The sequence below is a fragment of the Capricornis sumatraensis genome, chromosome 22 (genome assembly GCF_032405125.1).
Source record: "Capricornis sumatraensis isolate serow.1 chromosome 22, serow.2, whole genome shotgun sequence".
NCBI classification, from domain to species: Eukaryota; Metazoa; Chordata; class Mammalia; order Artiodactyla; family Bovidae; genus Capricornis; species Capricornis sumatraensis.
In genome coordinates this window covers 20,291,716-20,415,409 of record NC_091090.1, presented here as the reverse complement: position 1 = coordinate 20,415,409, position 123,694 = coordinate 20,291,716, and the positions used below count along the sequence as shown (strand labels likewise).

General features: G+C 54.4%; 3 protein-coding genes across 5 annotated transcripts; 2 read left to right on the top strand and 1 right to left on the bottom strand.

Annotated features, from left to right (window-relative positions):
* Positions 1-16,292: 16,292 nt before the first annotated feature.
* On the top strand, positions 16,293-27,421 carry PGC (progastricsin). The gene is made up of 9 exons (XM_068994345.1): positions 16,293-16,354; positions 19,450-19,600; positions 20,073-20,190; positions 21,175-21,293; positions 22,953-23,152; positions 24,668-24,790; positions 25,274-25,421; positions 26,467-26,565; positions 27,266-27,421. Exons 1-9 carry the CDS (start codon positions 16,293-16,295, stop codon positions 27,419-27,421), a joined length of 1,176 nt encoding a protein of 391 aa, XP_068850446.1.
* Positions 27,422-28,814: 1,393 nt separating this feature from the next.
* On the top strand, positions 28,815-75,801 carry TFEB (transcription factor EB). The gene is made up of 9 exons (XM_068994338.1): positions 28,815-28,971; positions 69,098-69,326; positions 69,422-69,676; positions 70,180-70,257; positions 72,116-72,236; positions 72,324-72,380; positions 73,072-73,147; positions 73,939-74,086; positions 75,072-75,801. Exons 2-9 carry the CDS (start codon positions 69,114-69,116, stop codon positions 75,558-75,560), a joined length of 1,437 nt encoding a protein of 478 aa, XP_068850439.1. The 5' UTR covers positions 28,815-28,971; positions 69,098-69,113; the 3' UTR covers positions 75,561-75,801.
* A 25,575-nt stretch (positions 75,802-101,376) lies between these two features.
* On the bottom strand, positions 101,377-116,371 carry MDFI (MyoD family inhibitor). Of its 3 annotated transcripts, none has more exons than XM_068960705.1 (5): positions 116,181-116,371; positions 115,959-116,045; positions 108,457-108,642; positions 105,288-105,512; positions 101,377-102,106 (listed from the first exon to the last, which is right to left on the bottom strand). In XM_068960705.1, exons 2-5 carry the CDS (start codon positions 116,032-116,034, stop codon positions 101,850-101,852), a joined length of 744 nt encoding a protein of 247 aa, XP_068816806.1. In that variant the 5' UTR covers positions 116,035-116,045; positions 116,181-116,371; the 3' UTR covers positions 101,377-101,849. The 3 variants fall into 3 exon arrangements, with proteins under 3 accessions (XP_068816806.1, XP_068816807.1, XP_068816809.1); XM_068960706.1 differs by having other exon boundaries at positions 116,185-116,371; XM_068960708.1 differs by having other exon boundaries at positions 116,250-116,356.
* Positions 116,372-123,694: the final 7,323 nt, after the last annotated feature.

Genomic DNA, 123,694 nt, shown 5'->3' with positions numbered 1-123,694 from the left:
GCGGGGGGAAGGGGGGAAGGAGGGCTCTGAGGTCTGGGGCCTGCTCCTTATCTAGGCCTGGGGGGAGGGATGCCTTCTACTGAATGGCAAAGGACTGTGAGGGGAGGACAGGCAGATTTCAGTGGGAGGCCTGGGAGCATGCCCCCTGACAGTGATCCATGCCTGGGACCAGAGGTTAAAGAGCTGGGTCCTCAGACACCACGACTCATTGCTGAGGGCTCCACCATGCGCTCCCAGGCCCACCTTGCTGTTCCTTCCCTTGTGATTCTGCGTCTGTTCTCTGCCAGATCTGTGACCAGGGATGACCTGGATACTGAGCTCCCATCCTACCCCTGGGACTTTGGGAGGTGAGATTGCAGCAATGCAGTGGGAGGGGGCACTGCTGTTCAGAGCAGGCCTGGAGGAGCTTGGCACACAGAGGGTGGCCCATGTAGGCTGAGAGCACCCGGAGGATGAGCCACTGGAGGCTGGCCCTGGCACAAAGCTGTGGTGACACCTTCTCCTACAAAGGGACAAAGGTGAGACCCTCAGAAATCCTCCTGGAGCCTCGGGATCATGGTCTCAGCTTCCTAGAATCTGGGCCGGCCATGGGGGGTGTGACTGGACTGGGCAGGAAGCAGGGCCAAGTTCAGCCAGACCCCTTCCAGACAAGCTCAAAATCTGGAAAGCAATAGGGGTGGCTTTGGGGAGTGTCCAGGCATCTGGATGCCTCTTCTCCATCCCTGCTGGGTGCATGAGGACCCCCTGATGTTGTGGGTTTCCCTGTACAGGGGGTGGAGCCAGCCCTCCAGACACCAGGATGTAGGGGAGAGCTGGGGAGGCTGACGATACATTCCAGGAGGGGTCCCTCCCAAGGTTGCCTGTCCCCAGCTGCCTGCCTGGAACCCCCGGCCCCTACTTTGCCCCCAGGTGTCCCACACAAGGAGTGCTGAGCAGAGGGAAAGCCCTAGCAGGCTCCATGCTGTAACTCACAGGCCCACCCCTCCAGAACCCAAACTCGATGGGCAGGGATCTGGGTTGGGGCCAGCTCTGGCTCCTCGGTCCTGGGACCATAACCACATCTCTCTGAGGCCCGATTAGGGGCCCTGGATGAGAGAGGTGATGGAGCTTTCTAAATGCATTATCAGTGTTTGGTTTGGGACTTTCAGAACAGGTTCACTTCCTGCTCCTTATCCAGGCCCTGATAATTAGAGTCTGGCCTTTGATATGCCTCAGTCTGGAACACAGGACTCCCAGCCCTGCTACCCAGCCCCAGCATTCACCACCCATGGAGACTGGTCTGTGGCCAAGGCCAGCTCCATCCAAATCACCCCTCCCTGTGGCCTGTCTGATCTGCCCAGCCCCCACAGGGTCTCAAGAGGACACGGCACAGGAGCATAGTAGGTTCCTGGCCCCCTGGATAGGTCTGGGGACTTAAAGGCGAGGTCAAAAACAGGAGGGAGTCACTGGAAGTTTCCAGCCCCCACTGCCAAGTGGGCCACTCTCTCTGGGGGAGGAATTGAAGACAATGGTGCAGACCCATGGGGTAAACTATGGACTGGCCTGAGGTTGACTGCCTCGTGCTAAAGCCAGACCCCTCGGCCTCATTTCCCCCTTGGGAGATGCAGTCACACAGAGGGGCTTTCCCTGGTCCGGATGCTGCACCAAGAGGGGGTCTTGGGCTTACCTTTCAACAAGGGGTCAGGGGGGACATGGCTACTGTGGAGGCGAGGTGCAGAGAAGGGTGGGAAGGAGGAGGGAGAAAAAGGAGAGTGGAGGGTCGTATGGAGTAAGAGGAGGAGGGGGGGAAAAGGAGAGGGGAACAGGGACAGGATGGAGGAGGCCTTCCTTGCTGCCCAGCTTAGAGAAAGGTGTGTCTGGGCACACACAGCTGCCTCTTGGGGAGCAGGAGCTCATGCACAGCCTGGGGCTAGACATGAGCATGTAGATGGGCAAGCATGTCCCTGCATGTGCCTGCGTGTTCGTGCATGTACATCCTGCACCATGTGAGCGTGGGGCCTTTTCAGCATTTTGTATCATGAGCCAGGACACACATAGACACACACACAGAACATTTGTCTGAACAAGGCACTCTGATTTATTCTGTTCCAGTTTGAAAAAAAGCCCTTTTTAGGATCTACCAGATTGAATTCACACAGCCCTGCCCTTGGGGAGCCAGCCCTGCCTCAGGGAGCCCCAGTCTGAGGGGAGACACAGCCCTGCCTCAGGGAGCCCCAGTCTGAGGGGACACAGCCCTGCCCTTGGGGAGCCCCAGTCTGAGGGGAGCCCCAGACCTGCCTCAGGGAGCCCAGTCTGAGGGAGACACAGCCCCGCCTCAGGGAGCCCCAGTCTGAGGAGACACCGTAGAGTCAGGTCAATTGGGCTGTCATGTATAAGAGTCCAAGTCAGGCCCTCAGGGATCTGTTGGAAGCCAGAGGCTATAGGTCCCTGGGGGCCTGAGGCCCAACATCCTCAATGACAGAGTTTCCCTCTTGGATGTACTACTGTGGAGATATCAGTGTGAGGACCCCTCCTCAGAATTTCATGATCTCTGACACAGACTCAGCCAACCTGCAGGTGTCCAATTTCCTGTGACAGTTCAGCCTGCTGTGAACATCACAGGGAGGTCACAGGAGGTCCCTGTGACCAGGCGGGGTCTAGGTCACTGAAGAGGGGGAGACAGAGAAGTGAGGGGACAGGGGAGGAGCAAGGGGCCCTGCTCTCCATTCCTTGCTCCAGACGCACACATACCTCCAGCCCTGAGAGTCCTCTGTGGACTAACTCCTCGCGGAGGCCACTGTTTCTTTGCCACACAGGACCCATGCTCTCACTGAGTCCTGGGAGTGCGAATTGAACTCCTTCTTGCTGAGGGAGGCCAGAGGACCACTCCCAGGAGCTTTCTCTCCTGTCACCAGGCAGATCCAGGGCTTGGCCATCACCAACCAGGGGTTTGGCCTGAACCAGATGGAGCTGGGCACCACCTTCGAAAGCACCCACTTTGATGGGATAATGGGCCTGGCCTCCTCTTCCATCTCTGCTGGGGGGCTAGCTGGCTTTTTCCACGGGCATGGGTGATTTTTGGAGCCTGACACCAGACCCCGTGGTCATCTTCTATCTCACCATAAGAGAGGACCCCGTGCCTGGGAGCTCCCTCTGCTCTGCAAATGGTCAACCCATGACTGGACAGGGCCTTCTGGAGGCCTGGCTAGAAATCTTGCCCCAAGCCAGGGGCTGGGGGCATGCAAGAGGAACAGGAGGGTGGTACTGGGGATCAGGCCCACTGGGCTGACTCAGAGAATAGGCTCCAGAAATAGGGGTCTAGTCACCCCACAGCTGCCTCCTCCACAGTCTGACTATGTCTCTGGTCCCTGGTTGACAGATGACATCATCATGGGAGAAGTCACCTTTGGGGGCAAGAACAGCCAGCTGTGCACAGGCGAGGTCTCCTGGAGCCCTGTGGATACCCAGGTTACCAGCAGATCACCTTCCAGGGGTGGGGAGATTCAAATCCCATCCCCTGCTAAGGGAGGAGGCCTGGGGGGCTTCCTTTGGGAAACATATAGGGCTTTTCCCAGCCCAGGGCAGACCTGCAGATTGCTCTGAAGGAGGGCCTGCATGGAGGCTGGAGGAAGACTGGCATGACCTCTGACCTCTAATGGCTCCTGCAGGTTATCCATAGGGGACCGAACCACTGACTGGTGCTCCCAGGGCTGCCTGGCTGTCATGGACACAGGCACCTCCCTCATCACTATCCCTGAACAGATTTGTGGTCAGCTTATCGGGGCCCCAGGGAACAACCGAGGAAAAGGAGGCACCCCAACCCACTGTCACTGGGCAGTCAAAGGATACTGACCTGAAGGGCTCCTCCTGAGGATTTGCAAGCCATTTCCCTGTCAGGTGTCTCGTGCCAGGTACACTGGGATCTCCCTGCCCTTCCCCCCGAGCCCCTCTTCCTCAAAGACTTCCCCAGCAACAGCCCCTTGCTCATATTTCAGTCCTACCAGCTTGGACTTCACCTTGGTGTCTTCACTGGGGCATTCAATCTGGGGTGGGGACTTACGTGCAGTGGAGCCGGGAGAGGAAGGTTGGGAGGTGGAGGGACCAGCGGGGAAGGATTCGGGTGCAGGATGGATTTCCAAGTTGTGAGACCAGCCACCTCCGTCCCCCGGAGCTCTGAGGGAACAGGTTCTGACTACCTGTCTCAGTTCCATTCAGTTGCTCTGTCATGTCTGGCTCTTTGTGACCCCATGGACTGCAGCACAACTAGGCTTCCCTGTCCGTCACCAACTCCCAGAGTTTACTCAGACTCATGTCCTTTGAGTCGGTCATGCCATCCAACCATCTCATCTTCTGTCGTCCCCTTCTCCTCCTGCCTTCAATTGTTCCCAGCATCAGCTACCTGTCTCCGCCTCCCTTTTTATTCCTCCAGCTTGTCACCAACTGCAGTAGTTGCCAGAGCCCACCCACCATTCTCTTCACAATCAGTGGCATCCACTTCCTCTGCTGAGTGCTCAGCACCTCCTCCGCGTGATTCTCCACATCTCTCTCCCCTTTCTCTTTCATACCGGGGCACTGGGGAGCCCAGGAGGCCGGGTGGGAGGGAAGCTCATAGAGCTCTGGGATGTCCAAATTGCGTAAGACTTTAAGGGTCATCTTATTGACTTCTTCCACAAGCATGATACCAGGAACTGCCGTTTATCCAGAGCTTCCTGAGATGCTGTATGCACAGTGGTTGAGGTTCGCTCCGTCTGCACTATGATCCTTGTTCTGCCACTTCTGGGCCTTGTAACCTTGGGCAAGTCACTGAACTTCTCTGAGCCTCTATTTCCTTATCTGTAAAATAGGGACAATACAGTGTTTACCTCATAAGGTCCTGGTGAGATTAACTAGACTGGCAGACGTAGAGCGATTAGAGGAAGGTCGGGCACATGCTGAGCACCCCGTAAGTGCTGGTGGTACTTCCTGGTTCAGATGCTGAGCCAAGGGTTCTGTGTATGTTTGCTCTTCAGATCCTCCTGATAATTCCAGAAGTGAGTACCACCATCACCCCCCACAGGGGGTTTCTCAGCCCCTTCTTAAACCTGAGATATGGCCTTTACCACGCGTAGACAGTCTCCATTCCATTTGCCCAAGAGGGATGATGGTCACGGGGTCCTCTCCAAATATTCAATTGCAGTGGGCTGGGCCCTCCTTCTCTCCCAGCCTTCCACCCTGCTCCTGACTAACAAATATGCATTGAGTACCCTCTGTGCTGCTACTGCAGGGGACACAAGGAAGGAGGGGACACTATCCTGTCCTCTGAACACTTGTGATTAACAGTTTATGTGACAAATGACAGCTAAGAGTGCAAGATTGTTTGTGTGTGCGCGCACACATGGGCTCAATGTCAAGGAGAGGAGTGTTTTTCAAATCGAAGCTCATGGACTTCCCTGGTGCTCCAATGGTTAAGAATCCACCTGCCAGTGCTGAGGATATGGACTCCATCTCCGGTCCAGGAAGATTCCACATGCGGCGGGGCAGCTGAGCTTGTGTGCCGCAACTACTGAGCCTGTGCACGCTATAGCCTGTACTCCACAACAAGAGAAGCCACCACAATGAGAAGCCCAAGCACTCAATTAGAGAGTAGCCCCAGCTTGTTACAACTAGAGAAAGCCCATGCACAGCAAAGACCCAACACAGCCAAAAATAAATAAACATATATATACATACATTAAAAAGAAATCACAGCTCACAAACAACACATTAGAAGTCAATTCAGTTGATTGGAACCAACACTTAAGAAACAATTAAATAGAAGAGAAGAACTAGAGTGCATCCCATGTATTTTGGACTAGAATTTTATTGGGGGGGAGGGTGAAGCTTTTGTTTTAATTAAACTTTGTATGTATGTGTACATAAGGTTATGGTGTAAAATATATTTCTAATTGTGAGTTGTGGTTAAAAAAAAAACCCAAAGGCCTCAGTTCAGTGACTGGGCCTTTGTCTCCTTCAGGGGACCCCTCTCCTTGCTATACTCCAGCCTTGCTGGCCCCATCACTTCCTCTTTCCTACCTCAGGCCCTTTGCACATGCTATTTTGCTGCCAGAAATTTTCTTTCCTCACTCCCTTCACCTACCTGACTTGTGTTCATCATGCAGAGCAGAGCAATGGGTCATATTATCCCTGCCCCTCAACTGATGGAGAAGCTGAAGCTCAGAGAGGTTAAGTGACTTGCCCAATGTCACGCAGCCAGGCAGAGATGGGCTGGGATTTGAATATAGGCTTCTCTGATTTCAGAGCTCAGTTCTTTCCTTAACCCATGAGACCTGCCTGTGGACAGCTTCAACTCCTTTTCCTCCAGGTCAGTGCAGTAATGGCCTCCTTGAGTTGTAGCCCACACTCTTGCTCTCAGAGAGCCGCCAGCCCCCAGGGCTCCCTGAAGATGTCTTCTTAAGGATCTGCTACTCCATCTCTCATGGCAACACAAGGTCGGTGTGGCTGCTGTTGTACAGACTGACTCTGCCTGTTTCCTGGTCAGAGGCATTCCATCTGGGTCTCATGGAAGCTGAGACGCATCCATTTCCATTCACTCCAGCCAAACTCTCCTTCTCAGGGCTGAGAGCTGGGAGACCCCAAATAAAGCAGCTGTAGGTCTAGCTTTGGGGAACAAGGTGGGTGGCAGGAGAGTTAAATAGGAGGTTGAGATCAGTTCCACTCTCAGGCCCACTCAATATAGGTCAGTGGGTCCCAAATCTGTCATTCAAATACCACTCTCATGATCTCTGCACTAGCTGTTTGTAGCTGCTGGTTAGAATCTGCTGATGTGGGAATGGGCGGGGAGGCCAGGTCAAGTTTCCCCGCCAGTTCTCTGGCTTGTATAAGGTGCTGTTTCTGGAGATGTGGGACAGTAGTTGGGGAGGAAGCAAGCCGGTGGTGTGGACAGACGCACAGACACGGAGTCTCCAATTTGGCAGGGGGGCTGACCCTGAGAAGCTCATAGTTGTCCTGCCTGTCAAATGGACAGGGCCACCTCCAGGCAGTGCCTTGGTGGTGGGGGACAAGCTCTGGGAGTTCCTGGCTGGATTTCACATGTAGGAGGCTGTCTGTCCCTCCCCATGGGGCCCATGGAGTAGGGGGAGAAGAGAAATTGAACACCTAGATTCCAGGGCTGGGGCCCCCAGGCCCTCGGCTCTGCCTGTCTGCGAGGTGGCTGGTCTTGTCACTCCTCGGTGACAAGGATTTCAGACTGCAATTATGCTGCTTCCTGGTATTCCTCAGTTAGAAGTGTGTCCCGAACTCCCATAGTCCACGAAATCATGGGTGAGATGAGTCTGATATCTATGTGTGCTAAAATATATAACAATAAACACAGCTACATATAAAAGACATGCTCATCCTCATTGCACCTAAAGTCATTTCTGCTGCTCTGCTCTTGTGGACAGTGTTAGCCCAGGTGAATGCACGCTTCTCCCACCAGTTCGGGACTCCCTGAGCAGAGGCTGCCTCCCTGCTTCATCTTTGGCTGGGGTGGAGTGGTGGTGGGTCTCTGATGACAAGTGTTCTCTCCTTTTTTTCTGGTTTCAAGTATATAATATAATGATTCACTATTTTTATATATTGCAAAATTATCATCACAATCATTCTAATTAACATCCATCTTCATACACAGTTACACGTTTTTTTCATGATGAACTTTTAAAATTTATTCTCTTACAGATTTTCAAATGTATAATACAATATTATTAACTATAGGCAACATGCTATACATTACAAACCCATCACTTATTAATATTTATAACTATAAATTTGCATCTTTTAATTCTCTTCACCCATTTTGCCCAACTCTCATGCTTTGCCTCTGGAAATAACAGATATGTGCTCTGTACCTATGAGCTTTTTCTTTTTTTGGTGTTCAGATTTAGTATTTGTCTTTCTCTGAATTATCTTATTAGCATAATGCTCTCAAGTTCCATCAATATTATTATATATATATATATTTATGTATGTGTGTGTATACGTTGTCGAATGTGGTTCCTGTTTAGTCGCTAAGTTGTGTCTGACTCTTTGGGATACTATGAACTGTAGCCTGCCAGGCTCCTGTCCACTGATTCCCCAGGCAAGAATACTAGAGTGGGTTGCCATTTCCTTCTCTAGGGTGTTCTGTCTCTATTCCTCCTTTTCCTCTTTTTTTTTTTTGGCCACACCACATGGCTTGCAAGGTCTTAGTTCCCCAACTAGGGATCAAACTTGTGCCCTCAGCAGTGAAAGCAGAGTCTTTACCACTGGACCACCAGGGAATTCTCTTCCTTCTTCCTTTTAAAATGTGACTTTATAAGATTGTAATTGATGTTTAATATACATACATACAGAAAGGTGCACATACTGTGAGTATCCAGCATTGACTTCTCAAAGACCCACGTGACCTGAACACACGTCAAGAAACAGAACATCATCAGCCCTCGCCGGATATTTCTTTTTCTCTTCAGCCCTGGTCCAATGTAAAGAAAAAGAGTCTGACTCAGTTGACGGTTATTGAGGGCTTGCTCTGTGCTGCCACTATGGTTTTATTGGATAATTCCAGCAACCCTGAGGGGCAGATGATTATCCCTGTTTTACAATCAGGGAAATTCAGGGTTGGAAGGGTAAATGAGTTGTCAGGGTCAAGTGGTCAACAAATGGTGAAGATTGGTCTCCCAAGTTAATCCGTATCACACATCAGTGTCATATTTTTTTTAACTTTTTATTTTATATTGGAGTATAGTCTATTAACAATCCTGTGATAAGCTCAGGGGTTCCACAGAGGGATTCAGCCATACATATACGTGTATCCATTCTCCCCCAAACTTCCCTCCCATCCAGGCTGCCACATAACATTGAGCAGAGTTCCCTATGCTGTATAGTAGGACCTTGTTGGTTATCCATTTTAAATATAGCAGAGCATCACATTCTTAAAAGTGTGCAAAGAGGTGAATGTAGAGTTCAAAGTAGGCTCCACGGATCATAAGAAATAATCTGCATGGACATCTGTCTGCCCAGAAACATCCCTTACTTATTCTGGGGACTATTGTTTACACTCTTTCAAAGGCTTCCTGAGGGAGCCACCAAGTTCTTTTAGGGCTCTGCCTGCTGACCACAATTGGTTGCTCCAAGAATAGATACCTGACCCAAGATAGGTTAATCAGAGAGCTTCCCTGGGAATTTTGGTTTCATTCTTTCTCTGGAAAAGAAAAACGCATGTGCTGGAGCTCAGTTATTTGGAGAAAGGCAGCCTGTAGTGAGAGAGGGAGGGAAAGAGAATGGGTAAAGCAGGAATGAAAAGCAAATATCCTGATAGCATTTGAATCCCAGATTTCAGTTGACCCCAAGGCTCTGCCCCATCCTTCCTCTTCCTGCGGCTGTGTTGCAATATATATGCCTCACCATCCATCCTGTTTCCACCTAAGCCAGACAAGCTAGCTGTTGTCTCTGAGCAAGGATACATTAATCAATGGACCAGAGAAAAAACAGCCAGTCTATTTACCCATTTATACACACAGAGATCAATTTCCAGTTGTTTGAGATACAGATGGATAAAATGGACTCCATTATTGAGTGGGGATAAGGTAACCTACCTTATGGTGTTGTTGTGAGGTTGCTTGATTAAACAAATATAAAGTATCGTGCCTGGCACAACTTCAGTGATGGGATATTTTTGTAGGGGAGGAAGAATCCATTTTAAAATCTTGAACCTAGCTCTTTCTTATGTCAGAGTTCTAATTAATAAACACAGAAGGGATGATGGACATAAAAAAGTACCACCATAATGACTGCTGGAGGTAAGGACCAATAACGGATGTTAAAATTGGTGGGCAGTGTGATATATGTATGTGAGTGTATATATAGCCACACAATGGAATATAGCTCAACTATAAAAAAGAATGAAATAATGTCATTTGAAGCAAGGCAAACGGACCTAGAGATGATCACACTAAGTGAAGTAAGTCAGATAGAGAAAGACAAATATATGGTATCACTTATATGTGGAATCTAAAAAAGTAATAAATTCACTTATTTACAAAATAGAAACAGACAGAGAAAACAAATTTATGGTTACCAAAGGGGAAAGGGAGTGGAGGGATAAATTTGGAGTTTGGGATTAAGAGAAACAAACTTCTATATACAGTATAGATAATCAACACAGAAATTACTGTAGAGCACATCAAACAATATTCAATATTTTATCATTTATAATGGAAAATAATCTGAAAAATATATATAACTGAATCACTTTGCTGTATACCTGAAATTAACACAACATTATAAATCAACTATACCCCAACAAAAATTTTAAAAATTAAATTAAAATTTTAAAAAATTGATGGGCAGAAGAATGATGAAAAACAGAAGGCTTGCATACCCTCAAAGTGTCTCCCCAGAAGATACTTATTAATTTTCAAGGGAAAGATAGTTACTGTTCACTAGAGACATCTAGTAGACCTCACCTTAACCAAGTTACTAAGGTTAAACCACCAGTAATGAGACCTTTCCATATCAGGTACCTCCTAATATCATCCACTGAGAAGGGTATGTCACCTCTGTGGTTTCTGCAGCCAAATGCATGCCTTCAGTTTCATGAGAAAACATCAGAATAGCCCAAACTGAGGGACATTCTTTGAAATAACTGCTCAGCACTTTTTAGAAGTAGCAAGGTCATGAAAGGCAAAAGCCAAGGAACTTTCACAGATTGGAGAAGGCTAAGCCATGAAAAACTACATGTGACGTGGGAACCTAGACGCAAATCAGAAAAAGGACATTAGTGGGAAAACTGGTGGAATTCAGCTAAGGTCTATAAATCAGTTAATAGTATTAGGTCAGGGCTAATTTCCTGGCTTTGATCATTGTAGTGTGGTTATGACGTCAGATGTCAACTTTAAGAGATTCTGGATGAAAGGTATACGGGTACTCTCTGTACTATATAACTTTTCTTTAATTCAAAAATTATATCAAAAGGAAAAGGAGGGAAAAAAATGAATCCTTGAACTTGGAAAAAGAAGCCCTCTTTTCCAGTTTGCCCCCAATAAGTTTTATTAAATCAATATAATGGTGTAAGTATAAAATGCACAAAACTTAAGGAAAAAAACTATAAAAACAAGGTAAACAGCCAAAGCTGTAACTAAAACTCATATAGACTGCTGCCAAAGATGTGAGGCTTATATAGTAGCTGTCCTTGGAGTTGAGGTGAGGTCTCTTAGCTCTTTAACTCTTATTTCAGGAGTAAGAACACACACAGAGACACAGATTCCCTGGTGCAGTCTCATACCCACTGCAAGAGACCTATCTTCCAGGATTCCTCGAAAGGTGCTGCTTTAGCCTCTGTGTGGGTGACTCTGGGAAGCCAGTTAGGAACGGGTTAGTTGCTCAGGCCAGAGGTGATGGAGGCTTGGATGAGGCAAAGTTGCTAAAGATGGAGAAACACAAACACACCAAGAATGCCTTTGGGAGGCAGAACCTATGGGATCCACTCAGGATGTGTACTGAGTGTCAGTGATGTGCCATGCCTGGTTCTAGGCCCTTTGTGTATTCACTCAATGGGCCATTCAACAAATGTTAGCTCTGCCTGCTCTCACACGTTCGATCCCTGGGTGGAAAAGACCCTCTGGAGGAGGAAATGGCAACCCACTCCAGTATCTTTGCCTGGAAAATCCCACGGACAGAGGAACCTAGAGGACTACAGTCCATGGGGTCGCAAAGAGTTGGACACGACTGAAGCGACTGAGCGTGAGCACGTGGGTGACCCTGATAATGAGAAGCTCACAACTCTCCTCCTTTGGTTGATATTCAGTTTGTGCCCAAGTGCTATTGATGGGAATGAGAAATTAGAATCAACCCAAATCATAGGGCTAAGTAGAGCCAGCTTCCAAAATGACAGGGCACTGTATAGCCACCAAGAGTGATAAGGGTGTGGCTTATCTCAGTTCACGGAAGTGTGCACATAACAATCTTCAGGAACAAGAAGAGAACAGAAATAGCATTTACACACTGATTACAGCTATGTTAAAATCTCACTGTGTACATTAAGAGCTAGAGATAATTTAGTAATTTAGAATGGTGCAAATAATTGCTGTTCCATGTTGCTTTGATTTTTTTTAAAAAGTGGTTTATGTATAGAATTTAAATTAAATTTAGCACACAAAATTTTTCCTTAAATCCTCCATTAAAGGACTTCAGGGTTGTTGTTTCAAAATTGGGAATGGCTGTATGAGCACTGGATTGGGAAGGATTCTGAGGTCATGTCTCAGCTCCATGAAAGGGTGTGGTCTGTTTGATTAGTGATGTCTGCCATGGGTGAAGGATTAGCAGTGGCAGTATGCAGGCTAGTACCTGCTCTCTCTTCTTGAGACACTCCCAGCAACCAGTTTCACTTGTGGTCACTCTGAAAGGTGAATGAGCTGCTTAAGGAGCCAGGTGAGAGAAATAACCTCTTCTTTTAGTTGAGGATTTGGGGCAAGTCACTGGAATGGATACAAGATGATACGCAATAGGGACTTCCTTGGTGGTTCAGTGGTTAATATTCTGCACTCTCAATGTAGGTGGCCTGGGTTCAATCCCTAGGCAAGAAAGTAGATCCCACACGCTGCAACTAAAAGTTCGCATGCTGTAACTAAAGATCCCACATAACGCAACTGGAAAAAAAAAAAATCCTGTACACTGCAGCTAAGATCCAGCACAGCCAAATAAATAAATAAATATTAAAAAAAGAAAAAAAAGGTGGTATGAAATAAATACCATAAGGGTAGGAAAAGCAAAGTCCTCCACAATAGAGGCCAATTTGAGGGTAGGTAGACACAGAAGGGAAGGCTTTATGGCCTTTGTACTGGGTCTTGAAGGAGGAGGAGATTTTGCAGGTGGAGATGCCTGCGAAGGGTATTGCATGGAGGCCACAGCATGGATAGAGCACGGAGGCTGGAAAATAACAGGCCTCCTGGGCAGCAAGCAAGAAGATCGCTATGACTGGAGCACAGAGCATGTTTAGGTTAGCAGTGGAAGGTGAAGACGGAAACGGAGGCAGGGGGCAGCCAGAATGTGTCCTGAAGACTAGGGTAATGGGTCTGGATTTTATTTAGTCAGTCACAGGGAGGCTTTGGTGAGTTTTGAGACAGGTGGTACTTAGAGAGGAGACCAGAGGATGAGAAGAAAATGCCTCTTTCCTGGGAGACCATCACTGAGAGGACCTCAGGCCCTGTAGTTTGATACGATCCCTTTGGAGTGTGGGGTGGAAATCAGAGCACTGGGAGAGCGAGGTGTGGGAGATAAAACAAAACCCCACTGAGAACCACCCCACGGGCTCCATCCGCTGTTTGGGATTTCCTGAGCTCTGGGCCAAGCACAGGGAGGTGGAAGCCACAGTCTCCACTTTCGAGGAGTTTCTGGTCTATGGAGGGAGGAAACATACCCCAGGAAACAACTGGAGACCAGTCTTAGACAGTGTGCCGTTGGGCACCAAAGGGAGGACACCAGCTGAGGGGCAGCATTTAAGGGTAGAAGATGAACTTGGGGGGGGAGCCAGTGGGTCAGGCTTCCCCGGGCTCCTGTCCTTGGATGGGGGCCGCCTGGATGACTTCCAAGGGGCCCTCCAACTCTGCACATCCCTGGCTCTAGGAGGAGCTGTCCTGAAGGATGGGCAGAACTTGGACATGTAGAAGGAAGAGAAATGGGCTTCCCAGGAATGGGGAGCTGGGTGGTGGGAGACAGCCAGAGCAGACAAGGACTCAGGACGTATGGGGACACTGAGGGGACTGACTGAGCTTTGTCAGGTCAGGTTGGGCAGGCTGAGGCAGCAGAGCCCCAGGGTCTGGCAACCAAATAGGTACCCCGGCTCCATGCAGTCAGGCCAGGGATACACATCCCTAGGCCAGGGATACTCAGAAGGGATGTGGGGTGATCGGGGTTTGGGGACAGTTAGCCTGCAGTCATCAGACCCCTTGAGATCTGCCAGATAAGGAAAGGGTCCCAGGAGGCCCATACTGGGGAGTGTGGTTGGCCTCACAAGACTTAGGGGACCCCATGGATTCTGCTATATTCACAGGATGTGGCAAGACTCTAAGGATTCTCCAATTTCCTTTTTTAAAAAAATATTTAATTCTGGGCTTCCCTGCTGGCTCAGTGCTAAAGAACCAGCCTCCAATGCAAGAGACACAGGTTCAATCCCTGATCCAGGAAGATCCCACATGCCTCGGAGTAACAGCCTGTGCACCACAACTATGGAGTCTGTGCTCTAGAGCTCAGAGGTCGCAGCTACTGAGCTCGTGTGCCAGGAGCCCACACTCTGCAACAAGAGAAGACACTGCAATGGGAAGCCTGTGCACCACAGCTAGAGAGTAGCCCCCGTTTGCTGAAACTAGGGAAAAGTCCAGGCAGCAGCGAAGACCAGCTCGGCCAAAGATAAAAATAAATAAATAAAATTCAAAAACACATATTTCTGATCATTGAGAGTAAGCTCCATGCCTCATTATTGTAGTCAGCCCGCATTTTTGCATCCTGGTTGCTATACATTCATTCAGAACTTCCCTGACCAGGGATTAAACCCATTTCCCTTCAGTGGAAGCTCAGAATTTTAACCGCTGGACTGCCAGGGAAGTCCCTCCTATGACTTTCCTTTGTCTGCTCTCCAAAACCGGATCCCGGGGAAGGCACTGGCTCCTTACCTTGCCTTCTACCCCAGAGTCCAGCGTGTCCCTGGAGACTGTGGGCAGGAATGGGAGCTGACCTGGCCTTGAGACACAGGCAGGCAGGGACCTCCTTCTCTCTGCCAGGCCTGGGCAGACCTCTAGAGCCCTTCCGCCCCTCCTCCATCCAGGGCCAGGGGAGACTCCAGGGCTCTGGCAGGGCAGTGGGTGGCAGTGGTCAGAGTGGAAAGTCCCCACGGGCTGGATTTTATCGGTGTTTGGCAGGCCTAGTTTTGGCCTCCTTCCTGGGGCTCAAGGGCCTGACAATGTGTTTGGAGCATTGAGCGAGGGGTATGAGGTGGCAGAGGGGGTACAGGGTGGGGACTTTTTCCATTCACCCTAAAATGGAGAGTTCTCTAGTGCCAGGTTGGTGGGCACCGGGCCAGCTCTAGGTCACCTCAGGTGGTGAGAAGCTTGTTGCCAGGAAGCCGGCAGGACCTGGAGATGAGGGACAGAAGACGACACGGGAGGTCAGGCTCAGAGCAGGAAGGAGGACAGACGAGGGCTGGGGAAGAGGGTAATGGGGGACACAGTGTTTTAGGAGAACTAAAGACACGGGCAGCATTGCAACGGGACAGAAGAAGAAAGACAACAAAGAACAGAAGCGGGGCCTGGGACGTCCCCGTATTCCCATGCCCCTGCCCAGGCCTCCTGCTGCTGCAGACCAGTGTCTGCACAACCAGAAGCCAGTGTGGCTTACACATGGGTGTCCTGAGCGCTTGCTGAACTATGATGAGAATTTCCCCAAATGCCCCGTTTGACCAGGAAGTCCTCTAAAGCTAGCCCCGGTAGCTCTGACTTCAGTCACTGGCGACCCAGCTCCATCACCTGCATCCATGCTAATAATGGATCATTACCACCATCAGCACCACACTAACCACCATCTTCATTACCTTTATCCTAGCTACTGACCCCATCATCCCCCAGACACCCTAACTGCATCCCTCAAGGGCTTGGGAGTACTTGAACCAGGACTCAAGTCAGAATCTTTGAATGTATCACCTCTAGACCAGTGATATGCAACTATTTTGCTTCCAGAAGGGATGCTGGGCTGTGCCTGCAGACATTGTTGGTTGTCACAACTGGGGGACTGCTACTAGTGAGCATCTAGTGAGTAGAGGCCAAGGATGCCGCTCAACATCCTACAATGCCCAGGGCAGCCCCACAACAAAGAGTTTTTTTGTTCTGAAGTTTTGGAATTACGGACTTCTCTGTAGACTTGCCTATAGACCTTAGAGCCCTCATTTCTGCCCTCCTCTGGCCCTCTCCTCAAAATGCCCAGCTCACACCTCTGGTTCCTGGGCAAAGAAGTCATCTTTGCCACTCCATCTTTCGGCAAGTTTGATCTCTTATCGCTCACACCTCCTGGCCTCCACTGCTTGTTCTGAAAAGTCAATAGGATGAAAAGTCCTTTGAGGCCACCCTCACAAAGGAAAACACACGGAAACGACTGATACAGGGAGCCCAGGGTACACCCAGGGTTGAGACCATGCTTGTCCAGGGCAGAGAGGCAGGGACTGGGCTGGGTCCCAGAGGTATAAAGCAGGAAGGACTGTTCAGGCTTTCACTCCACGGCAACAGCACAACTCAGAGTTGCCTCTCTGCTGCAGCCAGCTGGGAATCAGCATCATGAAGTGGATGGTACTGGCCTTGGTCTGCCTCCAGGCCTTGGAGGCAGCAGCATTGGTCAAGTGAGTCTGGGGGCCTGAATGCTGGGACAGGAGCCCTGGCAGCTTTTAAAAAAAATAAACATTTCTTTTATAAATAAGTTTATAAACAAACTTATTTTATAAGTTTATAAACTTAGTTTATTTTATGTTTATAAAGTTTATAATTTATTTATAAAAATAAATATATTAAAAAATAACTTATTTTATAAATAAGTTTATATTATTTTATAAAACAGATACAGATTCACAGACTTAGAGAACAACCTTATGGTTGCCAGGAGGGAAGGACTGGGGGAAGAGATAGTTAAAGAGTTTGGGATCTATGTGTACACTCTGCTACATTTAAAATGGATAACCAACAGGGACCTACCTTATAGCACAGGGAACTCTGCTCAATATTATGTGTCAACCTGGATGGGAGGGGAGTTTGGGAGAGAATGGATACATGTACATGCCTGGCTGAGTCCCTTTGCTGTCGACCTGAAACTCTCACAAGTTGTTAATCAGCTAAGTGCTATGTTGTGCTTAGCTGCTCAGCCATGTCCTACTCTTTGCGATCCCATGGACCACAGCCTGCCAGGCTCCTCTGTCCATGAGACTCTCCAGGCAAGAATACTGGAGTGGGTTGCCATGCCCTCCTCCAGGGGATCTTCCTAACCCAGGAATTGAACCCAGGTTTCCCATATTGCAAGGAGATCCAACCAGTCCATCCTAAAGGAGATCAGTCCTGGGTGTTCATTGGAAGGACTGATGTTGAAGCTGAAACTCCAATACTTTGGCTACCTGATGTGAAGAGCTGACTCATCTGAAAATACCCTGATGCTGGAAAAGATTGAGGGCAGGAGGAGAAGGGGACGACAGAGGATGAGATAGTTGGATGGCATAACCGACTCAATGGACATAAGTTTGGGTGGACTCCAGGAGTTGGTGATGGACAGGGAGGCCTGGCATGCTGTGGTTCATGGGGTTGCAAAGAGTCAGACGTGACTGAGTGACTGAACTGACTTCCCATACTGCAGGTGAATTCTTTACCGTCTGAGTCACTAGGGAAGCCCAAGAATACTGGATTCGGTAGCCTATCCCTTCTCCAAGGGAACTTCCCCACCCAGGAATTGAACCACGATCTCCTGCATTGCAGGCAGATTCTTTACCAGTTGAGCTACCCATGAAGCCCTAATCAGCTATACCCCAGTAGAAAATAACAAGTAAAAAAAAAACAAAACCCAAAACTACTATAGACTGGATGATTTATACATAACAGAAATTTTTTTCTCAAAGTTTTGGAGGCTGGGTAGTCCAGGATCAAGGTGCCAGTAGATTTGGTGTCTGGTCGAGAATCTTCTTCCTAGTTCATATGCATACCCCCCATCATTCTGCTGTCCTCACGTGTTGGAAGGGACACCGAAACTCTCTGGGTGATCTGCTTCTGCTCTGAGGCAGGGAAGGCTCTCTGAGTGTGCACTGGACAGATCTCAGGATGGGAAGAGATATGGCCTCTGCCTTCAGGAAGCTTCCAGTTGGAGGGAAAAGCATCATCCATTCCCTCACTGATGATAAAGGATAAAGACCAGAATGATAGATAAAGATAAATGATAAAGACCAGAAACAGACAGAGTAGGGGCAACTCCTGCCTAAAAAAAAAAAAAGACCTTGAAAGCAATTATTTCTAGATAGGGTGATGTTTGCTAGAAGTTTCCTTAAGGGCCCCCAATTTATTTGACAGATGCCAAATCATCTAAGCAGAAACACCAGTCATGTAATCTCTATATGCTGAGGTGTCAGGGGAAAGGGGATAAGGCGGCCAGGCTCACAGGACATCAAAAGGGCGCCCAGCCTGCCTCATTGCCTGCAATTGCACCAATAAAAGGGCATTTTTTTTTGGTGGAAAGTAGGCTTCTCTCAGAAACTTCTTTGAATATGCCAATTCTGGAGTGGTGTTGGTGTGAAGCAATCGTCAGCCTTCATATCTCAAGGTGAATGGGTTTAGCAGAGAATTTCTGGAGAATGCAGGGTCTTGGGAGAATGAGGACGAGATGGGGAAAGAAGCAGGAATCCAGAAGCCTGCAGCAAGGCCTGGGGGCACTGGCAGAGACCCCTGGGCAATGGAGGCAGGCAGGTCTGGGAAGACACGGGCAGAAACCCATAATTCAGGAGATCCAGTTCCAGAGGCTGATCTGGGCTCCGGACCACTCAAGCCAACCTCCCCATGGTCCCTGCCTCCTGTGAGGAGCGTGACTGACCCAGGCCAGACAAGGAGCAGAAGAACCAGGACCCTGTCTTCTGAGTCCGCAGTCTAGTGCTGCTGCCCTGGGCCCGTGCTCTGGCACATCCAGCCGGTGCCCGTTGCCTGAGGGCCACCATTCCGGGGGACTCCCTTTGGGGTTAACTTTGCCATCTCTGAAGCCTTTTTATTTTTTGAATTATGTATTGCTTTTTAATTTATTATTTTTCTGTGTTGTGCAGCACGTGGGATCTTAGTTTCCTAAACAGAGATTGAACCCGTGCCCTCTGCATTGGGAGTGCAGAGTCTTAACTACTGAACCACCAAGGAAGTCCTTCTGAAACTTTTTTTTTTTAAATGCACAAATTGGGAATTCTCCTGTGGTCCAGTGGTTAAGGGCTCTGCACTTTCACTGCGAGAGCATGGGTTCAGTCCCTGGTCAGGAAACAAAGATCCAGCAAGCACGGCCAAAACAAACCAACAAACCACACAAATCTTGCAAGGAGTAATGTCTAAAGTTCCTCTCCCCTTCCTGGGAAAAGAGTTTATGGGGTATTTGAGAGTGGAGGACCAGGGTGGGATGACGACCCATGGGATGAGGTCAGGGCAGGCCTGGGTGAAGGTAGCTGTTTTCTGAATCTTGGAGCAAGTCCTGAGAAGAGTTTTCCAAAAAAGAGAAAGAGAGAGGAAGAAAAAGAGAGGCAGAGGGAGAAAGAGCCAGAGACAGAGATCGAGACAGAAATGGAGAAAGAGGGAGACAGACACATACAATCGACAGGCCCCGGGGACAGAGTGATGGGGAGCCTGAGGCAGTTAGGGATGGAGAGAGAGCTTGGGATATTAGAGGTGCAGTAGGAAAGAGGGAGGCCCTGCCCTGACCCCAGCCCTTCTGCAGAATTCCCTTGAAGAAATTTAAGTCCATCCGTGAGACCATGAAGGAGAAGGGCCTCCTGGAGGACTTCCTGAGGACCTACAAGCACGACCCGGCCCAGAAGTACCGCTTTGGTGACTTCAGCGTGGCCACCGAGCCCATGGACTACATGGACGTGAGTCTTGACCCTCCCCTGGGGCTCCCCCTCCTCCTGCTGCCAAAGGCTGAGGGCCAGACCTGGGCTGTGAGCTGCTCTCTCCCTCTCTGCACCCTCCCACTCGCCCCCTGGAGGCTGCCCCTGTCTCTCAGACCTGCCTGTCAGCCGGAGACTTCATTGCCTGAGAAAGCACGGAGGGACCCCTGATGACCTGGCAGCTGAGTCCACGCAGACTTTTGCTGCTGCCCCAGGCGGGCTCAGACTGAGGGCCTGTGGGTTCTGAGCAAGTGTGGAGGGCAGGCTCAAGCCCCTGCTTGTGGTGTGGGCTGTGGGGCTGGCCACCCTGCCGCTCTGACCATGGAGAAGGCTGGGCCTGATGGGCAGAGCAGCAGAGTGACCGGCTTCAATGCCCCCACCACAAGTAAGACCTGCCCGCCATACCCCTACCCAGAGCTAAGAGCCTGCCCCATGTCCCTTCCTCCCCACCCAGGCTGCTTACTTTGGCGAGATCAGTATTGGGACTCCACCACAGAACTTCTTGGTCCTTTTTGATACCGGTTCCTCCAACCTGTGGGTGCCCTCTGTCTACTGCCAGAGCCAGGCCTGCAGTGAGTGCTGGGCTGAGCAGGGGAGGGCATTGACACCTGCTGGGGAAGGGCAGCACTTTCATAAAGATTGCTGGGGGGCGGGGCGGTGGGATGGGCAGGGAGCTCCAGGCCTGGAAAGGTCCAGGGATTTGTCCAGTGTCACAGGGCACATGTCCAAGCCAGAGGGAAGGACCTGGCCCCTAGCCTGGGTGGCCCCTCTCTGATTACCAGGACATTCCTTCACCTACTCCAGCCTAGCCCAGCTCACTCCACTCCGTTCTGTTCACTCTGGGCAGTGCCATTCCGGCCCACTCCACTCTACAACACTCTTTCTATGCTACTCCCCCATCACGATTTACTAAGCTCTTACTGTACTCTCCCAAGGACCCGGGAGAAGGACATAGATGTGGTCCTCCTCCCGTCACTGTCTTTGGAGATGTTCACTTCATAGGATGGCCCTGACCCCTGCCAAAGCCTTGGGGTTTGGCCTTGACACCTCTAGTCCAGAAGGTCCCTCACTGGCCCCATCCTAGGCTGTCTCAGGATCCTGGTGTGGCCAGCTTCTCCTCGGCGTGAGGCAAGGGTCAGGGAATACCCTGGAGGTCCATTCACTCCTTCATCTGATGAGTAATTTCTTGACACTTGCCATGTATCAGGAGATCTGCTGGGGGCCAGGAAGATGGAGACAGATACTATACAACTTGCCCACACTACAGTCCTAGGGAGGTCATCATCCTAGGGCATCTGACAATTCTGTGATTTTGTTAGGTTGGTGGGGGCGGGGGGTGCTTTGGGGTCAAGGCTGCCCAGTTCTTAAGGGTCTTCCAATGCCAGGAATGTCAGTTGGCTACCACCTGACTCCTTGGGTGGCAGGGGGAGGTGTGTGCATGTGTGTGTGTGTATGCTGAGGCTCTAGAATATGAGTACAGGCTGGGAGACAGTTGGGCAGCCTTGCAGACCTTAGAGGGGGCCAGCATGACTTCCCGAATTTTCCCTTCCCTGCAGCCAGCCACACCCGCTTCAACCCCAGCCTGTCCTCCACCTATTCCTCCAATGAGCAGACCTTCTCCCTGCAGTATGGCAGCGGCAGCCTCACTGGCCTCTTAGGCTATGATACTCTGACGGTGAGTGATGCTGCTGGCTGAACCCTCTCCTCTTTCCAGGAAACAGGCAAGGTAATGTGGAGCTGTGAACTCGATTCTAACCTCATAGTTCTCAGAGTCTGATGGGGAGACTTGGACGGAGGCCTTTGAAGAATATGGGAAACACCCAGGGCTCTACAATTGTTTGTTATTGTTTAGTTGCTCAGTTCAGTTCAGTCGCTCAGTCGTGTCCAACTCTTTGCAACCCCATGAATCGCAGCACTCCAGGCCTCCCTGTCCATCACCAACTCCTGGAGTTCACTCAGACTCACGTCCATTGAGTCCGTGATGCCATCCAGCCATCTCATCCTCTGTTGTCCCCTTCTCCTCCTGCTCCCAATCCCTCCCAGCATCAGAGTCTTTTCCAGTGAGTCAACTCTTCGCATGAGGTGGCCAAAGTACTGGAGTTTCAGCTTTAGCATCATTCCTTCCAAAGAAATCCCAGGGCTGATCTCCTTCAGAATGGACTGGTTGGATCTCCTTGCAGTCCAAGGGACTCTCAAGAGTCTTCTCCAACACCACAGTTCAAAAGCATCAATTCTTCGGCGCTCAGCCTTCTTCACAGTCCAACTCTCACATCCATACATGACCACAGGAAAAACCATAGCCTTGACTAGACGGACCTTAGTCGGCAAAGTAATGTCTCTGCTTTTGAATATGCTATCTAGGTTGGTCGGAACTTTTCTTCCAAGGAGTAAGCGTCTTTTAACTTTGTGGCTGCAGTCACCATCTGCAGTGATTTTGGAGCCAAAAAAATAAAGTCTGCCACTGTTTCCACTGTTTCCCCATCTATTTCCCATGAAATGATGGGACCGGACGCCATGATCTTCGTTTTCTGAATGTTGAGCTTTAAGCCAACTTTTTCACTCTCCACTTTCACTTTTATCAAGAGGCTTTTTAGTTCCTCTTCACTTTCTGCCATAAGGGTGGTGTCATCTGCATATCTGATGTTATTGATATTTACAGTTGTGTCTAACTCTTTGCAACCCCATGGACTGTATTGCCCACCAGGCTCCTCTGCTCATGGGATTTCTCAGGCAAGAATTCTGGAGTGGGTTGCCGTTTCCTTCTCCAGGAGGTCTTCCTGACCCAGGGATTGAATCCATGTCTCCTGCATTGGCAGGTAGATTCTTTAGCACTGAGCCACCAGGGAAGCCGATACTCTACCATACAGGTCAGAAAATCATAACACTAGAGACTCATCCGGGAACTTCCTTGGGGGTCCAGTGATTTAGACACTGAGCTTCCAATGCAAAGGGCTGATCCCTGGTCAGGGAACTAAGATCCTGCATGCTGTGAGGTGCAGCCAAAAAAAAACAGAAAAGGCTCATCCATTCACTTATCGACCCCTCACTGTGGGCCACCATGTGCCAGGTAGCGAGGACACAGAGTGACTGGGGTGACCTCCTCCTTTTCCTTAAGGAGCTTAAAGCCTCGGGGAGAGGCAGGTGGGGTGGGCGGTGCTGCAGCAGGTGAGGGTGGCTCCTTGGAAGAGAAAGTGGCTTTCGCAAACCTGTCAAGAAGCGAGGTGGCAGAAGTGAGGGAGGGATGAAGAGCAGACAGATGGGTCTCAGGAGGGGGATCCAGAGGGAGGTGTGCGGAGTTACATTCATCACTTCCCATCCTCTGCGTCCCCTCCAGGTCCAAGGCATCCAGGTCCCCAACCAGGAGTTCGGCTTGAGTAAGACCGAGCCGGGTACCAATTTCCTCTATGCGAAGTTCGATGGCATCATGGGCATGGCCTACCCCTCCCTGTCCGTGGATGGGGCCACCACCGTCCTTCAGGGCATGGTGCAGGAGGGTGCCCTCACCAGCCCGATCTTCAGCTTCTACCTCAGCAGGTAAGGAACTACCCGGCAGTCCCCGGCTCCCAGCCCACTAGCTCCCACAGGCCTGGACGGCTGAGGTTCAAACGCTTTGGAGTTTGGAGGCAGGCATTCCCAGCAGGCATTTGGCAGGACCTTTCCTTCTGGGCTTCTGATTCTTCCTTTCCCGTGCTCCCCATTCCCGCATCTGTCCCCAGCCCACTTGATCTCTTCTTTGCGTTTCCTGGCCAAGACAGAATCTCCCCTTCCTCCGGCAGAACTCTGCTTGGGGCATTGTTGCAGCTTCTCCTACCTCTATGGGGCTTCCCTGGTGGCTCAGATGGTGAAGAATCTGCCTGCAATGAGGGAGATGTGGGTTCAATCCCTGGGTGGGTAAGATCCCCTGGAGAAGGGAATGGCAACCCACTCCAGTATTCTTGCTTGGAGAATTCCATGGACAGAGGAGCCTGGCGGGCTACAGTCCATAGGGTCGCCGTGAGTCAGACACGACTGAGCAGCTAATACTTTCACTTTTCTCCTACCTCTAGGGCTGACTGCCTGCCCAGAGCCGCAGTGAGCTCACTTCTTTCTGACCGAATGTTTTCTACCTGGACACCTCTTTTGTATAATAATCTATTGCTTCATCTCGTTTGATGTATTGTTCTAGCCAGGTCTCCTGGCCTCAGTCCACCATGAACTCGAACAAATTGTTGTTCTTACCACAAACACGAGCAAACGTGGTTATTTACGTGGATGGGCCCTGGAGCCAAGCAGTGGGAAGGGGTGGGTGGCCTGGAGGGGAATTTCCATCTTTCCTCTGTAGAATTAGACAACCACCTTCTAGAGACGATCAACATCTGCTCTCCGGGGCTTAGTCATTTGAACCTGACTTTCAACAATATTATCCCGTTACTAAGGTTGCTGACCTCTGTTTACAAGTACTCTTGAGTTTGGCCCGGAGGATTGCTGCCCAGTGCCACACTCCTGCTCGTCTACTGTCTCACAGGGAGGTCGTGCCCTCCACTCCCCCTGGGCCCCTCCTCCCTCTGATTCCAGCAGAAAAACAACAAACTGGGCCCCGGTCAGGCTCCTGCTGACACGCTCCACCAGGAGCATGAAATGAAAGGCAGAGGAGAGAGGTGGGACAGGGCTGCAGGCCAGATGACCAGAGGCTTTCCCAGAGGAAGCACTTGGAGCGGCCTCATTTGAGAGCTGGAGGCACTGGGAATTCCCAGCCTTGGTCAGAGGTGGGGGACACAACGTCTGCCCTTAGGGAACCCCAATCTGAGGGGAGATAGGGCTGCCTTCAGGGAGCCCCAGTCTGAGGGGAGACACAGCCCTGCCTCAGGGAGCCCCAGTCTGAGGGGAGACACAGCCCTGCCTCAGGGAGCCCCAGTCTGAGGGGACACAGCCCAGCCTCAGGGAGCCTCAGTCTGAGGGGAGACACAGCCCTACCTCAGGGAGCCCCAGTCTGGAGCCAGGGCAGGACTTCTATTTTCCTGCCTTTCCCACAGCCACTTCCTGACTCACCTTTCGCTTTACATTCTGCAGCCAACAGGGCTCTCAGGATGGGGGAGCAGTCATCTTTGGGGGTGTGGACAGCAGCCTGTACACGGGGCAGATCTACTGGGCCCCCGTCACTCAGGAGCTGTACTGGCAGATTGGCGTTGAGGAGTGAGTCTGCGGCGGGCCCCGGGGGCGGGGGCCGTTCATTTGGGCAGGATGTTGCACACACACATTCAGGACTTGGGGTTTCAAGACCTTGGTCGGCCTGGAGAAGGTGGGTGTGGTGGGGACAACACAGGAAGAGGCAGGGTCTGGAATCCCAGACATTTCAGACCCTGTCATCCAACCCTAGGGCCTTAGAGATTAGAAACTGGGGTGTGTCGGGGGAGGGACTAATTTACTCAAAGTATTTACAACAAATCAATAGCCCTGGCCATCAGTCTTTCTAGAACTATCTGTGGAACTTTTAAGAAACAGAATACATGGCCATTCAGGCAGACTTGGACAGACTGTTATGAGGCTGGGGGGTGGTTGGATTGACCTCTGTAAAATCTTTATCTTCCTGAGGTGCACCATGATTCAGTGGCTGCGGCCCATCCCCTAGCTGCCCTGAGCTGGGAGGTGCTGAGACCCCATCTTCTCACCATTCAGGTTCCTCATTGGTGACCAGGCTATGGGCTGGTGCTCTGCAGGCTGCCAGGCCATCGTGGACACCGGCACATCTCTGCTCACGGTGCCCCAGCAGTTCCTGAGTGCCCTTCTGCAGGCCACGGGGGCCCAGAGGGACCAGTATGGACAGGTGCATGCGGCGGAGGCGTGCCCTTTCCCGGGGAGAGGCTAGGGGGCATTTATGGTTTTTCCTGGGAGCACAAGAATAGCCTGATTCTTGGCCTCCGTGCTTCTTGCTGCCTCCTGTCACTGGAGGTGGGGGCCCCGGGATGACTGGGGGCTGGCTGGGGGCCAGAAGGCTGATTCAGGGGGGCCAGATGCCTGTGCTGGTATGGGAGGTCACTAATAGGTAGAATTTCCTCTGAGCTTCAATCTCTTAGAGCAAACAGGTTAAACACCTGCTGGGCTTTGCAGTAAGCTAAATAACTAGAATGTGAGACCAAGCCCGAGAGCGACAAAGAATAACTCCTGAATCCAGAGCTCCCTCACCTCCACCTTGGGAGGTGGATGGGGCAGGGCCCTGCCCCCATCTTTACCCCCTCCTGAACCTACCAAAGGATTTGCATAATTAAGGTATTCTCACTAACTTTGGTGGGCTGATGAGATATACTGTCTACATACCTGTGTATTTTATTTATTATTTTAATTTTTATTGGGGTATAGTTGCTTTACAATGCTGTGTAAAGCTGTCCAACGAAGAGAATCAGTTAGAGGCATACATATATCCATCCCCTCCCTCTTTGACCTCCCACCCGGCCACCACCATTCCACCCCTCTAGTCATCACAGAGCACCCAGCTGAACACCTTGTGCTATACAGCAGCTTCCCATCAGCCATCTATTTTACACATAGTAGTGTATCAGACCTATTTTAAAAGGACACTTGCAGGGAAGAGGAGTAGATTTAAACTTTCATGGGGGAAATTTAAGAAAGAGGCATGTTTTGAGAAAGATGACTCAGGTCCCCCCACAACCCACCCTCTGTACAGCAGCTTCTATAACTTGGAGGTTCTGTACGCGAGTCCTCACGGGTAACACCAGCAGTATTGGTGTTGCAGCCTCCGGTCCAAGAGCAGACTTGGGGCTCGGGCTCAGGACCCCAGGGGCTGCCGTGATGGGGATGGCAGGTCCTCTTAGCGGGGAGATGAGGCGACCCGGCGCTGTTCCTCTCTGCAGTTTCCTGTGGACTGTAACAACATCCAGAACCTGCCCACCCTCACCTTTGTCATCAATGGCGTGCGGTTCCCTCTGCCTCCCGCCTCCTACATCCTCAGTGTAAGTCCTGGTTCCTGCAGGCTGAGCCAGTGGGCACAAGATCAGGTATAGAGGTGGGTGAGGGGCGGGAGGAAGCTGTGAGGAGCCAGAAACGCTCGGTCCCCTTAACTGTGCCATTTCCTTGAAGCATTGGTTTCTCTTCCCCTCTCATGGATTTTAAACCCCCTTCTCTGGAACCAGGCTGTGGAAGAGCAGAGCAATCATCTATTATTAATAATTATTATTAATTAAGGGGGAGAGGCACTGGCTCTCTGTTGAGCACTTACAAGAGTCAGCCACCAAGTGAGGCACTTTGTCTACAGTTTCCTGATGACTCGCCATAACATTTAATGAGGGAGATATGAATTTTTATTTTACAAGTAAAAACTTGGAGGTTCCGAGAGGTTAACTCATTGGCCTAAAGCTACATGGTTAGTCAGGGTGAAGCTAGGATTGAACCTAAGTTGATCTGGCTCCAAGGCTTTACTACCAGGAGTTGAGGAGATCCTGCAGAGGGAGGGCCCTTGCAACCTGCCCTCAGCCACACTAGAATCCCCAACCAGCCCCACTCTGGCAGCTCAGTTGGCCTGTGAGGCCTCAAGGGTAGAAACTCTGGCTCTTCCTTTTCTGTATCTGTGCTGCTGGCCTGGGGCTCTGGGCTGCGCAGTGCCCCGTCCATCTGGGAGCTGATGAATGAGTGATGCCCTTGTGTGTTGTGCAGAATGACGACAGCTACTGCATCCTGGGGGTGGAGGTCACCTACATACCCTCCCAGAATGGCCAGCCCCTGTGGATCCTTGGGGACGTCTTTCTCAGGTCATACTATTCCGTCTACGACCTGGGCAACAACAGGGTGGGCTTCGCCACAGCTGCCTAGACTCAGCGCCTGGACTCCCGGGCTTCCTTCTCCTTCTGGACACTCCACCCTACAGGGGCTTCTCTCTGCACTTCCTCTCTGCATTTAGCCTCCCTTCTCTGGACTCTGGACTTTCTCTAACAATAAATAGCTCTTCTCCACATCGGCCATCCTGTTGTTTTTAGAGGGCAGTCACAGCCTGTAAGGCTCAGGGAATCGGGCAATAAGAGTCAGAGGCAACTTTGCCTCTACTGGACCATGAGATTCTAAGAGAAATAGGGCATGAGGTAGGCTTGGGGGTGAGCCCTGTACCCCTCAAAGTTTGGAGTCTCTTCACAGCTTCTCTCTGGAGAGGGAAGACAGTGGTAGTGGAATGCAGGCAGGCCATTCCTTTGTAAGGAACGATCCAAAGTGCTCTGCTGACCTAATTTACCAAATACCACCAGAGTTACCCCACACATATCACTAGCAGTGTGACTAGGGGTCATGTGTCTTAAATCTAGGCTTCTTCCTTCATATCAGTGATCAAGTTTGCCCTAGGAGCTTTCAGAAGAAGGCTGGAGGACAATGAACATTGTAACAGATGTGGGTCCTTTAGGGAGACATCACCTGATGCCACCAGAGCATCTTGTGACGTCCAACAGGGGAGGGTGACATGAAAAGATCAGGAAGTTTTTCTGTTCAGCAACATGGTGGTGATGTACCTGCAGGCTCCAGCTAATGAGGTCTGGGTGGGGAGGGCCCCCACCTAGGTAAATGGAGAACTCATGATGGGAGAGGAGGTGGGCTCCATTTTACAATCATATTTCCTTCACCACGCTGATCAACCTTGTTCCTTATGCTCCAGACGCAGGTCTGGTACCCCATCCAAACCAGGAGGATGAGGGTTGACACAGAGGGGTTTCTATGGCAACAGCACACCATCTGTGACCCTACCTCTTTCCTAGGCTCCAGGAAAGCCAGCACACTGCACGCCCCTCACTGGGGTCAAATAGGCCACAGGGTATATTATGATGATCTGTGGTTCGTGACATTACTTCCTGAAAAGAGAAAACTTGCAAAAGGGGCAGAAACCAAGTGGATCAAAGTTTCCAAATTAAACGCCAAGTCCCAGCACAGGCCTGAGCCCACAGGGTGGGACTACAAATCCCAACGTGCCTAGCAGAGCCGTCGCCCAGCACGGAGGACTACGTTTCCCAGCGGACTCTGCAGCAGGCAGACAGGCGGTAGGGCGGGGAGGGGCGGAGCCGGGAGGGGCGGGGCCGCGGGGGTAGGGTGCTGCCCTCTGCCGGGCGCGGCGGGAAGTGAGTGCCGAGTGACAGCAGGAGCCCCGGCGCCGGGCGCGGGGCTCGGTGACAGCGGAGGCGGCGGCCGCGGGCTGGACGTAGGGAGCGGCGGCGGCGCCGACTGCAGAGGGCAGGGCGGACAGGGGCGGGCCTCACCGGTGGCGCGGAGCCGGAGGAGCCCGGGAGGGGGCGGCCGGCGCAGCTCTCGGGCCCGACACCTGAACTTGGGACAAGTTGCCGGAGTCGCGGGGCGCGGGCGGCGGACGGATTGACCTTCATAGCTAGGTGAGCGGGACCGGGGGGCAAGGGGTGCGCGGAGGGCCCGGAACTCCCGACCCAGGCTCCGCTGCTCCGATCCCGTGGGTCCGCGAGACAGGTGGGTGGCTGGGTGGGGGTGTCGACTGGAAAGGGGAGCTAGAGCGTGTGCGCCGCACTGCCACCCGCCCCGCCGTCCGTCTAGCCTGCCCGGCTCGTCCGGCGCATGGCCGGGGCGGCGCTGCCCGCGGAGCTTGGGAGCCCCTCCAGCCCCTCCCTTCAGGCCCGGGCCGGGGGGCGGCTTCTCCGCGACCTTATGTAACCAGGCGGGAGGGGCCGTGGCAGGCATGGGCCTTCCCGGCCCGGGAGCTGAAGTCGAAGGGGCGGGAGGCGTGGGAGTGAACTTGCAAGAAGTTTTGAGGGCGTGTGGGCCCAGCGCCCGCTTCTTTTCCACCGGACGCGGCTGGGGCGGCGGGTGGCACAGGGGAGGGCGCCGGAGGTAGGGGAGTGTGTGGGGGCCGAGTCCGGCCGAGCCAGGCCCTGCCTGGATGGTCCCGGGGAGTGGGCGGGCCGGAGCGGCGCCACGCCCCGGGGGCCGGGCTGCTGGGGGGGGGGGGTGCTGCGGGTGGAAGTACCACCTTTTCCTCCCTTCCCGCCCCTTCCTCCCCCTTGGTCTCTTGAAGAAGCCGCTCCAACCCGCGTCGCCTGGTATGCCCGAGAGCAGTCTTTTTCTCCCCCTTGCATTATTCCACGACGTTAGGGAACACCAACCTCAGATCACACCACTCCTGCCTTCCCTGCAGCTCCCAGCCATCTACCCGCCCCCAGAGTATCCCCCCTCCTTCCCGGTCCTGAATCCCGGAAAACACGCCCCCTTCCCCCGATTCCTTGAGTCTGCACCTCCCAACCCCAGGCTGTCCCACCCCCAAGTCAGCACTTCTCCGCCGTCCCCGCCCGCCCCCGGTACCCCGATCAACCATTCGGCCGAAGCGGCGAGTGCGCTCGCCTTCTCGAAGGGAGCGGGCTGATGCCAGCTCGAATCCCCTCCCCTCGGCTCCCTCCCGCCCGCAGTTCTGGCTTCACGCACGGCTGCCCAGAGCTGCTCAGGGTTGCGCGAGCAGGTTCGCGCCGCAGCCGCCCGGCGCTCCCCGGCCGGGCTCGCAGGGGGAGGGAGGGAGGCGGGGGTTAGGGGTGGAGGGAGGGCGCCCGGGGCGGGGCTCGTCTGCCCTGGGCTCCGCCACCCCCTCCTCGTCGAGCCAACCCCTCACCGCTGGGTCCTTTTCCGATGCCGCGCCCACCCCTGGCGTCGACCTCACGCGCGTGTGTTCTGGGGGTTGTTATGCGTGAACAGTTCCTGGACCAAACTCGAGCGCTTTGGCTTAGCGTTCTCCGGGGAAGTGATAGTTAATCCTTGTGATAGTGATAGTTAACCCTTGAGTGGGGAGGGGGTACTTAGTTGAGCCGGGAATGGGACAAGGCTGGTGTCGGTCCCTAGTGACGCCTCTGGGATGTGGGTTCAGAACCCTGATGGCTGAGATTCCACCCGCCCAAGACCTGGCACTCTTGGCCAACTGGGGGTGGAGGGGAAGGTGGGGGGCTGGTCTCGTGTGGGTGTCTTCAGAGCAGAACCAGGCCCTGCCCTCAGGGAGATCACAAGTCTGGGAGAGACAGCCGGCAAGAGTTAAAGGCAGGCCAGAAGAGGCAGGCGGAGGAAGGGCTGGCCGCCTCCGGAGCTTTACCTGGTAGTCTGAGGTATGCCTGGATCTTGCCTCAGTTTCCCCAGCCATGGGGAAAAATAGCAGTTCACACGGACCCCTTCATTCTGCCTGCCTCCTGGCTTCTCAGGCAGAAGAGTTGGAAACCAGGCAATGGAAACGAAGAGCTGTTTAGGGTGACTGTGTGCTCTGCATGTCTGGGAGCGCAGCCAACGTTGCTTACAGTTTACGAGGCCTGCTACAGCTGCAGTGAGTGCTGTTTTGCCCTCAGTTCAGCTCTGAGGTGCAGCCAAATGGGAGCCCAGGTTTCCTGATTCTGTGCTCTGTGGAAAGGGTGCAATGGTTGGGGACATCTTCTCAGGTGAGCACTCAGTCCCGAGAGAGCCCCTGGGCTTCTGAGGGGCTGATGGCCTGGTAACTCACAGTTGAAGGTGGGTAGGAGGGTGGGCCGGGGCTCGCAGGAGCCTGTCCTGTGCTCAGGGATGCTGGGGGTCCCCAGCGCTCACCCCACGGTCAGTGAGGCCTCCCTCCTGCCTCTCAGCTGGAAAGCAGGTGGGAGGGGCTTCCCACCCCTCAAGCCTGGCTGCCCTTTGAGGGTCTGGCTTCTGGCCCCATCCCTCCTGGGGCTCTGTTTATGGCTGTAATTGCATCATTAGCCAGAGTTTATAGAGTTACTTAGCACCTGCCCCCACAGGGAGTGGCCTAGCCACCCCCCGGCTTCTGTCTCTTCCTTTTCAAAGTCGACTTGGTTTCTGCCGGCAACTGGGGTTTCCCCAACCGCAGCTGGCATGCAAGCCAGGTTGGGCCTTTGTCCTAGGGATGGAGGGCAGTCAGCACTTGGGGCCCAGCTTGGGGCTGCCCTGGAGATGACCGTGGAAATTGGGTTGGCCTCCTCTGATTCAGAGGGGGAGGCGGGGTTCAGGGCTCCTGGAGCTGCCAGCAGTGTCCACATCCCAGGACGCAGTGGGTGTTTTTGCATATGATGTATGTATCCGCGTCTGAAAAGAGAGGTAAAAATGCACACACTTCACAGGCAGCTGTGAGGAGTCAGGTGCCTGGCACATGGTGAGTCCAGATGCTGCTCTGTGTCTGTGTGGGGTGTGTGTGATTGATGGGAGTTTGTGTGTGTGGTTATGAGGTCGTGGGTATCTAGATACATGTATGTAGATGAATTGTGTACACACATGTCTATGAGCATGTAAAAATAATATTAATAGAATATGCATCTACTCTCTTTATGCTATAATAGAGCAATATTGTAATAAAACTTAGTCATAAACTATAGTTGCCAACATTTATTGTGTATTTACTCTTCAGAATGAGGTAGAAATTATTATTTTCATTATACTGATTCAGAGAAGTTAAGCAGGTTGCCTGAAGTCACACAGCCTGGAAGTGGTAGGGATTCTAACCCAGGCCCAACTGAGTCCAAAATCCATGTTCTCAGTCCCTGCAGGGTTCCCAGGAGTTCTCCCTTACAAGGCTGGGGTGTGGTGTGACAGGAACCTTCTTTTCCCTATCGGGATCTCCTGCTCTGAGCAGTGATGGGACTTGCTGAAGCCCCTTCTCCAGGGCACACCTGTCTCCTGACTGCTCTTCTGAGCTGCTGACCCAGGTGACTGAAGGGTCCCCCGGCGAGAACTCTCCTGCCTGGCTGGGGGAGGAGATGGCTTCAGACAAGGCTTCCTGGGTCTCCTTGGCTACCTCAAACATGCCCTTACAGTGCAGCCCTCAGTAGGCACTTGTTTAATCAGATGAGGAGAAAAAGCTGGGAAAGTACTTGGGTGAGAGCCGGACAGCAGCGAAAGTCCTGAGAAGAACCCAGGAGACCCCGTGTTGACAGGCCATGTGGCTGGGCCAGTCCCTGTCTCTCTTAGCTTCCGTTTCCATATCTATACGCCTCCATCACCGGTGGGGTCCCCTCCAGCATGAGCCTTCTATCCATCTTTGGCCAAAGCACCCAGACAGGAGATGCTTCAGAAAGGGTGGAGTGTGGGGTGCGGGGGAGGTGGGGGGCAGCCCAAGTCCACCCCATAGAGCTTTTGCTAAAGGCTGGCCCCCGTGGAGCCATCAGCCAGCTTTTCTTGGGACAGAGCCATTGCCACCGGGTACTGAGCACTGGGCTAAGTGCCCCCAAGTTGGGGGGCGGTCAAGAGCACGGGCTCTGGGGCCAGGTCGCCGGGTGTGGAATCTCAGCTCTGCCGCTTGCTATGTGGCCCTGGGCCAGCTGCTGTCCTGCACTGTGCCTCTGTTTCCACACCCAGAACGCGAGGAGTATGGTAGTGCCTGCAAACAGTGCTGTCAGGAGGGCTGAGTATGTTGCTGCTCACTGCCTTTACAGCACTTAGAACACTGCTGTGCTCCAAGAAATGTTATCATAATTAACTCCTTTAACTTCTTCATTTCTCATTTCCAGGTGAGGAAATAGAGGCATAGTGAGCTCTAGGGGAGAAATAAAGACCTATGGGTTGCAAACAGGCCTCCCTCGTGGGTTTAAGATCCTCAAGCAAAATGCCTTCAGTGGGGCTTTGCAGACTCCGTGGCCACAGTCCCCAGCACCCCCTGCTGTACCACACCCAGCCTGGTGTCCACAGTCGACAGCAGAGCAGATGGTCAGGCCTGCAGCATCTCTACCACCCATGCCCTGCCCGGCCCTGCTCCCTGAGACTGCTTGGAGTGCATCGGGCCCGGTCACTACTGACTCCTGACCAGAGGCCCTCCCTTGCCCTCGTGTTGCCTGGCCCTCCTGCACTCTGCACCAGAGATACATACGGATCTCCTTGTCTGCAGTGTCACCAAGACAGAGATAAGATCTCAGCCATAAGGCTGGATCTGGGACTTATCGTCATGCCCACAGGAAGTGCTTTGTTGCCTGTGGAGCAATGGGTGAGAGCAGGTAGCAACCAAGAGGGGCAGAAGCAAGAGGCAGAGTCATCATCAGCTTTCTTTACTGTCTCTTAAGAAGGAAGAAAGTGAGCTCCGGTCATCCCCACCCTTGTCCATCTTCCTGGGGGCCAGGCCACATTCTTGGCTCCTGTCCACACAGCGGGGTCCCACAGTCAAAGGGGACGACATGAGATTAATTCAGGAATTCCAGCAGGCTCTCTGGAAACGAAAGGAGCGTATTCCCTCATCCTAGCCCTTGTTCATGCTGGTCCCCTTTTCCTGACAGTCCCTCCTCTGCTTCCCTCCCTATAGGCAAATCCTCTGTCCCTGTAGGCTTACCCTTCCAGGGAACTGCTCCATCTGACTGCACTTCTGGCTGGATATTAGGATGACCTGGGGAGCTCTTAAAAAATACCGTTGCACCTGAGTCTTTGGGTAGAGGCTTGGGCATCAATATTTTTTTTTTTAGTATGTGTGATGATTTTGATGCCCTGTCTCTCAGACAGTGGTTCTTGTCAGGTGGGCGTCAGCATCAGGATTGGTAGAACATTTACTGTCCCCCAGCCCCGCCCACGGTTTCTGAGTGGATTCCTATAGGTCCAGAGTTTACAATTCTGGCGCACTTTCAAGTGATGCTAATGCTTCTGGTCCTGGGACCCCATTTTGATAACCTACTCTTTGATAACCTACTCTTTTGTGACTACCCAGGCCAGAGCTTTCTGTTTCCTGGGTCTCCGATTGCCCAGGGTCTCTTAGGCCCATCTGCTTTTCGAAGCCAGGTCCCCAGGGGCAGGGACCACTGTGAGATCATTTGGTGACCACTAGTCTTTGGTATCAGAGAAGGCGATGGCACCCCACTCCAGTACTCTTGCCTGGAAAATCCCATGGACGGAGGAGCCCGGTGGGCTGCAGTCCATGGGATCGCTAACAGTCGGACACGACTGAGCAACTTCACTTTCACTTTTCACTTTCATGCATTGGAGAAGGAAATGGCAACCCACTCCATTGTTCATGCCTGGAGAATCCCAGGGACGGGGGAGCCTAGTGGGCTGCCGTCTATGGGGTTGCATAGAGTTGGACAGGACTGAAGCGACTTAGCAGCAGCAGCAGCAGCAGTCTCTGGTATGGCCATCCTTCCCTCCTCCATCCTGACTCTCTGCCCCTACATCCCATTAAACTGACCAGTGTCCAGTCTTGGCCCCACCCTTGGGGACGAGTACTCAGGAAATAGTGACTGCTTCAGGCAGGGTGAGGTGGACAGCGCCAGTCCCGAGAGTCTTCAGTACTGGGGGCACGTCCTTGGAACCAGAATAGCATTTCTGGCTTCAGGGGGTGGGAGTCCAGAACAGCCCCTCACTCTCCCTAAGTGAGGCTGTCAAAAGGTCCACCATGTTATTTGACTTTCCCACCCCATAGAGGGTATTTGATCACTGTTTGAACTGCATTTTTGGTGAATAATAAAAATGATCAAACACAGGCAAGAAACAGCCATTCCCTTCCGCTCTCCTCACCCTGGAGACACCGGGCCAGCAGATGGGGGTCATTGTTGGGGGTCGAGATGTCTCCATCATCTTTTAGGGGGTCCTGGGCTTTGAGGGCAGCAGATAGTTGGGGTGACCCTGTGGGCTTGCCCCAAGGCCTGTAGTAGCAGAGTCTTCCTTGGAAGCCAGGGGAAGCTAGCTATGTACCGGTTGCTCAGCACAGCTTCATGGAGAGAGTAGCTGAGTGTGAAATGGGCCCAGACCCAAGGACATACAGATGCTTTACCCAGGTTTCTGCCCTGCAGGAGCATCACCACCTAAGACCCAGGAACGCAACCAAGCAGGAACCCCTTGCCTCCACCCACCCGCAGTGATCCAGGCCCAGCCCACTCTGGTGGGCTCCCAGCCTGTCTCTCCCTGCGCAGAGTTTGCAGCAGCCCTGCCCATTGCCTGCCCACCCCTGCCACTCCCCAGTTCCACCAGTGGGTCTGTGGGGTGGGGCTCCGGTTTGTTTTCCCCTGTTTGCCTAGGGAAGTCACAGCCTGTCCTCTGCCTTGTTTATAACTGGTTTGGGGACAGCAGCTGCCCCAGCCCCCTACAGTCCCTGAGGGGTGCAGGGTGGCCAGGAGGTGACACACTATCCTGTGCCCCCCCTGCCGCCGCTGTCCCCGCCCCCCTCGCCCTGGCCAGGTGTTGTCGCTCTCAGCTGCCCCTGCCAGCGCGGGGCCAGCTGACTGGGGCTGCAGGGCTGTGGGCCTCAGAAGCCAGCTGGCACTGCCCCTGTGTTTTCGAGAGGAGGGGACTGGGACCCAGGGAGGCTGGGGGACCCACTCCAGCATACACTCGGGTCAGCAGTCATGGACAGACTGGGTGCCTAGCACTGTGCGAACCAAGCAGGATGGGTGGGAATAAAGACACAGCTCCTTTCCCAAAGCTAATGGCCTGGGAGAGGGGATGGGGGGAATTTCAGTATCTGCAGAGGACAGAGAAAGGCAGAGCGATGTGTTATCGTACAGAGCCAGGGACTAAATGACCGCAAACGTGCCAGCACCTGGCCCTTTGGTCTTAAGAACATTCTTCCTTTTTTTTTTTAATTAATTTTTATTGGAGTATGGTTGCTTTACAATGTTGTGTTAGTTTCAGATGTAAAGTAAAGTGAATCGGTTAGGCACACGTGCATGCTAAGTCGCTTCAGTCGTGTTCGACTCCTTGAGACATTATGAGCTGTAACCCGCCAGACTATATGTCCACTCTTTTGTAGACTCTGTGGGGCTTTCCAGGTGGCTCAGTGGTAAAGAATCCACCTGCCAGTGCGGGAGACACAATAGACTTGGGTTCCATCCTTAGGTTGGGAAGATCCTCTGGAGGAGGAAATGGCAACCCACTCCAGTATTCTTGCCTGGAGAATCCCATGGACAGAGGAGCCTGGTGGGCTACAGTCCATGGGGTTGCAAAGAGTCAGACATGACTGAGCACACATGCATTCCCATATAGGTCATTACAGAATATTGATTGGAGTTCCCAGTGCTATCCAGTAACCTACTGCTATGTAGTAGATTCTTATTGGTTATCCTTTTTACATATGTTAATATATAGCAATGTATATATGTTAATCCCAGGCTCCCAGTTTATTCCCCCTGCTCACCCTTGAAGAGCCTTCTTCCCTGGCCAAGGGAAAGTTTTTACAAAAGGGCTTGGGCCCGTGCCTAGAACTTGGCTCAGCGCTTCTCACCCGCTGAGAAGACTCCAGGAAGGACTTGTTCTCTTGACCCTGGGTCCTCCCACTGGGGGGGTTGCCTGTGCAGGCCCAGGGGCCTCTCCCCCTGGACGGGGCCCTCCCCTCCAAGAGACCTGGAGTCTGCTGAGTGCCAGGTGAGGCCACGGGGAGGCTGTTGGCCCCTGAGCCCCTCACCTCTCGCTGAGGCCCTGGGCTCTGGGGTACGTGGTGCTAATCGGGCCTAACACAGGCCTCTTTGGACCCGCCTGTGCTGAGCCCTGAGACTTGGGCTCGGAACTACAGGCGGTGCGTCTGCTCCCCCGCCCCAAGCACTCTTCTCCTTTCTCTCTTTGCTTTGCCCCTCCCACCCCCATCCCTCTGACTATCTATTTCCACAGCAATGGGAACTTCAGCCCTCGATGCAGGTGTGTCTCCTTGTCCTGCTCTCTGTCCCCCTCCTCTCCATCTTCTTCATTTCATTTTTCTGCCTCCCTCCTTCTTTCGGTGTATTTATAGGATGAGTGAGGCCTTCCCTGTTCCTCCAGTGCCTTCCCAGCCTGGGCCTCTGAACTCTGCTGTCAGGGACCCGGAGGAGCAGACCAGGGCAGGGTGAAGTGGGCATGAGAGAGCCTAGCTTCATGCAACTCTCTCCCCTGGGCCACCAGGGGCATATGGTGGCTAGGATGCTCCAGGGTTCAGACAGAGATGAAAAGGGCTGTGGTACCCAGGTCCTGTGGGCGGAGGGGCAGCTGGAAGAGCCCTCTACAAACACCCCTGGTTGTCGCTGGCTCCTCCAGACCCGTGACCAGATATAGAATCTCATCCACTTTGGCCGAATCATAATGGTTTGCAAAGCCAGGTGGGGGAAGAAACTATTAGACTTCTATTTCGATGTATTTGTATCTCATCCTTTTCTCCCTCCTTTTATTGTGAAATATAGCCTAATTGCCAAAAAGAGCATAAACCTATGTGGATAATATAACAAATAATTATAAACGTAAACACCCAGGTTACCACCACCTCAGTGAAGACACAGAATGTAACCTGCATTTGAAATCAACTTGTGTGTTCCACCTTGGTCATAAGCCCCTTCCCAAGTGAACCACTATCCTGACTTTTTTTTTTTTTTTTCCCTCAGTGTGGGCGTGCAGTAGCCTAGTTCCCTAAACAGGGATTGTACATCTGCCTCCTGCTTTGGTAGCCTGGGGTCCCAACTATTGGACTACCAGGGAAGTCCCTCTACTGACTTTTAAGATAATCAGTTCCTTGCTCGCCTTGATCATGTTACCACCTCTACCTGTGGCCTTTAGCAGCAGAGCTTAGTTTCGCCTGATTTTAAATTTATGCAGCTGGAGTAACACTGGGCATGTTCGTTGACCAGTGGAGAGATCTGGCTACGCTGTTGTGAGTGTCTGCGTTCACGTATCAGCATCCACTCTGTGAACTTGATACCATATCTGTATCCATCCCACCACTCGTGGACGTTTGGGTTGCTTGCCTTTTTTGGCTGCTGTGAACAATGCTGGAAGAATATCCTGGAATGTGCTTCCTGCTCTGTTGGTGTGTACATTTCTTCAGAAGTCCATATAGAGTGGAATTGCTAGAGTATTGCTGCAGGGTATACAATGCATATTTCAATTTTAGTAAATTCTGTGTGAAGTGGTCGCACCAATTTGCTCCTCACTGATTGCTCTGTATCTTCACTGATACTTGGTATCAGTAGACTGTTTTGTTTCTGTCCTGGTGAGCTGTTGAAACTGTAACAGTATCTCATCCTGAGTGTAATTTATATTTCCCTCCTCCTCTTTTTTATAGATCTATTTTTGTGTATGTTTGCTCATATGCATGACATATTCATACACTGGCATTTATTAACACTTCCTGAGAAAAGAAACTTATATTGGGGGTGCTCAAAATTTGTTGCTCACAGGGGTGTGTGATCAAAATAATTGAAAGACCACTGAAATATTGAATGGCAGGGAGGAGGCTGGTTTGTAGGTTGGGGTTGGGGAGGTGGTCTTGGGATGAGATTCCCAAGTGGTACTGCCTGCCAGGGGGGCAGCCCTGCCCAGAGAGTACTGAGCCCACGGGGTACTCACCAGCACCTCCAGGCCCTCCTGCCTGGCACATCTACAGCTCTCGCAGCAGATACCCTTCAAGTTAGAATTGGCAGGCGCCTGGCTTTCAGGTCCTTTTAGGGCAGCAGTTCTCTTTGTCTCCCAGGGGACATTTGGTGATGTCTGATGACATTTTTGGTTGTCACAACTCAGGGAATGCTACTGGCATCTAGCGGGTAGAGGCCAGAGATGCTGCTAAAGGTTCTAAAGTGCTCAAAGAGCCCCTCAAGAAAGAGTTACTCTGGCCCCAAGTGTTAGTCGTGTTGAGGTTGAGAAACTGTGACCTGGGAAGGGAGCCAGGAACCTGAGATTTGCTGTGAACTTGCTGTGTGGCCTTTGGGACGTCCCTGAGTGCTGTGAGTCTCGGGCTCCTCATCAAAAAGGAGGGGAGCCTGTGTCCTGCGCCTCCCCGCCACGGGTGGTCGTTGGGACTGGGGAGAGGGGGCTGGCTGTGTGGGCATCTTGGAAGGTGTCCCTGCAAAGAGGCCCTGGGCCATTGTTTCCAGGGGGTGAGGGGTTTCTAGAACCAGCCCTTCCCCTTGTCTGTCCACAGAGCTGGAGGCGCGTGAGCCCGGCCCTGGTTCCTGCCACTCCAGGCCTCAGCGGGCTGTGGCAGAACGGCCTGAGGGCCCCTGCCTTTTGATGAGGGCTGCAGAAATGAGGGGCTCTCAGGAGAGCCCTGGGGCCCCAGGAAATCATTCCTGACTTTTTCTTCAGCTGGGTGGGAGTCCAAGGCTGTGTGGGATGATAAGAGGTGCTTATCATATTCCTTATCTGAGGCTCTGTTGCAAGTCCAGCGGTGAAGGGTGGGAGCCAGAGGTCATTCTTAGGGGCTTTGTACACCCAGGCCAGGCTCTGTGTCCTTCTGGAGTGCGCCCTCCCAGGGAAAGCCCAGGATCGAGCCAGAGTCTGGGTCAGCGCTCTCAGGGCCCCTCTGACCTCCCAGTCCTGGGGTTCACTCCCCCCATGCATCTCGAGGTCCCTTGGCCTGCCTGGTCTCCCCTCTGCTATGCTGTCCCTTCCTGAGATATACCTGTGAACGGGCCTAGTAAACTCATCCACCCTGAGGTGCAGACAACTAATAACAGCTCAGCGACTTCCAGCCTTTCTTGACAAGCGGTATCTACCTATCAATGTTGAGAATCCCTTAGCTCCGAGAAGGAAACACTAGCGAAATGTCAAGTGTCTTGGGCTATTAGAGAAGTGCGTTGGGGGCTGAGGAACCTCCGAAATCTCATGTAGTGAGAGCCTTTTCCCACAAGCTCGTGTGGTGGCTCAGAGCTTCACAGGACCTTGCTGGGTCTCAGGGTCCGTTTCTAGGTGGGCCAGAGTGAGGCTGTGAACTGGGTGTCTGGAGACCCTGGGAAGGCCCGGGGCTGAGGTCACAGACATGTGGTCAGTTAGGAAGGAGGTGAACTGCGGGGCTTCTGACTAAGGAGGGGCGGGGAGGCTGTGCAGGTTAGGGTTTGACCCATTCGGGACCCAGCAGGAGTCCTGCAAATTCTTGCCCCTCTGTGCCTCTCCGTCTTGGTGCAGGGGCAGCTTGGCCTGGGGCCCTGTGAGGCCAGGCTGTGTGAGGGGTGGAGGCTGTCAGAGACTCAGTCTGGGAGCAGGGAGGGGCCCAGTCAGTGGCCTGGAGCCCCGGGTCAGTGAGATGGGAGCTGGGAGCCCGTCTGCCTCGGATGGGGTTGTGGGTGTGTGAGGCCTTCCGGGCCTGTGGTTCGCCCTGCACTGTGAGTAGTCCTCAGCAGAGTTTGCAGCTCCCAGGGGATTGTGTAACTTCCTCTCAGGCCAAGGTGCAGGGGGCTGGGTGAGAAACAGCCCTAGGGAAAATGAGGAAACTGGGGCTGGCGCTGGGGCAGGGGCCTGGCCCTGGGCTCTGGCCCCCGGAGGAACTGAGCGTTCCTGGGGGCCTCCTTCCAAGGGGCTGCCCTCGCCTGGGTACGTGGGCATGTGTGCATACGTACACAGGGAATGTTACTGGCATCTAGCATTACTAGATGCCAATGTTACTGGCGTGTGTGTGTGTTGTTTGGGGGTGTCTCTGGGGAGCTGGGTGAGTGGGGATGAGGTCCCGCAGGCTGCGCTGGCCTGGGGCTATCTTTCGAGCAGGATCAGAGAAGCAGGTGATGCAGGGGAGGGGCAGGAGAAGCTGACTGCCAGCCCCACTTCTGAGGAGCCGCTCCTGGCCTCCTCTGCTGTCTCCCAGATGCGTGCGAGGCTCGAGGCTCGGGTGAGAAGGGAATAGGCGTGATGTGCTTAGTGGGCTGTGGCCAGGCTGCAGGAGCTCCTCGCTGACGTCAGAATTGAGAGCAGACGCTGAAGGTCAGTCTGGGCTCGATTCCTGTCCTTGCTGCTTTTGCAGCTGTGTGATGCTGGTGCCTCAGTCTCCTCTTCTGTCAAATGGAGATGAGAGTCACAGGGCCCAGCGTGTGTATTCATCCTGAGGGTTAAAAGACTTAATGCACGTGGCGCGAGTATACATCATACGGTATGTGAGCATGTTTGTGTGCAAACAGCAAAACACCAGATTCACGCTGATTCTTTCTGATGGCAAGGATTAGGCATGTAGACTGCGGGTAATAACAAGCGATCCTGTTTCCAGGGCTCTCTCCACAACAGCTGTTGTTTAGTAGCTAAGTCATAGCCGACTCTTTGAGACCCTATGAACTGTAGCATGCCAGGCTTCCCTGTCCTTTACTATCTTCCGGAATTTGCTCAAACTCATGTCCATTGAGTCAGTGATGCCATCCAACCATCTCATCCTCTGTCATCCCCTTCTCCTCCTGCCTTCAATCTTTCCCAGCATCAGGGTCTTTTCCAATGAGTCAGCCCTTGGCATCAGGGCCACAGTATTGGAGCTTCAGCTTTATCATCAGTCCCTCCAATGAATAGTCAGGGTTGATTTCCATTAAGATTGACTGGTTTGATCTCCTTGCAGTCCAAGGGGCTCTCAAGAACCTTCTCCAGCACCACAATTAGAAAGCATCAGTTCTTTGGCCTCAACCTTCTTTATGGTCCAGCTCTCACAACTGTGCATGACAACATAGCTGTGACTATGGACTTCTGTAGGCAAAAGGTCTCCGCTGTTTTAACTGCTGGGTTTGTCATTGCTTTTCTTCCAAGGAGCAGGGTGCACTGAGAGGAAGATGGGGGGCTGGCCTTGCTGCTCATCAGCTCCAGCTGGGAGCACTGTCTTCTCCCTGTACCATCTCCAATCTCACAGTCAACAAATATAAAGAATGACACTGATATAGGAAATGGCTTTCTTATAGTTGAAGGGAGTAGACTTCCTTAGGTGGAGCTCTCTGGGTTTAAAGGCCACTCACCCGGAGGGCAGGATGGGGCAGGATGGTTAAGCACGTGGCTCCAGATTCGGCGGCCCTGGCTTTGACTCCTGCCTGAGCCTGTGACCTTGGCCTCAGTTTCCTCACATGTAGAATTCCTTACAGTCCCTTCCTCCTAAGATGATGGGGAGGATGAAATGAGATACTGTAATAAAATGCTTAGCACAGGCCTGGCCAGAGTCAGTGCCCGCCAAATGGATGGCTCTCTTGGGCACCTGTTGCATGGAGGGTTGTGTGCCAGGCTGGGAGCGGGGCTACGTGGATTTCCTTGGAGGGCTGTTCTCTGAATTGTGGATCAGGGCTGCTGTTTGGACCCTAATCAGGCCATGAAGTCAGCTTACTGGGTCTCAGTGAAAATGAAATGAAAAGGAAGTAATAAATTAAATGAAAAAGAATGACAGGAAACATCCAAGTGTAATGCACAGTGCTGGTGAGTGCTGTTTTGTACAACTTTGGGGGGTTTCACGTACATGTGAATACGCACTCCGGGCTGTGTGCGTGTGTGTGTGTATACTGGGTCAAATAAAATATACTTTTCTGTGAGTCAGGGTCAAAATATTTGGAGTCACTGCCTGCGAGATGATCTCCCTCCATGTAGTGATGTTTATGGAGCATCTACTCAGTGTGAGACCAAGTTCCACATGTGGGAGCCAGAATGGGGGGACGGGGGTTCAGGGCCCAGATCTTAGCAAAGTGGCTGGGTGAGCCGGCCCTGTGGGGTCAGCAGAGACAAAGGGCTGGGGGTGGTCAGGTAGGGCTTCCTGGGTGATGACATGTGCTTGTGGGAACAGTGAGAGGAAGCAGTGCCTAGGGTGAGTGGTTGACTTGGGATCTGGAGATAGAGAGCACGCCCCCCAATGGAGGCTCCCTGTCAGTGGAGGGCGCAGAGCCAGACCTCGCCAGAGGTGAGGGTGAGGGTTGTCTGAGGTCGGGCTGGGCACGTTTTTCCTTGCTGGGGTGGGGCAGAGGAGGACTCGGGTTTAGGGGTGCTCCCGGACCTCAGGACTTGCAGGGTCTGCAGTGACAGGTGGGGCGCAGAGCTCAGACCTCTCCTTCTTCCCCCTGGCCCCCTGGGAGCTTTCTGAGCCTTCATCTCCTCCTTTCTGCTGCCCCTACTGGCTCTGGTGGGCCTGCCTGGCCTGAGACCTGACTCAGCCCTGAGTCCTGGTCCAGGAGCCAGAAGACTTTCTATGACTTAGATCTCTGCCCAGGATAAGTCGGGGACTCCATTTCTTTGTCTGTAAAGTGGGCACACGAATCCCTGAGCAGCCAGCCGACTGGGTGGTGATGCCCATCTTGTGACCTCACGGGGATGAGCAGCTACAGGAAGTGTGGCGAACTCTGGGTGGGTTGTAACTCTTGTCTCTAAGGCTGGGAAGGCTCAGGCAGGTCATGAGGGTATCAGCTGCCTAGCTGGAGAGCCCCTACCTTCCCAACCCGTGACCTGGGGCAAGGGTGGGGAGAGGCCTGTGACCCATGGTGAACTGGGGATATCCCCGGATCTGAGGGGGAGATGGCCAGTTAGGGGCCCCAGAGGATGAGACCCAGGCTGGGAAACCCAGCCGCTAGAGCCCCCACCTACATAGGGTACCCAAGGAACCCCAGCTTGGACTGTGAGACCATGTGGAGGGGTGCGCCCTGGGACTTGGTAGAAGTCAATTTCCAGAAAGCTATGGGTGGCTTTGAGCCTGCGGAGCCCAGAGCCCTGAGGCTCAGGCATGTACTCCCATAGGAGGATGTGGTATTTAATGAGAGGTCATGCATATTGAGTACCTACTGTATGCCAGACACTGTGCTAAGCGCTTTTGTATATTTGCAGATTTCATCCTCGCAATAACCTAACGCCCAAGTTTTTTTATACATCCCGTGAGGAAACGGAGGCTCAGAATGGTGAAATCTCTCTTGCTAACTAGTGAGTGGCAGGGCTGGGCTGAGGGCTTGAGTTCTGGATTCAGGATACCAGGGTTGAAACCCAGGCAGTAGCACTTGCCAGCTGTGTGACCTTCCTCGGATGTGAGCCTGAACTTCTTTGCCCATTCGTTTCTTGCTCAATGAAATGGGCAGAACCCCAGTGCCCTCCTCAAAGGGTTGTTGGGAGAATTACGTGGGATCATGGAGGTCAAGTGCTTAGTACTTAGGACACTGTTTCTCCTGTCTGCACCAAAGACCAACTATGTGGCCCTGGGCGAGTTCTCTGGTCTCTTGGGTCCCAGTCTTTCCAGCTGTGTGACATGGAATACTAACCCCTTCTCTATCCTTCTCAAGAGGATTGCTGAGGATCAGATGGAATCAAAACCCTGGATGGGTCATGAGGGAGGCCTCCAGAGAACAGAGATCCTAGACTCTTGAGCGCCCAGAGCTACCAGGAGTTTTTCAGGGTTTGGGGCTGCCTGCAGGTCCTGATGTATTTTGTCTGGGCAGGCTTCAAGCTTTTGTTTCCTTCTGGCTTGTGCAGACCTTTGAAGTGCTGACCCCAGATCCAACTCCAGAGTTTCTCAAGATGCATTCTGTGGAAGGGTTTGGTGATCCAGCAGGTTTGGGAGAGTGTGAGTTAAAAAAAAAGGTGGGGGGATGAATTTCTTTGCTACAGGACTTGTTAGAGCCTTCGATATGCTAATATTCATTATGCAACCCCCATGTGTGGTCATGATGTACTTCCAGATATCTCAATGGCCTGCTGTTCAAAGCTCCATTTTCCAGATGGAGAAACTGAGTCCTGGAGGGAAGGCTAAGAAATGGTTTTCCCAGATCATGGGAAATTTCCCATGTTATCGTTTCCGTTTCCCAGTTATCTATAACTGAGCTGTGTGACTAGATGCCAGGGCTCCTGACTCCATGGCCAGGACATCCGCTTCTTTCCCTCCTTCCTCTGTTCTGCTTTCTTCCTGAAGGAGCTTCACCTTTTTCTGGCCCCTTCCCTCTCTCTCCCAGCAGCAATAGAGTGTATCCTGTTCCTTCTGGGCCTTGCTGGGTGATGGGGTTGTGCCCAGCACCCGGCCTCCTGGGTGATGCTTCTGGGCTGGCAGACGGCAGTAAGGCGCCACCCCAGCTGAGCAGCTCCTCGCAAGTTAATTCTGTTTTCTGAGCCTCGGTCTCCTCAGCTGCAGAGTGATGCTCGTCACCTTGTCCCTCACCTGCAGGTGAGAGGTTTGGCTCTGACATCGTGCGAATGTGCTCTGTTCACCTGCAATTCATGTCCAGATGTCCATGAGTCTAGCAATTCTGATCATTTTGGGGAAGAACAGGGAAGAAATGAGGGGGCCCCTGGTCATGGGATCTGATGTGGTTCTGACTCCCCAGGTCCAATTCGTCCCCCATGTTTGACATCTGCCCGTTAGGATAATGCTGGTCCTGTCTGCTCCCAGTTCCGCTGGTGACCGGTCTGAGTGATGCTAGAGACCCGTTTCACAGAGGAGGCATGAAGGCAGGGGAGGGGAGTTGGGAGCGTGGCCTCTTAGTGTCCTGTGGGGGGTTGTTGTTAGAATTGGGAAAGACACTCAAGTGTCTCCGTGCTTCGGGTCAGTTCTGCCTTGAGAGGGTGGGTCTCTGGAGTCCGCCTGCTCGTTTGATGCCCCTTCCCCTTCAGTCAGGGAGCGTGTGTGTGCGTGCCTGCATCTCCCTCCACTCAGCAGAGGGGGTGTAAACATCCCAGGCTCTCTGCTGGCTGCGGTGGGCGCTGAGGGATAGGCTGGGGCGTGGACCAGGCTGGCTGGGGAGGTGGGAGGAGGTGGTGCCTCCCTGGCAGCATGTCCTCACCCAGAGGGCTGTTTGCCCGGGTTATTCTTAGCACTGACTCATTAGAGAGACTATTTTTAGCCCTGTTTCTAAGTGTTGCCAACATCTGGTGCAGCCAGTGCTGAAGGGGGTTGGGGGTGGCAGGGGCGACCCCTTTGGGCATGACTGGGGACCCAAGCCTCTGGCCAGACAGTGAGGACACTGCTTTCTGCACCTGCCCATTGCTTGAAGCTGGGCACGCAGTAGGTTTCCTATTCATGCTTGAGTGTTGAGGGCGGGCCCACAACTGTTAGGGATGGGGGTTGGAAGGTGGGATGAGGGTTACCATCCAGCCAGAGAGTGAGTGAGCTGATGGTGCTCCCCAGGTAGGCGTTCCCCTGTCCGTCCCTCAGGGGTGCCAGTTGGCCTCTGATCCCTGAAGAGAAGGGCCTCGGGGGAGGAGGGCTAGCCCCCAGCTGGGGCACTTGTTACAGCGACCACTGTGGAGGAGCTGTAGACATTGTAGGGAACGACAGTGCCCAGGGGTGAGGTGTGCAGGCTCGGGGCCAGACTGCCTGGGCTCAAGCCCTGGCTTTGCGACTTCCTTAGCTGTGTGGCCTTGGGCAAGTCATCAGCCTCTCTGTGCCTCAGTTTCCTCCTCTGTGAGATGGGAGTGGGAGTAGGGTGTTGTAAGGGTGAGGTAGGATAATGGCCGAAGAGCTTGCCTAGTGAGCGCTGTGGCGCAGGGAGCTGGTGGCTTTCTCACTGTTGCTAATGTCACTGTTACTAGCGAGAAGCTCTGCCTGTGCCTTGGGCTGGGGAAGGAGGCGTGTCAACTGAGTGAGGTGAAGCTTGGGATGGGGCGCAGAGGGAGGGGTAGTACCAGGGCATCATGATGGGGTGGTTTCTGCCAAGCTGCCCCGAGGGATTAGGGCACACAGGTGAGTTGGAATGTGGGCTTTGCCCTTCACAGGTTGGGTGAGTCACTTAACTTCTCTGAATGTCCATTTTTTCTTTTTTTTTTTTTTTAATCTACAAGACAAAGATGATACTAGGTAGGCTATAGAGTTATGAAAAATAAAGCATTTGATGTTTGTGGGGGCATTTTGCCCAGCGCTGGGTACACAAGAGGATCTGAACCCATGAGACTTTTCTTCCTTTTTTTTTTTTTTTTTTTGCTGTGTCCTTTTTCCTATGTGAGGGATCGGGTGCCATGAGGGTCCTGGAGGAGAGCTTGGCCTGGAGGTTTGGAGTGTGGGGGCTGGGGTCCTAGCTCTCCATGAGCCTGGGTGATCCACACACGTAACTTCCCCCCAGGTTTCTGTAACACAGTGGCTGGAGAAAACTCTGAGTTCTAGACTCTTTCTCAGAATCCCTGGGGGTGCCTTGGGGAAGGACTAGGCAGAGGGGCGCTGGGGAAGGGGAAGCCCCAGGTTAGAGGCCAGGTAATCTGGCCCTTTCTACTCCCCACAGAACTGCTTCATTCTCATGTTTAGCTATCAAAGTTCCAGGTAAACTTTGTCTGAAAAGCGGGTTCTGCTGTTGAAATCAGCCTGGGAGTCTCTGAGAGGGGTGACCTCCTAGGCTCCTTGTTGTGTGACTTGGCACTGACTCTGGAGGTGCGCTGGGCCGTGGGCCCTGATTTCCAGAGGGTGCTGGAGCTCCCCGTGAGGCATGGGGGTGGAGCGGGGGCTGCCAGGCTGTGCCTGGGGGGAGAGGTTTGAGTGCTGCCCTGCCTCGCTGTCTATGGGACGTGGGGCCCTGAAGACAATACTCAGCCTCACCAGCAAACTCTGCCCGGGGGGAGCGCGGGCTGAGACTGGGCAGAGGGGCCCTGGCCACAGTGCAGTCATGTTCCTAGTAAACACTCGAGAATATGTGAAAGGAATGAATGAAGTGGCACCACAGCGCCCCCGGACAGCTGCACCTCTGAGAGGGTGGCAGATCCCCCTTCCTCTTTTTTGTGTTTTAGTTAATCTTTATTTATTTATTTCTGGCTGTGCTGAGTCTTCGTTGCTGTACGCGGACTTTCTCTAGTGGTGAGTGAGGGCTGTTCTTCGTTGCCGTGCGTAGGCTGCTCATTGCGGCTTCTCTGGTTGCAGAGCATGAGTTTCTAGGCGCATAGGCTCAGCAGTTCTGGCCCACGGGCTTAATTGCTCTGTGGCATGTGTGGGATCTTCCCGGATCAGGGATCGAACCTGTGTCCCCTGCACTGACAGGCGGACTCTCATCCACTATGCCACTAGGGAAGTCTATCCCCTTCCTCTTCTTTTCGCCCTTCACTCTGCCTTCCCTGTTCTCTGCTTCGTTCGGCCAGCCTTAAGCTCCCCCAGCCCTGCCCATAACCTTAAACAAAGACACTTCCCCAACCTGAGCCTCAGTTTCTTCACGGGTGAAAAGAGGATGGTGGGCTCAGCTTGGGAGGCCCCTTCCGGTGTCTCAGCCTCTGTTCTCAGGGCAGGTCGTGCATGCCCAGAAGGTCCAGCCCCTCTCACCAGTGGCGGGGGGAGAGGTGGTCCTCAGGGTCTGAGGCGAGGGTAGGGCAGCTGCGGTGCTCTGACGGGGCCTTCAGGGTGTGATGGGCCTGGGCGGGGGCTTGGGCGGGGAGGCAGGGACCCGTGGGTGTGAGAGGAAGGGTGGGCATCCAAGTGTGTCCGCTGGGCTGGGGCCGCCACCGTGACTTTTGTGTGTGACCCGCTGCAGGCGTGGGCGGCAGCCCACAGGGACACATTTGTGTCGTTATGACTGGACGTGAGAGGGTGTGTGGGTCCGGCCAGCCTCGGGCTGGGGCGGTTATCTCCTGTTGCTGGGAGCTTCCTGAGCTCTGAGGAGAGTGGAAAGTGACTTCATGCAAGGGCGCCCCTCCCCAGCTCCCCACTTTAGGCACAGCCTGAGGTAGAGGGTGGCCTGGCCTTCCTCCCCTCTTCCTCACTCACCAGAGGCCCGTGTCCCCCTCCTCCCTCGCCTCAGACCCTGTGTCTCACTCAGGGTTTTGGGGGGGCTGCCTTGACCTGCATTCTGACTCTTCTCTCCATGGCATCCTGTGTGGGCGGGGGAGGGGAGGCGAGTGGTCCGTGCCTGCCGCTCTAGGAGTCGGTGCACCCCCAGGCCTAGTACAGCTAATCCTCTGAGCAGAGGAAGTGTCCTCCGGAGGCCCAGCCTGGGACGCCGTGGTCAGCACCCCGCACCGGCCGAGTGGTTTTCCAGCCGGAGGAGACCCGCGGGGAGGGTTGAGGAGAGGCTCCACCTGCCCACTGGCTCCCGGCTCGGCAGTCTTGGCTGCAGCCACTGCCGGTGACTCATTCCCCCGGGGAACTAGCCGACTCCTCTCCTGAGGCTCTGGGCCCTGGGAGGAGCAGGGAGGCCCTCCTTCCATATGACGGGGAGGGGTCCCAGCTGACCACTCTCATATCCTCCAGCCCCCGCAGACTTCACCTTCCTAGTAGCCACAGCCCCAGATCACCATAATGGGTCCCGGGTGCCTCACAAGTAGGCAGCCCCGTCTGGGCAGCTGGACTCAGGAGTCCCTCTTTCCCAGCGCCAGCCACCAGGCATGTCCCCATTCCAGTGCCTGGGCTCGGTGGGGGTGTGGATGGTGCCTGTCCCCACCCCGGGGGAGGGAGGTGACTGAGCAGCCTGGGAGGGGGTGGGGAGGCCCTCTCCAGGGAAATGAATTCTTGGCTGGACCCCAGATGCTGGCCTGCCCATCTCTGCTCCGGGGTAACACTGGGTGCACACACAGCCCCATTGTACGCCTGGGCCCGGTGCCCGCCGTGGGCCTGGCACCAGCTCCGTCCACAGCAGTGGCTCCGTCAGCTCCTCAGCAGCCCCTGCCAGGGCCTGGGCCACTGGGCCCCCGGTGAGGAGGAGGGAGGGCTGGTGGTGAGGCTGTGAGTGGGGGTGCCCTGAGCGGGGGAGCGGGCACCATGCAGGTGCTTGAGGAGCCAAGTGCATGCGTTGGTTTCTCATCAACTGTGGATACAGGGTAGGGAGCACTGTCTCCCTTTCACATGAGGAAATCGAGGTGTCGAGACCCCGAGAGGCTGCAGTAACTCGCCCAAGGGCACAGAGCTAGCAAGCGATGGAGCTGGGTTCAAGCTCAGGCAGCCTTGGTCCACAGCCTCTCAGCACCGCTTACTGTGCTGCACACCCAGCCTCGGGTCAGGGCTCAGGGAAAGGCCGGCTCCTTCCTTTCCCCAGCCCAACTTAGAGGAGCCAGGTAGGCTACTTTCTAGAAAGTACAAGTCCCCACGGTGGACGGGGATCCCAGAAGAGTAGGGTCTGGAGTCCCCATGTGCTTGTGAGAAGTGTGGAGGTTAGATGGTATTGGTGGCTGGGCAGGCAGAACAAGTCCCCAGGATCGGAAGGCGGCTCCTTGCCTCAGTTCCCCTGCTGTGGTGGCACTGAGTGTCCCCCTTCTCGGGAGGACGCGGGAATGTGGAGGAGAGGTGTGGCCAGGGCTGATCTTGGAGCCTCACCCCTTTTCCTGTGCTCCGCAGGCTGGCCTGGAGGCTCCGCATCCCCAGCCTAGAGCAAGGCCTCCTGTTGCTTCTATTCTGAGAATCCGTCCTGAGCTGCCCCATCTCCTCAGGTTTCCCAGCCTGAAGGGGCCTCTGAGGCTGGAGAGGCTGCCAAGGGGGTAGCCCAGCGCTCAGCTTTGAGGGGTCCCATCTCTGCCTAGTGCCCAGGCCCTCGGGCCAGCCTGGAGGGTGCCTGGAACCAACACCTACGGGGCTCAACTTATCTGCTCACGAGCCCTGACCCCCCATGGGATCAGGCAGAGCTAAAGCTTCTCCCTTATCCCGGCCCAACCTCCTTGTTCCCGTCCATCCCGGGCATGAGGCCTGGCTCCCCTTTGGTGCCACCTCAACCCTCTCACCAAATGGACAGGGCAGTCTGCGGGGACTGCAAGGTTGTGCAATGCCAAGGCTGGGCCACTGGGACAGGTGGGTAAGAGGGAGGCTGGAAGGGAACGCCGAGGCTGGCTCCCCTCTCACCCCACCCGGGAGCCCTGTCATGCCCAGCCTGCTCGGGCTCAGCTTTCTCTGATTACGCTGTCCCCCTACAAAGCCAGAACACCTTCATCCCAGGCCACAGGAAGGCACGTCAAGCCCAGAAGGGCCAGGTTTGAGTGCCTTCTCCCTGGGAGATGCTGAGAAAGAGAAAACCTGGGGACAGCCCTCGGGGAGCTTCTACTACAGCTGAGAAAACTTGACAGAGTAACTCCTCTGTGCCTCAGTTTCTCATTTATAAAATGGGTACACTAATATTTCCTACTTCCCAGTGTTGTTGAGAAGGACAAATGAATTAAGACACAGTAAAGCCCTTAGTAAGATTTCCTGACAAATGGGAAGTGCTCAGTTCAGGTTTATTGGTAGTAGGCATAGTAAGGGCTTCCCTGGTGGCTTGGATGGTGAAGGATCCACCTGCAACGTGGGAGACCTGGGTTTGATCCCTGGGTTTGATCCCTGGGTCGGGAAGATCCCTTGGAGGAGGGCATGGCAACCCACTCCAGTATTCTTGCCTGAAGAATCCCATGAACAGAGGAGCCTGGCGGGCTGCAGTCCATAGGATTGCAAAGAATCAGACACGACTGAGCAACTAAGCACAGCACATAGTGAGACAGTCATTCTAAACAGAAGTACAATACAGTATATGTTATCAAGTAATGTTGTTTTTTCAAATTAGATTGCGAGCACTGGTGAGGACAGGGACTGTCTTACTTATATCTGGATCTTGGTGTCAGGCACGGAGCCTGTCATGGAGCCAATTAAGTAATTGTTTCCAAATGGTAATCAGAGGAGGGTGGAATCAGGGTAGGCTGCCTGGAAGAGATGGCTCTGGAGCAGGCCTTCCAGAGACACACAGGCATTATTAGACAATCTGTGGAAGGAGGATAGGGCAGGAGGCACATCTGGAGGTCTGGATGGTGTCAGGGAGAAAGTGATGGGACCCTGTTCACTGAGCCCAGGACTTGGTTAGTACAGGGGGATCCTGAGTTCCCTGAGTGTCCGCCTGGGGAGTTTGGGCTTTATCTGGTGGACAGTGGGGGTGATGGGGCAGGGAGATGGCCTTTCTTTGTTGCTCAGTGTGTTTCGTTTCTGCTCCTTGTTCTCTTAGGGCAGATTCCTTTCTCCACTTCTCCAAAGACAGTACACCCTCTCTCTGCTCTTCGGTCCCTTTTCTCTGATCCCTGCTCACTCCCAGCCCACGTATCCATGCTCTGTTCTTGGTCTTCTGCTTAGCTGCCCTGGCCTGTTCCCCCTACCTGCTCTTGTTCAGCATCCGCTTCCTCTCCCTGGCCCAGACCCATGTTCCCCGGGATTGGGGTCGGCTGGACTTGAACTTGAGGGGAGTGGGATACGAGCGTGGTGCGACCACACGATGGGAACGCAGGTGCTGGTGACTGAGCCAGGAGGACACCCTCTCTCCTGACCTAGCCCGCTACCCTCTTCAGGGAATGACCCCCTGGTAATACGGCTAAGGCCCATTAGGAGGATCTTACTTCGCATTTGTCAACCTGATAAATGGAAACAGATTTCTCTAACAGAAAAATTAGAGAGTGATAGGCCTTCATTTTCTTGCTATTAAATTTAGCCTAAAAGGGTACTGAACCAGGTGGGGACCAGACTGAAGAAAACCACCCTCTTCTGTCACCTTGTAAACATTCAGCCATCCATCTGTCCATGATATCCATCCATCACTTCGTCCACTGTATCCATCCAGGCATCCATCCATTCACCCATCTGTCCATCATATCTATCCACCCGTTATATCCATCCATCCATCCCTTAATCCTTTATGTCCCTCTGGGCATCCATTACATCCATACATCTAACCATGCATGTACCAAGTATTTCCTGAGCGCCAAATTAGTTGCTTTACGTTTAATCCTTACAGAAACGCTTCAAGATAGACATTATCTTCCTTTTGCACACGAGGACCCTAGGATCCTTTGAAGCGAAGCTGCTGTAGGTCACGCAGCCAATGAGCAACTGATCTGGACTTCAGCTCTCTCTGCTTCAAAACTCATGCTCGTAGTGTGGGGTCAAGTGGCCTCCCTGGGTATCCCCAGTGCCTCTTTCTGAATGTGGAGCATGAAAGCCTTGCTTCTGAAGGCATGGACAGGCATGCTCAGGTTCTGGAATGCCGGAGTTCCGTAGTTCTATCCGAGGAGCAGCCCCGGGGGCCAGAAGTCACGCTGGACGTACAGTCCTATTGGCATTTGCTACCGGTAACAATGTCACCAGCCCCACACCTGCAGTGGAGGCTTCCTGATCATGTAACTTGCAACCCAGCACGTCCTTGTTTCTTCTCTTCATCAGGCCAACTCTGCTTCTGAGGGCACTCTTGTCTGCCACAGGTAGAAAGTTCTAGGTACATGCTTGGCCACTGCATCCGACCACACCAGTCTCTCTGCTGCAACTGGGCTCTTGCACTCCTGCCTCTCTGCTTCTCCCTAGGATAACCAGCCAGCATTTTACTCTGTCACTTTTAATAATAGCTTTGTAAGCTGTAGTTAGCTGCACAATTTCAGGTCAAAACTCCCTCCTCAGGCCCCTTTGGTTGAGACAGGGCTGTGAGGGCAGACAGTTTACTTGGGTGATGACCTCAGGAAGTCCCCTTAGTGGATTAGGTGGAGTGAGCCGGGGAAGGGAAGGGAAGGGAAGGGAGCCACTGAGATGTGTGTTCAGAGCAGGTGGCCACTGTGGGCTCTGGAGAAAGTGCTTTAGATTCCCAGCCTTGGAACCCCTCAGCTGGTAAAGAATCCACCTGCAATGCGGGAGACCTGGGTTCAATCCCTGGGTTGGGAAGATCCCCTAGAGAAGGGGAAGGCTCCCCACTCCAGTATTCTGGCCTGGAGAATTTCATGGACTGTATAGTCCATAGGGTCGCAGAGTCAGACATGACCAAGCGACGTTCACTTCATTTGGGAGAAGGGGCTGGAATTGGGGGTTTGTTACCAGTTCCCCTCCGTCTTTGGCTGGGGCAAGGCGGGCGCTGCCTCCGCTGGCTCTGGTGCAGCTGTGTGCAGGTGCTGGCTGATGGAGGTGCTTAGGTGGGCAGGTCGGGACTGGGAGTGGCCAGGGGCCGTGGCTGGGGCCCTGACAGCCTCTGCCACTCTCACTGAATGCAGGCATGGTGGCTGGCCAGTCCCTAAGAGTGTGCCTCCTGCCAAGCACTCTTGTCATCGCTCACTTCTCTCGAGGCCCACGAACCTGCCACCACCCTCTCCTGCTGCCCTTGGGCAGACCCTTCCCACTGGGACCAGTCATGGGCACGACATTCACCACATTCAGCGACCACCTGCTCTGTGCTGGGTGTCCCTGTAAGAGGAGAAGCTGCCAGGGCCCCTCTAGATGCTCCGAGCAGGGGGAAGGGATTCAGCGGCGTGCAGGGGGTCCTTACCAGGGGCCACATGCAGCGGCCCCTTCTGGCCCTTTCTCTCTTTCTCTGAGCTCAACATCCGCTCCTAGAGGGTGGGGGCAACGCACTGGGTGGCCACAGGGCCTGAAGCCACTCTGAGTCCCCTTCCGGCAGAGCTCTGCGGAGGCTGTGATTGTAGCGGTTTTTCTGACTTCCTTTTCCTTTTTCTCGCGCCCCTGCCTCTTCCCCCTCCTGGGGCCGCCAGACCCACGGCTGCCACGTGGCTGCCTTTTCATCAGTGGGGAACCGAGCCTTCCAGTGTCCTCTAGCTGAGTCTCTATGGGGAACAGGATGCAATTCACGGTGCAATAAGGGTAGGGGGTCGGTTTATTCATGAGCGCCCTTCTTTGTCCCTGGGGAAAACACTGCCTGGTACCTGCTTCCTGGAGAGGGGCCTTCTCCTTCTAGACTCCTGCCCCCATCCCTCAGACTCACACTAGACTCACTCCCAAGTTGGGGTCGCGGGGAAGGAGCAGAGTTAAGGAGGGAGGGGCGTGTAGGTAAGGCCACCTGGTGTGCAGGCAGGGAGGGCAGGTGCCGGCCTGGCGGGCACACACACAGCACACGCTCCAGACTCCTACGGGGCACCGGCAGGCCTGCCAAGTCCCGGTCCCTTTTGACTCATCTCTCCGGCTGCCACCCACAGACTTTCCCCTTGATGTTTTCACTTCCAAACCAGGTTTGGTCAGCGTGCGTGTGCCAGGGTGGCGAGTGGGGTGGGGGCGTGGGGGAGGAACATGTTGGCCTGGGCGGGCCAGCCCCATGCCCTCTGACATTCTCCTCCTACTTACCGGTGGCATCTATTTCCCACCCCGAGGAGGGCAGGGCCGGCTTTGGCAGAGTGAACTGGGCCTTGAAGTTGTACCTGCCCCGCTTGGATAGAAAGGTGGCTGTGCTTATTCGGGGCGGGCGTGTGTCAGTGTGAGGGCTGGGAGGACGTGGAAGAGATTAGCACGGGGGACTTAGGACGTGACTTTCAGTTTGTCTCAGGTGGGAGCTTAAGCATCTTTGATCAAGTCTCACCCCCGTGGGGGATGCGGGGCGGGGGGTCGGGGGCACAGGTGGGGGGAGGGGTGGATGGGGAGCGCAGAGTGAGCAAGGCTCCGCCCCGACCCAACGAGCTCAAAAGCCAGGGCACTGGGTTCCTCCCTCTGCCTGGCAAAGGGCAAGTGTTCCTTGTGACATTTCAGGACAGAAAATGGGGTGGGGGCCTGCTGTGTGCGCTTTGAGCGTGAGATCTCTGGTGGCGGGCGAGGGTGGGACAGGTGAAGGCAGCTGCCTCCCTCTGCTCTCTTGGCTGGGAGGGGGTAACGCTGTGGTACAGGGTCATTTCAAGTGTTGGGGAGAGAGTTCTCCTCTGGCTTCCAGACGGATGGGTTAGAGTTGCCAGCCGGGCACCTGGGCCGGGCAGCAGAGAAGCTACGCCGTGCTCTGGGTCTGGGGCAGCTGCTGTTCAGGAAGCCCTAGGCCGAGTGCAGGCTGGCTGGGCGAGGACCCGGGCAGGGGACCCCTGGATTTTGTGGCCCGATTGAATGTTCCCAGTTCCCAGAAGCGCAGCTCAAGCTGGGGCGGGGCGAGGGAGAAGGCCCAGCCACCGGGTGGGGGGCGGTAGCGAGGGGAGAACAGCCTGTGGTCATCCGGCGGCCCCTGCCTGCTCCAGCCGCCCTGTCCTGCCCCCACCAGGCATGAGTCAGACCGAAAGCAGAAGCTGCCAGACATTGCACAGGGTGAAGCGAGGCAGAACCAGCAGTGCTATTTTGGAACCTGGTTAATTCCCCCTCCTGTCCCCCAGCGCTCATCACTCAGGGCACCCCACCCCACCCCCCGCCCCATTCCTGGGTTCCTGGTCGCCAGCTCTTTGCCTTCCCTGTAGAGACTGCTGGGGCAGGACCCCGTGTCCCCTGGCGTGTGTGGAGGTGGGGTTGCTTAAAGCCCCTCCCTTTGAGGGACCCCTCCTTCTCCCTAGCTCAGAAGTGCTGTCTTCTCTGGAACCGGCCTTCTGGGGTGTCAGGGGGTGCCCCCTCCCGGTGGGAGCTGGCGCTGCTGGTCTGGCACGCACCCTCCCTCTGCCCCTCCTCTGCCACTCAGGCCAGCTGTCGGCGGCCTCTCACCGGGGCTGTGAGCTGACCAGGCTTCAGGTGGGAGCCTCTCCTGGCAGTGACTCCTGGAGGTTTGGGAAGGATTTCTGGATGCGGAGTGGGGGTATTTGGGGGCCAAGGGCCTTTCCAGAGGCCATGACATCGTGCACCTTGCAGCAACCCCGGTGACCCCCTAGTCAATGGTTCTCTCTCGGGCATCCCAGGCCCGCTTGAGGGCCCACAATTTATGATTGTTTGGAGTCCTATGAACCTGGGGGCCCCTGGCCATCCAGTCCGCGGAGGTGAAAGAGGTCAGTGGGTGTGTGTTTCTGAGCTGAAGTTAAAGGTGTTTGTGAGAGTGTTGCTACCCACCCGTGGGTCCAGGGGCGGAGGTCCCTGCTGCTCCTGAAGCTGTGTGGCCAGGGAGAGGGTGGGCTTTGCTGTTGCTCGTGTATGCGTAGGAGTCCACCGTGGGCTCCGTCCACTGGGTGTTGCCACCTCCCGGGGAAACCCTGAGGTCAGTGCTCCATCCTGCTATCTGCCATCCAGCAACCTGGAGTGGGGGCCCATCAGCGGGCATGATGCGAGGGGACCAGTTAGAATGTGGGTCCCTTTGAAGCTCAGGGGAGCCGATTTTGGGTCTCTCGGTGCTCGGCTGGGTTTGGGCTCTGGCAGGTGAAGGGGAGGGGCGAGCAGTGGGGGTGTGTAGAGTGGTCATCCAGGCTGGCTATAGGAGCCCCAGCAGCCCGCACGCCTCACGCACCGCTCACCGGCACAGACTGTCCTCAGCGTTGTCCGCTCCCTGCTGGGGCTGTTCTCTGGGCAGCCAAGTCCTGGGGCAGTGTGTGGGTGTGTGGGTGTGTGTGTGGGTGTGTGTGTGTGTGTACACGTGCACGCGCGTACAGTGGTTTGTGTAGGAGATGCTGTGTGTGTGTGAGTAGGCCTGTCTGGGTTGCTTTCCCACCACAGGGAACCTTATCGGCTTCCCTTTGGTCCCTGCAGGCTGTTTCCCTCCTGCCCCGGCCAGAGGCCCGGCACCAGGTAATCGGGAGTCCAGCCAGCCTGGAGCCCTCATTCCCAGCTCCACCTTGACCCTGGGGCCTGAGAGTTTGGGCAGTTTGCTCAGGTTCACTGTGGGGCTCCGAAGGCCTGTGCCTGTCCTTTTAAGCATCTCTTTCCACCTCGAGGCTCCCTCTCCCACCTGTCACACTTGAAACCAGCAAGTGATCAAGCCCCAACAAGCTGCAAGTGAAGTGACTTTAATGTGCCCGCCAATCTCCTAGGATGCCATGTTAAAGCGCTAACGTAGAGTGACTCCGTAGGTCTGGGCTGGGGCCTGAAAATCTGCATTTCTAACCAGCTCTCTGGGATGTGATGTCTGTGGGTCCTGCTTTCAGTGGTGAAGTCAGACAGATGGACACAGCTCACCCTGCCAGGGAACTGACCTTCATGGGCCACCCCCTAGGTACTGGGCACCTCACACACTCCAGCTCCTTTGATTCTCCTCACCTCCTCTGAGAGAGATGGAATGACTGCCATCCTATTTTACAGATGGGGAAACTGAGGCTCCAAGAGGTTAAGTACCTGTTCTGGGTCACACAGCGGAAGAGTGTCATGAAGCCAGACGAGCTCTGGTCTGTCGGGTCCACAGCATATGAGCATTTTACTGAACCCAGTCATCTTCCAGGGAGCGGACTCAGAAGGCAGAGATGCAGCTGAGGGGATGGCAGAGGGGTTGGACTGCAGGGAGCAGCGTCCAGCCCCACCTGCCTAGCCCAGAGCCTTATGACTCCCTCCCTGGCTCCTCAGGCCCTTTCCAGGCTGAATCCCAGCCTGGGCGCCCAGCATGCAGCCAGTCTCCAGACACTCATGAGACTCTGCAGGCAGAGGTTGGTTGTGCAGACCAGGCGCCCCAGCTCCACTGCCTTCTGTCATGCAACCTTGGGCAAGCTGTCAGCCTCTTTGCCTCAGTTGCTCCCTCTGTGAAATGGGGAGTATATTACTGCATCCTCAGTGGTGTATAGTCTGAGGATGACATCAGTACCATGTATCAGCTTAGAACTATGCAAAGGAATCAGGGCAAATAGTAATGAATGCCTGGTGGTTTGTTCCCAGATGCCGTGGGCCACCTTCTGCGAATTTAATGCAGTTGTCAGGGCTCATAGGTGTCTTTCTTCCTTCCTTTGTCCCTCCTCTCTTCCAAAGTCTTCTTGTATTAGGCAAAGCCTGGATGCTTCAGTTTTAAAGAGGTTGTCTTCATCATCCTCAGAGGCAGATTAAATTCTGAAAAAGGAGGCCAAACAGTAGGAATTCATTGCAGTGGATGGTGGGCAGGGAGGCTGGAGACCGGAGAGGTGGCTGCAGCAGGGAGGAAGCAGAGGAAGCCCCCAAGGGCAGGGGCAGGAGCTAGGCGCCCCTGGGGCAGAGAAGGCTGGGTCTGGAGCGAGGCCCCGGGTCTGGAGCGAGGCCCCGGGTCTGGAGCCAGAGGCCGCTCTGTGTGCCGGCTGTGTGCTCCTCGCTGCCACGGGCTGTGTCCTCTCACACCGGGGTCAGCAGGCCTGCCCTGCCCAAAAGGCCGGCACTGGGGCTGGGGAGCGGTTGCGGTCTCCTAAGGAGACAGACAAGTGAAGACTGGGTCCCCCAAGGCTGTGCAGCTCTAGAGACAGAGTTCCCGAGAGAGCGCCTGAGACGGCTCTCCCTGTCCCCCGCCTGCAGGGCGGCTCGGCGGGCATCCAGCCCCGGACCATCCATGTGACCTGAGCCCTGCACCTGCCCAGACAGAGTGGGAAGGGGGCCCACCACCAGACCCCCTGCCCCCTCACATGACCAACCAGGGGTCCAACTGGGAGAGGGACCCCAAGGGGGCTCACACAGCTGGGCGATGGGACAGCTAAACACAGCTTTTCAATCCTACTTGGCCCTCTGGGAACAGACTCATTCCAGAGGCTCCAAACTCTTGGGCCCCAAATCCATGATGGCATGCAGTGACCAACCAGGTGGAGTCTTGGGCCTCAGCTTCCCTGGGAGGCATTGATGACCTTACAGGCTGACCTACCACCCACAGAACTTAGCACGGGGAGGGGATTGGGTGGGCTGGGGGTGGCAGGGGGTGCGTCACACAGGGCTTGAACCCCTTGGAGACCCAGCCTTGACACCCCTGCTCTTCAGGCCCCGTTCCTGTCTGGGATGCCACCTGTGGGCTGCCCTTCCCTCCCAGCCCCTCCTCTGCTGTCCAGTGTCGGGACTCCAGGCCATGCAATCGCATTTCTGTCCAGCCTGTTTGATATGATTTCCCCCTGAGGCCCTTGCATGGCCCACATTAACTGCCTCAGTGAGATCCTGATGTATGGTCGGTCTCTTGAGCCCTGGGCCTGGATCCATCTTGGCTGTGTAGCAGCAGAGAGCCTGCAGGTGGGCCGGGCCTGGCCTGTGTCCTGAGACCTCTGGGAGGGCTGAGGGGTGTGCAGGCCTTGGGACCCTCCGTAGGGTTCACTGAGGACAGCAAAGGATGAGGGGTGAGGCAGGGCTGGGAGTTTATGGGGACAATAATCCATTTCCAGGGTTCTTCCCTCTGCACCCCTGGTTTCCTTCTGATACTAGAGCTGGTGGTGGCCACACACCTGCAGGAGAGAGCTGGGCTGGTCTCCCCGCTTCACCGCGTCTTTGTAGTGTGACCTTGCCCAGGGTCCGGAACCCCTCTGCGAGTCTTGGTTTTCTCATCTGCAGAAGCTCTGTTTGTCCTGTGAAGTGTCTGTGGGGACGGGTGAGGTCTGATCTCGGTCATATGCTCAGCACTCTGCCTGGTCCACGGAGGAGACTCGGGCTGTTTGCTGAACTGAGCACGTGACGGGTGGTTGGACGAGCAGCCTCCCAGGGCCCTGAGTCTCGTTCTGGGAAGTCTGCCGGCTGGGATGGGGCGGAGGTTCTGAGGAAGAAAGCCGATTTCTCTGGGAGCTTCCTTGTAGCGGGGTAGACTGGCGGTGACCAGGAAACAACCGGAGAATAAAACCGTGTGAGCCACAGGCAGGCTGGTCAAGGGGGTGGGGTGGCTGGCGTGGGCTGCAGGGGAGAAGGGGGAGACGGGGGTTTCAGCCCCCTCACCCTGCTCCAACCCAGGAGAGGGGCAGCTCCGCGCCGAGAGGCAGGGTGAGGGGTTCCGCACTGTGTGTCTGGGTATGAGACAGACAGACGGCAGACGCGTTTGTGCACGTGGCCCACCTGAGTCTATGCATATCACAAGGGCAGACACCTCCCAGGACTGTTCTGGTTTCTCCTCTCCCTGCTTCTTTCAGCCACGTGTCCCCCTGCCCACCCGCGGCCCCCATCCTTCAAAGCGCAGTGACAGTCCTCCTGGGGCCGGCCTCCTGCCAGGGACCAGCTGATCCCTCGGGGACAAGACGGGTGCCTCTCTGGTCTGGATCGCCTTTGACGCTGCTCCCCTTGCCCTGCCTGGGGCCAACCAGGAGGCGCCAGCTCCCCCAGTTGCTTTCCTTCAATGTTGGAGGCAGCCAGAGGGCCCACTGTTGCTTTTCATGACCCCCAAGGGAGCTTGGGTCACCTAAGATGATAATAACCCACCCAACCAAGTGTCTGCAGCACAGGCGCTGTGCTCAGTACTCTGCCTGCCCTTGATCCCTTTAGAACCCAGAGAGGTAGGCTTACTTGCTCCCCACCCGCCTCTCCTATAGCACTGCAGTGAATTACGTATCATAGAAAGATACATAAGCTTTGGAAAGAAAATCGTTTACAACCCAAGGCTTCTGGACAGGAAACAAAGAGGGTGTCCGGTACTGGGAAAAACTGGCCAAAGCCTTGCTTCTTCTGGCCAGTCTGTAATGAAAGATAGAAGCTAGGTGACCACTAGGCAGGGCTCCCCCTACCTGGGGCCCTGATATGTAAATGGATGGAGGAATGGAGGGGACCATTGCCTCAAAAGAAACTAAAGAACAGAAAGAGGAGACTTGCCCAGGGATGCCCCCGGTGGGCATGGATGAAGCGGTGGTGAACAGTGACCCAGTGGTGATATCACCCCACCGTGCCCAGGCTTTCACGCTTGCAGAGGCCTGCACACAGCATCCCAGCTTAGGTCACAGCAGCTCTGTGGGAGAGGTTCCCCAGCTGGTAAGTCCCACTTGGCTGATGGAAAGACTGAGGCTGGGCTTGGACAGAGTCAGGCCCACGTCTGGAATTCATCCCCAGACATCCTGCTGCCAAGTCCCCACATCATCTTATGGGCAGGAATGCTGGTTCCTGGGGTCCGATCTTAATGCACTTCCCTACCCTTAGCTCTCTTTGGTTGCCACCCAAGTGATGCCCCCCAGACCCTCTGGGGACCCATGACTGCCTTGATAATTAGGAATGGCCTTGTCCTAAGGCGTGAGGGTTCTATGGACACTCTTGTTCCATTTCCTAGTTCATCAGGCCTTCCTTTGCCAGGCCCTCTGCCAGAGGGGGCTCCGAGAAGTTAAAACAACCCCCATTCCTGGAATCTTCCCCTCTCTTCCCTTCCCAAGGCTGAAAGGTTACCCAGGAGGTCGCGGGGTCCGTCCCCCTGCCTCTGGGAGCCTCAGCACCTGTTCAGGAGGCCTTCCTTTAGTGATTGGTTTGATTTCCCCTCCATCTCAGCTGGGCAGCTCCCACACAGCTGGTGGTTTGTAACAGACTGGATCAGAAGAAAACTTCTTCCGACCGCAGAGGCGTAGAACGCAATAAATGGCTTAACCAGGCACCCTGGCCTCTGAGCATCCACACTTTGTTGTTTCAGCCGCCAGACATAATGTTTTTTCCTAGGAATACAGGAAATTATCTCTGCCCTTTGAGGAAGGGCAGAATTTTTTCTGCTTGTGTTTGAGGATTCCAGACCATTCCCTTGTCCCAGGACCCTCTGGCCCCTGAGCTAGATGAAAGAGATCAGCTGCTGAAACCCTTTGATTGGAGGGGGGCTTCTTCAGTGGGAATCCCTAAAATAAAACGTGACCACCTTGCCCCAAGTGCGGGACCAGGGCCAAACTCTAAGCCCCAGGATTAGGATGGTGGAGTCAGACTGCCAGCATCCAGCCTAGCCGCTCATTAGCTCTGCGACCTTTGGCAAGTGACAAACTCTCTGTACAAGATTCTTCATCTATAAAGGGGGGTGGGGTGGGGAGGATAGTACTGGGACTCATATCATAAAGTGATTGTGATAATTATTAATAAATAAGATGTATTTAAGCATACCTGGTGCATAAACAGGTCCATACCTGGTCCATAAGCATTAGTTTATTTTTCCTCATTAAAATGATAAACATGTTCATTACAGAAAAAGAACAACATTCCAAAAGGTAGAAAGAAAGAAAAAATTGTTCATGATTTCATCATCCAAAGAAGTCAGTAATATTTTAGTTTATTTCCTCCCAAGAGGTTTTTTTACACTTGCACAATGATGATCAGATTTTATATATAACTTTGCATGCTACTTTTTGTCACTTGACATATCCCTGTGTCACTTATTATAAACACAACATTCTACGAGGAGGAACACAACCCTTTTTTTTTTTCGGACCCTGTGTCTTGTGGGATATTAGTTCCCCAACCAGGGATTGAACCTGGGAACCTGGGTCCTCAGCAGTAAAAGTGCAGAGTGCTAACCAGTGGGACCCCCAGATAATTCCAGACCACAACATAATTTAACCATCCTATTGCTGGACATTGAGATTATTTTTTATTTTTCTCCATAGAATGTGATGGACATCTCTATGCATAAAAGCCTTTTCTGTATTTGAGACTTCTTCCTCGAGCTGGCGGATATTTTTAAAGGCTTTGATATTTTTAAAGGCTTTGATACCAAGCTACCCTTGGGCGGTGGTGTTGAAGCTGCCTGGTACCAAAGGCATTTAAAAGTCATAGCCACACTTGGGTGGGGGAGGGGAAGGGTAATTTGTTCAACTCTTCTTTTATGTTCTTTAAGGTCTGCCTTCATTCTTCTGTAAAATTTTGATGAAAGTATGACACACTTAGAGAAAAGTGTGCACATTGTTGAGCAGCTGGATGCATTTTCATAAACTCGATACTCCCGTGTCACCAATATCCGCCTCACATTACAGAACATTCCTAGTCCTCCCAGCCCCCACCCCAAGCTGTCCTGTGTCCCCTCCCCTTCACTCCCCCCAAGGGTTACCAGGATCCTGAATTCTAACATAAAAGATTTGTGTTACCCCTTTCTGAACCATCTGCATAACAATCACTCTGTACGCCCGTTTGGCTTCTTTTGTTCACCCTTAAATGTCTGTGAGAGTCATCTGAGTTGTGTTTAGCAATAGTTGGTTCACTCCCATCGCTAAGCAGCATTCCAGGGCACGGAGATATCACCTCTTTATCCATCTTCCTGTTGATGGACATTTGAGTGGTGTCCAGTTTTGGCCACTATCTATAGCGCTTGCTGTGAACATTCTAGTCCATGTCCTCTGGTGCCCACAGGGATGCTTTTCTGCTGGGCAGACACTTAGGAATGGAATTGCTGGTTCTGGAGGCTCTATGTGTTTTCTGCTTCCTGCTCATATTTTTTAAAAGATCACCTGGAAGGAGGAAAAGTCCCCAAGGCAGTTCAGGCCCCGCACGTGCCTCTGCTGAGGGCTGTTTGGGGGGCCCTTCAAGAAGATCACATCCCCTCCGAAGGCTGGTGTCTGGGGCTGTAGGGGAACCTGAGTTGGGCCCTGGATGCTGGCACGTGGCTTCTGACCCTGACCTGTGCTTCCGGAGGCCACTCAGTGTCTCCACTTGGGGTCCTCAGCTGGCCTAATAACCACTGCGCTGAGCAAGGCAGGGCTTGGGCCAGATTCCAGGTGGACCTGGGGATCTCACCTTTGGACATGATTGGAAGCCAGCTGGATCCCTCACAAACCCCTAGAAAATGCCTTACTTCCTTTCCCCTTGGTTTTAAAGAATTACAGCAGAGACTTCCTTGGTGGTCCAGTGGTTAGGAATCTGTACTTCCACAGCTAAGGGTGCGAGTTTGACCCCTGGTCAGGGAATTGAGATCCTGCATGCCTCATGGTGCGACCACACACACACACACATACACACACAAGAATCATACCAGTAGCACGTCTTCATAACCCTAAGAGTTAACTGCTTCAAAAGTGGGATGAGAAACTCTAAGAACCCCTCTTTGCCCCTCCCAGCCCACCTGTCTTCCCCAGAGGTAACCACAGTGAACAGTTTAGATGTTGGGGGCCCAGTGAATCAGGCTGCCTGGTTCAAATCACCATCTTGCTACTTACCAGATATGTGACTTTGGGCCAATGACTTCACGCTTCTGCACCTCAGTTTCTCCCTGGAAATTGAGGGCAATACTAGCAGTCACTGGCTCGGGCTGTTGTGAAGAACAGATGAGTTAATATTTGGAAAGCACCTAGCACAGCCTTGACCATTGGTAAGTATTCAAGAAGCATCCTGATTCTTCCAGTCTTTTCTGCACATTTATTTATTTCCTGCCTCAGCGGGCTCTGGCTGTACATTTTATCCTGCAGTTTGATTTATCCATTCAATGCTGTGTCTCTGAGATCTTCTTCCTGATACCTGAGACCTTCCTGTCCTAGGATCCTCTTTCTACTTGCCTCTCCTCACTGATTTCTCCCCATCTTTCCCCTCCCTCTGTCCACATCTTTCCTTGGGAAAGGTTCTGGCCAGCTGTTCATACTAAGGTGTAAATGACTGACAAGGGAGGCCCCCACACAGGCTGGTGTGAAACCAGCTCTGGCCTCTGACCAGAGAAGGGCACTGCTTCAGAGAGGAGGCAGGATCCACCCATTATCGAACGCCTAAGGGCTGTTAGCCTGAAGAAGGCAATGGCAGCCCACTCTGGTACTCTTGCCTGGAGAATCCCATGGACAGAGGAGCCTGGTGGGCTGCAGTCCATGGGGTCACGAAGAATCAGACACAACTGAGCAACTCATACACACAAGGGCACACTCACTGTGTCTCCTAGAATCCTCACGACAATCCCATGAGGCAGGTGCCACTACTGATCCATTTTCACCAGGGAAGAAACCAAGGCACGGGGAGGTTGAGTGGCTTTCCCAACGCCACCCAGCCAGTATGGGCAGAGCAGGCACTTCGGCTGCCTCCATTGGACGGAGGAGCCCATTTTGGTCACAACTAAACCAGAACCCAGACTCAGCTTAGAGGCAGGCTCCCAGTGTTACTGAGTTATGCACGGTGGACCCTTTCCAGGCCTGGCAGGTCTGAGGTCAGATGTTGGGGAGGGTCTGGGGGCATTTTCATTTCCTGTGTCCCTCCTCTTAGCCCCTCCTGACTAGACTGGGCACTGGGGAGGCTCTAAGTGGCCCTCAGGCGCTGAGTGAGCACGTGTGCTTTGGGGCTTGGTGGGGAGAGGAGCCTTGAGGCAACGAGAGCCCACTACCATCTGTGCCCTCTCCGGGACCACCCCGTCTGCCCTTAGATCCCCTCACCTCTCAAGTCCCACCCTAAACTCCACACCCATCCCACTGAGCCACACCACACCCAGAGCAACCCAGGCGGGGAGGTGGGGTGGGCAGAGGATGGGGCTGGGACTCAGGGAGTGGCAGTAGCTCTGTGGGGGGTGGTGGTGGTGACAGCTTTGGCAATGGGGGTGGAAGTGGGAGAGCCAGCCTCTGTCAGAGGACAGGGCACAAGCTAAGGCGTCTGACACCCTCTGATACGCAGTCACCTCACGGTTTGCAATTCAGCATCCTCTCCCCAAGGCTCTCCTAGACCCCACGTGGGATTCCTGTGTCCATTTTACAAATGAGCAAACTGAGGCTGGCACAGCCAGTGAGAGGCTTAGCCGGGGCCCGAGCCCAGATTCTTGCCCAGCCCTTTGTCAGAGAAACAAGGGGCTCGTTCTCCCCGAGTCCCCCTGGGGCCGGCTGGCACTGCCAGGCCCAGTGTCTGCATCGCCTCGCCACCCACTGGGGCCAACTGAAGTCAGATTGTTCCTGCTCACTGCTTGTGTGAGCAGGCAGGGGGTGCAGCTGTGAGGGGAGAGGGCCGGGGTCAGAGCCCGTGAGGTTTGCAAGGCTGCAGTTGGGGAGGAGGGCCAAAGACAGGCCACCTCTCTGTGGGAGCACAGGACGGAGGAGGGGAGAGAAGGGGGGAGTCTGCCCCTTCCTCCATGGCGACTGTCCTGTTGGGAGCTGGCCAGAGGCCCCCGGGGCTGAAGCAGCCTCTTCAGGAATTCCTAGCCTAAGGGGGCAGAAAAGCGAGGAAGGGAGATGAGGTAATGGCCACTGACTACTCAGCCTGCAAGGTGGACAGAGCCGCTCCACTTTATAGGTCAGGCTGCAGGGTGGTTAGAGGGAGCCCTGGCCTGGGGCCAGGTGGCTGGGGCTCCATTCCTGGCCCTGGACCAACCAGACGCGCAACCTGGGACAAACGCCTTCCCAGCTCTACAAGGAGACAGAATCCCCAGCCCCGCCCACGACGGGCCGGGGAGCCAGACTGGCACTGGGTCCCGGCTCTGATCCCGCTGCAGCACGCTCAGCCTCCCTGTGCCACCGTCTCTCCTCATCTGTAGGAGGAGAATAACCAAGGCTACCAGAGGGGGCTGTTTGAGGTGAAGGTGTTTGGAACCCTGCCCAGCACACAGTGCATGCTCAGATAGGATGCAGATTATTATTAGTTCCCCGATCTGGTGATTTTCATTGAATATCTGCCAGCGTGTGCTCAGTTGCTCAGTCACCTCCGACTCTTTGCAGCCCCATGGGCTGCAGCCCGCCAGGCTCCTCTGCCTAAGGAATTTTCCAGGCAAGAATACCGGAGTGGGTTGCCATTTCCTTCTCCAGGGAATCTTCCCAACACAAGGATTGAACCCATGTGCATTGGCAGGTGGGTTCTTTACCACTAGTGCCACCAGGAAGCCTGTATTTTCCAGTACCTTCCTCTAGTGCCGACGTAGTCTGATGTCTGGCACTCGGCAGAACATGCCAGCCTGTACTGCTTTCGCTTGTCACCCCCAGATGTATGGGTCTCATTCTTAGGACCTTGGGGTGCAGCTCCGGCCTCTGGTCACTGCGGCTGACCTGCCAGTCTTGTGCTGATCCACCACTTACTGACTCAGTTTACCAAGTGCCCTCGCTGCACTCAGGGAGGACAAGGTGCCCCGAAGTAACCCTCTCTGTGTGGGGTTACCATGACCCAGGGACTTGCCTTTCTCACTTTCTGGACTGTAGATGCCATGGGCTCAGGGCCTACAGCTGGCTCAGTGTGGATGACCAGTGCTGGTTCATAAATAGTAAACATTCCCTGTATACATTTGTAGAGGCCTGAGGCACAGCAGTGAACAAGACAGACAAAATGCCTGCCCTGGGGGGAGTTTGCATTCCTGCTGAGAGATAGATAGAGGATGAATTGAAATAACTAAGCAAAAATGCATAATATTTAAGATGGTGATAAGTGACAGAGAGAAACTTAAAACAGGGAAGGGGCATAGAGTTGGAGGTGGGGGTGCTGGTTTAGCAATGTTGAATAGGGTAGGAGGTGACACACTTGAGCGGTGGGGGTGAAGGAATAAGCCTTGGTGGCATCTGGGGGATGGGCATCCCAGGCAGCGGGAAGCGCAGGTGCAAAGGCCCTGAGGCAGGAAACATGCTTCCTGCGTTTGAGGCATTAGGTGTGGCTGGAACAGGTGGAACAGGGAGGAGAGTAGGAGGTGATGGGGTCACAGGAGACCATCAGGTGGGGACAGATCAGAGAGGCCTTTTTATGGGAAGGACTTCAGCTTTTACGCGGAGAGAAATGGGAACCATGGAGAGTTCTGAGCCGAAAGAGAGACAGTCTCTAACTTAGGTTGTAACAGGATCCCTCTAATTATCGAGTTGCAAGTAGAATGTCGTGGGGCCAGCTGGAGGTTAGGAGGCGCCGTCAGGAAGCCAGGTAAGGCATGGCAGAGGCTGGGCCCTCCCTGGGGGCAGCGAGGCGGTAGCAGAGGAGGATGTATTTGGGGTCATATCTGGCAGGCTTACCAGGTGGCATGAGAGAGAAAAAGGGGTCAAGACTGACTCCAAGTTTGGGGTGCTGACATACTAGAACAGATGAAGGGAGCATGAATGAATCTCTGGCCCAAGAAACCAGCAGGCTTGGATTTAAGTCTCGGCTTTGCCATCCACTTGCTCAGTGACCTTGAGCAAACCTCCCGCGCGCCCTCCTGCTCCCGTGAAATGCGGTCGCCTTTGTCCTGGTCTCTCCCCAAGAGCCCATGCACTTGGTCTTGCTTGTTTTTGTTGTTGTTTTGTGTTTGTTTGGCCGTACCGTACGCGGGATCTTATTTCCCAGACCAGGGATTGAACCCGGGACCCCTGCGGTGGAAGTGTGGAGTCCTAAGCACTGGACTACCAGGAAAGTCACAGGAGACATTAGAGACATGGGTTCGATCCCTGGGTTGGAAAGGTCGCCTGGAGGAGGGCATGGCAACCCACGCCTGTATTCTTGCCTGGAGAACCCCCATGGACAGAGGAGCCTGGTAGGGTACAGACCGTGGGGTCACACGGAGTCGGACATAACTGAAGCGACTGAACACAGTTCCCAGACCAGGGATTTGAACCCAGGCCCCCTGCCGTGGAGGCTCGGAGTCCTCACCGCTGGACGGCCAGGGAAGTCCCGAGACCCCGTGCAAGTTGCAGGGCCCCCTGCCTCACTGCCCTGCAATCTGTCCCCAGGGAGCCGGCAGCCACCATGGCGTCGCGAATCGGGCTCCGCATGCAGCTCATGCGGGAGCAGGCGCAGCAGGAGGAGCAGCGGGAACGCATGCAGCAGCAGGCCGTCATGCATTACATGCAGCAGCAACAGCAGCAGCAGCAGCAGCAGCTGGGGGGGCCGCCCACCCCAGCCATCAACACCCCCGTCCACTTCCAATCTCCGCCACCAGTGCCTGGGGAGGTGCTGAAGGTGAGGCCTGAGGCTTGGGCTGGTCCCCTCCAACCCCTGCCCCGGTCCCTCGGAGCTCCAGCCTGGAACCTTTTGCCTCCTCCTGCCTCTCCCAGGTGCAGTCCTACCTGGAGAACCCCACCTCCTACCACCTGCAGCAGTCCCGGGACCAGAAGGTGCGGGAGTACTTGTCTGAGACCTACGGGAACAAGTTTGCCGCCCACATCAGCCCCGCCCAGGGCTCCCCAAAGCCCCTGCCAGCCGCCTCCCCAGGTGTGCGGCCCGCACACGTGTTGTCGTCCTCAGCCGGCAACAGTGCTCCCAACAGCCCCATGGCCATGCTGCACATCGGCTCCAACCCCGAGCGGGAGGTGAGTGCGGAGCTGGCCCGTGCCTGCCACCGGCAGAGCTGGGGCCCCGTGTTGTGCCCCTGCGGCTCCTAGTCTAATGGCAGAGGCAAGGCACTGCCCTCAGGGAGCCCCAGTCTGAGGGGAGACACAGCCCTGCCCTCAGGGAGCCCCAGTCTCCTAGGAGAAACATCATCCCTAGTTCGGAAAGCCCTGCTAGGAAGAAGCAAGAGACTCATACCGGAATGCCCAGCACACCTGCAAAGCAATGTCCTGGCAGAAGGCATAAAGCAATCTCCCTGGGCAACTTGGCTCCTTAGGAAGAGCCCTAACCTGAGCCTTGGGGCCTGGGGAACCCGGACAGCTCATGTCTCTCTGGGCCTGTTCCCTTACCCCCAGATGAGCGGGTGGGGTGAGGTGGGCTCTAAGGTCCCTCAGGTCAGCAGCTGTCCAGTACCCCTTTCCCCTCTGCCTTTCTCCAAGTGCCTTTTCCCACAAAGGGACTGTTTTTTGTTTGTTTGTTTCAGTTTGATGTCATTGACAACATTATGTGTCTGGATGATGTCCTGGGCTTCATCAATCCTGAAACTCAGATGCCCAACACGGTACTGCTGGCCAGGGCAGGGCGGGTGTGTCAGGGGGAGGGGCAGAGGCCACCCAAGAGCCGTGACCCAGGAGAGAACTAGAGACAGGGTCCTCACCTGGGCGGAGATGGTGTCTCGCTGCAGAGATGAGAGTCACCTCCATCCAACCATGTGACGAGGGCCCAGGCCCAGGAGAATTGTGCATCCAGAGACATGTCCCTTAGCCTGTGTGCGTGGTGGGGCTTCAGTGGGGAGGGGTGTCTGGGGAGGGCTGCCCAACTTGGGATGGGGCGGGTGGGGGGCACTGGTGCTGAGGGGAGCAGTGTGGCTCCAGGAAGGCCTGGAGCGGATGAGTTCCCTAGGGATATGGGGCTCTTCTCTACCTGGTAAAGAATCTGCCTGCAATGCGGGAGACCTGGGTTCGATTGCTGGGTTGGGAAGATCCCCTGGAGAAGGGAAAAGCTAGCTACCCACTCCAGTATTCTGGCCTGGAGAATTCCATGGACTGTATAGCCCACTGGGTCGCAAAGAATCGGACACGACTGAGCGACTTTCACTTTCACTCCTCTACCAAGGGCTTCCCTGGTGGCTCAGACGGGAAAGAATATGCCCGTGATGCAGAAGACCCAGGTTCGATCCCTGGGTTGCGAAAATCCCCTGGAGAAGAGAATGGCGACCCACTCCAGTATTCTTGCCTGGAGAATCCCATGGACAGAGGAACCTGGTGGGCCACAGTCCACAGGTTCCCAAAGAGCTGGACACGATTGAGCCACTCACACACATGCACACACCTCTACTAAGCCTGCGGCCCAGTGGAGCACAGGCCTGTGCCCCTCCCTCTGAGGGGGAAGTGCTATCAGGCCTGCTTGGTCCTCCGCCTCCAGCAGCCTTAGCAGCAGTCATGGTCCAGCCTTCCCCTACAGGTTCCTGGGTGGGTGGGAAAGGGCCAGGCTTAGAATCTAGATGCCTATCTTTGGCTGTGACCCTGGGAAGTCCCTTAACGGTTCTGAACCCCTGGGGATGGTGGGCAACTTAGATAAGGCAAGACATTGGGGACGAGTTCTGTGCAATGGGGGACAGGTATTTACATTGAGCAGGGGAAACTGGGGTATCTTCTCCCCTTTTTTTGGAGCTCCATGAGCCTTAGCTGCTCACTCCCGCCCTTGGGGCCCTGGCCCTCGATGCTGTGGGAGGTCAGGGAGTCAGTTCTCCATGACCGCTGCCCTGGTGCCAGTGTGGCTCAGCAGGATGGAAAGCCTGCTGCTGCCAGCAGGGCCTTGGAGGGCTGGGAGGGGAGAGAGCAGGGCACAGCAGCTGGCCCTGTCCGTGGTTCCCCCTGTACTCTGCAGGGTTCTGGGCCTGTGATTTTGCTTTTCGTGAACGTGTGGTAGGAGATCTTTCCAGAACTCAGATCTTTTCCTGTGGGGCCCCCGTTTAACCCCTCAATGGCTGCCTGTCGTCAAGCACCAGGGTCTCTGCAAGTGGAACCTGCCCTCCTGGGTCCCCCAGCATTGCCCGCATCACGCTCTGCGCTCGACAGCTCCTTCCGGTCTGCTTCTCTGCTCAGCCACCCCCTGCTCTAGTGCCCTTCCTCACCACGCCCTCTGGAAACCTTCCAGAAACTCCAGATTAGGTGCTCCTCCCCCAGGCTTCTACAGGCCCTATCTCCCCTCCTGCCGCTGCTTCCAGCAGCACTGGGTGCTGCTCGCTGAGGGCAGGGGCTGCCTCTGCAGCTCTGGACTCTGCCCAGACTCTGACCCCAGCGTGGTCTCCCCAGCTGTCCTGGGGAATCGCTGTTCCTGGGGCGATGGGCCCTGGGGAGAGGCCCCCGCAGAATGGGGGCCGCTCACTGAGTCTTCTTCCCTGCCTCTTCCTGCAGCTGCCCCTGTCCAGCAGTCACCTGAATGTGTACAGTGGAGACCCCCAGGTCACCGCCTCCCTGGTGGGCGTCACCAGCAGCTCCTGCCCAGCCGACCTGACGCAGAAGCGTGAGCTCACAGGTATTGCCCGCTGCCTCCGGGAGCGCCCCCATCCCGGCTGTGTCTCCCCAGCACCTCCCCTCCCAGCTCTCCTCTTCTGTTCTCCAGATGCTGAGAGCCGGGCCCTGGCCAAGGAGCGGCAGAAGAAAGACAATCACAACCTCAGTGAGTCTCCCCTGCCCCTCTTCCTCCTCTCACCTGGGCTGGCTCCAAAGCTACCCTCTGACGTGCAGCTTCTAGGAAGGATTCCTTACATGAGGCCTTAAAATCCTGGTATTGGCGTGACTGGATTCAGCCTCTTCCCACCAGTCCTTGTTAGGAGGTGGGGGGAGAGGTGCTCCAGGGAAGAGATATTCATGAAATTCCCAGAACTTCAGAGGCAATGAGTTTATCAGATTGTTTTCTTTAGGGCGTGGAGCCTTCTGAGCACTGGATCAGGCCTCTCCAGGCAGCTTTGTCTGCTACAGTCTTCCCCTCCTTAATCATGTCTGGCCTGCCCCCAACCCTCTTACCCCCACAGCCACCCCATTTGGTGGTGGTGGCGGTTATTCCGTTGCTTGGTCGTGTCCGACTCTTTGAGACCTCACAGGCTGCAGCATGCCAGGCTTCCCTGTCCTTCCCCATCTCCCAGAGCTTGCTCAAACTCATGTCCATCGAGTCAGAGATGCCATCCAACCATCTTGTCCTCTGTCATCCCCTTCTCCTCCTGCCGTCAGTCTTTCCCAGAGTCTTCAATGAGTTGGCTCTTCGCTCATGTCACCCGTTCCTTCCCAGAAGAACTAAGGCTTCCCTCCTTGGGCTGGAAGGTGGGGTCCTCATCTCCCCAATTGTTTCCCCCGATGTTTGTTACTTCTAGTTGAAAGGCGACGGAGGTTCAACATCAATGACCGCATCAAGGAGCTGGGCATGCTGATCCCCAAGGCCAATGATTTGTGAGTAGATTTTCTGGAGAAAGGGGAGGGGAGAGCAGCAGCTCACAGGTATCATCTGCTGGTTGCCAGGGGGAAAGGATGGGAAGAGAATCCCCTTTTGCTTCTTAGAGATCTTATCATCTGTTTGGGAAAAGAAGAACCTTCCATCCCCTAACTAAGAAAGGCTCAAGACAGGAAGGAGTACAGGTCCCAGAAGTAAGGGTGGGGTCAGGGAGGCTTCCTAGAGGAGGAGTCATGCTAGGAAAGTTTGCTGAGGCCACCAGACTGGTGCAGAGGTGGTCTGGGGACAGGAGTCATGAGGGTCGAGAACAGGTGTGGGTTTTGGTGGCAGGAATGGGAGGCTTGGGGAAGGAGGCTGCTCCGAAATGCCTGGTTCCTGGGCTTGCAATGCAGGAGACCCGAGTTCCCTCCCTAGGTTGGGAAGATCACCTGGAGAAGGGAACAGCCACCCACTCCAGTGTTCTTGTCTGGGAAATCCTGTGGATAGAGATGCCTGGCAGGCTATAGTCCACAGGGTTGCAAAGAATTGGACACGACTGAGCGACTGGCCCTTTCACTTGGGATTAACGAGGTGGGTGGTGGCACCACAGTCACTTGGGAGGGCACATTTGCAGATGGAGATTGGCCTCCTCCATAAATAGGGGTTGGTCAGGTCTGGGGTTTGGGGCAAAATTGGGACCGGCAACATCAACTCTGAAACCACAGCAGGGTTTTACGTCTACCCACGAAACTCCTGGCCAATCCTAGCCCCCTCCTCTGAGCATGAGCCTCTGATTCTGCCTGGCCTGCAGGGACGTGCGCTGGAACAAGGGCACCATCCTCAAGGCCTCTGTTGACTACATCCGGAGAATGCAGAAGGACCTGCAGAAATCCCGGGAGCTGGAGAACCATTCTCGGCGCCTGGAGATGACCAACAAGCAGCTCTGGCTCCGTATCCAGGTCTGGGTCTTGAACCTGGTCCTCTTGGGTGGCTCTGACTCCTAACCCCTGGCCTGAGTCCTGACCCCAGGGGCAGTGCTTACACTTCTGCAGTTAGAGATGGAGGGATGATCCCCATGGGGAAGGAAGACGTATCAGTCAGGATGTTACTGTTGGGTAACAAACAATCCCCAGCACTTTAAGCAGCAGATGTCAGCTGGAGGGTCTGCTCTGCGAGACTCATTTTAGGATCCAGACTGGTGGATAGTACATCTAGAGCTGGTTTTTAAAGCCCCATGTCACTCTTAGGGTCCTTTCTGCTCACATTTCCTTGATCAATGCAAGCACATGCCTACACCTAACTTCAAGGGGGCAGGAAAGGGTAAACCTACCTCTGTGGGAGGCAGAGAGCTGGAATTACTTGGCAGGGAGTGCCCATAGTGAGCAAGAGAAAGAACAAAGGCTTGGGAAAGTCCATGCTACCACCTACAGCCACCTAGTCCTGGCTCTGTTGTTGAAGGCCTTTTGTCCTCTTTGGGCCTGACACTGGTCACCTATATAAAGGGCAATTGGCCTGCAGCTTCAAAGATTTTCTATTTCTTCTGGTAGATAATACGATTCACATTGCAATCCAGCACACATAGTCAGCTCAAAGTGAAAAAAAATCAAAGTTTCATGAAAGAACCCTCATCCTTAATAGATGCAATGCATTCTGATAATTTCTAGTCTAGTCTAGTCTAGGCAAGTCTATTTCAATTTAAAAAAAAATAGAGAGCTGTTCAAGGCTCAACTGTAGCGGTTTCCCAACCCACTAATGAGTTGCGACTTGTAGCTGGAAAACACGCTGGTGAAGACTCTAGAGCTGCCCTATGCTTGCTCCCAGCTGAGATATTTTGTGGTCTTGAGTGCCACAAAGGGAGGGTCAAGGGCGGCAGCGGGGGTTGGGGTGGGCGGCAGCGGGTTCCCAGGGGTGGGCGCCTTCAGCCTCTTTCTTTCCCACCCGCAGGAGCTGGAGATGCAGGCTCGGGTGCATGGCCTGCCCACCACCTCGCCCTCTGGCATGAACATGGCCGAGCTGGCCCAGCAGGTGGTGAAGCAGGAGCTGCCCAGCGAGGAGGGCCCTGGGGAGGCCCTGCTATTGGGGGCTGAGGTCCCTGACCCCGAACCACTCCCAGCTCTGCCCCCTCAGGCCCCGCTGGCCCCTCCAGCCCAGCCGCCCCAGCCACCATCCCCATTCCACCACCTGGACTTCAGCCACAACCTGAGCTTTGGGGGCGGGGGCAACGAAGGGCCCCCAGGCTTCCCCGAACCTCTGGGGCCAGAGCATGCCTCCCCGTTCCCCAACCTGTCCAAGAAAGATCTGGGCCTCATGCTCCTAGACGACTCCCTGCTCCCACTGGCCTCCGACCCCCTCTTCTCCACCATGTCCCCTGAGGCCTCCAAGGCCAGCAGCCGCAGGAGCAGCTTCAGCATGGAGGAGGGCGACGTGCTGTGACCTGGGCGACAGGGGCGGGCCTGGGGTCTGGGAGGGCCAGAGCCACTGCCCCCCCACCCTTCAGGCTGCACTTGTGTGTGAAGTAGCCCCTGCCCGGCCTCACTCCTCCCGTCGGCCCCCCACCCCGTGTGGACTTAGTGCCCGCTTGGCAGCCTGTGGGTTGGAAGCCCCCCACCCAGGGGCAGCTCTTTTCACGGGGCTGGGCAGGAATAGGCCTCCAGCCCAGCTCCTCCCAGAGGTGAAATCATGAGGGCAAGGCGAGGGGGCACTGCAGAGGGGGGACAAGGTGTGCTGGAGGTAAGAAGTCACCTTACCTTTGAGCCTGGTCCCCCCATCAGTGAAGGAGGACTCATTGGAACCAAGGGTCCAGAAGTTCCTTCTTGGAGGCATGGACTGGTCCAGGGGTGCCCAGGCTTGCCTTTCTGGCACTCCCCCCACCCCCCCTTTGGTGCTAACAGCTCTCCTCCAGGTGGTGTGAGGGCGGGGGTAGCCAGAAGAGGGGGCGCTGGGTTCAAGTTAGAATGTGGGGTCACTGCTGGAAGAGCAGCTCCCCTCAAGGCTCCCCACTTTGTGCCTTTAGTAAACACTGTGCTTTGTACCCGCTTGTCCTGTCTCTTTGGAGGGGGTCTGGGGGCCAACAGATGCCGGGGAGGAGTCAACCCAATGGACTCAGTTCAGATGCCCCCGAAGGGGATCGGGGCTGGGGGATACAGACAGCAGGGACTGAGTCCATCGCCTGGTTCCCCCAGCTCCCTAGCAGGGCCCCATGGAAGCTGGAGATGTAGCCTTACTTAGGGGTCTTGGGTGCTTCTGGGGGCTGTCCCTCCCCATGGCCACAAGGTGGCGCTGCCGCCCCGCTGGTCTCACACCTCCTGCTGAGGCCTGAGTTGGCTGAGCCCGGTGACTGGGAGACCCTGTTGCTTGGAAACCAAGTCTACAGCTCCTGGGCACTGTGGGCCCAGACTACCCGGGCTGGGGACGGTGGGCATGTTTCTCCTGTCCCCACCCCCAGTTCTTTCCTCTACATAGGTGGGCTGCCTGCTCTGTGGGGGCAAGGCCCAGGACGAGCTCCCTAGGTTATGAGAGTTAAGTGGGTTATGGGAGAGGGACCCACGTGAACTACAGTTGGGAGGAGGTGGCACCAGGGTGAAGGTTCTGCTCCGGCACCCTCAGGCGTGGAGACCCCTCCCAAACCCCTTCCTCTCTGGGCTAAAGGCTCTCTCACCCCACAGGGGTTCCTGGGGGGCCTCTGCTCCAAGACCCTGGGGCTTTATGACGTCAGTCAGGGTTGGGGAAATGGGCTTGGGACAGACAGGGGTGAGGGGGTGTGCCTCTTGAGCCAGGGGTGTCTGGGGGAAGGGAGGAGAGCATCTTTGCCATCTCCCTCGACTTCCCACAGTCTTTTCAGGCAAAGACCAAAATGGCTTCCCCCTCTTGGGGCCTTGTGAGGACAACTGGGCCTAATTAAAAAAAAAAAAAAATCCCAAGATGAAAATGGCTAAGAGGGCAATTTCCTCCTTGCAGAACGGGAGATCAAATCAACGTTGGAGCAATTAACGTGTGAGGGAGAGGTGGAAAGGGCCGGGTGTGTGTGTGCTGATGACGGCCGGGCCGGGGATTAATCTCAAGGTCAGATGGAGCTGTGGATGCCTTTGTGAGTCGGAGCTCGCACAAGCATGGGCACCTCCTGCCCGTTCCAGGCCCCACCCCACAGCCGGGACCTGCCCACGGCCTGGGAGCCTTTCTTCTCCTGAGGCAGGTCCTGAGCTCTGGCTGGGGGAGGCGTGAGGGTGTGGAAATCTTCCGAGGCTCTCCTTCAGGCCACAGAGGCTCTCTCCTCCCCCAATCTGTTCTTTCTTTTCACCCTGGGGACTGACTCAGGGGAGTAGCGTGCTGCCCTCCCACTTCTTCAAGCAGCCTCTCAAGACCATGGTATCCTCACCTGCCTACTGGCTTCCGGCCCCGAGGTTCCTTCAGCCTGGCCACCACCTGCAGCTGGACGGTCCAACGGGGTGTGCTGAGGGTGTGGGTGTGGGTTCTGCCCACAAGAGGGCGCTCAGAGCCAGGCGTGGGCAGTGGCCAGAAGGTGAGCAGTCTCCACTTGGTTGTGCTTTTCAAGCTGCAATCCTACGTTTGATTTCAGCAGACACAGAGTACCTCCAGAATTTCAGCAAGCCACCAGAACGTGTTCACGTATCTGAGACTGGTCTGTGCGACCCTTAGCTAGTAGCTGGGATGGAGTCGGTCGACAGTTTCTGACTGCAGGTTATGAACATCTCTGATTAAATAATAAGAGGATGCTGTCTTCATCCACACTCTTTATGTGGTACACAACACCTTTCCAGACATCAGGTCCACGAGGAGGGGATCTGTAAACAGGTGGAGTGGGGAGGACTGGTGTGAAAGCAGAGACGGACCCATCGAACCCCCTCATTTCCCAGAGGAAGCCCCCAGCGACTGGAGAGGAAGCGAAAATGTGAAAAGGCAGGGGGATCTGGGAAGGGCTCCAAGCCAGGTCAGGGAAGGACGAGCAGCTTCGGCTCCCATGGGTCCGCCATGGAGCCCCAAAGCCAAGCAGGTGCACTGGGCGAGGGTCCTGCCATCCTCCGCTCCACTCCCTCCATCTGCCCATCCCCTGCCAGCTGCCGGCTTCTCATCTCCTGTACCGGGAGGGAGCTGGGATCTGAGGACAAGAAGCAGGACAGACACACTCATCACGGTGTACACAGAGGAAGGTGGCTTTCCACCCCCGCCATTCGCAGAGCATCTCCCTACTCATTCAGATGGGAAGCCAAGAGTAGATTCCAGGCCCTGCTGAGAACAGGCAAGGGCTGGTGCTGGCTCTCGACTCCTTAGAACCCACCTCCTCAGCGTTAGGAAGTCTTGGACATCCCACAGCATCTTTCCTTCGAGGCCTGGCCCACCCTCTGCAGAACAGGGCTGTCTGGAAGTGGAGTGAAGCCTGGGGCAGGAGGGAGGGGGGATCCTGAGGTGGGGAAGAAGATGGAGCTCAGAATGTTCTTTGGAATTTCTCTTTCCATCACCCACTGGTCCTTTAAATCAGAGGTTCTTCACTGTTTGGAGCCACTAGCTTGGATGAGAGTCTGATATACACTATGGGTCTTCCCTGCCCCAGCCTCCTAAAAAATGAACCCTAAAATCAACCCTCCTGTTCCCAACCCATGCCTTCCTCCCCATCTCAAAGCCTGGACCCCCTCCACGCCGCCTGAAGCAGATAGAAAGAGCCCCTTCAATTCACCCCCTGCCCCTCACTTCCTGAGACCTTTGCCTCTCGGGGTCCAGCCCCCATCCACCTCTTGGGCTCCTCCATTCTCATCTTTTTTCTTTGCTCTCTCTTTTCCGAGGGGGGCAGTGGAATTTATACAATATTTAAGCAGCCAGAGCCAAGTCCGGGAAGATATTATTAATGTAAAAGGGACGGGCTGCAAATGCTTTTGGACCTGGTTACAATTAGAGGGTGATTTTTCTAAAGGTCAATGAATTCAGATAATATCCACAGGGGGGAGAGAAATTTAATACCTTTTTAGTGAATTAATTAATTATAATATTATATCGGCTTGGGGTTCTTTTCCAGAGTGATTAAGGGAGCGATCCGTCTTCTGTGAGGCTGGGAGCGGCGCCTGCCGCCAGCGAGGACCTGGTCTCTGGGCTCAGGACGGGGGCCCTTTCCTCTCCTCTCGCTCCAGCTCTGTCCAGGGAGCTGGGGGGCTGAAGGCAGCAGGGGAGGCAGGCAGGACTGGGTCTGACTAGGGCACATGGGGTGATTGGCGGTGCCCTGTGGTCTCAGCCCGGCCGTATTCCTGCTGGCTTGTCACTGAGCCTCACGCCATGGCCTGAGAAGGTGAGGCGTGGGTTACAGCCTCCTTCTTTACACTTGGGAGAAACCAAGGCCCAGTGGGTTCAGAGACTGGGCCTAAACCTCACCATGGGTTAAGACAGACTGGGGTGGTGGACCCAGCTGGAAATAACAAGAAGGTTCCCCCACCTCCCACACCAAGCCTTCTGGAAAATATCCCCTGGCCCGTGTAGTTCCCCTTTTAGAAGAAAGAGACCCTTTCAGGGCATCACATGTGCCCAGGCTCAGCTTATAAAATGAAAATGTCCCAGCAGTGCTGATAAGTCAAGTGGCTGTGAGGTCCGCAGAGGAAATAACTAAGATTTCTGTTCCCGGAGGGACCCAGGAGCACCCCAGGGAGAGCTGCTCCTCACCCACTTGTGCGTGCATCCATGTGTTCAATCATTCAGTCACTCAACAAACCTTTGGGGCATACCCACTCTTTTTTTTTTCCTTTCATTTTTGGAGGCATACCCACTTTGAGCCATCACAGACAGACTGAAATAGTCCTTCTCCGGGCCAAGCCTGCCCCATCTTGAGCCCCAGGTGCTCATCTGAGTGACAGAGGGTGGGCTGGGGAGACCTCCGTGGTCCCCTTCCACCTGGACGACAGCTCTGGCCTCCAGACTCCACCTGAGGACAGGAAGGCTGGGAGACAGTGATGTTCATTCCCTCAGCAAACCCTGAGCACTCCGCACGGCCGGCTCTGTGCCGGGTACCGGGGATGTCCCAGGGGGATAAGGGACAGTCCCTACTCCCTGGTAGCCAGTCCCCAGACAGGTGGGGGTGACGAGACAGACACGTGAACAGCCAAGATGATCCAGTGAGGGGGTGACAGGAAGACAGGGGTGATATCACACTGGATCACGAGGGACTTGGCTGACAAGGAGAGGGAGGGGCATTCCAGGCACAAACGGCAAAAGCCACCTGCAGACCAGAGGGGCTGGGGGGCCCAGGCACTGACCGGAAGACCGTTCCACGAGCACAGGTTCTGGGTCCAGGGGCGGAGCGCATCGGAATCAAATGGGCCCATGTTGACATGCAGTCTCTGCCACTGCTTGTGTGTTAAGGCAGTTTGGGGGGCGGGGGTACTTTCTCTGTCTCCTTTCCCCTTCAGTAAAGGGACTGCCATCACTACCACCCAAGGTAGTTGTGGGAATTAAAGGAATTGTCCTTCAGTCGCCCAGTTGTGTCCGACTCTGCGAACTCACGGACTGCAGCCCACCCCGGAGTTTCCCCATGTTCCTTAAAGGAATAACCGAAAGGAAACGCCAGGCACAGCATCTCGCTACTGTCTGGCTCCAGACTTCACTTCCAGGCGGCCCCTGAGGGATGAGTGGGCCCTGGTTGTGCCCACAATCCTGTTTCCTCCCCAGGGGGCGCCCCCGGCGGCCCTAGCCTGGGGACCTCGGGCCGGGGAGACCAGCGCCTCCCTTCCCGCCTCGCTGCGCCCCGCGCCCCCTCCGCCCTGCCCCCACCTTGGCCCTGGCTGCCCCCGCCCTTCCCCCGGCCTCTCCCCTCTTTCCGTGCGCGGCTGGCCGGGAGGGCCTTCCCATTGTACTATCTTTGGGCCCTAAATTAAAATTGATGACATCTTGAAATGAGCAGTGAGGGTAATTTTGCTTCTGAGCCGGGATGCTAATGAGGCCCCTTAATGGTGCAAACGCCGAGCTGACGGGTCGTGTGTCACGCGCCGCGGCGAGGGGGGTAATGGCCGCGGTAAGTGCCGGTAATTACACCCTGTCTCCCTGTATTTTGGCAGCCCTGGCGGGAGAGCGGGGGCTCCATCACCGCCGCCCGGGGCGCCCCCACCCACCGCGGGCCTGACAGCCGGGGATACCCGCCTCCGCCCCACCAGGCCCCCCAACCCATCCCCTCTCCAAACCAGGGGCCTGGGGCTCAACCACCCCTCCACCCCCATGCGCGCACTGTGCAACAGCGCGCACACACACTTCCACGACTGTGTCCCCTGCAGCCTGAGATCACGCCCGCAGTGTGAACAGCATCTGCATACACACCCGTGTTCACCCACTCCCACCCCCGACACGCCGCACCCCGGGAACACACACGGCTCCATGTACACACCCTCGTGGTGCACACGTATGTGTGCTCACGAATAGTGCGTCCTCAAGTAGGGCGCATGTGCTGGGCAGCTACGGTGCTGCGGCTCTATTCTCTCTCACCCTCCGCACTGGCCCCATTTTATGACGCAGACAGTGAGCCTCGGGAGGTGCAGCAGCCCATCCAGGGTTACCCAGCAGACGGAGGCAGAGGCAGGAGTGGAAGTCAGGTCTCACTGTGCCGTCCTGGCACCCACCACATGTCCTCTTATGTGTACCTGCCTACACAGCTCTCCGCCTACGGACACATACACGCCTGTACGTGCACATGTGTTTATCACACACGGGTCACATATAACTTCCATGCACCCAAAGACAGCTACCAATGTACTGTGCGGGCATTCACCCAGGAATTGTTGACACTCAGGCATGTGGGTGTACTTAGCATGCACACATGCACACACAGTTACACACATGTGTGTATGTGCTTGGATCACATACTGTTCACACTCCACAGGCCTGTAGGCTGCCCGTCATGCAGCCGCTCCAGGTTCTGGCACCTCACTTTCTAATGAAGGGGAAATAAGTCCTTCTTCCCTCTGGAATAGTTAGCTGTCAAGCCGTAATGAGAGCTACACAAAGGTGTGTGACATGTGCTCCTACAACACCCCTGCAGAAATACACACTGGGTGCACACACAGACATTGTACACAGGCACACACACATTCTGAACATATGGTATCTGAGTTCTTCGAGCATGTGGCACACGGCCTTTAGACACATTTCTGCGCAGACGTGATCCACGTGCAGTGACCACACAGGCACAGCCCTGGGCTAGACCGCAGGTGCGCAGCAGTGAAATTGGAACCCACAAAGCCTGTGGTTTCGTGTCATGTGTATATCCTAGCCCCCTACACCCCACCCTGGGTGAATGGCTATCAACCTGTTTATGGTAAAGGGTGGAATCTTGGACTTTGGACTTTGACTGCCTGGGTTCTGGGTCTGGGTCCATCACTTCCCTTGCTATGTGACGTTGGATAAGTTACTTAACCTCTCTGTGTCTTGTTTTCCGCCTCTGTAAAATGGGATAAGGGTGTTGTGAGGGCTAAATGAGTTAACAGATGCAAAGCTCTCCGTGCCTGGCACATGGAAGCCCCCACATTTATTGGGGTGTGCATCAGCAACAAAGGATGCATGTCAGGATGTGAGAGGTACTAGGGGGTGGGCAGTGGGAGGCAGAAGACAGAGTTCCCCCTTAAGCCTGAGGTGGTCAGGGAGGGCTTTCTGGAGGAATAGTTGAGTTGGCCCTTGAGAAGAACTGTAGCCACCGTTCACTGAGCACCTATTCTGTGCTGGGTCCCACATTAAATCCTTGGTGTGAATTAAACCCCTTGAGTCTTCAGTGACCCCCAGGAGGTGGGTACGGTCATGTCCACATTACAATGAGAAGGGCCCAGAGAGACTAGGTAACTTGCCCAAAGTCAGGAAGGGGTGAGGCAAGAGGAGAGGAGGGCCTGGGAATTCCAGGTGGGGAGCAGCATGTGTCAGAAATAGAGCAACAGATGGGAAAACACCCTGGGGGCTTTCCTTGATACACTGTATCAGTTTCCAGATAATGAGGGAGGGCAGAAGCATCTGGAGGGGGTTTCTGACCTAATTGCTGCTTCTCTTGTGGGGGCACCAGGGACCCAGTGGGGGTGGGGTGACTGGCACTGCCCAAAGATGCTGGAGCATCTTCACCTCTTCCTCCTGCCCCCACCACGGACCAGATAGGGAAAGGGCGGGTCATGCTGAGAATCCCCTCCCTGGAAACCAGGCCTGGCTCCCTGGAAAGGGACCAGAGGGAGGCCGAGGAGGGCAAGAAGGCGCAGGAGGAGGCCGTGAGGGGCAGTGAGCAAATGTCTACCCCTGGTCCTGAAGCCAGCATGGCTGCGCCCCAGGGGCTGGTTCCCTTGGACTCCTCCATAAGGAATAAATCCTCACCAGGGGGACTTCCCGGGCTGTCCAGTGGTTAAAACGTTGCCTTCCAATACAGGGGATGCGGTTCATTCAATCCCTGGCAGGGGAGCTAAGATCTTGCATGTCTTGCAGACAAAAACAAAACAATGCCCCCCCAAAAAAACAGAAACAATATTTTAACAAATTCAATAAGGACTTAAAAAATGGTCCACATTAAAAAAAATCTTTAAAAAAGTTAAAAAGAAATAAAGTATGCTGTATTAAAAAAAAGGGAGGCGGTGCTTTCCAGGTGGCGCTAGTGGAAAAGAACTCGCCTGCCAATGCAGGAGACACAAGAGACACGGGTTTGATCCCTGGTTCAGGAAGATCCCCTGGAGGAGGAAGTAGCAACCACTCCAGTATTCTCGCCTGCAAAATTCCATGGACAGAGGAGCCTAGAGGGCTACAGTCCACGGGGCTGCAAAGAGTTGGACACAACTGAGCACACAGATTAAAAGAGAAATGTTCACCAAGGGCCCCAAGTTTCTCCCCAGAGGGGCCACAACATCCCTTTTGGCCTCACGTCTATAAAAGCGTCCCAGGGCCTGGCAGGCTGGTCCACTCATCATCCTTGAAGGGACCAGTGTTTGCACAAGCGCTTGCCATTTGTGGCACCTTTTTTGATACCCAGCCAATGCAAGTGCTCCATCCTCCACGAAGATCTCAGTTCAGGCACTTTGGGGCCCATCCAGGCTGTATCTGTGTCTCAAGTCCTCAGGCCAATGGCAGAACATGCAAGAGGGGATATGCCTCATCCACTAGGGCAGCTCTCTGGATAGTTGAACTAAGCCCCTGTCCCCTGCCGTCTGCAGGGTCCTCCCTCTCCCCTGATCCCAGTCCCGTCACCTGCCCCCTGCTCTCTGATGCCTGCCCCCAGCAGCCTTTACTCCAGACACTGCGTTGCTTTCACCCCTTTCCCTAAATCCCAGCGTGCTCAGCCACACTCCCTACCCTGGCCCTCCACATCACATATGAGCCTTCCTTCATTGTGCCCCCTTGCCAGTGCTGGGAAGGAGCATGGTAATGGCCCCTCAACTGTGGGTCAGCATCTCAACTCCTCCCCTTTCTGGTGGTAAGAATTTGGGGAAGCCCTCCATCTATATCGTTTTTTGCCTTGTGTCGGAGGAGAGGATGGTCACAGTCCAACCCCCTAGGTCGGGGATTCCCTGGGGTGGGTGAGCGCTCTCTCCCGCCCACTGGTGTGGACAGCGCCTGGCCCATGGCAGGCAGAGGACGGTGTGTACATTGTGGGACCGTGTCATCTATTGTTCAAATCAACACTGTTTAAGAGTGAGAAGTGGGGGACTTCCCTGGTGGCCCAGTGGTTAAGAATTTGCCTACCAATGCAGGGGACATGGGTTTGATCCCTGGTCTGGGAAGATCCCACATGCCAGCGCACCACAACTGGAGAAAGCCCAAGTGCAGCGATGAAGACCCAGTGCAACCCCAAACAAACAAACAAAGAAAGGAGTGGAAGGGGGTCCTGTGAATAATGACATCAGCGCAATCAGAGAAAAGTAGGCCTTTCTTGGGAGAAGCAGGATGTGTGGTCACTGGATCTGCCAGCGATGTTGGTCCCCTTCCTGACAATACCTCTGGTGGGATGTGCCAGGGGTCTGTGCACCCATCAGCCCGCAGGCCTGACCACCTCTGGGCCCTCAGGAGCCTGCCCAGCCCCTGCCAGGGGAGACACATAGAGAGGGTCCCAAGTGGGGGCAGACTCTCAAGAGGGAGAGGTGACTTCTGAGCTGTTGGGAGTGGTTCCTGAGGCTTGACAGTGGAGAGGAAATCTGAGAAGTGGGAAGGAGGGGTTCAGTTCAGTTCACTTCAGTCGCTCAGTCTCCGACTCTTTGCGACCCCATGAATCACAGCACGCCAGGCCTCCCTGTCCATCACCAACTCCCAGAGTTCACTCAGAGTCCATCGAGTCTGTGATGCCATCCAGCCATCTCATCCTCTGTTGTCCCCTTCTTCTCCTGCCCCCAATCCCTCCCAGCATCAGAGTCTTTTCCAATGAGTCAACACTTCGCATGAGGTGGCCAAAGTACTGGAGTTTCAGCTTTAGCATCATTCCTTCCAAAGAAATCCCAGGGCTGATCTCCTTCAGAATGGACTGGTTGGATCTCCTTGCAGTCCAAGGGACTCTCAAGAGTCTTCTCCAACACCACAGTTCAAAAGCAGCAATTCTTCGGCGCTCAGCCTTCTTCACAGTCCAACTCTCACATCCATACATAACCATAGGAAAAACCATAGCCTTGACTAGATGGACCGTAGTCTGCAAAGTAATGTCTCTGCTTTTGAATATACTATCTAGGTTGGTCATAACTTTTCTTCCAAGGAGTAAGCGTCTTTTAATTTCATGGCTGCAATCACCATCTGCAGTGATTTTGGAGCCCAAAAAAATAAAGTCTGACACTGTTTCGACTGTTTCCCCATCTATTTCCCATGAAGTGATGGGACCGGATGCCATGATCTTCGTTTTCTGAATGTTGAGCTTTAAGCCAACTTTTTCACTCTCCTCTTTCACTTTCATCAAGAGGCTTTTTAGTTCCTCTTCACTTTCTGCCATAAGGGTGGTGTCATCTGCATATCTGAGGTTATTGATATTTCTCCCGGCAATCTTGATTCCAGCTTGTGTTTCTTCCAGTCCAGCATTTCTCATGATGTACTCTGCATAGAAGTTAAACAACCAGGGTGACAATATACAGCCTTGACATACTCCTTTTCCTATTTGGAACCAGTCTGTTGTTCCATGTCCAGTTCTAACTGTTGCTTCCTGACCTGCATACAGATTTCTCAAGAGGCAGGTCAGGTGGTCTGGTATTCCCATCTCTTTCAGAATTTTCCACAGTTTATTGTGATCCACACAGTCAAAGGCTTTGGCATAGTCAATAAAGCAGAAATAGATGTTTTTCTGGAACTCTCTGGGTAGTGGATCCCAAATCCAAAGATGCTTTCCTGGAGGTACCACCAACCTCCATTATAGAAGATAGTGACTGTAACCCTTATGAAGCACTGGCTTTGCAAGGCAGACACTCTTCTGGGCACTTTTCATGCACTAGCTCTCCTAATCCTCCAGGAAGCCTTGGGGGTTGGGGTGGTCCTATTATCCCTGTTTTATGGAAGAGAAAGCTGAGACAGAGAGGTCCAGGGAAACTCACCCAATGCCTCACAACCCAGGTGGCCCCTCCGCATCCTCTGAGGCCTTGCTCCTGGCTTATAGTGAAGTTAAGCTGTGTCGCTGGAGGCTGATGGCTTCTCGGGGAGGGGCAAGCCCCTTCCTTCCAGGTCCCGATTCTGCACGTCGTGAAATCTGAAAATTCTGCAGGAGGCAGCTGGACTAGTAGAAAGAAGCTTGTCTCTGGAGGTAGACCCGGGTTTGACACTGGTTCTGTCACATACTTGCTATGTGAACCCCTGGTACGTTTCTCACTCTCATGGTGCCTCAGCCTCCCCGTCTGGAAAATACCTGTCCTGTTTGGTGTCAGAGACTGGTTCCCTGTCCTCTTGCCCTTCAAGCTGGGCCTGCCCTGGGCTCCCTTCACCCCAAGAAGGCTGAAATTCAGGCCTCCGGAACCCACAGTTCTATCCTGATTCAGGCCAGGGGTTTGAAAGCGGAAGGCTACAGGCTCCTGAATCTGAGATACTCAAAATAATAGAAGTTGTTATATTCAGATTATTATCATGAGAGGGCACGTGACTTCAGGCCAGGGCAGCATGAACTCGTCCAGCTGCACCCCCTGCCCTCCCCGCCACCATGAGGATGGGCTCAGAGGCTGGGCTGGGCTGGGGTTGAGGGGCACCAACTACTATGAGCCCGTCAGGTGCCTTAGCTGGTAGGTTCTAGAAAAGGGAAGGGGGAGAGGGAGACTGCTTCCTAATGAACAATTAGTGTCTGCTGAGTGGCTAATCATGTGGTTCTGTGTAATTAAGAAGCTCATTAGTGCTGTGTCAATTAAGGTTTAATTAGTCCCTTCTTTAGAGAAGCCCGTAAGACCCTCATGCTAGAAGCTTCTGGAATGGAAAGTGGGAGTAGGGGTGGGGGAATGGATGCAAGGAGAGACCTCAGGTTGAGCCCCTCTTCCTCAAGTTCTGGGATCAGTGATTTTATTGACCCCTGGCCCCACCTTTGCTGGCTCTGGTCATGGAGATTTGGGGGATCCATGAGGCTCCCCATCACCAGCGTTTGTTCCCCCCAGCGAGTGATGATGCCCCTGCACAGCTCTTAAGGCATGGAACCCCATTCTCCACTCCTGCTAAAGCCAGTAACGTCAGCTGCTCTCCCTTGAGAAAGGTGAAGAAACTGGGACCCAGAGAGGTGAAGAAACTTGCTCAAGGTCACACAGTCAATTAAGCGGAGGATCTGGGATTCAACCCCAGGACTGCTGGGTTCTTTTCTTCTTACTGTTTCCTCCTTTGCCCTCTTCCTGAACATCCCACCTTCCTCTGTTTCTCAGCCAGGACCTGGCCTGGTGGCTGGGTGCACAGCAACCTTGGGTACCCTCCTGCAGGCAGGCAGAGGCTGTAGGTAGAGCTTGGTGACGGGACCCCAGCTACTTGGCTGTCTACAAGGGATGGACTTGAGACCACAGTTGTCTCTGGAGCATCACATTCAGCAAGTCTTCTTACCCTCAGCTCCCAGCCAGCTGTTTTCCTGAGTCTCCCCCATCCTCTGCCACCTCATCCCACTCTCTTCCAGAGGGGTACCACTCCTAAGGTAGGGCAGCCTTATTTTCTGTTGGGGTCCAGAGCTGACCATGGCTTCAGGCAGAAACCGCTTTCCTTATAGCACACAGCATCCCCCTGCCCTGTTTAAGAATTTGATCAGCTTTATTGAGGTAAATTTACAAACCACAAAGTTCATTCATTTTAAATGTACACTGCAATGGCTTTTAGTACAGATGATCAGAGTTGTCTGATCATCACTCTAATGTAATTTTAGAATATTTCTATCTCCCCAAAACAGAGCCCTGTACCCATTAGTGGTCACCCCTTAATCCACCCTCCACCCCCAAGCCCAGCCCTAGGCAACACTAATCTGATTTCTGTCTCTGCAGATATGCCAACTTGGACATTTCATATAAATGAGGCCAGACAAGGCGTGGTCTTTGACTGGCTTCTCTTATTTAGTGTGATATTTCCCCCTCTCTTGTTAATACTATTTTAAATTATACTGGGATAGACATCATGAAACACAAGATCTTCATGTATATGCTGAATAATTTTTTTAGGGTAAATTCCTAAAAGGAAGATTGCTAGGACACGAGTTGGGGCACTTAGTCTGACCGACCCCCCACTCCCTCTTGCCTCCACCGTCTGATCGCAGTTGTTGGGGTCATCCCTGCCCGGGACGGGCACCTTCCTCTCGTGTCTGTACCGTACCATCCCCCTGCCCCACCTCAGGCCTCCCCCTCATCTTTCTCTTTTTGGTTCCCTTGTGAGCATTGACTCTGGACTCAACTTCTGGGAACGTGATTGCTGGATTGTTTCCCAAGGCTTATGGGATGAAGCCCACACTCCCTCATGGTCTTTCAAGGTTTCTTGCAACCCCAGCTGCCTTCCTCTCTCCCTCTCTCCCTTCCTTCTTGCAAACTTCCAGTAATTCAGCCAGACCAAACTCCACACCTGTGTGCTGCTTCGGTTGGCTTTTCCTCTTAACTCCAAATCCCCCCAAACTAAACACTAGATGCTCCATGAAGCTTTCTCTCATCCCTCAACCTGAAGTGATGTCTCCCACTGCAGAGCAATGCAGGCCTCGGGAGCCTGGCTGACATCACTCACATCCAGCCAGGTTTCTTCTTCAGAATGTGGGTGGGATGGTGTTTCTGGGCTACGGCCGGGCAAGTGAGGTGGTGCAGTGAGCCCCCTCCGCTGTGCTCAGATGGTGATGCTCAGCACCATCACTCTGGGGCCCAGAGTCCTCATTTCATTTCAACCAACTTTTCTGTGTCTTCTCTAGAAAGCCAGGCCCTGGGCTAGATCTGGAGATGGGGAGATAATTAAAAAAAACCCGTGCCTGCAGGGAGCCTATAGTTTAGCGGGAAAAGAAACACGTGAGCAGAACAAGGCGGTGAGGGCATGGCTGGGAACACAGGGCAGGGCTCTGTTACGACCTCCTGAGCTGGCACCTCCTGAGCTGACCACCTCCTAGTGGTCGTGGTAGATGGGAGCTTCTGCCTCCCCCACCTGCCTCCCAACCCCCAACAGCAAGAGCAGACACCTCCCCAATGGGGGAGGTGAGGATGAGAGATCTGGCTCAAGGAGGGGAGGAAATAAAACAGAACAGAGATAATTGTTCCCAACTGACAACTTTTTCTAATTAGGGACCAGTTATGTCCTCAGGTACTTAACTGGGGTCCTGGTAGATTCTCTAATTTGCTAGGTAATTACTGGCCAGTAATTCTACCAGGATGAAATTTGGAGAAGGAATATGTTATCACAACATTTTGGTTTTCTTTGTCCTGGCGGCTTTGCCCAGAAAACAAGCTGGTTGACCCGTGCTCTCTCTTCTGCCTCTAACCCCGCATCCCTCCGTATCCCCTGGAGGCCTGGTCCTCCGCATGCCTCTCACTGGTCTGTGTCCCTGTCCTGCTGCCTGAGCTCTAAGAGCTGGCAACCGAGTTGAAAAGCATTAGCCAACACCACAAAATATGGGGTCATGTGTATTGTTGCCTTTGCCTCAAACCAGCTTTTGGTGACAATGAATTACTGTATGTCAGGAACTGGGAAAGGGACAACCTTTGAAATTTGAACTGCCTTGACATCTTTGTTGAAAATAAATTGATCATATATGCATGTGTCTATTTCTGGACTTTCTGTTCTATTCCATTGATTTATTTGTCCATCTGTCAATTCCATCAATTTGTCCTGTTTCCTGTAGATTTGTAAAATCAAGAGCATAAGTTCTTCAAATTCTTGCTCTTTTAAAAAAGTTGTTTTGACCATCCTATGCCATTTGTCTCTTTTATGATTTGAGAATCAACTTGTCAATTTCCACTTAAAAGCTTACTGGAGGGACTTCCCTGGTGGTCCAGTGGTTAAGAATTTGCCTTGCAATGCAGGAGATGTGTGTTCTATCCCTGGTTGGAGAACTAAGATCCCCCAGGCTGTACAGCAACTAAGCCTGACACACCCCAACTAGAGAGTCCATGTACCACAATGAAGGCTCCTGTGTGATACCAGCAAGACCCGATGCAGCCAAATAAATGAATATTTTTAAAAATCTACTGTAATTTTGATTGAGATTGCACTGAATCTATAGATCAGTTGGTGGGGAAAATGATATTTTAACAATATTGAGTTTTCTGATCCAGGTACATAATCCATCTTTCCATTCCTTCTATTTCTCTCAACAATGTATTTTAATTCTTCAGTGTACAGCCTTATACATTTTTGGTTAGATTTATCACTAAGTGTTTCATAGTTCTCAGTGCTTCCTTCATGGCCCAGCCACCCACCCCTGGTCCAGCCGGGCATGATCAAGTTCAGGGCTGCCGCACACTGTCGGGCTTCAAGGGGCACCATTCACAGAAGTCAGTGTGAACAGCAGCCTCTGGAGTCTTTCATTGGGAAGCACTTCTCTGACCAGTGGGCTTCACTCAATACACCAGCAAGATGCATGCCAGCTTTTAATAGAAAGAACCACTTAAGGTGGGGGGCTCTCTCCTTGGGGAAGTGGGGGGTGTGTCTTAAGCATTTATTTTTCTTTTGTCTGCCCAGCAACCTTTCTCCTCCTTCTAAAACAATGTCTCTGCTTTGGGGAACTGCTCCTCTTCCCCTCCATGTGGTTCTGATGAGGCTCTTAATTACCAAAGTCCCCTCCCCAACAGGAGTAAACAGATGATCCAGACCACTAATTAGTGCAGCCACAGTCCAAGCAGCTGCAAAGAGTCTGACACGACTGAGCAACTAGCACTTTCACTTTTCATAGTCACGATAGCTTGATTGGTTCAAAGAGTCAGATGTTCCTGGCAGCAGCGATCCATCCAGAGCATGGCCACAGGATCCCAGAGAGCCATCCTGAGTCCTCTCTGAGGGTGAGAGTCCTTTCCCCCCTGGGGTTGTTGGCGTCTCTGGCTTCGATCTGCCCTGCTCTCTCCCCATCCACCAGAATGGAGATGTATCTGCAACAGGAGACACTAAGGCCAACACACAGGGGGTTGCAGAGCTGAGAGAGACAGAAAGGAGGAGGGAGAGAATCCTGGAGACACCGGGTCCCCGGCTCCCACTGATGGCTGAAGACCTTTAATTTTTCAAATACCAAAGTGTTCCTTTCAGCTATGAGAGCCAATAAATTCCTTTTTTGTTGTTTAAGTCGGTTTGCATAGGATTTCTGTCACCAGCATGGTAGACACGGAGCTCTCCAGGAAAGTGAGACTTTGGGGGCAAACCTTTCTTTCCTCTTGCAGAGCAACTGATGTCACGAAAAGCGAAGTAAATCAGCCAATATGTTTTCCTATTCCTTTCCAGTTTTATCAAGAAGTCATTGACATACATCACTGTATAAGTTTAACATGTACGGCATGGTGGTTTGATTTAGTGAAATGATGATCATAATAGGTTCAGTTAGCATCCGTCGGTGTATCTTGCTTACTGAATCTCAGATACGGTAAACAGAGAAGGAAGAAACAATGGGAAAGGGTAATTGACTTCCAATACTGCAGATTGATTCTGATGATGTCTTTGTACTTTATGTGAAAAGAATCCATAGTCTGTTCTTTTGTGTCTGGCTTGCTTCCCACTGTTGGGTTGGTTCATTCTCACTGCTATGTACAATTACACTGTGTGACTACACTGCAGTGATCTATTTCTCCAATCCACCATGAATAGACAAGTGAGTTCCCACTTGGCGGCCATTATGAATATGGTGTTTCAGCAGACACTCTAGTCCTTGGGATTTCTCTGGTGTTCTACTGGCTAAGACTCTGCGTTTCCAATGAAGGGGGCCTGGGTTTGATCCCTGGTCATTGAACTAGACCCCACATACTGCAATTAAGAGGTCGCATTCCTCAACTAAAGATCCTACATGCCACAACTAAGACCCAATGCAGTCAAATAAACAAATAAATCTTTTTGCTGCTGCTGCTGCTGCTGCTAAGTCGCTTTAGTTGTGTCCGACTATGTGCGACCCCATAGACGGCAGCCCACCAGGCTCCCCCGTCCCTGGGATTCTCCAGGCAAGAACACTGGAGTGGGTTGCCATTTCCTTCTCCAACGCATGAAAGTGAAAAGTGAAAGTGAAGTCGCTCAGTCGTGCCCAACTCTTAGCGACCCCATGGACTGCAGCCTACCAGGCTCCTCCACCCATGGGATTTTCCAAGCAAGAGTACTGGAGTGGGGTGCCATTGCCTTCTCTGAATAAATCTTTTTAAAACGACTTAAATCTAAAACAAATGAACAAAACACAAAAAGCCCACCTTCTGGTCCTTGCCTTTGGGAAGATGTGTGTGTACCTAGATGTGTCTCATATACAACCAGAAGGGAATTGCTGGGTTGTATGGTTGATATAGGGCTTCCCTGCTGGCTCAGTGGTAAAGAATCTGCCTGCCAATGCAGGAGACGTGGGTTTGATCCCTGGGTCAGGAAGATCCCCTGGAGAAGAAATTGGCAGTCTACTTCAGAATTCTTGTCTGAGAAATCCCGTGGACAGAGGAGCCTGGCAGGCTACAGTCCACGAGATCACAAAAGAGTCAGACATAGCTTAGCAACAAAATGACATTGGTTGACAGATGGTCATTTTGCCAAAGCAGAGGCGTTGATTTATACTCTCAGTGGTGGTGCACAAGGGTTCTAGGTTCTGAAATGTGAAGTAGGCAGTCTCAACCTACAGCAAAATGGGGCGTGTGGGGAGCTGGCCCTTGGATGGAAACAGCTGGACTTCTCCATCTCAGGTGTGGGTGGTAGGGGGAAGGCAGGGGCAGTGACACCCAGGGATGGGGATGGGGGAGGAGTAATGGCCTGTAGCCGCAGGAAGAGCTGGAAGGTCATCTCTTGCAGTCCTCCCGAGCTAAGCAGGTAGAGGAGGCTGGGGTGACGCCAACAGCACTCGGCCTGAAACTCGCCTTCTCTCTCTGTGAATTGTCCTCATGTTCCTTTGGACTGATGTAGAAATTGCTCTGCGCCTGTGATCAGCCCCTGGTGACAGAGTCGCACCCCTGGAGAGTAGGGGGAAGGCTGCGGCAGACCCTGTGGTGGCCTCCCCAACAGCGGGTCCCTTCTCCCTGCCCTGCAGTGGACCAGGTGGGGCTGTCCGCCAGTCCCTGCACACCCACGGACAGTGATGGGACTGCCTGTCCCCTCAGGCTTTACCAGTGTAGGGCTCTCTGGCCAACCCCTGCCTCTTAGCATCTCCACCCCTTTGCCCGAGGGTTTCCTCCAGCAGCCCAAGCAGGCAGCAAATGCCAGAAAACTGATGCTCTTTTGGGAACAGCCTTCAACCAGTGACGGTGGGTTTGGTGTATAAATACTTCAGCTCCCTCAAAGGTAGGATTGAGCACCAGCGACATGCAGTGGTAACCGATTTGATACCACACGGTTTATTGGCCACTTCCTCTCCCAGTCTCAGTCCTCTTCGCCTGATGGTTCCTGGAATCCCCTCCTGAACAAACCTACTTGCACTTGAAGCTTTGTCTAGGGCTTCTTTCTGGAGAAGTCAACCTTAGACCACTTGTAACCCAATCTGGACAAAGATGTAAGTAGGCCTGTTGTAAGCTTCTGGAAATGCTTTTGTCCCTCTCATGAAAGGTTTTGGGGGAGAAGGTCTCTCTCCCCGTCTCTGCTTCTTTTTGTTCTGGGTGGACGCTGTGTGAGCTTGCTGCCTGGGGCTGCAGTAGCCACTTTGTGATGAGGAGGGGCGCCCTGGATCGCATGCTGAGGATAACAGAGCCAAAGGATGGGAGCCAGGCTCCTTGAGAGCACCTCTGAGTCTCCAGATCAAGTCGGGATGACTGACCTCTGCACCTCTTTTAAGGAGACAGGGCATATCCTTACAGGTGAAGCCATCTTTCGCTGGCTTTTCTGCTGCTTGCAGCCAAGCTCATTGATTACTGATACAGGCCTTGAGCTAGAGGCGTTGCCGTTGGACTGGACACTCCAGCTACCACCTTGAAGCTCCTGGTCAGTGGCACCAGAGAAGAGCTAAAAGAGGCTTGGGGTGGAGTGGAGCGGAGGAAGGCTTGAACTCCACAGGTGGCTGAGGACCTGGAGCTGAGCACCAGGGTTCCCAGGAGCGAGAGGGACACATGGGGCAGTAGGTAGCTGGGGTCCCAAGGACAGGGGGCGGGGAGGGCAAGAACCTATTAATCGGCCCAGGGTGAGCGTTGTTATTGTTATTATTATGAAGCATCTCAAGGCTCACACTCATCCTGGCCTGTCCAGGCCCCATTAATGGCCCCATAAATCCCAGCCATAAAGAGTAATGGGGGGAGACAAATGAGATAATTAGGAATAAATCTCACCGAGGTCTCTATTCAGCAGCGTCCCTGGAACGGGCCAATCTTCCGAGCCATTAGCTAGGCCCCTAATTAATGCCGCTGCTGGACAGTGTGGAGGCTCCATGCGTGGGAGGGACCCGGGACCCGGGAGGGGCACCGTTGCACCCGCGGCCCAGGCGGGCGACCTTGGGCGCAGCTGAGGGGCGCGTGCCCGCAGCCTGCCCGGCTCTGTCTCCAGCGCTTTGGGGACGCTTCGTCTGCACTGTCCCCTCTGCCTCGCCGTCTCTTCCCCTCCTTTTCGGCATCTTACTCCATCTCTGCTTTGTCTAGCTTCAGTCTCTGCTTCGCTCCTATCAGATAGCCACTGGCTGCTGCACTGAGCCAGTGTGATCTAGCAGGAACTGTGGGGGCCACCTGTAACCACCCTCCTCTATCTGTCCTTCCTTCTCTGGGGACCCCTCATCACGCCTTCCCCCAGGGCAGTCCTTGGAACAGGGAGGACCCCTTGCCCCCCATACCGCCACTGCAATGCTGCCTGTGGGGCGGCTCTCTCTCCTGCCCAGGGCAGGCTTCTGCCTCTGGGTGTTACTTCTGCTGCTAGAGCCTGAGACTGAGCCTCTCTCTCCTCCCAGGCTTCAGATATTTGAAGGCGTTTGTCCTTTTTCTTTTTTTTGGGTCAAGCCCTGTACCTTAGTCCTCAGACCCGGGATTGAACTTGGACCCCGCCCTGACAGTGAAAGCTTGGAGTCCTAACCACTGGACTGCCAAGGAATTCCCTGGAGGCCTTTGTCCTTGGCTTTCCTTCTCCAGCCAGATGCCCTGTGCAGCTCAAGGTTTCCAGCCCGGCATCCTAGACCCACCTACGGTGACTTCCGTTGTTTTAATCTGCCACCCCGTCTCCCCCTTTTTTAGTCCTAGCACCCCCATTTCTTTGGGAAATGTGCTCACCTGGTCCTAGAGGGGCAGCCAGGTAACCCACCAGAGGCCTGGCTCTTTGCGGCCCTCTGTCCCATGACGGGCCTTCCCTGGGCCCCCTGAGAAAGGCCTGACAAGACACAGAACATGAACACACAGCTCTTTCCCACCTCTGAGTCCTGCTGCCTGTCTGCCTCCTTGAGGGAGCCAGACTGTCACCCAGAGACCCAGAGATGGCAGGAACCGTGGGGCAGAGGCCACTGCACGGTCTGGAAAGGTAGGAAAACCAGGTGCAGGGCAAGGAAGGCTGGGAGGGGGCTTTTCTCTGGAGGAGGTGGAAGGGAGGGGATGGCCGGGCAGCGGGGGCCTCTGGCCACAGGTACCATTCCATGACTGTCTCCCTAGCGTCCTAGGAAAGCTGGACTGTAGGAAGGAGCATAAACATGGATGCGACAGCCAGATCTGTGATCTCTGCTCCCTCTGCCACCCCTGTGTGTGCCCTGAGGCTCCCAGACCTCCCTGCATGTGCCAGCCAGTCCTTAGAGTATGTGTGTACTTGGTCATGTCCAGCTCTTTGCGACCCTGTAGACCTTACAGACGGTAGCCCACCAGGCTCCTCTGTCCATGGAGTTTCCCAGGCAAGAATACTGGAGTGGATTGCCATTTCCTACTCCAGTGGATCTTCCAATTCAGCGATCCAACCCGCGTCTCTTGTGTTTCCTGCATCGGCAGGCGGGTTAACTACACCACCTGAAAATCCTCTCCTCTTTCCTGCTGCTTAGCAATGGGGAGTGTCTGAAGCAATCCTCCTGAGCCTTGGGGGTCACCCCTTTGACCCCCAGACTACCCCATCTTCCCAGGGAACTGGAGAAGTCCCCAGGGCATGACTACAGACAATTCAGCATCACTGATGCTGCTTAAAGATGTCCCCTCCTTGCCCTGGAGCCTTGAGGGATTCAAGTCCTGAAGTCAAGTTGGCCCAGCTCTGAGTTCAAGTACAAGGAAATGCCAATTAAATGTGCCAAAGAAGTGGGAGAAGCTGGTGGATGCTCTGGAAGCAGATGGGGTCTGGGTGAGCACTCTCCCCCCACAAGCCAGCCCCTGGCTCAGCTTCTTGCTTCGTTACAGGGCAAACACATGGGATCACCTGGAGGTCATGGGAAGTCCTGGCCAGGGACAACTCAATCTGGCCTGACCAGCTTGTCCTCACACAAATGTGATCATGCTTGTCTTGGATTAGACAATCCAGGGCAGGAGGGTGCCCCTCAAGAAGTCTCCCAGGCAGATGGAGGGGCTGATGTACTGCTCCACGGGTGAAAGGAAACCAGAGAGGCAGGTCACTCCCCCGGACACTGGGACCGTCATTAGATTTCCAGAGCCTCATCACTGTTCCATCGTGCACACTAGGAAACTGAGGTCCAAAGAGTGGCAGGGCCTCTTCCCGGGGCCCACAGCAGAACCTGGCTGAGATCACTGGGTCAGAGATCAGAGACTGAGAGCCGACAGAAAAGGGCCACGGTGTGGATAGGAAGGGTCTAGAACCAGGGCTTGCCCGGGAAGGATGTGTGGGCAGAGCTGGGTGGGTGGGTGGCCTCTAAGACAAATGTCATTTCAGTTCAGTTCAGTTCAGTCACTCATTCGTGTCTGACTCTTTGTGACCCCGTGGACTGCAGCACGCCAGGCCTCTCTGTCCATCAGCAACTCCCGGAGCATATTCAAACTCATGTCCTTCGAATCAGTGATGCCATCCAACCATCTCATCCTCTGTCTTCCCCTTCTTTTGGCCTCAATCTTTCCCAGCATCAGGATCCTTTGCAATGAGTCAGTTCTTTGCATCAGGTGGCCAAAGCATTGGAGCTTCAGCTTCAGCATCAGTCCTTCCAATGAACACTCAGGGCTGATTTCCTTTAGGATGGACTGGTTGGATCTCCTTGCAGTCCAAGGGACTCTCAAGAGTCTTTTCCAACATCACAGTTCAAAAGCAGCAATTCATCGGTGCTCAGCTTTCTTTATAGTCCAACTTTCACATCCATACATGACTACTGGAAAAACCATAGCTTTGACTAGACGGACCTTCATTGGCAAAGTAATGTCTCTGCTTTTTAACATGCTGTCTAGGTTGGTCATAGCTTTTCTTCCGAGGAGCAAGCCTCTTTTAATTTCATGGCTGCAGTCACCATCTGCAGTGATTTTGGAGCCCCCCAAAATGAAGTCTCTCACTGTTTCCATTGTTTCCCCATCTTTTTGCCATGAAGTGATGGGACCAGATGCCATGATCTTAGTTTTCTGAATGTTGAATTTTAAGCCAACTTTTTCACTCTCCTCTTTCACTTTCATCAAGAGACTCTTTAGTTCTTCTTCACTTTCTGCCATCAGGGTGGTGTCATCTGCATATCTGAGGTTATTGATATTTCTCCTGGCAATCTTGATTCCAGCTTGTGCTTCATCTAGCCCAATGCTCCTCATGATGTACTCTGATGTACATGAAATGCTTCTCATGATGTGCTCTGCATATAAGTTAAATAAGCAGGGTGACAATATGCAGCCTTGACATACTCCTTTCCCGAGTTGGAACCAGTCTGTTGTTCCATGTCCAATTCTAACTGTTGCTTCCTGACCTGCATACAGATTTCTCAGGAGGCAGGTCAGGTGGTCTACTGTTTCCATCTTTTTAAGGATTTTCCACAATTTGTTGTGATCCACACAGTCAAAGGCTTTGGCGTAGTCAATAAAGCAGAAGTAGATGTTTTTCTGGAACTCTGCTGCTTTGTTGATGATCCAATGGATGCTGGCAATTTGATCTCTGGTTCCTCTGCTTTTTCTAAATCCAGCTTGAACATCTGGAAGTTCACGGTTCACGTACTATTGAAGCCTGGTTTGGAGAATTTTGAGCATTAATTTACTAACGTGAGATGAGTGCAATTGTGTGGTAGTTTGAACATTCTTTGGCATTGCTTTTCTTTGGGATTAGAATGAAAACTGACCTTTTCCAGTCCTGTGGCCACTGCTGAGTTTTCCAAATTTGCTGGCATATTAAGTGCAGCACTTTCACAGCATCATCTTTTAGGATTTGAAATAGCTCAACTGAAATTCCATCACCTCTAATACCATTAAATGCCATCTACCTCCCAGCAAAGTTGAGACCACCTGGGCAAGGATGCGGAGGTGGGGAAGGCAGGGCAGGCCTGGGATGGGGGCGTGGGCAGACGGCAGCAGACACAGAGGTCAGGCTGAACAGGGCTGGCGGTGTTGCAAGCTCTGCAACGTGCAGTGTGTGACCGCATGTGTATATATGTCTGGTGTGTGTCTGTGTGTGTGGTATGTGTGTGACTTTGTGGAATGTGTGTAAATATGTGGCTGGAAGGAGAGTGTGTATATGTGTGTGTGAGTGGTATGTGTGTAACTTTGTGGAAGGCACATGAGTATGTGGCTGTAAGGAGAGGGAGGTGGGGAGAGAGAGAGAGAGAGACTCTGTGTGTGTGTGTGTGTGTGTGTGTGTGTGTGTGTATGCTGGGGGAGGCTGGCTAAATTCCGCCCCTGTCTTGCTCCCACCCAGCTCAGCCTCTCGGATTTCAGCCACTGTCCTGCAGCAGGAAATCACTATTTGGACTGCAGAGGTGCCTCTTCCTGCCTTAGCCCCTGCGGAGGGGAGAGGGCCAGGGAGGGGCCTTCCTGCCTACCTGGACCAGACCTTGAGTTGGTCAGGAGCACCCCCAACCCCAGTTCTCCCAGCCACTCAAGTTCCTTGAACCCAGCCCAGGTAAGGAACTGGGTTGAGCGGGGATTGAAGAGAAGCCCTCCCACCGTCGTCCATCCTCCTGGAGACAGGGAGGCAGCAGTGAGAGAAGTGGACACTCCCCACAGCCATGGTGGGTGGATGGCACCCCTCACTGAGGTCAGCTAAGTCACAAACACATGCCCTGAGGCCCATTGATCCCACCTTCAGGACTATTCTACAGAAACTGCTCATTCGTTCCAAAGGACATGCTCATGTAACTTGTTTATAACAGAAATGAATGGATGGGATTCAGCGGAGCTGGGCACCTGGATCATGGCAGCTTATCCCTCGGGAAGCTCCAGGCCCCTCTTCAATGTGCTGATAAGGAAGAGCGCCCAAGGCAAAATGGTCAAGTGATAAAAACAGTGCAATGTGCGGGGGATGCTGACATTTTTGTAAATAAAAAGGAAAACGATCGAGGTAAAAGCTTGTGTATGCACAGATTAGACTCGAAGCACTTGTACGTCAAGCAGACAATAACTAAGCCAAAAAAAAAAAAAAAAACCACCCCAAACCCGAGACAAGTGAGCAGATAAATGTACGTTGAGGGGGGCAAGTGATGGGGCTTCTCTCTTGACTTTGACCTTGCTGATGGGATTCTGGGGAGGTCAGTTCCTCTCTGTGTCCTGAGTTTCCTACGTGCTCCCAGAAGTCAGAGAACGTTGGTGCTGGTGAAGCGAGGTCTGAGTACATGTGTATGAGTTTGCTGGGGGTGGGGGGTGCTGGGGGCTGTCCTCACCACCTCCTGTAACCTCCTCTTGCTGACACTGCAGCCCACGTCTAAGGCCGTGGGCTGCTCTTAGCGTGGCATTCCTTCACAGAGTTCAGATTTCATCTGGCCCTTTTCCTGAGCTCCCTCCTTTCCTCCAGAATCCATCGGGGCCTCTCCACCCTTTGTTCCTGGAAGCAGCGCCGCCAGTTTCCCAGGAGGTCTCCATCTTTCAAGGGCTTCTTCGGCCACGTCTTCTCCTCAGGACAATCCAAGGCCAACCACGAGACGTCCTCTCACTCACCCTGAACCCATCCTGGTTTCCCCCAGGTCCAGGACCGGGTGGAGGGGGGCTTGGTCCAGGCAGCCCTCCCAACGCTCAGCCTCAGTGCTCAGGTCTTCCCCCTCCAACCCCCAACCCCTACCCCACACCAAGGGCCCTGGACACGTGGCCTCTGAGGCTCCCACCAGTCCTGACAGCTTTCTTCGATCTCAGCCCCCTGGCAATCAGGGGGTCAACCGCAGCTGGGCCACGTGAAACCCACTCAGGCCACAAACGCGTTCCAGTGCCGCGCTGGTTGCCCCCTCCCCAGGCACGGCTCAGCCACTGACACACGCGTCGCCCTGTGCCTCGGAGCCATCATGGCTTCGAGAAACTGGAGTCAGCAGGAGATTAATTAATCAAAACCTGAGCACATCTGCTGTTAATTAATTCTATGCCAGGGGTTAACTCTTCCCTGTCTGGGCTTCTCCATCCCTTTGGCCGGAAGAGGGAAATAAAGGTGGGGAGTGGGTACCCCTCTTCCTTCCTTCCCTCAGGGGGAGACATGAAACAAGGGCCGGGGTGGGGGGGCCCAGAAACCAGGAAAGCCCTATTCATTAGGGAGGGTGCGGGGAGGGCTGTGGGAGTGTTTGCTTTTGAGAGTCCTGATCCACGGCTGCTACTCATGAGCCCTGAGGAAATCTGAGATGGACATACGTCTTTATTTACAGCAACAAATAGAACAGACCCACCCTCCATTCCCTCCCTCTCCCCTTCCAGTCTTTTCTATACCATTCCCCCCTCCCACCCCACCCTGGGCCCAAGGCCAGCCCTGCCCTCCGGGGTCACTGTATGGGTCAGGCCCCCCCACCAAGACCCCAGGAGGGGGACTGGGGAGGGGTTTGGCTGAGGTCGGGTGGGGTGTGTTTCTTTTCACATTTTGCTGTCCTCGAAGCCTGGGATGGGGGGCAGGGGAGGCAGGCACAGGGGCAGTGAGAGGTAGAGAAGCACACAGCCCCCGTGCCCCAGCCTCCCCCACGTCCCTGCCCCTCCCCCAACTTTCACAGTGTTCGGCAGCCCTGGCAGCTGATCCAGGAGCAGCTCCCCCTCCTGTCGCCCCCGACTAGGTCCTGGGAAACTGGGAAGGAGGACCGGCACCCTCTCTCACCGGGCTGGGGTTCCAGGAGGGTGCAGGGCGGATGGGAAGGGCCCAGGGGGAGGGGCGGCGCGGCCTGGGGCAACAGCCAGGGACACGGGTGGCCTCTGGAGCGTGCAGGGGTCAGGAGGAGAAGCAGAGGCCGCAGCACTCCATGCAGATCTCCAGGCAGTCGGCCGACTCGCAGCAGGCGTCCAGGATGCCGCAGTCCAGGTCGCAGGGCAGGTCGCAGTCGGCACACTCGCCGGAGCCGCAGCAGCAGCAGCAGAGGCATGAGTCCTCGGAGCTGCAGGAGCCGCACGTGGCGCAGTCCAGGACCAGGTTGCACAGCGTCAGGAACTCGCAGAACAGGCAGGACAGGATGCAGTGGACGCAGCAGTCTGCAGGCGAGAGGGCCGGGGGCTCACTCGGTGAGGAGTGACGCTCGTGCAACCCTCCCTGGGTACTGGGAAATGGGGGCCCACCTTCCAGGTGACCCCAAGGCACAGGGAAGTCACAGGGAGCGAGGGTCTGAAACCCAGCAGCCTAGATCCTGAGTCCCTGCTTCCGAGGGACCGACTCCCTCGGTCGTTTATCTATTTCATGAACATACCCAGGATGGGTCAGACCCTGTTCTAAGTGTTGCGCAGGAATTAAACTCATTTAAACTTGTAGCAAAGAAGAGTTGATTCACTGGAAAAGACTCTGATGCTGGGAGGGATTGGGGGCAGGAGGAAAAGGGGACGACAGAGAATGAGATGGCTGGATGGCATCACCAACTCGATGGACATGAATTTGAGTGAACTCCAGGAGTTGGTGATGGACAGGGAGGCCTGGCAAGCTGTGATTCATGGGGTCGCAAAGAGTCGGACACGACTGAGCGGCTGAAGAGAACTGAACTGAAACTTGTAACAACTCCTTGAGGTGGGGCTGTGTCAACCCCTTGATAGAGATGAAGAAACGGAGGCTCAGAGAAGTTTATTCAAAACTGATCCAGGGACTTCCCTGGTGGTCCAGTGGTCAAGAATCCACCTGCCAATGCAGGGGATACTGGTTGGATCCCTGGTCCGGAAAGATCCCACATGCTGTGGAGCAACTAAGCCCACGGTCCACAACTACTGAGCTTGTGCCCTGGAGCCTGGGAATTGCAGCTGCCGCGCCCACGTGCCTTAGAGCCCTGCTTCACAGCAAGAGAAGCAATGAGAAGCCTGCACACTGTGACTAGAGTAGACCCCGCTCTCTGCAGCTAGAGAGAGACTGAGCACAGACAAAAGTGAAATAAATAGATAATCTATGCGCAATCCTACCACCCTGCTCAGCCCTTGCCCAGTGACAGCATCCTCACTCACTCCCCACCTCTGGCCACCCCTGCATTCACACGGAGGCCAGAGGACCCCTGAAAGACTTCCACTGGATTCCATCCTTCCCACCCTCAGAACCCTCTAGCGACTTCCTCTTCCCTGGGAGGAAAAGCCCAGAGTGCTCAGTGGCCCCCAAGGCCCCTCTCCCATCACTCCGCCGTGGCCACGCTGGCTGCTCCCGGTCCTGCAGGCACAGCCTCCTTGTGCTCTCGGCGCTCTGGCCCCAGAAACCTGCTCCGCTCACTCTCTCTCCTCCTTCAAATGTCTCCCCTCGGTGAAGCCTTCCTCGAGCATCCTCTTCAATAGTGCAAGCTGCCCACCTGACCCCAGCACCCCTGTCCCCTCCCACAGGCCTGCTCTGCCTCCCTGCCTAGGACTCATCACCTTCCACGGCTTACACAGCTCTGCCACCTACTAGAGTACCAGCATCAAAAGGGCGGGCATCCAACACGGGCACACTGTGGGTGCTGAGTAAATAAATATAAGGGGAAGGAATTAACGCATGCTCCTGCCCTTAGGCATCCAGCTGGACGTGGCGGCGCTGGCTCAGCAGCCCAGGCTCTGAACTACTCAGCATGTGGCCAGGGTGCTTGGCTGGCACTCCTCCCAGGGGCCGGGCCATAGGCCGTGTCCAGTTCCCCTGACCAGGCGGGCCCCTGGCATAGGCTGCTGGTCCGGTGGGAGTCTCACACTGCCACGGTGGCTCTGATGACCACACCCCGGACCTGTGTACAGGGAATCTTTTGCAACCCTAAGAACTGTAGCCTGCCAGGCTCCTCTGTCCGTGGGATTCTCTAGGCAAGAATACTGGAGTGGATTGCCATGCCATCCTCCAGGGGCTTCTCCCTACTCAGGGATGGAACCCATATCTCTTAGGTCTTCTGAGTTGGCAAGTGGGTTCTTTACCACTAGCACCACCTGGACGCCCCACTAGGAGCCTCACCTCTCCCCAGTCCTCCCCTGGAACTTCATCAACTAGCCGCATAAGCCAGTTCTCACCTCTGTGCTAACGCGCCCTGGCTGGATCCTCCTACTGGTCCTTTAAGGCTTGCTCGGACACCTTCAAAGCCTTCCCAGACTCCCCTCCCTGGTTTTCGGGGCTGGTGTGGGTATCCCCGTGTTCACTTTATCACCCCTGATTTATCGTATCGCAGAGTGAGATGACCTGTTTGTGTCTCTCATGAAAGCTTTATGAAACCATGTCCTGGGTACCTCGCACACTGCACAGTGCCTGGCTCATGGGTCATGCTCTGTTAACTTTGTTTCATTTTAAAACATATTTGTTTATTTATTTGGCTGTACTGGGTCTTATTTGTGGTATTCCCCGACCAGGAATCAAACCCAGGCCCCTTGCATTGGGAGCGTGGAGTCTTAGCCACTGGACCACGAAGGAAGGCCTCCCTGTTCACTTTAAATGTACTAATATCCCCTTCATAAATAAGGCTCTTGGGCATAATCTGCTCTGGGGGGGAAGGGTGAAAGTTATGAACATGTCATGTGCAAAGGTGTACGTTGAATTCTGTACACTGATTTCAGGTGTATACTGAATTCCGTCTGCAGAGGACCAGCCAGAGTCTCCCAACATGGAGAGAAACTACTTAAAAGTTCTGGGGTTAAGGCCAAGCATCACTGGGTTATAGGCAACCGTCACCTTGCTGAACTCATGCCTGTTGGGTGGGGGACCTGATTGCCCAGGGCAGCCCCCCAGAGGACCTCTGTGCGGCAGGAACAATGGCGGGGCTATCCAGGTGCTCTGACCTCCCACTGCACTTTGCACCCCTCACCTTTCCCCCAATTAAGCATCTGATGGTGCATCATTTTATTCTGCTATTGTGCTCTCACTAGGCAAATGGTCCATTCCTCAAGGAAAATTTCTGTTTCCAGAAATGGGGTGGCTTTGGTTGGACCAGCCCAGATGGTTCCATTCCCTGTTATAGCAACTCTGAGAGAGGAGGGATGAGAAGGGGTGGTCTTGAGAGCTCAGATGTGTCTCCCTTTACCCAGCAAGTGTCCTCTGCAAGGTTCTCTGTCCTGCATCAGATTCCCTGGAGAGCTTGTTAAAATCTAGACTCCTGGGCCCCACCTAGAGGTTTGGACCTCGAGGGCCTGGCGTGGGGATAGGGTGCCGCGCTTCTAAGCAACCTAGTAAAGATGCTGCTGCCACTCCCTGCATCAGACTTCGGGAGGCTTCTCCTCTGGGGAGGCGGAGTGGGGTGCTTACCTTCCTGCGCCTGGAGGGGAATCTGGGAGGCAGCGGACTTGGTGCTCCCCTTGCTCTTCTTACTGCCCTGGCTAGCGAGAGATGGGTGTGTCTGCAACTTCCGGTGGGCCTTGGGGCCACCCAGGGCACCGTTCCCCGTCCGCCTGGTGCCGCCCAGCTCCGAGGGGTGGCCAGAGCCATTCGCCACTAGTGGGGTGCAGTCCAAGGGGTTCCCCTGGGGCTGGCCTAGAGAGACCATGAGAAAAGGGCAATGGAGAAGGTGAGGGATGAGGTGGCCGGCACAGTCTCCCAGGGTTCTGCTCGACTCCTGCTGGCTTCGTTCCTAGATACACCCCAGGTTACCTAGCTGATCTGCATTTTTGCAGACGAGGAGATGGAGGCCCAGAGAGCAGAACTGACTTGCCCAGAGGCGCATGAAGAATAGCTTACAAGTGGAGCCTGGCCCCTGACTTCCAGGCCACGGGTCATTCAAGAATAGACAGAGGTGCGGGCAAGAGGAGAAGCGCAGGGGCCTGCACCCCACCTTGTTACCCACATGAAATCCACTCTCCTGCTCTTGGGGTCTGGGGATTTTGGTGAGAGTGGTGGCAGAGAGGGGTGGAGGGGCAGCTGGGAAGTAGTTAACTGTCACCTCGGCCCCTGCCAAGCCCCCAGCTGCTTCTGCCCTTCGAGTGCCGGGTGATTCATTGGAAACATCTGTTTGGAGATGAACGCCTCGCCCTGGAATCCAGGGGGGCTCCTCACAACAGCCCCCCCACCTCCTGCTCCTTCCGCCCCCAGCTCCCCTGCCCCCGCTGGAAGAAAGTTTGCTGAGCGGCCCTTGGGGTCCAGGTGGGGAGCGGGAAAGGGAAGAGGGTGGCCAGTAGGGAGACCTCAGAAGCCAGGAACCCTGGGTCCCCATCCCAGACTGAGGGACCAAACCAGCTTATCAGTGGGGTGCGGGGAAAATGGTCCTGGAGAGCATGCCAGCACCTGGTTCCTTCCCTCACCTCACTCAGGTTTGCCCACTTGGATGGTACGGTTCTGTCCCCAAAAGATGAAGGCAAGTGTGTGTGTGTGTGTGTGTGTGTGTGTGTGTGTGTGTGTGTGGGTCTGTGTGTCTGTGTGTCTGTGTGTCAGGGCAGGAGTCTGAGAAGGGGTCACAAGAGTTAGAGGACCCCTCTGCTCAGGGCCCCTGACTCCTGGGTGGGATCCTCTGGCCCTGAGGACCCTTAGTAAATGTGTAAATTTGGGGCACTTCCTTCTTTCCGGCCCTCGGGTCTGGATCCCCAGGTCCCTCCAGGCCAAACCTCCGGGTCTGGATTGTGGCAGGAGATGTCGGGGGGCGGTGGTGGGTGCTGGAGGCTGAGGGGACAGAAGGGGGCCTGACTGGGAGTGCTGGGCCTTCTAGTAACGGTGGGAGCACTTCGCCGGGCACCCACTGCATGCTGGCACTGTTCAGAGCACTCGGGGTGCGAACTGTTCTCTGTATTCTTATGGGACAGTATCCTTTTACAGATGAGGAAACTGAGTCCCAGAGATGTATAGAAACTTGTTCAAGGTCACACAGATAAGGGTCAGAGGTAGGATCAGCCTGGAGGCTAAAAGGTGGGACTCCAAGGGCAGAGGGGCGAGGAGGGGGGCAGAAGTTGGGAGACAAAGGGCTGAGGAATGAATTGTGACTACCACACCATCACTACTCTTGTAATTAGTAGCCAACATGCTTTGAGCTGTGACGAGGTGCCAGATACAGTGCTGAGAGTCCTATGTGTAATAATTTCATTAAGCATCAAACAGAACTACTGTTACTAGTCCATTTTATAGATGAAAAAACCAAGGCCCAGAGAGGGTAAAACTTGCCAGAGCTTCCACAGCTAGGCCGTGGAGTGGGAAGGAGAAAGGAGATGACAAGCTTGGAGGTGCCCGGGGGTCAGGGCAAGATGGGAGACAGAGCCGGGAACCTTTGGCCCTGAGCAGCAGCTGGTGCCTGCATCTGGGTAAACAGGGGTAAGGCCATGGGAAGTGGCCAGGCCTGAATCATCCTGCCCCCACCTCTGGGCTCCACAGGGGCGCGGCGGGGTTGGGGGGATGACTGCGCTGAGCCCTTGGCCAGCTTTGGTGCCCTCTGCCCTGCTGCCTAAACACAGGCGCAGTGACCAGAGGGCGGGGGCGTGTGGTGAGCTGAGGGCCCCGGGGGATTTGGGCGGACACAGAGCTCGCCTGTGGCCACGGCCGTGGGGGCTGAGTCACAGAGCAAACACCCAGGGCCCATGGACACAGGAGCGTCTGTCCCTTCCAGGCCCTCTCCTCCGTGGCCACGGCGTTTACCTCTTTCTCTCAGTCCTGCTGGTGGGTGTGTCTCGAGGGCAGTGTGCTAGCAGGATTAGTAACCCCAACTTCCAGGGTGTCCAGCTTACCCCAAATGCCCTGCCTGAAAGCGGCTGCATGACTCTGCCATGCCAGCAGGGCAGGCAGGCATAGGACAGAGCCCTGGGCCAGGAGACTCGAGCTCCCCGGTCTGTGTCCAGGGTGAGGGAGCCTCAGTTTCCTCATCTGTAAAATGGGCTTGGCAAGAGCTATCCAGCTGCCTCACTACAGACTGATTTGGAGAGTCTGAGAGCTCATACAGAAAAAGAAAGTTGAAAAGTACCAATGTGTCCCATAGATTTTGCCGATCTTACTGGCAATTACAAAATGATTTTGGAAGCCCCTTCCTCTGCTTCTGAGGGTGATGGTGGCGAATTCTCCCCTTCCAGGACCTCCTCGGAGACACGGAGCCAAACCCGGGAACACAGCTGCGTTTTGCTCCTTTCTACTCAGAGCAACTAGAAGCGTCTCTCCTGTCATTTTGCTCTTGACACCCTGAAAGCTGGGCTGCCTCGGGCTCTGATTTCCTGCCCTCGGGCCCCAGCCCCCCTCCCTAGACTGCACACGCTCTCGTTCTGAACCACACTGCCTGCAGCCTGTCCACACTCATTCTGAACTAATTTATCATTTTGTGGATAGAAATGATGTGGATGTCCTCCTAGACAGCAAGGACAGTGACAATGTCTTATACTCTTCCACTGCCCACACCTCAAAGTCCTGGCCCAAGCTAGGCTTCCATGGGCACCCAAAGCCCATCTGTGCTGGATTCCCTAGAGTGACCCCCATTTATTGCCACCCCAAACCCCAGACCCCTAGGACTCACGTGTCACAGCTTCTATGGGGACATCGAGGTCAGTGCTGTCCAGGGCCTGGGGGGCCCCAGGGTCATTGCCTTGGGTCATGGAGGGTGCCGCTGCTTCCTCCAGGGAGCCCTCCTCAAGCGCTGCCTCCACGGGGTGAGCAGATCCGGTCACTACCTCCAGCCCAGGGAGGAGGGATGGGGTCTGGGCTAGAAAAAAGCAGACGACTGAGGGACATCTTCCTGGTGCCCTCCGGCTGGCCCAGCCCTGGTCCCCTCCCCGCAGCCCAGAATGCCCTGAGCCCTCATTCTTGGTCTCTGTACCAGTTACCCAGTGCTTACCCTATCTGGTAACGGTGCCAGCCTCTAAAATAGAAAGTTCTCAAACCACAGCCCATGAGCGAGCAAGGGTGTGTGCACGTGCGTGTGTGTGTGTGTGTGTGTGTGTGGTCAGGGAGGGGGCCAGAGATGCATGGTACAAAGGAAAGTGGGGGAAGGAGGCAGAGACACAGTGCAGGAGAGAACAGACGGTCAGCGATGGGGAGATAGGATCAGGCATCCAGAGTGACGTGGAGAGAGAAAGAATCAAAAGGATGTGAAAGGCAGAAGCGAAGAGAGACAGTGCATCAGAACTCGAGAGACCGGGCACGTAGACGCCCAGTGACAGACAGCCCAGGACAGGCAAGCAACTAAGAGCAAGGCAGTGATGGGGAGAAAGATAAAGATGGGGCCAGAGGCAGAGGCGACGGAGAGGGCGCAAGATGCAGATGGAGAAACGGTGAGAAACCAGGGCAGAGAGAGAGGACGATAGCACGAGAAAGAGTCCGAGAAGCCTGGGGTGAGGCGGAGGGGCTCCAGGCAGGAAGAGAGACAGGGAGACGGCCCAAGAGGGCTGGAAGAGGCGGCTGGCAGCCACATGTAATTACAGTGAGCGGCTCGGTCCCTCTCTCCAGGGTGGGCGGAGGGCAGACATGGAGCCACCTTCAAACCCACAGTTCCTGAGGCAGCAGGACCAGGGCCGGCTGGGCCCAAGGAGGAAAGTTCTGGGGGCTGGGAGGTGGCACGGGGAGGCAGAAAGGTGACCGGGCGTGGGAAAGCCTGAGGGTGGACAGGAGAAAGTGAGGCCTGGGGTCACAGGGCCAGGGGCCGAGGTGGGGCAATGACGGGGTGCAGCCTGGGCCTCCCATCAGCCCCCAGGTTGTGCAGTGGGAATGACAGGGGCACCCCAAGAGGGTGCCCCTTCCCCCAAGCCATGATGGGAGCAGGGGAGATGGAAATGGAGACCAAAGGGCCCAGGGGGGGAGAGCCACACAGGGAGCTACAGAGAAAGACGAGAAAGGGTGATGAAATCCAGACAGTAAGAGGTCAGCGCCCACCCATCCACACCAGGGAGAGATCACGAGACACACCCACAGGGACAAAGACTAGTCTTAGAGACAGCAGCGGAGCCGACCGCAGAGCACAGATGGCCTTAGGGACAGGGTCTTTCTCTGAGCTGTCTCCAAATGAGGGCAGGGAGCAATTCAGGCTGGGCACGCGGGTCTAGGGGCAGGAGCATCTGCAGGGGAGGGGACGATCCAGGGCCTCGGATTCCCCTGGACGATCCTCGTTCCAAAGACTGGTCTCCCATGGCAGGGGGTGGAGGCTCCAGGGGCCCCAAGGAGGTTGCCCAGAGAGCGGCAGGCGTGCTCCAACCTGCCTGGGGAAACCACTGGCCCTGCCTGGAGCTGGGAGCTGGGACAGGGGGAGGGAGCACTGGGGCTGCAGCCACCGCTGAAGGGTGGCAGTTATGTGCTGGGAACCCCTCCTGGTGCCCAGGGAGGCAGGGGGTGGGTTCCTCCAGCCCCATCCATTCCTTAAGCTCCTCTCACCACCTGGCTAATAGGTTAATAGGAGGACAAGTATTTTTTTGCTGGGCCTAAGGGAAGCAGGGGAGCAGAGATGACCCCCAAGGGGGAGCCAGGCTGCCCGCCTGGTGGTGGAGGTTGATCTACAGTGGAGCAGAGGGGATGCTGGAGGTCAAGACCAAGCTGAGAGGGAGGCTCACAGCTTGAGTTCTAGTTCCCAGGAAGAGAGGGGGCTGCCCAGCTCCAGCCTCTGGCCTCAGAGGCGTCCTGCCAGAGCCCGGAAGTGGGAGTGCTGACCCTCCCAGGCACTATAATGACAGAGGCCCGAGCCAGGAGCTAGAAGACCCAAGCCCTGTTTTTACCGGATACCAGCTTGGGCAAGTTACTAGGACTTAGATCACCTTGCATGAAAAGGGGGCAAGCATGCTTATCCCTCAGGGTTTCAAAGAGTAAATGAAACCCTCAGCAGTACCTGGCACGCAGGGGGCCACTCCCATACGCTTCCTCCGCCCGTCCCCTGCCTGACCTCTCTCCTCTCCCTTCCTTCCTTTCCTCCTTCCTTCCTGTGCTGTTTGGTGTGACAGTGACGACACCTCCCCCCCCCCCCCAATACGTCAAGCACTGGGTGGACCACAGTGAGAAAGACCAGGTCACTGACCCAGGAGCTCTCTGTTGGGGTAGGGGTGGGTGAGAGTCACACACACTGAAGGGCAAGGGTTACAGCATGGGCAGCTAAGGACTGTGGAAGCAGAGAAGGCGGGCACTCATCCCTGGGGTGTGGTGTGTGTGTATGTGTGTGTGTGCAAGTCTAGGAGGCTTCTTGGAGAAGGCAATGCCCATATCAGGTCTTGAGTAATCAATCAGTCAGCAAAGAAGGGGGAAAGGAAGTTCTGAGACCAGCAGCAGACCCCGGCGCGAACAGCTGCGGAGTGAACGAGGGAAGATAGAGCAACTGCGTGGTGGGCCTTGTGGTCACGTCCCAGGCTTTCTCCTGAGGTCACCAGGGCACACAGAGGTGACACTGTCACTCTTGGAGTGGAAGGAGCCGAGCCTGCAGCTCTCTTGGGCCCCCAGGGTTGGAGAGGGAGGAAATTGAGAAAGCAGGATTAGGAGACGGGTCCCCACCCCGGCCCTCCTCCCCGACATGTCGACTGCCACGCTCTGGGCAGTCTCTCCTCACAGTCACCTACAGGGCTGGTGACCTTGAATCTAGTGGGAACAGGAAATTACAGAGAGCCCAGACGAGGTCCTGAGGAGGCCCCTCCTGCAGGAAGCCTGCCATTCTGGGGTGAGCATCAGACCACGGAAGGAAACTAGGGAGGAAAGTAAAGCCAGTCCAGTTGTCTTGACCTGGAAACACAGACAGGCCTCTTGGAGCCAGAGGGCAGCAGAGGGGACCCAGCAGACACTGGAGGAGAAACCCTGAGGGCAGAAAGGCAAACTGCAGAGGGCGCAGAGATGGGGAGAAGGCTGAGGAGGACCAAGAAGCGGCGGGGAAACCTGCCTGTGGGTGATGCACGGTCTGGGGGCCACGACGCCAAGATGCTGGACCAAAAGCAGCTCTCACCGTGAGCACACGCGGCAGCAAACCCAGATAAGAGGCCAACCATCAAGAGGCCAAAAGACCCTAGTTTTCCTTCTTGGGACCAGGAGACCCCTGCTCAGCCCCAGAGGGGAGAACGTCTCTAAGGAGAAACTTCTGGAGGGTGGGGAGGCCAGCAAAGGCCAAGGGCCACCAGCTGGACAAGCAGCTTAAGTTGCCTAGGCATGAAGGCACCTGCCCAGGGTGGGGGTGGTGTGAGAATCCCTGGTTGGAGTCCTGCCCTCCCTGGAGGTACCATCTGCTCACCCACAGGTATATCTGCCCCATCTGATCAAACAGCCACTTTTTTTCTGATGTGCACAGGGGTAATTCCCAGGAAATGGCAACTCACTCCAGTATTCTTGCCTGGAGAATTCCATGGACCGAGGAGACTGGTAGTGTGTACTCCATGGGGTTGCAAAGAGTCAGACACGACTGAGTGACTATCACTCACTCACTCCAGGGGTTAGGACTCTGCACCTCCTATATGTCTTGCTGCTGCTAAGTCGCTTCAGTCGTGTCCGACTCTGTGCGACCCCATAGACGGCAGCCCACCAGGCTTCCCCATCCCTGGGATTCTCCAGGCAAGAACACTGGAGTGGGTTGCCATTTCTTTCTCCAATGCATGAAAGTGAAAAGTGAAAGTGAAGTCGCTCAGTCGTGTCTGACTCTAGCGACCCCATGGACTGCAGCCTACCAGGCTCTTCCGTATATGTCTTGAGATGCAGTCAAAATAATAATAATAATAATAAATTAAAAATAAGATAATTGTATACTGGGAGCCAGCCATGAGGTGGGCATCTCTGAGCAGAAGCCCCAGTCCTACACCTCTCTCAAGAGTCTCCAAAGAAGAAATGCAGAAAGGCAAGGGCCCCTATGCCTCGATATACTCTCATCCTTGGCACAGGACAATGCCTTGAGTTCTGGAAAGACAGCCTCAGAAGAGGGTAGAAAGGTCACATTTAAATCCATAAGCCTGAGAGGGAAGCAGAAAGACTTGAGCTTCAGCTGGACCCTGGGCGCTCCCTTTGTTTGCCATTCCTGGACCGAGAGGGAGTTGGGGGGACCTCTTCCAGGTGGGATGGGTTCAGCCCAAGCCTGGAAAGGGCCCACAGAACCCACGTCCTCGAGCTCCCATGCCTGCTTCCTCCAGCCGAGCCTACTCTCCTGTCTTTGTGGACAGTGGGCCCAGCCTCTCCCCCTGGAGCTCCGACCATCTCTGCAGAGACACCCGGGATCTGATCTGCTCAGAGAGCAGTGACTGGAGACCTTCATCCCAGTCCCTCCTTGACCTGGTATTCAAGGCCTCAGTCTATGCCTTCAACCTAATCAATGGACAGGATCCTGTGTTCCAGGTCGACTGACCTCTCCGTGGTCCCAGGCCACCACTGGGCCTTCTGCCCAATCCATCCAGGCTTCTATTGTCCTTCTGGATCAGAAGGTCCTACCCCTCCCCTCTCCCCAAATCCAATTATCCTTCACCACCCAGCCGGAGGTTCACCTCTTCCTCCAGAAAGACTTCCCTGACCCTTGAGCCACCAGTCTCTCCTCGGAGTGGCCACTTCCTGAGGATTCAGTGCCCAGAGCTCGCTGCTGTAAACTGTAACTGGGAGTGAAGCGTGGGTCCTCAACCAGCCCTCTCGCTTGGGGCGGCGTCAGTGTCATCTTTGCACCCCCAGTGGCACTAAGCCAATGTCTGATGGTGAGGACTGAGTTCTGGAGTCTAGAATGCCCCAGGTTGGGAGGAGGAGAGAGAACCAGAAGGTGAGGATTAGGGTTGGCGCCTGGCACCGCGACAGTAAGAACGTGGGCTTGCTTGATACACACTGCGACCCATGGGACACAGGCCCAGGCCACCAGGCCAAGGACTGGAGAGCGCCTGAGCTGACCAGTTAGGCTGGGTCCAGCTGGTTTTATTTTAGGTCTGAAAGCTCCAATTCCCCAGGAAATTCACTTCAGAACCAAGAGCAGGAATGTGACGCCCCAGTGCTGGACAGAAATGTGCTGTGGGTTAGGGAGCCAGGCTCCCGGGGCTCTCAGGGCTGGAGCAGGAGGAGGCCACTGGAGGAGCCAAGGGTGCGGGGGCTTGGCCACCCTGCCCGACCAGAGCTGCCCTGAGCCCCCTTGCTCCCCGTTTGCATCCTGGGCGGCTGAGGGAGGGGCTGACTTGCTACCCCCGGGGTAGCGCCGTGGCCTTGCTGTTCTGTCAGCGCTCAGCAGGGAGCGTGGGGGATTCTGGTCTCGGATTCAGGCGTCTGTGGGGTTTTGGCTGGGTGTCCTGCGGTTTGGGCTTCCTGGGCAGCAAGCTCAATCTCCCAAGGCGGCAGAGCCAGGCCTTCTTGTGTTATGAAAGCCACATTGTCTGGCCCTGCCCAGGCTGGGGAGGGGGCTTGCTGGGGCTCGGCCTCAAGTTACAGCCCAGGACTTAGCCCTTTCCCAGTGGCCCACCCTGGCCCTTGTCCCAGCTCCAGGCTCCAGCACATTCAGCCCCTCCTCCCCCCTGCTGGGGCGGAACGGGTCACACAGGAGAGAGGGTCTTGGAAGGAGAGAGTGGAAGAGAGAACAGAGAAGGTGGATAAGCCAGGGAAGAAGGCAGGGGAGACGGGGAGAGAGGTGGAGAATCAGGAGGCCGAGAAAGAGAGAAGGGGCAAGAGACAGAAAGAGCCTTCCCAGGCCCCTGCCCCGAGCTCTCCCCCCAGACTCCAGAAGCCCATTCCTGAAGGAGTTTATATCCCAGAAGTCCCCACTCCAGGGGCCCCACATTCCGGGGGCAGCCTGAGGGCTGGCGGGATGCGGAGCAGACACATTGGTTTCATGTATGTGCGGGCCCCTGGCCAGCCATCTGCCACTTGCCCTCCCATCACTTTAGACAGCATCCCCCCCGCCCCCACAGCTCTGCGTCTCCAAAGGGCCAGTGGCCACACCAGGTAGACTTGGGTCTTTCCAAATGGGCAGACCAGTCCCTATGGGTGGATGTGGAGACTGAGGCCAGAGAGGGGAAGAAACTTGTCCAAGGCCATGCAGCAAGTTCAAGTCAGAGGTTCAGAATGAGACCTCCATTATTTGGAGACTCAAAGAGGGGAGAAAGGGCTAATGGGGCTGGGTGAGAGGGAGGCAGATGATCAGACTAACCTAGAACTGAGATTAAAGGCATGCCATCCAGGCCTGTGCTCCTGCCCGCCACCCTTCCGCCTTCCCCAATAAACGCAAGATGTTCCTGACTTCTCCCTGTTGCTGCTGTCTACTGGGAGCCTCAGCGCACATGTGTATGGTGAGAAGGTGGACTGAGAGCCACATCACCAGGACTCCCCAGGGCCCCTGCCCCCTTCCCAGGTCCCCTTAGGAAGTCGCAAACCCTGGGCAGGGGGGACGCTCCTGCAGGAATAATTCCAGGGAAGTTATAGATCCTGTGTTTGGGGGAAGGGACAGTTCACTTGAGTGGTGGGCACTTGGTTGGGGTGAGTGCCTGAAACAGAGAAACGGGGAGAGAGAAGGAGGTGGGGGCGGGAGAAACTCTGCGTATGTGTGTATGTGTGTGTGTGTGCCTGTGTGTGTCTGTGTGTGCAAGCAGGGTAGGAGTGGCGGGGGCTGGCCAGGCCCGGGTGGGGAGGAAGGCGAGCGAGAGGAGATGGCAAGGAGGGGAGGGGCCGATCCTGCAGCCGCTTGCTGTGGACAAAAGTTTTCGGGAAGCACTAGGCTAGGATGGGGGAAGGGAAGGAGAGAAAGACTCAGACACCCCCACCTCCGCCTGAGGCCCCCATAAATATTTACACACTGGGCAGAAACGGTTGGGACACAAATCCCAGACGGACAGACAGACACTGCGGTGTGTGTGTGTCTGGTGTTGGGAGTGGGGAGAGCTGGAGCCAACTTGGCGCGGCCGCTGCCTCCGTTCGGGCCCTGCCCCCATCGTCCCAGCCCTCCACTCTCCTCGGACCCAGTCCCCGATACCCAGATTTCTCGCCCCCACCTCCACTCAGGGTCCCCCGAACCGTCTCCTCACTTCTCAAAGAGGAGAGGGGAGAATTACCAGCCACCCTCCCCCAGCCGCCTACCCCCGCTCCCGTCCGGTCTTGTTCTACATCCCTGGTTCCTACCTGGGCCCGGGGCTGCGCTGGGGGCTCCATGGGGCGCGTCGCAGTGAGGGGGGTGCTGGCCACTCACCTGGGACATCGGCCCGGGACCTGCGAGAAACAAGGCTCAGCGGGTGTGGCGGAAGGTCCCCGCGCGCGCGCGCGCCGGGGAAAAGGGGGCCAGGGCAGGGGGCGATCCAGCCGCAGCCGCGCGCCCACCCCCTCCCGGCTCGGTCCGGGACTGACTGACTCTAGTGAGCTGCGCGCCGCTCTCTCGCCTCGCGGGGATCACCGTGCGGGGCCTGCCATGCGCACCGGCCGCGGGCGCCCCAGCCCAGGGGCCACTCGGCTTCTCCGCGCCCCTCCCCTCTCACTCGCTCCTTTCTCGCATTTCGGCGCCAGCGCGCGCCTCTCGCTCCCTTGCTTCTGCCTCCTCTCCCTGCAGCCCCCTCGCTCCTCCCTGGCTCGCCTCGCCTCTTCCCTCCCCTCCTCTCCGGCCCACCCTCTCCCCGCCCCCTCCTCGCCTTCCCAGGCGCCCCCCCACCACGTCCCTCCCCCCGCGCCCGGCTAGGCGCTGCCTGGGCCGGACACGTCTGTCCGCGGGGCGCCGCGGCCGGAGCCCCCACAGGAAGCCGGCTCCGCGCGTTTCCTCCGAGCTCTCGGAACTGGGCCCCAGTCTCCCCAAATCTCCGCCCCCCTCCCAGGCCCAACTCCCCGGGAAGCTTGCAAAGGGGGCCGCGAGTTCCCCTTCGCCTGCACTAAACTCTGCAAAAGTTTTGGAAAAAGCAAAAGAACGAGAGAGAGAGAAACCACGGTGATCACAACTACCTCGTGCCAATTGTCTGAGTATTTGTGGCCCCCAAATCTCGTTGTCCCAAAGATGGGGAGTGATCGAGTTTCTCAGGCACGCTTCGCCCACCCCCTCGGTCCCCGCCCACGGTCCTAAGCTGTGGCACAGACCGGGTGCCCACCCCGCCAGAAGCTATCCCTTCGGGAAACCCGGTTGGTGACATTCGAGCCTCCCGTGTCCCAAGAGCAGCCCTTAGCATCCCTGATTCCCCCACCCCCACCAGCCGCACGTGGGAATTTGGGTCAGAAACCCGGCTTTGGAGGCAAACAGAGGTTCTGGAGTTCAGTCCTTCATTTGGCTCCACACTGGAATCCGAGGCCTTCCAAACTGCGGGGTGCTTGGGAAAGAGGCGAGAGTAAGCCCCTCGTGGGGGAGGGGGTGGGAGGGAGGGGGTGTGGGGGGGAGGGGCATCCGGGCGACCCATCTGGAATTGAGCTGGATCCCTCCTCAGGGTGGGGGTAGGAAGGAGCTGCGACCAGACAGGCGTGGTGGGGGTGGGGGTGGGGGGTTAGTTCAGGGACCCTAGCTTGGCACCCGATCCCCGAGGAAGGGGGAGGCGTGGAGCCTGCGGCCCACCGGGTGAGGGGTGGGCGGGCCCGGAGACGATCAGGTGGGCCGCCCGCTGGGGTGACGGCGTCTGGCCGCACTAGACCGAGGACGCCTGGGAGCCGCGTCTGGGCTCCCCACCACGAGGGCCGGTGAGCAATTAGGGAGGCGGCGGCGGCGCCGGGCCAGTTCTCCCGGTTCCGCCTTCCAAGCCCAGGCTTGAAGCCGGTGCTGGGACGCGGGGGCCGAGCTAGGGACCCAGGGCCTCTTCTCGGTGTTCCCCAGCGCCCCCCACCCCGCACTCGCTACTTACGATGCTCAAAGGTCCTCGTGGCGCCGTGGCAGCCAGGACCACTGTGGCCCCCAGGGGTCTCGCCACCAAGAGGCAGCGTCCCCGCGATGAGCCCAGGTGCCTCCGGCCGGAAGTGGAGGCCCCCAGGTGGGGAGGAAGGGGTCCCACTCCCGGGGCCGGGCTGCCTGCTGCGGAGCCCGGCCTGGAGCCCCGGGAGCCAGCCGGGATCAGGCTGCTGTCTGGAAGTTCTGGGGAGCGGGGCGGATTCCCCTTTCCTCGCAATGGCTGAGTCACCGGGACGCACCCGCGGGGCTTGGCGACTGCAGCATTCTTACCGGTTTACCTGGGCCCCGGAGCTTGGCCTCATCCGCCTCCAAGATTGGAAGTGGAAGGACATAAGGTGGGAGGGGAGGGGGTGGACATTGTCTCCAGGGCAGCCTCCACTGTCTCTCTCCTCTCCTGCATGTGCGGCCCCTCCCTAAGCGCAGACCCCAGCCCTGCACCATTGACCAGCGCCCCCACACCTCTTCTCAGTCTCTAACCCCAGCCTCTAAACTCTGGATCCGCCCAGTCTCCCAGCCTCTCTGTCTGAAATCACCTGCTTGGGATCAGAAGTCCCCTGACTCTGGCCCAGCACCAAGTAATATGTCTGGTTTGTTGGAAATGTAAAAACAGGCTTTAGATTTAATCCCACATGCTGATTATACAGGTGTGCTCAGTGTGTGAAAATTCAGCAAGGTGAACATTTATAGTGCAGGTACTTTCTTTTTTTAAAATATGAGTATTATACTTGAATAAAAAGTTGGGAAAACAAAAACAAAAACACCCACTAATTAAAATCAGCATTCCAGGACAAAACACGGTATGGTGTGATGACCAGGTGGTGGGGTTTGGCATGGGACTCCAGTTCCAGACTTCAGTTCCACCATCTACCTGTTTTCCTGGGAAGTCCCTTTACCTCTCTGAGCCTCAGGAGGAACACACATTGGGACCCTCCACGTGTACCTTAATAGTTTCAGTGCGATCCAGGATCAGGACTAGGATGAGGTAACTGGGAGACTCTGCTGGGGTGCGAAATTTGGGAAGGTGCCAATATAAAAAACATTGTAATTCGATATTAAAAAGTAAATCAGCAAATTACAGCCCTGCCAGCTAGCTGCCTATTTTTATAAATAAAGTTTTATTGGAACCAGGGCTGAGATTAAAGTGAAACGAGTGAGATGGGATCGTGAAAATTCAGGTTTAGATCCTGTTTTCATTTAAAATGTTGGCATTTTGTTCATTAGAGATTTTTTGCATTAATTTCAATTTTTAGATATATTGCAGGAAAATATTGGTTTATGTTAATTACCAAGGTTTTGTGTTTTTTTTTTTGCTGCTCCCTTAAAGTTTCACGCCTGAGCCTCACTCACTTTAGGTCTTGCACACCTCATCCTTGTCCTTGGCCTATTACTGTCTCTTCCCAAAGGACCTGACTAGGACCCCAGAGTAAATGAGTAGAGGCTGAAGATGGTTCCACCACCTCCAGACCCCACCCCACAACACCAAGTGGGCTCTGCAGACGAGCCCAGACCTAGCTTTCCTGGGGCCCAATAATTAGTTCAGAGTCAAATGCAAAGTGCTCACAATGGCCTTCAGGCTCCCAGAGTTGGGCTCTACCCGCCCTCACTTTCATCTCCCCTCACTCATTTCTTTCCAGCCTTGCTGCTTCCCGAGTTTGTTTTTTCAGCTTGTCTCGTGTGTTTGCTCAGGGCCTTTGCACTTGCTCTCTCTTCTGCCCAGAATGTCCTTCCCCTAGCTATTCACTTGGCCCCCTTCCTTGTCTTCCCCTACTTAGGTCATCTTCTCAGAGAGGCCATCCCAGACCCCTCGCTTTCTGTCCCCTCCCACCACTTTATTATTCTTCATAAACCTTTCACCTCTTTTCCTATTTATGTACTTGTTTGTTGACTAGCAGAATGTAAGCTCCAGGGGAGAGGGGACTTTGGTCTGTCTCCTAGGGTACTCCCTAGAACTGGGTCTGACACAGGTAGCTCAATATATATTTCCAGTTTTGCAGATGGGAAAACAAGGGGCCAGAGAGGGAAAGGGGCTAATGCAAGTCACGCAGTGAGCTGGTGGTAAAAGCTTACCAAGTACCAAGTTTTCCAGCTTCCAACTCAGTGCTCTTTCCTGCCTCCTGGGGCTTTTCCTCACCCCCTTACCCCCACAGGCCTCCAGACAGTGAAGGGTGACAGTCGCCCTGCGTGGCTCTCCTATCGGCTCCCTTCCACACAATGTGATTACAGAGCCTGGCCTGGCTCCAGCCCCTGGCGTCCACCCCTCCCCAGTGTCCCGCAGGCGTGCACAGCTCTTCCCAGCTTCCTGTCGCTGGCACAGGACCAGTCGGTGGCTGGGCTGGGTTCCACAGCTGGACCACAGCTGTGGTCTTGGTGCCCTGGAGAGCGGGGGACGGGCCGCTGTGGCGCAACCTTCCTGCAGAGGACTTGCGTCCAAGGGGGAGAGCTTGTGTGTTGTTGGGGGAGGGGCTGGATAGGAAGTGAGTGCCCTGCCAGGATCGCTGTCCCTAATGAGCAGAGTGGAGGATGGGGCTCCCCGCCCTTTCTGGAGGACATGGCATGTGGAAGTGGCAGGGAGCTCTGGGTCCCAGGCCTGCTTCTGTTCCTCTCTGTATTCTTGGTGATCAGAAGACAGTGGTTCGGTACACAGGAGCTGGGTATATTCTGTGTGCCAGTCCCTTGCTGGACGGTTCTAGACTTGTTGCTTCCTTTAATACCCACACAGTCTGGATAGCTATTATCCCCATTTTACAGATGAGGAAACCGAGGCACAGTGAGGTGAAGTGACTTGCCCATGGCCACACAACTAGTATGGAGTGGAGCTGGGACTTGTACCACATTTCTTTTTTCACTTTTTAGCCATGCCACGTGGTATGTGGGATCTTAGTTGCCCAACCAGGGATTGAACTCCTGCCCCCTACATTGGAAGCATGGAGTCTTAACCACTGGACCACCAGGGAAGTTCCTTGAACCACATTTCTGAAGCCCAGTGCAGTGATCATTCTGGTCCCTGACAGGGCCTTTACCACAGAGGGAGAACGGTGATTTTCTCTGGAGGTGTCCCCCACCTCCAAGCTGGCTACCAGAGGTGGAGGCGTGGCCCTACTCCCCTCCTCTGAATCTTTGGTAATTGACAGCCTAGAAAGAGTGGGGCTTGGTTTAATGTCATGGAGACCCAATTTGCACCTTGGTGCAGTCTCTTCTACCTAGCTCTGTGATTTGGGAAAAGTCATTTGAATTATTTGAGCTTCCAGTTCTGTTGTGTGAACCGGAGAGGACTGTTCTCATCCCACAACTGGGGAGAAATTAAATGACCACCTGGTACAACATCACAGGCTTCAGTAAATGGTAGTTCCTTGGTTCTGTGCTCCTGGGCATTCATCCCCCAAACGAGGGGAGCCTCACAGGGCACATATATGTCCATTGTTCTGAGTTTTGTTTCATGAGTCTTGTTTCATACCCTTATATGGTGCTTACTATGCGACAGGCACAGATCACAGCACTTTGGGTGAATTAACCAGTTTAATAGTCACAACATTAAATATCAATTTATATTAAATACCAGTATTTCCCTCATTTCACAGGTGAAGAGAGAAGCACAGCGAGCTTAAGTAACTTGCCTGAGCCCCACAGCCTCCCCTTCAGCCCCATCTTCCCTGGGGGAGTGGGAGGGGCCTCAGGTCATCACTGAGCCTCTTGTCATTGTTCAGTCGCCAAGTTGTGGCTGACTCTTTGCGACCCCATGGACTGCACCATGCCAGGCTTTCCTGTCCACTGTCTCCTGGAGTTTGCTCAGATTCATGTCCACTGAGCTGGTGATGGTGTTTAACCATCTCATCCTCTGCCACTCCCCTCTCCTTTTGCTTTCAATCTTTCCCAGCCTCAGGGTCTTTTCCAATGAGTCAGCTCTTTGCGTTAGGTGGCCACTGGAGCTTCAACTTCAGCATCAGTCCTTCCAATGAATATTCAGGGTTGATTTCCTTTAGAACTGACTCTTCTTGCAGTCTAAGAGTCTTCTCCAGCACCAGGGGGACTTCATTGATCCTCTCCTGCTGGATAAATCTTCTTCATCCCCCTGGTAAGTCAATTAACTCTGAGCTGCTGTTCAGTTCAGTTCAGTCGCTCAGTCATGTCTGACTCTTTGTGACCCCATGGACTGCAGCACACCAGGCCTCCCTGTTCATCACTAACTCCCAGAGCAAGCTGCTGTTAATCATGTATAAATGTCTTCACGCACAGGCCTCCAAACTTTTTTTCTAAGTAATTTAACTTTATAACAATTTTAAGTAAACCTGTTAACATTTTCTGGACAGTGCCAGCATTTGAATTAAATTTTAAAAAACCTATTTTTTAGAGCAGATTTAAGTTCACAGCAAGATTGAGTAGAAGTATGGTGAGTTCCTGTACATCTCACTAGGTTGTATATTGGCACCCTATTTATTTAACCTCTATGGACATCATGTGAAGTGCCTGGCTGGATGAATCGCAAGATGGAATCAAGATTGCTGAGAGAAATGTCAACAACCTCAGATATGCAAATGATACCGCTCGAACGGAAGAAAGTGAAAAAGGAACTAAAGAACCTCTCAATGAGGGTGAAGGAGGAGAGTGAAAAAGCTGGCTTAAAAGTTAACATTCAAAAAACTAAGATCATGGCATCCGGTCCTACCACTTCATGTTAAATAGAAGGGAGAAGAGTGGAAGATTTTATTTTCTTGGGCTCCAAAATCACTGTGGGCCGTGACTACAGTGATGACGTTAAAAGATGCTTGCTCCTTGGAAGGAAAGCTTTGACAAACCTAGACAGTGTATTAAAGAGCAGAGACATCAAAAGGTCTGTAGAGTCAAAGCTATGGTTTTTCCAGTAGTCATGTATGGATGTGAGAATTGGACCATAAAAAAGCTGAGCATCGAAGAACTGATGTTTTCAAATTGTGGTCCTAGAGAAGACTCTTGAGAGTCCCTTGGACAGCAAAGAGTTCAGTCAATCCTAAAGGAAATCAACTCTGTTCACTGGAAGTACTGATGCTGAAGGTGAGCTCCAATACTTTGGCCACCTGATGTGAAGAGCCGACTCACTGGAAAAAATCCTGATGCTGGGAAAGATTGAAGGCAACAGGGGAAGGGGGCGGACAGCAGAGGATGAGATGGTTAGACAGCATCACCGACTCAATGGACACCAGTTTGAGCAAACTCCAGGAGATAGCAAAGGACAGGGAAGCCTGGTGTGCTGCAGTCCATGAGGTCGCAAAGAGTCGAACATGACCGAGGGACTGAACGACAGCAGCAACATATATTCTCTATTCCCACTGCATGCACAGCCTCCCCCACTGTCCACAGCCCACACCAGATGCTACATTTTTTACAGCTGATGAATCTACATCATCATATCATTATTACTCAAAGCTCATGGTTAACATCAGGGTTCATCCTTGGCATTGTAGATTCTTTGGGTTTTGAGAAACATAAGGACATGTACCTACCACAGTAATATCATACAGAGTATTTTCACTTCCCTTAAAATCCTCCGAGCTCCACTTGTTCATGCTTCCCTCCCCTAACCCCTAACAACCACTGATCTTTTAACTGTCTCCATAATTTTACCTTTCCCAGAATGTCGTGTAGTTGGAATCATACATTATGTAGCCTTTCTGATTGGCTTCTTTCATTTAATAATATATACTTAATGTTCCTCCAGATCTTTTCATGGCTCGATAGCCCATTTCTTTTTATCACTGAATAATATTCCATTGTCTGAATATACCACAGTTTCTTTATCCATTTTTTTTTTTAAACTGAAGGGCATCTTGGTTTCTTAGAAGTTTTGGCGATCATGAATAAAGCTGCTATAAACATCTTTGTGCAGGTTTCTTTGTGGACATAAGTTTCCAACTCATTTGGGTAAATTCCTAGCAGCATGAGGAATTCCTAGCAGTAAGAGAATGTTTAATTTTCCAAGAACCCTCCGAACTATCTTTCAAGGTGGCTGTACCATTTTGCATTCCGATCAGCA

Coding starts and splice junctions, on each gene's coding strand:
- PGC (XM_068994345.1), top strand. CDS start 16,293: ATGAAGTGGATGGTACTGGCCTTGGTCTGCCTCCAGGCCTTGGAGGCA. Junction 21,294..22,952: donor TAGGCTATGATACTCTGACG/GTGAGTGATGCT, acceptor CGTCCCCTCCAG/GTCCAAGGCATCCAGGTCCC. Junction 23,153..24,667: donor TTCAGCTTCTACCTCAGCAG/GTAAGGAACTAC, acceptor TACATTCTGCAG/CCAACAGGGCTCTCAGGATG.
- MDFI (XM_068960705.1), bottom strand. CDS start 116,034: ATGTCCCAGGTGAGTGGCCAGCACCCCCCTCACTGCGACGCGCCCCAT. Junction 108,643..115,958: donor CAGCGCAGCCCCGGGCCCAG/GTAGGAACCAGG, acceptor GCTTTTTTCTAG/CCCAGACCCCATCCCTCCTC. Junction 102,107..105,287: donor TCCCCTCCAGGCGCAGGAAG/GTAAGCACCCCA, acceptor TCTCGCCTGCAG/ACTGCTGCGTCCACTGCATC.
- TFEB (XM_068994338.1), top strand. CDS start 69,114: ATGGCGTCGCGAATCGGGCTCCGCATGCAGCTCATGCGGGAGCAGGCG. Junction 70,258..72,115: donor AAACTCAGATGCCCAACACG/GTACTGCTGGCC, acceptor CTCTTCCTGCAG/CTGCCCCTGTCCAGCAGTCA. Junction 72,237..72,323: donor GCAGAAGCGTGAGCTCACAG/GTATTGCCCGCT, acceptor TCTGTTCTCCAG/ATGCTGAGAGCCGGGCCCTG.